At 35.1% G+C, this 144,179-nt stretch overlaps 12 protein-coding genes, 2 long non-coding RNA genes and 1 pseudogene across 22 annotated transcripts; 5 read left to right on the top strand and 10 right to left on the bottom strand.

Moving 5' to 3' along the window:
• Positions 1-508: 508 nt before the first annotated feature.
• On the bottom strand, positions 509-2,164 carry LOC103985924 (zinc finger protein ZAT4-like). The gene has a single exon (XM_009403777.3). The coding sequence runs from the start codon at positions 2,040-2,042 to the stop codon at positions 546-548; it is 1,497 nt and encodes a 498-aa protein (XP_009402052.3). The 5' UTR covers positions 2,043-2,164; the 3' UTR covers positions 509-545.
• Positions 2,165-3,352: 1,188 nt separating this feature from the next.
• Positions 3,353-9,685, top strand: LOC108952879 (uncharacterized). Its single transcript, XR_010513595.1, has 4 exons — positions 3,353-3,541; positions 3,671-3,735; positions 6,429-6,476; positions 8,299-9,685. It is a non-coding gene; the product is annotated as an uncharacterized LOC108952879 (long non-coding RNA).
• LOC135674361 (GATA transcription factor 2-like) lies at positions 8,093-9,338 on the bottom strand. The gene is made up of 2 exons (XM_065184138.1): positions 9,060-9,338; positions 8,093-8,976 (listed from the first exon to the last, which is right to left on the bottom strand). The coding sequence occupies exons 1-2, from the start codon at positions 9,336-9,338 to the stop codon at positions 8,293-8,295; spliced, it is 963 nt and encodes a 320-aa protein (XP_065040210.1). The 3' UTR covers positions 8,093-8,292.
• An 8,679-nt stretch (positions 9,686-18,364) lies between the features above and the next one.
• Positions 18,365-19,873, bottom strand: LOC135675109 (2-oxoglutarate-dependent dioxygenase 11-like). The gene is made up of 4 exons (XM_065185381.1): positions 19,587-19,873; positions 19,250-19,497; positions 18,825-19,152; positions 18,365-18,739 (listed from the first exon to the last, which is right to left on the bottom strand). The coding sequence occupies exons 1-4, from the start codon at positions 19,845-19,847 to the stop codon at positions 18,497-18,499; spliced, it is 1,080 nt and encodes a 359-aa protein (XP_065041453.1). The 5' UTR covers positions 19,848-19,873; the 3' UTR covers positions 18,365-18,496.
• A 5,543-nt stretch (positions 19,874-25,416) lies between these two features.
• Positions 25,417-30,349, bottom strand: LOC135674362 (shaggy-related protein kinase gamma-like). Its single transcript, XM_065184139.1, has 13 exons — positions 30,191-30,349; positions 28,562-28,750; positions 28,328-28,420; positions 28,050-28,109; positions 27,548-27,820; positions 27,128-27,202; positions 26,828-26,884; positions 26,609-26,749; positions 26,456-26,506; positions 26,276-26,371; positions 26,087-26,170; positions 25,907-26,009; positions 25,417-25,809 (listed from the first exon to the last, which is right to left on the bottom strand). The coding sequence occupies exons 2-13, from the start codon at positions 28,673-28,675 to the stop codon at positions 25,739-25,741; spliced, it is 1,218 nt and encodes a 405-aa protein (XP_065040211.1). The 5' UTR covers positions 28,676-28,750; positions 30,191-30,349; the 3' UTR covers positions 25,417-25,738.
• A 9,868-nt stretch (positions 30,350-40,217) lies between these two features.
• LOC135674363 (glycerol-3-phosphate acyltransferase 9-like) lies at positions 40,218-58,946 on the top strand. Of its 3 annotated transcripts, XM_065184141.1 has the most exons (12): positions 40,218-40,368; positions 40,469-40,526; positions 41,708-41,826; positions 43,454-43,553; positions 45,797-45,892; positions 45,976-46,072; positions 46,176-46,263; positions 46,351-46,447; positions 50,572-50,657; positions 55,694-55,813; positions 55,908-56,006; positions 58,510-58,946. In XM_065184141.1, exons 1-12 carry the CDS (start codon positions 40,262-40,264, stop codon positions 58,556-58,558), a joined length of 1,116 nt encoding a protein of 371 aa, XP_065040213.1. In that variant the 5' UTR covers positions 40,218-40,261; the 3' UTR covers positions 58,559-58,946. The 3 variants fall into 3 exon arrangements, with proteins under 3 accessions (XP_065040213.1, XP_065040214.1, XP_065040215.1); XM_065184142.1 differs by lacking the exon at positions 55,908-56,006 and having other exon boundaries at positions 58,510-58,724; XM_065184143.1 differs by lacking the exons at positions 55,694-55,813; positions 55,908-56,006; positions 58,510-58,946 and adding an exon at positions 51,747-51,854.
• Positions 58,947-59,592: 646 nt separating this feature from the next.
• Positions 59,593-64,358, bottom strand: LOC103985630 (E3 ubiquitin-protein ligase hel2). The gene is given in 8 exon segments (XM_009403386.3): positions 59,593-59,956; positions 59,959-61,333; positions 61,509-61,571; positions 61,692-61,781; positions 62,056-62,104; positions 62,176-62,384; positions 63,460-63,765; positions 64,044-64,358. Coding segments are annotated over 8 exon segments (2,319 nt in total). The 5' UTR covers positions 64,212-64,358; the 3' UTR covers positions 59,593-59,897.
• A 7,187-nt stretch (positions 64,359-71,545) lies between these two features.
• On the top strand, positions 71,546-73,650 carry LOC135674364 (S-adenosylmethionine synthase 1-like). The gene is made up of 2 exons (XM_065184145.1): positions 71,546-71,696; positions 72,238-73,650. The coding sequence occupies exon 2, from the start codon at positions 72,248-72,250 to the stop codon at positions 73,436-73,438; it is 1,191 nt and encodes a 396-aa protein (XP_065040217.1). The 5' UTR covers positions 71,546-71,696; positions 72,238-72,247; the 3' UTR covers positions 73,439-73,650.
• A 1,003-nt stretch (positions 73,651-74,653) lies between these two features.
• On the bottom strand, positions 74,654-85,498 carry LOC135674365 (novel plant SNARE 13-like). 2 transcript variants are annotated; one of them, XM_065184146.1, is made up of 10 exons: positions 85,081-85,497; positions 83,124-83,216; positions 82,844-82,937; positions 82,724-82,761; positions 77,998-78,095; positions 76,330-76,409; positions 76,197-76,253; positions 75,643-75,735; positions 75,469-75,543; positions 74,654-75,054 (listed from the first exon to the last, which is right to left on the bottom strand). In XM_065184146.1, the coding sequence occupies exons 1-10, from the start codon at positions 85,155-85,157 to the stop codon at positions 74,959-74,961; spliced, it is 801 nt and encodes a 266-aa protein (XP_065040218.1). In that variant the 5' UTR covers positions 85,158-85,497; the 3' UTR covers positions 74,654-74,958. The 2 variants fall into 2 exon arrangements, 1 of the variants encoding a protein (XP_065040218.1); XR_010513596.1 differs by having other exon boundaries at positions 74,981-75,054; positions 75,651-75,735; positions 85,081-85,498.
• Positions 85,499-86,890: 1,392 nt separating this feature from the next.
• LOC135674367 (uncharacterized) lies at positions 86,891-93,325 on the bottom strand. 2 transcript variants are annotated; one of them, XM_065184148.1, is made up of 7 exons: positions 93,171-93,325; positions 90,160-90,252; positions 89,805-89,835; positions 87,601-87,627; positions 87,396-87,525; positions 87,231-87,315; positions 86,891-87,152 (listed from the first exon to the last, which is right to left on the bottom strand). In XM_065184148.1, the coding sequence occupies exons 1-6, from the start codon at positions 93,234-93,236 to the stop codon at positions 87,261-87,263; spliced, it is 402 nt and encodes a 133-aa protein (XP_065040220.1). In that variant the 5' UTR covers positions 93,237-93,325; the 3' UTR covers positions 86,891-87,152; positions 87,231-87,260. The 2 variants fall into 2 exon arrangements, with proteins under 2 accessions (XP_065040220.1, XP_065040219.1); XM_065184147.1 differs by having other exon boundaries at positions 86,891-87,315.
• Positions 93,326-94,583: 1,258 nt separating this feature from the next.
• Positions 94,584-101,773, bottom strand: LOC135674366 (GTP diphosphokinase CRSH1, chloroplastic-like; annotated as a pseudogene). Its single transcript, XR_010513597.1, has 4 exons — positions 101,230-101,773; positions 99,629-100,561; positions 95,364-95,651; positions 94,584-94,978 (listed from the first exon to the last, which is right to left on the bottom strand). The product of XR_010513597.1 is annotated as a GTP diphosphokinase CRSH1, chloroplastic-like (transcript).
• A 1,169-nt stretch (positions 101,774-102,942) lies between these two features.
• Positions 102,943-112,460, top strand: LOC103985625 (large ribosomal subunit protein uL3m). The gene is made up of 5 exons (XM_009403379.3): positions 102,943-103,387; positions 103,589-103,798; positions 108,954-109,058; positions 111,831-111,944; positions 112,050-112,460. The coding sequence occupies exons 1-5, from the start codon at positions 103,064-103,066 to the stop codon at positions 112,221-112,223; spliced, it is 927 nt and encodes a 308-aa protein (XP_009401654.2). The 5' UTR covers positions 102,943-103,063; the 3' UTR covers positions 112,224-112,460.
• Positions 112,461-113,612: 1,152 nt separating this feature from the next.
• Positions 113,613-117,543, top strand: LOC135585798 (uncharacterized). The gene is made up of 3 exons (XR_671740.3): positions 113,613-113,803; positions 116,737-116,875; positions 117,196-117,543. It is a non-coding gene; the product is annotated as an uncharacterized LOC135585798 (long non-coding RNA).
• Positions 117,544-120,823: 3,280 nt separating this feature from the next.
• On the bottom strand, positions 120,824-122,192 carry LOC135674369 (ethylene-responsive transcription factor 2-like). Its single transcript, XM_065184150.1, has one exon. The coding sequence runs from the start codon at positions 122,130-122,132 to the stop codon at positions 121,215-121,217; it is 918 nt and encodes a 305-aa protein (XP_065040222.1). The 5' UTR covers positions 122,133-122,192; the 3' UTR covers positions 120,824-121,214.
• A 9,568-nt stretch (positions 122,193-131,760) lies between these two features.
• On the bottom strand, positions 131,761-143,155 carry LOC135674370 (U-box domain-containing protein 35-like). 4 transcript variants are annotated; one of them, XM_065184154.1, is made up of 10 exons: positions 142,842-143,155; positions 141,971-142,211; positions 139,060-139,178; positions 138,860-138,981; positions 137,365-137,588; positions 134,650-134,942; positions 134,396-134,497; positions 133,872-134,300; positions 132,419-133,171; positions 131,761-132,282 (listed from the first exon to the last, which is right to left on the bottom strand). In XM_065184154.1, the coding sequence occupies exons 2-10, from the start codon at positions 142,146-142,148 to the stop codon at positions 132,100-132,102; spliced, it is 2,403 nt and encodes an 800-aa protein (XP_065040226.1). In that variant the 5' UTR covers positions 142,149-142,211; positions 142,842-143,155; the 3' UTR covers positions 131,761-132,099. The 4 variants fall into 4 exon arrangements, with proteins under 4 accessions (XP_065040226.1, XP_065040225.1, XP_065040223.1 ...); XM_065184153.1 differs by having other exon boundaries at positions 142,773-143,155; XM_065184151.1 differs by having other exon boundaries at positions 141,971-142,206; positions 142,842-143,154.
• Positions 143,156-144,179: the final 1,024 nt, after the last annotated feature.

Raw genomic sequence — 144,179 nt, forward strand, 5'->3', positions numbered from 1 at the left:
TTTACTTAAAGATCAGTTCAGTTGAGAGTTAGAAAAGGTGTGTTAATAGGGACTGTTTAACTGCAACATGAAGCTCAGTATGACCATATAAACTGGGATTTCTTTTCCTAGTGAAAGCTGAGGAACCCTTCTATTTGGATTGGGGATGGTGTGTTGGTCACATTTTGATCAGTAGGTGTGCACTTTCTGGTGTACTACCCAACAAGGTGGCCCTGACATCATGACACACAGGGGAGCAAGAAATAGCACTGCACCATAAGCAATGCTTTGTTTTCAGGGTCAAGAAGCAAAAGAACACAGACTTACAGCAACCAGTAGAAAGTGGCCTTCTTCTCCTGCTTCTCCAGTTGGATCAAAAGCATTCATCTTTATTAGAAAAAGGAGTTACATGATCTTTGAACAAAAGGAAATTTGACAAAGAACTGTTGGTCCCGAGGGAAAAGAATTGGTCTTGTAATTACAGTCTTCTAATACAACATACAGTGTCAGGTTCTTCCTTCTCTTTTCTGTTTCTGTGAAGTCGGAACAATAACGAAAGACTATCATCATGCCTCACTGCCCTCGGTGGCCGACGAACCAATTCCCACCTGCAACCAAGGAGAGCTCTCCCCTCCCATGTTGACGTCCTTGAGCTCACTCAACTTTGCTAGCTTCACCTTCCTGTCCGATTCGTCATCGACATTGAAGCTAGACATCTCAGTGTTGTTGTCCTTGCTGTGAACGTTTGTGTTCTCATTGTTCTTGTCGCTGCTGCTGGTGGCTCTGTGTTTGCTCGTCGTGTTGCCACGATCGATCCATGAGCGTAAGTAGATCGCTGCAGGCATTTCGAGCCGCAGTGAACTCCCAATATCCCTCCTGGTCCTGGCAATGTCGTCGACGGGCGCAGGCATATTGAGATCGAGCGGCTCCGAGCTGGAAGCCTCGAACATTGATCTAAGCGTTAGCTGGCGATGGAGGTTAGTGTGGTCGGGCATGGGGTGGAGCTTCAGGCCGGGGTCCGGCGAGTTCGACGTGATCCAGTGGCACCGCTTGTGCCCGCCCAATGCCTGCCCCGACGTGAACACGCGGTGGCATATCGAGCACTCGTGCACCTTGGACTTCTTCTTGAGAGGGGCGACGGCCAAGGGACCAGTCGTGTTCTCAAACGGCACGATCGCCATGGACATCGACGCGACCATTTCGCTGCTGCACTTATCGTGAGTGATGACCTCTTCGTCGGGCGGGGCCTCGTCGAGGGCGTCGAGCTTGGCGGCGAAACACCCTTTCACCTTCTTGTGGCTGGCCCTGTGGCCACCCAGTGCTTGGTGCGAGCTGAACACCTTCTTGCAGGCCTTGCACTCGAACGTTCCCCTGGGAGCGCTCGGCAGAGGTGGTGATGCAAACGCAGGAGCCTTAGCCGTGTCCGTCGCCGGCCCAATCGTGAACGCTTGCTGCCGCCGGTGATCATCCTCCTTGCTCGCGGACGCGCACGACTCCTCGGTCTCGGTGACGGTCACCGGTTCGACCCGGGCAGCGGACAGCATCACCAAGCAGTTCGCGAGGTCTTCCTCTTCGCTCAAGACCACCTTCCGCCGAGACCGCTTACCCTTGGACCAACCGGCGCATCCCTTCTGGCCGACGAGATCGTCCTCCCCCTCGGACCTCGGCGACGGGAGCAGCGACTCGTCGCCCTCCTCATCGGAGCTGCACTTGCCGTGCTCTAGGAAGGACTTCCACGACAGGAACTCCTTGCCGCAGTTCTCGCAGATGCGGCAGCTCTTGAGGCGGTTGGGATTGGTGCGAAGCGCGTACATCCGCTTGGTGCCGGCGTCCGTGGAGCCGTTCAGCTTGTCGTCCCAATCCGAGCCGCCGCAGCCGGAGGCGTCACCGTCGGCGTAGGCCTGGCCGCCCATCGCGTTGTCGATGATCCCATGGGCGCGCATGTGGCCGCCGAGGGCACGACCGCAGCCGAAGCCCTTTTTGCAGATCCGGCAGTAGTGCTTGTAGGTCTGTGGCTGCTGCTGCTGCTGTTCTGGTTGTTGCTGGTCCATCACCATAGCCATTAGGAGAGAGAGAGAGAGAGAGAGAGAGAGACAGAAGACTGGATATCGAAGGAGGTTTGTAGTGGTTGTGATTGATGCAGGGGTGGGTTAGTAAAAGTTTGGATGGTGCAAGACTAAGCTCAAACGGGGTTCCCTCTCTCTCTGTTTCTCTATTTATCTATCTATCTCTTTCTCTTTCTTCTCTCTCTAATACGCATGTGTTGATCTCAGAGGTGTAATTGAATTGATCCCTGGTTTATAGTTGAGGTGTTGGTTGGAGGTGGAGGAGGGAGGAGAGTGGAGAGTGGAGCTGGGTTGTAGTCGCTGGTGACAAGTGGGCGTCAGGAATGGGGTTTTGGGTCCGGCCCGGGTGGTGCGGGGCGCGCTGCGTTGGCGCCTCTGGGTCAAAGCACCAAAGTGTGGGTGAAGAGGAGGGAGGGGTGTTGTAGGGTTGGCCTTCCATGGTACACTACAGGAATCACCCGCTCACCACCATCCATTAAACTCTTAATATGTGGAGCCGTTTTATCCCATATTTTCCTTCCTTCTTAAATTATAAAATTATAATTGAGATTCAATAGAGAGAGATTTAATGAGGGTTGTCTATAATGAGTCCTTATCATTTAATGAGTATTTAATGAAGATAATAGAACTACGTCCCTTATCATGTAGTGTATTACAATTTGTTTGTCAGCTGGATAGATCTAAAGGTACAAAATATGAGGGAAGAACCTGATATCAAAAGAATAATTCAATATATATATATTAAGCAAATATAAAATTAAAAATAATGTACATATGATTTTGGTTCAACCCTTCCTACCTATATATTGGAAAAGAAAAAACTACTTACTTATGTCCGTAGAGATAAAAAAATATATAAAAATAAAATATAAGTTTCATTCCATGTCAAGTCATACATAAATTCCTGATATTTTTTACATAAATTTCAAAGAATTTTTTTTATATTTAATTCAACTCGTAAAAAAAATCAAATTATATTTTCACATTCTTTTATTATCTAAAGTCAGGATTTATGAAGTATTTATGGAATAATCGAACCATAATCTTTTTCCTTATATATAAATCTCTATATAGTTGAATTTCTTATATCCGAAAGTGTTAAATTTGAAATTTTAAAAATACTTATCAACTTCAATATATCAATATTCGTATAAAATTTGAAAGTAGTATATATATATATATATATTATGTATGTATATGTAATATTAAAATTCAAAGGGAAAAATATGCTCTTTTCGAACTTTGCGAGGATTACATGTAAAATCCCCAAACATACTCTCAACTGATGGCAAAGGAAGACACGAAAGCGAAGGGGCGTCTCGAACGATGGGCGACAACGACGAGGGGGAAATTAGCAGTGCCATGGCGGCCCCTTGGCTTGGCTCAAAGAACGGCACATCCTCCTCTTCCCACGGTCACTGACGAAAAGACCCGACAGGAGGAAGGAGGAGCTCTCTCCCTCATGAAATGCTTCCTGCTAGTGCGATTTTGTCAAGGTTGATTAATCTCACATCGGACCGGACAAAAACAAGAAAGAAAAAGAAAAACGACATTTTGGTGATTTAATTTTTAATTATTGATTCCAGTTTTCTAGAGTTTGATGGTTAATTGTTGCCGTCGGCTAGGTGAAAGTGTGGCTCCGGGGCAATGCGGATCGCTAATACGTTTTCTCCAAATTTCTTCTTTGAAGGTACACACCCGCTTTCGTTGTTGATCTGGTTCTTTCATGATTTTGAGCGGTCTCTTCACGGTTTTCATAGTCTGGATCCTTTCATTATGTTAAAAACAATCGTAAAAATCAAGTTGAGAGTTGGTCCCATTAAAGTTCCAAAACAAAAATTATTCAACTTGTTCGAATCATGTCGTATACCATAAATATCATGCATTTTGTATCTACTAAATGCATAGCTAGAAGATGAATTTTGGTCTTGAAGCCATTTGTTGCTAGGGATTTAATGTTTCCAAGAATTACCAAAAATTTTATATATATATATATATATATATATATATATATATATATATATATATTATGTGTGTGTGTGTGTGTGTGTATAAATTATTAATGTTCCTATTGATAATATTATAGGAGCATGCCTTTCGTAAGATTAATGCATTGAAAAATTGTGACATGTGTTGCATAAACATGTAACACTACAAAGAAGCAAAAAAAGACAAGCTTGATTATTAGTTAGAAGCTTGAGCACATAAGCCCAACTGGGATAGTAATGGTGAGAATTATCTCATTGTGCATTTGAGCATGGTAATGCATTAGATGGTTGATTGACTATACGTAGCACATAGAGCACAAATTTTAAAGATTTTTTTTTCCTCTGCTAAGGTTTTGTGGTTAAATAATGGAGAATACCAGAATAAAAATAGAACTGTAAGAACAATAAGATATAGACCCAGGCTATCTTCCTTTTTCTCCATCTTATTCTCTCTTTTTCCCCTTATTTTCTTCTCTTTATCATTTCCTTCTTTCTTAGTTCTCTTTTATTGAATTAAATAAATTATTATATGGCTGTTTGGTACAGACAATATGGCTTGCAAGATGTTATCAAACAGTTGCAGAATGGCATGCAGCTGTTTACCCTTGTCAGTAACTTTCAAGCATGATATATGTTTGCCTGCAAGCATTGATATAGACAGGCTTGGCCATTCTGCAACGCTATGAATTTTCATGCAAAATCATGTGTCTTGTGTGGGGACACAATAACGCTAAATTTCACATTCATTTTTGTGATAGAACAAGGGTCGACACTTTGGGTACCGGATTCATGCTGGTCCATGACCCAACCAGCATGAATCCAGTCCATACAGCATATGGACACAGGGGTAACAAAGAAAGAATCCATAAGACTTGGGATCCAACACCATGATAAAATACTACCCTCATGATTAGACCATGTCCCTGAGATTTGATAAAAGAAAGGTGCACTAGCGGTTAATACGTTGTAATTGGATAATTTATTAAGAATATAACAGAACGAAAGACCAAGGAAAGGAATCAGAATGCACCAAAATGCAAGTACTGCACCAAACTCTGGTGGATGTTTCTTGTTGTAAGTTAATTCAACGAAAAGACCCAGAAATAACTAGTGAGAAAATGAATTTGTTGACATTTTGTGCTCATTTCCAAATTTTAGCTTAGTTATTCCCATCATCTAGTAACCACAGGATGATCCCAACCTCCTTTTTAGTACAAGAGAGTAGACGAGCATGGTGGACCCTATATCTCTTAGGGTTGTACCACTGTAGTAGTTTGAAAGTCAGCTTAAGAGAGAGCTGTTGATTGTGCACTCAACAGCTTCCCTGTAGAGAGAATGTTTTGCAAGGTTTTTTGTGAGGGTATAAAACATATAAAAAGAGCTGGGTGGTAAGCCCTATATTGCACGCAGACCTCCTAAAATTGGGCTGACCTGTATGCATCAGGCAGCACACACAAGTCCATCCGGTTTGTAGAACTTTGTGATAGAACACTTTTTGAGTGTTAATTGTAGCAAATTAGATGTTACAAAGATAAAAAAGAATAATTTTTTACATGCTGTAGGCTTCTTGTTTAGAAAAGTGGACACATAAACTACAAATTAAGATTTAGTGTCACAGTAAATTGTCATTATGATGATATTAGTAATAGTGTTTTATATAAATGCCATTTTTCTTTGAATATTTTAAAAATGATTTTTCATTCATGTCATTCTTTATCTTTTCTCTAAGTGTGATAATTAAGTGCCTAAGAGCCTCTTCTTCTTTAGACTTCTTATGAACCCTGATTGTCTGGTCATCCCTAAGTTAATGCCAGTCTGCCAGAATTTTCTTTTATGCCAGATGAGATTTGTTGCTGGATCATATTGTGTGCTTACAGACATGCAAAGATAAATACTCCTTGAAATATTTGATACTTCTATTGAATCATGCAAAAGATGATGGAACATGGATATTTTTTCCTTACTAGATTAGCCTGTGGGTTGTCAACTGTGATTATGGTGAGGGGAGTACTTTTGCAAAATCTGCCATGGTGAGACAACTCTATCTCTGAATCCAAAAGTTAAAGCAAGCTTTGGTGATTAAAAACTCCAGCTAACATTGACTTTTTAGGGCTTTTGGAATGTCTGTTGCATTTACTGAATCACTTTTATATGAAGTTTAATAAATTCATCAGTCAGATACTGATCTAGAAAAAATGACATGGGCATTTGATGAGTACACATCCTGAGGGTTAGCTTGCCCCTTCTGGTTCATTCAGTTGAAATGTGCCATGCATGGTTTATCTCTTTTGGAACTATCCTTTGTTACTTTAGATGCAGAATTGGTGCATGTAATTTCAATAATATTCTCTGCACAAAATTTTTCATTCTCATGTGCATGTTTTCTTTCTTGTAGATGTCTTAACTCATCCAACCTTCTGGTGAAGATTAATAAACGCAGTAGGTATGATATTTCATTTGACTTGCTATTCTACATTCTGTTATATACTTAATTTGCTGTTTGGTTCTACTGGTTGCACTTTCATGATAAAGAACTTTATGTTTTGTACTGTATGTTAGTCCTTTTGGTCCTAATAACTTATTTTCAAAACAATTGTTAGGTGGAACAGCCTCTAACAAGTAACCACGCTTATAAAATTCTGTCAAGAACCAAATCCAAATAGAAGCTGGTGTCTGTAGGTCTGACTGAGATTTTTTTGTGCATGGACCAACTCAAAATATAAGTTGTTAGCTTTTTTGGTAGGTTAGGTCATGTCATTGATATCATGGTTCTACGTTTTGTTCGGACAGGTACATCCCAGTCCCATATCAGATCCTTATCAGTTGGCCAGGGACCAGCATGGGTCTGGTAACCAACACAACACACCATGATTGCAACTATATAAAGATGATGTAATTAGGCAATTTTGGAAGTAGTTGATCCGGGTGAATTCTGCATTTTGCAATAAAATTGCAGATTTTGGTGTTTCATCAAAATCAAAAGACCTTAGCAGTGACACAAATGGTAAGATAATGCAGAATCCTATATGCACCAAAAATGCAGTGTTTGGTGGATTCAACATCCATTCAGTGGGATACTACACGTTTCATCTCATAAGACTAATGCCTTCTTTCTTCAAGAATAGGCTGGAAAAATGGAGCTGTCGAGGAAGCTAAAATTTTGCTAGGTAACTGTAGCATCCTGAAAGCATAGAAAATTTTGATCTTTTTTTCCATTAGCTTATGTTATTTCAAAGAGTTATAACTACCGTTATGATTGTGTTTGTGTAACCGTAGGAATATAAAGTTATGTCAGCACCTGTGAGTGAATTAAGTTCTCAAAATGAGCACCTGTGAGTGAAGAGCAAACCTCGATGCCATGGTATCCTTTGTGACCCAAATGAGTAGGATTCGAGTAAGAAAAATAGTTGTTTGACTTGTAGGGGTAAGATCTCATACATTTCAATCACTATGTCAGGCGTACTTACAGAGTTTGGACATATAACTTAGGCTCCATTAATTAAAAAAAACATTTTTATTAGTGTAAATGGCTCTTAATATGTGTCAACAGATGATCATGCAGGCAAAACCTGACGACATGCACCCTAAACTCAAGCCCGACACACTGTTCTGGGATCCCTATCAAAGGTACAGGTGGGATCAACTCATTAAGGCGTGGATGTAATGGTGCAGAATGTGTGTCGGCAGGGTTTGCCTGTATTGATATATAGCATGTGGCATTAGTCATGTCCCAAAATTACCATGCTTGGCCTTCCTGTAACCTGTGAAATCTAGCAAGCTGCAGATTTCTGGCAGTGCCCAGTGATTCCAATTTACTTGCCCGCTAACACATATCATATTGATCCAAATAAGTTAAATAGAACTATAGTGCCTTTGATCGAAACGATTTGGGTTAAATTCAGTTTCCAAAAACACTCCACCTTGTTGTAAATATTATAGTTCGATTTTAATTAGTTTAAATTTCTACCAACAATAATTATCAATTATTTGATAAAATTTTATAACATTTATCATCATCTATTTTGAAAATATGATAATAAAAAATAAGACATTATTCACTGAATCGAAAACACTATAATTTTATTAAATTGTTATTATCGGTCTGGTTCAATGTGGGATCAGCTCAGCTAAAAATCTGATTCAGTTCAAAGTAGATTCGGTAGAAACTTTTTATTTTCTACAATAAAGGCATTTTGGTATTTTTGCAAAGGGAAAGGAAATACAGTAATGGAAGTTGTGATCCTGCAAAAATGAGCTTTTTATAGGGGCTCTGGCCTGTTGGCAGCGGCAGCCGCAGAGGCGGGCGGTTGGTTCTTGTGATGGCGGAGGAGGAGCTCCTTCTGGCGGCGGATCTCCATGACCTTGCGATGGGAGTTGGAGTGCTGGGTGAGCACGAAGGCTGGGCTGGCCGCCGGTCGGTACTCCGGCAGGAGCCGCCCGGACTTGTACCTCACCCCGCACGCGTTGCACAGCGTCTTCGGCCCCAGCGGCCCCGTCCGCCACTGCGGCGTCTTCTCCGATGCGCAGTGCATGCACCGTCGCACTCCGCCCGCCGCTCCGACGCCCCATCCGCTTTTCTTTCCTCCACTACCGCCATTACTGCCACTTCCTCTGTTGCTAATACACTTAATACCGATGGAATCAGGTTGGGAAGGTGGGAAATCAGACGAGGACGAGGACGAGGACGACGGCGAGGACTGCGGTGGTGGCGTTAACGAGGACCAAACCGTGGTAGGATTGCTGCTCCTGGACCGCTTGCTTCTCGCTGCGCAACGTGCAACGCATTGGTCCACGCCTAGCTGGTTGTCACCGGCAATGCGTTGGTCCACTAAGAGCTGCTTGTCGCTGGCGGGGGTCGTAAGGCCGGTGTACTGGTAAGGGACGTCAGAGAAAGAGTCCTCCACGAACTGCGACAGCCATTCCAGCTCCGCCGCCTCTTCGCTCTGCAGGAGAGGAGAAACAAATCCAGACACAACGAAAGAGAAGAGAAAGAAGTCGACTGGGTGTTCTTCGTGGACGTGCTCACCGGAACGTAGAGGTCGAAAGATGAGTCTGTTTCTGCGGTTCCACCGGCAGTAAAGAATTGGGTGTCAGCACCAAAAGCTGAGGGGAAGAGATCGCGGCCGGAGAAGTCGAGGACGTCGGTGACGCGGAGAGCGTCAACGGCGGGTGGCAGGCCGTAAGGATAAGCTGGAGCAGCAGCATCTTGCTGCGGTGCAACGGTAGCTAATGAAGCAGAGTAGGAGGAAGCTGGCGTTCTCATTCCGAAGTCCATATCCAGCGTCATCGTTTGCTTCCGCGCCATTCATGCCAGCAAAAGAGGAGAATTCCCTTCTCTCCTACAGCAACAAGCGACGAGAAATAGTTAAGCTGGTTGTGGTAGCGAAACACAGACTGGGGGGAAGCAATAAAGCACTTGCATTATGGAAGACACCGACGCCAACGTGGATTAATACGACTTCCTCTCATGACAAACGAGAGCAACATGGGATAATAGTACATGTATACATATAGTTCGCTCTCTTCGAGACAAATGTACATATTACCACCGTCAACCCTCTTTACCTGTGTCCGCTGGAACACTTGTCCCAAAGAGGATGACGTGGTTCACTTGTCTCCGCTGGAACAGGAAACGATCCTTCATTACCGCCCTGTACTGCATCGGACCATCCGCTCTCGTCCATGGACCGATTTCGCAATCTTAAAGCGACTACTGACCGTGTGATGCGTAAAGGACGTTACACGGAGGTAGTTGCACGTGCACTTAAGGAAGCGGTGGAGGTGAGGCTTAATTATAATCCGCTTTAAAACATCCCCGGCATCTGGTCCCTCTCGGCGCCACGAGTCACGTCATGGACGATGGTGTCTCCGCCCGAAAACTCTGGCTCCACCACGTGGCCGTCGTCGCCGTGCCGAGAGTACGTACCGGTTCACACCGGGAATTGTCGTGTAGTACCGCCGGACGCAGTCCACTATCACGACAGAAGCCACGGAATCCAAAGTGGATTCAAATACCATTATGATAACAGCTTGATATAATCACGTGCCGGGACACTACTATTTTATCACTTTAACAAAAAAAGAAAAAGAAAAAATTACTCCTTTTGTCATTACCTTTGCCCTTTGCCGTCGACCTTCCCCCAGTCGTCGTCGCATCATCGGTGCATGCTTCACGACTACCCGTTCTCTCATGACTTCGAACACTATGATCGTCATCCCGTCCTGTGTCATCTACCCTTGACTGTCAGCACACCGTCCTCGGTGTTTCTTTATTGCCACCTTCGTCACTTCCGCCGTACCGCGAGGTGGCATCGCCTCCACCACTTCCCTTCTTCCCCTCGCTTCTTCCAGCTCTTACCTTTCCTCTTTAGTCACTCGCATAATCGATAAGACTAATTCAAATAATTAAAGATAAATAAATTAAAAATATAAAAATCTAAATTAAAATAAATATATAATTTTAAAAAATATATGTTTTATCTTTCAACTAATATAAATAAATATTCTTAGATTAAAATATTCTTCATTCCTTCTATTATTATTTTTTTCTTTAAAATTCTACAGAAAAACAACAAGATATCAGAACCTAGTTTGAAAAAGATCAATATGCCAACTAAAAAAATAATAGATAAAAAAAAAGATAACAAAGATCAAATGAATGAGAATGTGAAGAAAGATGCAACAACCCTCTACGTGCTATAACAAGTAATACACGAGTCCATATTTTTCAAAATCATGATAACATCAATATCAATAAAAGCCTAAAAAATATTAAAAAGTATATTTGATGGCACAAACAAAGTAAAAATTTTAAAGTTTCAAATTTTTTGACATAAACTTAAAACTGTTATGATAAAAGATTTTAAATTTATTACTAGTTTTTTCTCAAAACTCTCTTATATTGTGAACCAATGAAATCTGAAACCTAAAAGATGAAATTACAATAGAAAAGTTATCTGAAGTCTATCTTCAAAATTTGATATTATTTCTATTATTATAGAAAAAGCTAAAGATATAATTGTAAAACGTCGGAACATGCGATTTTTAGTGGGGATCAAAATCTAATTGGTATCTTAGTATGACCTCAAGGATTTGACAAATCACACTAAGTCCTAGATAATTTTTGCTAATCACAACTCCTAGTGATTCCCATTCTATTTGGCCTCTAAACCATCATGGTTTTGAGGGACTCGACCAACCATAATATTTGGTTAAGTCAGCACCATTATTACAAGATAAATCTGATTCGATGATACATTCTCGAGGGACTCGACCAAGCATATCATATCCTCCGGTGACATCTTCATGTCATAAGCAAGATCTTAAATATCAATATAAGTAAGTTGAATCCCAGATTTTGATAATGAAACCAATTGATTAAATTATGAACCAAAGAGCATATGAGAAAAGCGATGCAAGAGTAACTTTGGAAAGATAAATTGATTGAAGTAGGAGAACCTGACGTTGGGCCGGAGAGGATCATGTCAGAGATCGAGCATCGGGTCGAAAGGATAGGGTATTATGCTAAGATCGAATGTTGCGAGAGGTTAACATAATGATGGATTTGGCAATAGGTCGAAGGAAAGAATGACGCATCGAAAGTTCGGACGAAGTGCTGGATGAACGAATGATATGCTGGACAACATAGGATTCATGATTATAATCATTTATAACTTGATTAAATTAGTTTAGGTTTTAATTGAGTTGGTTTTGGGTGTAACCATATCAACTTAATTAAGGGGCCTATTAGACTTGAATTAGGACTGAATTGAGCCTATTGGAAGGTTAATTCAGGAACTTAAAGTTGAGTTAAGTGGTGGCACCGCTAGACTAGACAATGGTACTGCTTGTGAGCTAGAAAATATAGAATGTACATTTTCAGAAAACCCGATGGTGGTATCACCCAAGCTAGTGGTAGTAACGCCAGAACGTAGTCTTCTAGACAGTGTCAAGTGGTGGTACCCCGCCTAAGCAAGTGATGATACCACTAGAGCCCAATCTCATAGGCTTGTCAAGTAGTAGTACCACCTAGCACTGGTGATAGTATTGCTAGTATCTCGAAAACTAAATTATTAGACTTTTTGGCTCAATTTTTGAAGTCATTTGAGGCCTATAAATACCCTACTTATTCTTGCTTAATATAGTAAAAAAAAGCATAAAAAAATTATTTTCTAAGTGTATAAACTCTGTTGAAAGTGTTGAGTTCCTTCCTCCTTAAGCTTATAAGTCATTGTAAGGGAGGTGTAATGATTACTTGTAAAAGAGAGTTGTAAAGGTTCTCTCCTAAGCATGTGAAAAAGAGAAAAAAGTTATAACAAGAATAGTTGATCTTCGCTTATTAAAAAGAAGATCATTAGTTAAAGCTAGTGGCCTCAACAGAGGAAGAATTAGGAGTGGATGTAGGTCGCGATGACCAAACTACTATAAATCCGATGTGTATTTCCTTTTATGCACTTTATTACTATTGCTTACTGATTTAATTGCTTACTAAACTTACTCATATTCTAAGTTAAACATATTTTTAATATCAGTTTCATCGAACGAATTTTTGAATCATTTCTCTATTTTGAAAGCACTAATTCACCCCCTCTTCTTAGTGTCATTATGATCTTAAGAGTTGGTATCAGAGCTACTTTTCTTAGTTAGTTTGACACCCAAGAAAGATTAAATAAATTTTTTTGATAATCAAAAGGGTCACTTTATCACTCATCCTCTTATGTTTAATGGGACGATTACACATATTGGAAGATACAAATATGGATTTTTTTTATTTCTATGGATTTTGATTTATGGAATGTGTTTGAATATGATTTTTAAAAATCTTCGAGACTAATGAATAAATGAAATAATCTAGAGAAGAAAATGTTCTATTTAAATGCTAATGCTATGAATATTTTATTTTATACTTTAGATAAAAATGAGTTTAATCATATTTCTATATATAAATATTTGACACAAACATGAAGTTACTCATAAAGGCACAAGTAGAGCAAAATAATCTAAAATTAATCTTTTGGTACATAATTATGAATTATTTAGAATAAAGCCAACTTAAACTATTTGCGACATGTACAATAATTTTATAGATAGTCAATGGTTTGAAAGCTCTCAGTAAATATTTTACTAATTTTGAACTTATTAATAAAATTCTAAGAACACTTTCAAAAAGTTGGGATTCAAAGATAACCACAATTAAAGAAATAAAAGACTTGAACAATTTTTCTCTTGAAGAACTCATAGGATTATTAATGACATATAAAATGACTTGCAAGACACATAATAAACATGAGAACAATTTTTCAAAGAACAAAAATGATATTACACTTAGAACTAAAGAAGATCACTCGAGCGAAAGCTCAAGTGATAATGATGACTTGACACTCCTTACAAAAAAATTTAAGAAGTTCATAAAAAGGAACAAAACAAATCCTGTAAAACAAGACTCTAAGAATAAAAATAAACTAAAAAAAAGATATAATCATTTGCTATGAATGCGAGAAGCCAAGGTACTTCAAAAATAAGTATTCACAATTGAAGAAAAAAATACTCAAGATAACTTGAGATCAATCAAGTGCATCGAAAGACGAAGAGCAAATCAATGAAGACAAGATGACAAACTGCGCTTTAATGGCTCTCAACAATGAGGTATATGACTCAACTAAAATCTCTTTATCTTATGATAAATTACTTGATAGATTTCATGATTTATCTCAACGATGAGAAATGACTTGCAAGGCACATGATGAACATGAGAATAACTTTCTAAAAAACATGAAGGATATTGCACTTAGAACCAAAGAAGACTACTCAAACGAAAGCTCAAGTGATGATGATAACTTGACACTCGTCACAAGAAAATTTAAAAGGTTTATAAATAGGAACAAAACAAATCCTATAAATCAAGACTCTAAGAATATAAATAAATAAAAAAAAAATGATATAATCATTTGCTATGAACGTAAAAAACCGGGCACTTCAAAAATGAATATATACAACCAAAGAAAAAGTTGCTATCACAAAGAAAAAGAAAGCACTCAAGGTAACTTAGGACTAATCAAGTGCATTAAAAGACGATGAGCAAACCAATAAAGACGAAATGGTAAAATACGCATTGATGGCCTTCAGCAAAAGGTATATGACTCAATTGAAATGTTTTTACCTTATAATGAATTACTTGATGTATTTCTTGATTTGTATAATGACTTTAAATTAGTTAGTAAGAAATATAAATTGTTAAAGGCATATAGTGGAGGTTTATGATAAAATATTATAAGATAAAGAGGTTTTAATCAAGTCATACAACTACACTCAAGGCAAAACTTCAAGACACATATGACTAGGAGTATATGACTCAATTAAAACCTATTTATCTTATGATGAATTACTTGATAGATTTTATAATTTAAATGATGAATTTAAATTAGTTTATAATAAATATAAATTGCTAAAAAAGGATTATGTTTCTCTCTCTAGTAAATTTGATAAATTAAAAAATAAGTATGATGATTGGATGTTAACTTCTTATACTAAATGTGAAGAGTTTGACTCAATCAGAAAGAAAAATATGTTATTATAATAAATATTACAAAATTAAAATTAAAAAGAAATCATTAAATATAATTCTTACTTACAAAGGTTTTATATATAGAAAGGAAGGAATTAGCTTTGTGATTAGTAACACTCAATAAAAGCCAACTATATTTGTTAAAGAACCCACATTATATGTTTTTCCTAAAGTTAAATATATTTTTTATGATGGATATGGCTATTATACTTATAAATATTTATTTTAAAATATAGCTCACATAAATTAGTTTAGATTTCTAAAGGAATCATAAATGACTTAATGTCAATAGTTAAGATAGGTAGATCGAATCGAATCATGAGGGACCTAAAATTAAATTAGTACATAAAGCAAACCTCATTTCTTGTAGATATATCTACAGTTGAAAGCTATGAGCAAGAGATAATATCTTAATAATGGATGCTCAAAGCACGTGACCGGAGATATGATATATTTCTTTAAATTCACTAACTAAGACAAAGGATATATCACATTTGGAAACAATAACAAAGGTAAAATTATTGACAAAAGAAATATAAGTAACAAATCAAACCTCTTGATTGAAGATATTTTATTAATAGATGGTTTAAAACATAATTTACTTACTATTAGTCAATTATAGGATTAAGGATATAACATTAAATTTAAATCTAATGCTTGTATTATAGAGATATTATAGAAAAATAAATCTGTGATTATCTTAAGGAGTAATAATATGTATACTATTGATCTTAATGATTTTTGTAATGAAATTTATTTTTTAATTTTAAACGATGATACATAGCTCTAGCATCGAAGATTAGGTTATGTAAGTATAAAATGGATTTCATAATTATAATTAAGGAACTTGTAAGATGTATACATAGAATTAAATTTGTCAAAGATAAAGTTTGTGATGCATGCTAACTAGACAAACAAATAAAGATTAGTTTTAAATCTAAAAATCAAGTAAGTACCTCTAGACCACTATAATTAATTCATATGGATTTATTTGAACTAATTAATATCATAAGTCTATGAGGTAATAAATATGCTTTTATGACTATTGATGATTATAGTAGATATCCTTAGACAAACTTCTTGACACATAAAAATGATTATTTTAAATGTTTTATGAAGTTTTACAAACAAGTTCAAAATAAAAAAAAGGTTTTATGATTTCTTCTATTCAGAGTGATCATGGTACTAAATTTAAAAACCATGATTTTCAAGAATTTATGATTCAAATGAGTGTGACCATAATTTCTCTACTCTGAGAAATTCATAATAAAATGGAATTGTTGAGAGAAAAAATATGAGTTTACAAGAGATTGTAAGAACTATGCTTAATGAACATAGCATACTCAAATATTTTTGAGCCGAAGCCGTTAACATGACATGCTATGTTATAAACAGGATTCTCATAAGTCTACTACTATATAAAATTTCTTATGAATTGTGAAATAATAAAAGACCTAATATTTTACATTTTAAAATTTTTGATTGTAAATATTTTATTTTAAATAAAAATGATGCCTTAGAAAATTTTGATGCAAAATTTGATGAGGCTTTTTCTTAGATATTCCTCTATTTCTAAAGTTTATCTAGTTTTCAATAAAAGAATATTGGTTATTTAAGAATCTGTTCATGTTATTTTTAATGAGTTTTTTTAAATTTAAGAAAATTAATTTTAATAATAAATTTGAATTTGATACATTGAATTTGAATAAGAATTCTTCTCTCCTAAGTAACTTGGGTGTATATAGATACACATCATAAGGAACTAATCATTAGAGATACATTTTTGTCTCAAATTGAACATAAATGCATTCACAATACTCTCAAAGATGATTCATGAGTTTTTGCATTGCATGTATAATTAAATTAATTTGAAAGAAATAAGATTTGGAAGTTTATTCCAAGACATAGTGATCGCCTTGTAATTAGATCTTTAGAAATAAGTAAGATGAACTTAGAATCATGGTTCAAAACAAAGCTAAATTAGTAACCAAATGTTTTAACCAAGAAAAAGGTGTCGACTATGAAGAAACATTTGCTTCTATGGCAAGATATGAAACCATAAAAAAACTCCTTACATATGCATGTTGTAAAATTTTTAAGTTATTTCAAATAAATGTCAAAAGTATTTTTCTTAATGGCTTTATTTTCAAAAAAATTTATGTTGAGCAACAACCTAGATTTTATAATATTCTTTTTCCAAACTATGTTTTTAAATTATCTAAGACTCTCTCTGGGTTGAAGCAAGCCTAAGGGCTTGGTACGAGAGGCTTAGCTTATTTCTTATTAAGAATAATTTTTTGAAAGATAAGATCGATACCACATTATTTATTAAATATTTTAAAAATATTTTTTTTATTATCTAAATTTATGTTGATGATATTATTTTTAGTTCTAAATCTTTGTGTGAATCATTTGCCAAAATATGAGTCAAGAATTTGAAATGAATTTAACGAGTGAATTAATATTTTTCTTATAATTATAAATTAAACAACTAAATGATGAAATTTTTATTAGTCAAACTAAGTATTCTTTGGATCTATTAAAACGATTTTATACGGATAGTACTAAGATCATTAGTACACTAATGATATAATGTTTAGTGTTGGGCTTTGTATAAGATTTTAATTCAATCCCAAATAATCTCACTTTAAAACAGTAAAAAAAATTTAGATATTTAAAAATTCTTAATATCAAATTATGATATATATACCAAATTTGTAGATATTTAAAAATATTTTGCATTGGGCTTTGTACCATCGTATCTAGGATTATGATATATACCAAGTTCTATTATTCATTTGACCTACACTTATATCACTCACATTTGTTCTTAATACTAGTCGGAATTGTATACGTATTAAATCAATTGACAGGATATATTCCATTGTCCATCACTATCCAATCCAATTAATCATGATGATCCATATCCTTTTTAACTGAGTTGAAAAAAATTAAAATACTATATATATATATATATATATATACATTTATAGATATTCTTGTTAGAACATAACTTGATTTACTAGAAAGATCCAATTGAATAGGATTATCATGAAAACACAAATTAATTTTTGAATATGCACATGATCTTTAAATGTAAACTATAGAATATATCCCCCCCATTCGTATAAATAGACAGAGCCTTTTATGATATTATATATGAAGAGAATATAATACATTCGTGACACGTTATCAAGATTATTATTTTTATCTCGTCAATCATACTCCCACCACCACACTTTTCAATCACTCTGCCCTATCTTTTTATTTTCATCAAGTCGGTATCATAACCAGGATGAAATGACAAATACTTTTTAACTTGAAGTTTCTGGACTCACAAAAAGAAAATTATGATAATTACAATATTTAATTGAAACCCCTATTTGGATCTCATCAATATGTCTGAGAGGTATTAGATAGGATGTGCAATCATTATACTGTGTCTTATCATGTTTACCATGCAAAAGGATGATGGTTTAAGGGTGTCTCAAGAGACGAAGAAGGATTGGGAATGAACGTAAATTGTGGATCAAACTATTATATTCTTACTTATTTTGATATCTTATTTATTTTTTTATTTTCTTAATTATTTCATGAAAAAGTTTTCACGCACACTGACACTAATTTATCTTTACCTCTTTGGTGTCGTAAACATGTCTACAATTGTTTCTAGTATCGAGTGATATATGCTTCTTTGAAGTGAGTCCGAATGGTTTCTGCAACAGCTCATCTGCTTCTTCTTCTTCATGTGCAAAAGAAAACAAGCATAATCGGAAACATTTCATACTTCAGGAAAGTAGATATACATATGTTCATGATCGGTTTTTAACATGGTTCTTCTTATCACTCTGAGATCATGATGTACATATTTAAGTATTAGCTTCTTCTCTCCCAAGATCTTATAACCTGAGGCTTTCCAAGAGGCTTCTCCCGTCGAGCTTTCTGGCGTAGAACGTCCTCAAGAAGTCTCGGTAGCTCATCGTCTTGTACTTCTCCTCACATCCTTTCGTCACAAGCTCCGGAAGAGGGCCGATGACGGCATCTTCGCTTGGCAAAAGGAACGTGGCCACCGAGAGGCGTTCTTTCTCGGTGTTTATAACTGCTCTGTGCTCGATGCTGTTCAGCTTTCCATTGCTCAGAATCTGCACCCAAGCACAGCGTCAGTCATCTTTTGTGCCAGGCAACAACTGTTGAGGGTCTTCCGAATCCCAAATGAAGCACGGTTACCTCAAGTATGTCGCCGATGTTGACGACGAGAGCGCCGGGAAGGGGACGCACGGGGAACCATTTCCCGTTGTTCTTGATTTGAAGTCCTTGGACGTCGTTGATCTGGAGGAGCAACGTCAAGCCGCCGCCGCCGTCCGTGTGTGGCGAGGAGCCCAACACCTGGTCGGCTTCGGGACATGGGGGATAGTAGTTGATCCTCACGCCCTGCGGCATGTCGTCGAAGATATCAAGGAGTCGGTCGGGTGCGATCCCCAGCGCTTCTGCTATAACCTCCATCAAAGTGCTCGCTACTCTCTTGAGCTCCGCTGAGTAGCATGAGAGCGTGTTTCTGAAGCCACGACGCAGCAAATTATGTGCTCGAAGTTGATGCGAATATAACAGTACAGCAAATTAAAAGAGAAGATGATTCCCGATGTTGAGTTAACCTGAAAGTGGGAGGTCGAGTCGGCCAGAATCTCATCTCCCTCAAATGGACTGGGCGAGTTATGACGAAGAACATGTCCGCCCAATCCAATTTTTGCTCCTCCGACATCACAAAAGCTTGTCCATAACCTTGCAATCCTCCCGGTCCCTGCGCGAATGCCTTCTTTTCTTCCAGAGGAAGCTTGAAGAACTCCATAATATCCGCCTTCATCTGCTCGATCACTTCCTCCGGAACTTGATGATTCAGCAGCTGCAAATACCATCGAGATCGACTACGTTGTGCGTAAATGCTTCACTGAAGGTGATGCAGTACTGAGAAGGACCGACCGACAGACCGACCTGGAAGAAGCCCCACTCGGCACAGGCGTAGTGAAGCTTGGCAGACTCTTCCTGGGAGAAGCGGAGATCGAGGAGCCTCGCAAAATCGATCACCGGAAGCTCACCGTCTCCATCCTGAGCGACTGGATATGCGTTGACTTCCGGCCTGATGTATCTCGGAGGGACGGCGCCGGAGTCAGCGACGGAAGCTGCGAGAGCTTGGACGTTGTCGACGGGGATGGACGTGCCGATGTTCTGAAAACTGACTTTTTGGTCGGCCATCTCGCCAAGCACACCTTGCAAGGCGTTTTCTCCCAGCTTAAATGGACGCCACACCCGTTAGGTGATGTCGCTTTCCAGTTTCGATCGGATCTCTTCCGACGTTAACGTAATAGCGCAAGCGTCTCTGTTGATAGTCGAAGCTGTCATCACCCTCCGCACTCTCTGTCCTTGAAAACAAGTTTGCTTTCCAATAAGTCAAAATGAACAGTGATTACATACTTTTCTATCCTTGAAAAAGCAACCTTGTCTTGCATTAAAGAAGAAGAAAAGGAGAAAGTGATGGGAATCAGAATTCGATTTGAAGAGTTTGCTTTGAAATATTGAAAATATTTAAATATAATAAATTAAACAAATATTATTAACATTCAGCACTTGCTAATATTTTTTCTTTATAAAAAATAAATTTTTTTTTATCTGTGCTTTTTTAGAACACTAGTATTTTTCTACATTCATACCATTTATCCCAGTGATTCTTGAATACCACTTGTACTCGATTTATCTCTACTTATGACTAAAAAATGCTTCATCTTAAGATAATAATTTTGGATCAATTTGATTTTTGTCCAATGTGAACTAACACAATATAATATATCAGTATAATTTGTAAAAGAAGTATCCAACCGACACATAGATATAATTATTAGTTTTGGCAAAACAAAATGAACAAGTCCGAGCAAAACTATTAATATATCTAGTGACAATAGAGCTTTTGATATAATGTTAGATTTTCATATATTTTAGTATTATGTGCAAGCCCCTTGAACCCTTTTATTTATCCGGACATCTTCTTGACAAGTTAATAATTTATTATCATTAATTCACATTGATATAATTATTAGTTTTGGCAGGACGAAATCAACAAGTTTGACTAGGATAAGCCAAGTAAAAATATTAATATATATATATATAGTGACAATAGGGTTTTTTTTTTTCTATTGTTAGTTTTTTCATATATTTTAGTATTATGTGCAAGTCTCTTGACCCTGTTATTTATCTAGATATCTCGTTTAAGTCAATTTTTTATTATCATTAGTTCACATTGATATAATTATTAGTTTCAACGGGACAAAATGAACAAGTTTGACTAGGAGCCAAATAAAAATAATAATATATCTAGTAACAATAGGGCTTTTTTTCTTCTTCTAATAATAGTTTTTTCATATATTTTAGTACTATGTGCAAGTCCTTTGAACCCTATTATTTATTTGAATATCTCCTTGATAAATTAATATTTTATCATCATTAATTCACATTGATACAATTATTAGTTTTGAACCCTATTATTTATTTAGAGATCTTATTAATAAGTCAATATTTTATCACATCATATAATTATTAGTTTTGGCTAGACAAAATGATCAAATTTGCTTAAAAATATTAATATATCTAGTGACAATAGAGCTTTTTTACTAATATTAGTTTTTCATATATTTCGGTATTATGTGTAAGTCTGTTAAACCCTGTTATTTATCTCGATATCTACTTGATATTTCGAGATAATCCTATACGATTTTGCCCTTTTACCCTTTCGGAGTCGGTCTTAAGATAGAACTAAATATCCTTATCATTCTTTAATCTTCTTTTCTACATTAGTTTATTTGTTTATTTTCTTCGTGGTTAATTAACTTAACTTAAGTCAAGATAAATTTGCCTATTTATCTAGAGGGATTGTCGATGGAAAATATTCTAATAATTTTCCTATAACAGTAGTGATCTCTTACTGTTAGCGGAATGTATTTGAACATTCATTAGACTTCCTAACAAATTAGTATGCACGAATTAAGAGAATTATGGGACTTTCATATAATAATAAACATTGTACGTAGAAAGTTAATGTTGCCGAATTAATTTGTGGAAATTAAATCGTTCGCTTCAAAATCTCCATCGGTAAAACCTCCTATATAGCATATAGCCATTGCATTAGAAACCCTCCTTTATTTCAGAACATGAGAGAGGAATCCATCCATATGCGGAGCATAAATCTCTCTAGTAGACTCAACTCCAATGACAGTACGCACCAATTTATTTCAATTTTTTATGTTGGGGATAGGGAGCAAGAAAATGATAAAAATATAATACTGTAGTAATTAAAAAAATAAATATTTTTAAATAAAAAATAAAATAATATTAGACAAAAAAAATAGAATAAAAATATTTATAAAATATTTTTAAGTGCATGTGATTAGCTTAATGAATCATAATCCTATTTATAGAATCTTATGCTAACCATCTAATTAGGATATATTCTTGATGATAGTAACTTCTTAGATTATGAGCCACTTAGGTTAAAACTATTTAGAATATAACAACATAAAATATGACAACTACTAGTTAACTACCTATGAATCAATTCTCGACGCTCTTCCTTAATTCATAATTATATATTACAATTTGAGACATAAAATAAACATGCTTCTAAAATAAAAGTGACTTAGTGGAAATATCTATCGCTTATTCATTTGTGCTATAATACTTTAGTGTTATAGTTTCACTTACTACAATCATATGAAATGATAGCATATCTTTATATCCTTCTTCTATGAAAGCCTGGATTTGTTATCATTGTAATTGTGACTTGGTTATCATAAAAAATTTTAATTACTTTTTTTCGTTCTTAATGAAGATATCTAAGAAGTAACTATATTGCTTGACAAACTGATGCAGCTACATATTCTACTCTTGATGTTGGCAATACAATTATCGTTTACTTCTTTGAACTTTTAAGATATAGCTTGTGACGTGAGGATGAAGATATTGCCAAAAGTACTTTTTTATATCACCCAAAACTCTTTCCCAATCACTATTAGTAAAATAAATAATTTATTAGAATTATGAGAATACCAAATACCTTAGTCGATAATTCTAACAATATAATATAGAATTCTTTTAACAGCTGTAAGATGATGTTTGCTTAGACTATACATAGAAAATAATATCTCATCGAGTATGAGCTAGATAGATAAAACTTTCAATCAAAATTATGTAGTATTTTGTATTTGCTAAACTTATATTATTTATAAGTTTTAATTTCTCATTTATATTTATGCCTGTTGTTATAACTTTATAATTAATCATATTAGACATTTTAAGTAGATCTATTTCATGTTTTATCCGTGAAATAAAAATCCTATCGAATCCTTACTTTACCTCCAACCCAAGAAAATAGTGTAATAAACCTAGATAGGACATTTTATACTTATTCATCATATATTTCTTAAACTTAATCATAAAAAAATTATATATATATATATATATATATATATATATATATATATATATATATATCATCAATATAAAGGTAAACCATAAGAAGATCATTTTTACCTTCTTTTTTATATAATGAGTAGGCACGTTATTGCTCTCTTAAATCTATTTTGATGAAACTATGTGTCATTTTTTTTTATATCATGCTCTTGGAACTTATTTAAGTCCATAAAAACTTTTTTACCTTGTACACATGTCATATCTTTTAATTAAAAACCTTTTGATTAAGTAACAAAAATCTCTTATTATAAATTTTATTTAAAAATATATATTTCATATCAAATTAATAAACAGGTCAACTCAAGTGAATAACTAAGGTAAAGAAAATTCTCACAATTTCAAATCAAGCAATAGGAGAAAAGGTATCATCAAAATCAATATCTCGTTGCTATAAATAGCCTTCTGCTACAAGATTTTGGATACATTCATCTACATTATACTTTATTTTGAACACTCATTTCTATTAAATAACTTTTTTTCTTTCGATAAATCCATTAGCTTCTATGTTTGATTCTTCTAAATTGACTTGATTTCCTTCTTTTGTTATCTTTTGTCATTCCTCTTTTTCAACTGTTTCATCAAAACTTATAAATCTAAAACAAATAAAATAAATATTAAATTATAGTTTTTGTTAGTGATATGTATTTTTAAAGAGGAGTTTCATAGATTTTATACTCATAGGTCAACATAAAATAGCATGAATTAATTCAATACAATTAAAATATCTCAATACTTTTTTAATAAGAAATAGTTCTTTCTTTATTTGTCATCTTTCACGTACATCAAGTATATTAATTTTAGGTAATTAAAAAATTATTATTATTTACTTAACAACATTAAACCTTTAATGTTAAGATGTTTATATCTTAAATGTCATAAATTAGAGTCACTCTTTTGAGTTACAATAAGAGTATATTTTTTAATATTTGAAACATCAAGAAGAAACATACATTTTATGTCTTATAAATATTTACTATAAACAAACATAACTAAATATCCATCATTTATTAATTGTTCAACACTTGTTATATGTGATAAATAAAGAATAAAAAGGAATATTGTCAAGGTATTTGGTTTGACTAGTCTTCACCTTAATTATTTCTTTTCTTTTCACTTAAATTTATTTATTATATTCAAGTCTAATTTTTAACTTGAGTTTCTTCAAAACCTCTAAATATTGATCTTATGCTTGACATATGATTAGAATATCTATTATCTAAGAATCAAATATCATTTGAAATATTATTAACTTATGAATAAGTCATGAACAATTTATAATTTTCTTCATTTTTCTCTAAGAACTTTTGTTTTTATCTCTTCAACCAATCTACCTTCATGTGACCTAACTCTGAATTCCATGCTTATAATTTTTCAATTTATTTATTTTTGTTGCCCAATCAAAGTATCATCTTTCTCTTTTATTTTCTCTATTATGTCATCGCCTTTATCTTTAACTTGAAACACTTCTATATATTTTTCTCTATACTTTTCTCTAGTAACCTATTCAACCTTGCTTTTATGTGTTTGCGAGAAACATATCAATAATAATAACAACATGATCAAATTTTGAAATTAAGAATTCTCATCTTTTACATAATCATGAAGATGTTCATCATAAGATTTTATTTGACTAACAATTTTAATTACTTAAAATTTTACCATGATCATGAAGGGTTTAAAGTTTTACCATAATCATCTTCGATAAGTCTTAAAATTTATTTTGAAATATCAACAAACTTGTCATGATAAAAATATCTTCTATTTGTCCACAAAAAAAAAAAATCGACACATGTTTTCAACACAACCTAAACCCATCTCCCAAAAGTTAAAATTTCTCAACCAATAGCTATTGCCCGATTTCCATTTGGGTTTATGATGAATTTGGATAATGAAATTTTAATATAAAATAATGGAAATTTTAAAATTAAAACCACGCAGGTTCAGTGGCCAAACTGTGAAAGAACATTCAACAATAGAAAATTGAAATTAGTATCAAATAAAGTTTTTTTTTTGGCAAAAAAGAAAGCTCGAGAGTTTTTAGATCAAAAACTAAAATTCACTCAAAGTCAATCAAATAATCAACTTCTTTCCAATGTTTCATTATTGAGATTGCACCTATTTCCACTGTATTCAACATTCAAAGTCCTGTGCAGTTACAGTTGAGCTCTGAAGGTCCATTTTCCATGAAACAAACAAAGCTCTACACCACAATCATTTTGCTCTTTTGGTAATGGTTCAGAAGAGGCATGGCTGAACAGAGTCATACAACCACTTCCATGACCTTCAAAGCCATCATACACCCGAATCAGTAAAAGCATTTTGGTTCATAATTCACGAACTAAATACTGGCAATATGTACACACTGATAAAATGTTACAATCTGTCAAAAAGTGGTTAGTAGAAAGAACCTTTTGAGGTTTTTCGAGACTGGCAAACCAGTTCTTAGTGTCCAAACAGAGGGATGACCATAGTCCAAGGAGAAACAGCTTGAGATTTCCTTTGATCGCATGCTCTACCAACTCACTGACCTCAATGAATATTCATCAATCTCATTGGAGGCACATTTCTGTATTAGGAATGAAGTGTGTGGCTTTTCCTCATCCTTTTGACCAAACTTACAATCCTAGTTAGGCACATTGCTTTCTGGCATGCTCAGGTATCAGCCTTGCTACTGTCTCCACTGGCACTCCCTTCAATTCTAATTAACACAACAACAAAAAAAAAGTCCGCTTAATCTAACACATGATTATTCAAAAAATCTTCACAATCGTTACTAATTTTCACAGAAGACTCACCATGAGGCTTGAAATTGAAGAGAGGGGGCAGAAAACGACCATTTGGCAAGCGAGTATTATGATCTCGAAGTTCATCAAAGAATGGATGAACTAATGCTTCTAACTGTATCCAAGAAAAAGTCTTATTCAAATGGACATATGACAACCAAGAATTCAAGGGAAGGCACTGTCTATACTCACAGCAGTACATCGCAGGTTTGGTGAGTACTGTAAAAGCCTACATACAAGATCAACAGCTTCAGGAGGCATTCGCTTATGGAATATCTGATTGAAGTAGATGAAGTGATCAGTCATTAAAAAAGATCAAAATTATAAAAAACAACATTCACTCAATGTGAAAAACTGTGCAAGAACATATAACTACATTACCTTGTGCCAAGGGTGAGCTTTGATCTGGGAAAACTTGAACTCAGTGTAGTTTGGGTTCATGCATTTAATTTCTTCTCTTGTGGGGGTACCTAAAACCTGCAACAGCAAAATTACATAAGAGAGGGCAATGGAGAGGAATAGGAGTTGATACCAAATCATGAACACAAAACAGTGACATACCTTAATTATTTGGACTAGTTGGTCAACTCCACTTTCACCAGGAAAGAGAGGCTGTTAAAATCATAGATGAACTTAGTTGAGAATGAATGATAAAAATAATGTCCGACCTGAAATGGTAACCTACATATGTTCATAAAATATGACATTAGCTACCTGTCCTAGTAGTAGTTCAGCAAGAACACAACCAGCAGACCAGATGTCAATTGCTGTAGTATATTCAGTTGCCCCAAAAATAAGCTCCGGAGCTCTATAATACCTCGAGCATATGTATGATATATTTGGTTCACCTTTAACCTAACAAAGCAAGTTTCAGCACTGGAGAAACTAAAACATCAAAAACACACCACAGTTCTAGAAAATTAACTAAATTACCAAGACTTTTGCACTCCCAAAGTCACATATTTTCAGCTGATGAGTATGTGGATTGACCTGTTCCAAAATGATATAGCAATAAGAGCACCACTACTTTGTAGACTGGTAATTCCAATAGTATGAAAAAAAAATGTTTATTATCACTTCTACAAAGATAATGAAACAACCAAATTCGTCAATCTCCATTATAAAATTTTCAATATGAGACAGAAGAATTCCATTATTTTCATGTAAATCAGCTGCGTTAAAAGACAAATCTGAACCACAGTAAACAAAAGTAAGAATTGGATTAGTATATACCAGAAGATTTTGGGGCTTAATATCTCTGTGGCACACCCCAATGCTGCCATGAATGTATGCCAGTGCTCGACAAATCTGTTAGAAAAGAAAATTAAACTGTATCAGCAGATCTACAAGTACTTTAAAACAAGTGGGGAATGTAGAAAATTTTGAACAATCAGTTTCTCAACCATACTCAAATTTAATCTAAATTACCGCCCACTTTATCAATATTATCTAGTCAATAACTGGAATACGGGCACTAGTCTTACTGACATATAACTAAATACAACATCGAGATCTACAAGCTTTATAAACTATAGAACATGCCAAATCCATAAAATTTATGGATCATTACTACAACATATAATGATCTGTAGAAATATGACATCCAATCTTGATAATAAGCAAAAAATGACAACATTATGAATCCAAACTCACCTGGTACATGTACAGCTTCACAAATATTAGTGGCATACGTTGGTTCATCTTGTTGTAGTGTCTAATAACACGATGAACTGTCTCTGGTACATATTCAAGCACCAAATTGAGATACAGCTCATCCTTCTCAGTTGTTGAAAAGAAGCAATGCTTCAGAGAGATAACATTTGGATGGTCAAGAAGATGCATGGTTTGTAACTCACGATTCTTGTACCTCTTATCCTGAATAACCTTTTTTATAGCTACTGTTTCACCTGTCTCAAGACATTTGGCCTAACAAGATAGACAAAGAGATAATTAAAACAAACTCATAAATTTGAAAAGAAATAAATTCACTACATCAGCATACATCAATGAAAAATATCACATCATGGAAGCATGCTCATGCTAAATCAAATAACCATGCAACCATTTCTAACAAGTGAACTTATAATTACAATTTATAAGTCCTACCAAGAAGCATGACAAGAACTTTGGTGGACTAATTAACCACCAGACTGACCTGGAAGACAATTCCAAATGATCCATGACCTACAACACGCTCAGCCATGTAGCTTACAGTCTGCAATTAAAATCAACAACTTACAATATCAAGTTTAGTGCATATGCAAAAAATTTAGGAAATTAATACACAAAAATTAAAAATGATTTCAAAATTTTAAATTCCTTTTGCTCAAAAGGCCAGCATTGAAAAACTACAGCATATCTCATCGAAAGACAAAATATTAAATTATAGCAAAAAAAAAGGACAAATGTCTATTTCCTAAAAATTTCTTTTACCTGCTTTGGCTGGCCCTTTTTCCCATTGATAGTTGTAACAATTATATGACCTGTTTCTGTCCCATTCCCATTAATCACAGTTGCTTCCACTTCCTGCAGTAGTCCATTAATTAGTCACAGACAATCATGTGGCCTGTCTCATTTGTCATGTAGGGAAACTCTTATTTTAATACTTATGTCATAGAGAATAGCCATCATCTGTCAGGAGCACAACATGTGTTGATCATCACCTACCTTATCCTCCCTGATTCTCATATCACTCATCTCCTCCGGCAACTTGTCAACACGAACACTAGTGCCACTGGTGTTTTTCAACCCTGACGAAGGCACCACGCTCACTGAAGCCATTTGTTAGTTGTAGAGATTATGCAGCATCCAACTACGTCTCCTGAAAATCTTTTTCAGAATGAAGATAGCATTGATCTGTCACCAAAGATATGAAAAAATTCATTAGGCACAATGGAAATGTGAAAAAAAATAAGATTTCAATCATTGTGCAGACAGTCTTAGCAAGTTATCTAAAAGACAAGTTATGAAGATAGCATTTACTTGTTGCCAAAGATATGAAAAATAGCATTATGCACAATGGAAACATGAAAAAAAATATCAATTATCTCGTTTGACAGACAATCTTAGCAAATTATCTAAAAGACAGAAATCAGGTCCTCATATTAAAGCTTCCATAACAGAAAAGAAAACATTATGTAGAAGGAAGATATAGTAAAATTGCAGGCTAGAAAAAATAAGTTCCGGAACAAATAAAGTCCACAGAAGCAATAATCGATTTTTTTATAAACATTAATGGAGCGAATCAAATAAACAGTTATCCAATTCCTTAGTCCTCCAATCTATAAACTGCCCAGTGGGCATGACTCTCACTTGTCAGCTAGATGTATTGCAAAACAAAGTGTATACACCATTTGGAACAGCTATAATGAATAGCCAAAACTCTTGTCTAAGTATCCCAACAGTGGCTTACCTACATAATCAGCAAATAGACATGCATTTTTCAACCTACCAAGAGATGAAAGTCACACATACCTACTCCTAAAAGACACATCCTAAATTGCTCTTCAAATTAAAGTCAAACTAGGTTGTGGAGGAAATTTAGCAAATGATCCAATATATCTCTTAATTTGTCAAAGAACAACAAAAAAAGTAGTTTGTCAAAGAGATCAGCCTTGATCTTCATGATGTACCACACCCTGTCCAAGCGACACTGGCACTACATCGGAATCAAATTCCTTTAGAAGCGAAAAAGGCAAATAAACAGTCGCCACGTTTGCTGCACTAAACATATATTAGTCAAGAAATACAACCAAAGAAAGGCTGAGGCATTCTAAACTAATTCTCCACCATCACCAATTTTTCAGAATATTGCATCAACTTGTTTTCTTTTCCATCAGAGAAACTACATATATAGATAAGGAAAGGATTTTGAACAAAGACTCAGAGAATGACAAGATTTAAAAGAAATAACCCGTAAACAACTTGCACTTAATTAGACAAAATATCTCAAATCGCGGCTAAACCTCCCGCCGGATACTCAAAAAATCCTCTCTCTTTTTTTCCGTAAAGCATATCCAAAGATCCGCGATCAATCAGTTTCAAGACCCAGATCAAACAAAGGCGCTTAAACCGATATCGTCCTCCGAAATCCAACAAGACCCCAGCAAAATCCGCACCTAACAGTAGATAATTAGTACAAGTACAGTCACAACGATCCACGAGATTTGCGCAATACTAAGATTTGGAGGACAGGAAAGTGTGATTACTAACATGAAAAAAAGTCAAGAAACTACCAGGATTCGATCAAGGAACACACAACTGAACTAAAAGATCTAACAACTCATTCTGACAAACCTAGAAACAAAAAACAGCCGAGGAAAGATCGCCCCCTCCTGACCTCCCTCCGTCTCCTCCTGCCACAAGGGCAGATTGAGATCAGAATTAAGGGCTTTAATCTCCTCTCGCGTCTCCTTCTTGGGTAGATGGCAATCAAAGCAAAAAAAAGCCTCTTCGAGGTCCTTGAAAACGTACCCTTGTTTGACCGTTCAAACTTGATTCCTATCCACTAGCTAATAATCATGATAATTATCATTACTAATCATATTCTTAATAAGTTGATGACGATGACGATGATGTCTTCCGCATCAATTTCCGCTTTCTTTTCCCTCAGTATTGACCAGCTAATACTTCTTTAGCTTTTGGTTAACCAACAACGAATATTCGCACTGCACATCACTCGATTCTCCAACCGAGCATTATTATTATTCCTTAAATGACCAAACTACCCTTGCTTTGTTCCCGAGCGGTCTCTCGGCAAAGTTTGAGTACCGAAACTACCCTTTCACGGGGTTTTCCACCTTTGAATCGACGGTTCTGCTTCGCCGCAGAAGCGATCGCTCACGATCTTAGATTGAAGCTGGGTGCCCGGGCGTCGTTGTCGGGATCGGACGGCTGAGAGACGCCCTACAGGACGACAGCCGATCACCGCGAGGAAGGGTGTTTCGGTAAATGCAGTGGGAGATATTGAGAAATGATTGGTTGTAACTGCAAGAGCTCTCGCGAAGGTGATAACCCCACGTGTCGGAAAGGTGCTATGGAAGGGCACTCTAAAATACTTCACGTACCTCATCATCGCATGTTTACCCGACGGTCACCCGCGTGAAGATCCAAACTAAGGCCCACCAACTCAATATAAAGAGGATCCAAATAATAAAGTCTTTTATCTTCGAGGGATTCTTTTAGACAATTCATCGAAAAATATACTCGATATTTGCTTTTTACGACGCCTTAAATTGAGAAATGATGTAGAGCCAATTTTTGTCAAATGGATGGATGAGAATATTGTTATTTACTCATTCTGCTAATTGACACGGTTTTCATTGTAAAATAAATGATTCAATTCTTTTAATTGAATTGGTGTGGTCTTGCATGTCCTCTTTATTTATTACCTATATTTATTACCTTTTATAGTTCCTAATTTATCTTGCATGTCCTCTTATTATCATCATCGGGGGAATGTAAAACTCTTTAAAATAAGATTTCGAAAATCATAGAAAGGTTACAAAGGGTTGAGAAATTATCATCGAACACTAAAGCCTTCGAGCTTAATGTTCTAATCGACCAACAAGTAGCTTAAAAAAATAAAAAAATTTGAGATGAGAGATGTGGTCGGGCATCGATCATTGAAACAGTAAGATCGGGAATAATAGTTTTCAAAATATAAGCATGTAAGAGTGTTGCTTCTTACATCAATCATCAACTCTTATGATAATTTTACAAAGATGATGCAATATGAGAATGATATAGTAAATCTTAAACAAATTAAGGAAGCTTTAGTGTCTTATGCTTTTAGAGAAAAAAAATAAATTTAGAAATATAGAAAGTAACAGCTGCTAAAAGTGAAAGTATACTAGGATGATTTTCTAACAATGATAGATCTATACTATAGATGAGGCCAAGAGTTAATTCTTTAGATGATGTCAATACTATAGATGTAAAAAACAAACATAAAGAAGATATTAGTAAGTGCTCTCTTATGATGGATAATGATGAAGATGCACTTGCAATCTCCAAAAGCATCAATATATTTTTCTACAATAGTAAATATTTAAAATTTGCTCATTTTTGTCATGATTGTGCTAAAAAAAAAAATTAAGATTCACTAAATAATAAGTTGAATTTGAGTATTGATTCGATAATGGAATCTGAAGTGACTTATATTCCAAAAATACTAAATAATCTAATTTTTTAAAGTTTTTTAGATTCTCAAGGTTATAACTATATGGTTGGATATAGAATTTAAAAATTATTTTGAGATTTTTTAATAAAAGAAAGATTATATTAAGGATTGTACAAGGAAGCACAATAAAGACCCCAAAGGATTGAAAATAAGTTACATGTCAAAGGAATGACAAATACTTCCAAAAGTAAGATTTGTTTTTGATATAAAAAATGAAATGTGAGAAGTTCTATTGGTGGTAAGATGATGAGATGAGATAAAAATCTCTCTCCAAAATTGTGCAGCAATTCAATTCCAATTATATATGGTATATTTAGTGAGTTTATCATAATCAAGTGTTAAATCATAAATTGATTTGGTTTTTGTAGTTTTAACTTAATTTTCAATATTTTATTTCTTCGAGAAGACTCGGATACTAAGATTCTCTTATAACACTAGCTTCAAGAATCTCAAAATATTTATTCATCCCATTGATATCTTCCTTTATAAGTATTTTATCTACTTTTGTATCTCCTAAAAAGATAATATTTTTCTTTCAAGCTCCTTTCAATCTTCATTACTCATTTTTTTTGAACCTCTCGTTATCGAAACTTTTGAGCTCTAATATCACTTAGAAGAGAGAAAAGAACTTAAAATAAAAAAAATCTTAAAGATCAATAAATAAGAAATATACTAGAAAATCAATATAAGATTAATATGGTTTAACACTTTCCACGTATATTCATATTGAAAATCAAATTCTTCACTATATAAGAAAAATCAATATACATAATTACTCTCTTTAGTTAAATAAAACTCAAACCTGAAACTTCTTGTATATCCTATTATATAAATATGAAGAACTCTTCTTTCAATCTTTTTTAATCCACTAAAGAGAAATTGTAAGAGCATCCAAAATATCTTCATAATTCACTTGAAGAACTCTCTTCAAAACATGAAGAACTCTCACTCTCTCCAAAATATCTTTAAAATATTTTGAAAAAAATTGTAAGAGCATCCAAAATATCTTTAAAACATGAAGAACTCTTACTCTCTCTCCAAAACATTTAGTTTCTTGGTGTATTTATAGGAATAAATCATAATTCACTTAGGATTTTCTCTTAAAATATTTACCAATGTAATATCAAAACTTATCATGGTGAAACTTATTCCTACTCGAAATGGAAACTCTCAATAAAAAAATAAAATATATTAGATAACATCTTTGTTACATTCCTATTATACTTGAAATAAGTTAAAAAAAATTAGATTCGTTTGCTATTGTAGTTTTTAAATTTCATTTGAAAACTAACGCCATAAAATTTGTGATGAGGATGATCTCGTTCTAAGTAAATTATTTAATATTCTAGATGAGATAGAGAGTTTGAATAAAATATAACCTTTGTCTCTCCTAAAATCAAAAATATTTTTGGAAAGTAATCATAACACACAGGACCAAGTTGAAGGATTTACTTTCACATGACATCAAACTTGTAACTTTATTTTTGATAAAATATTTTTACGAAAATGAGATAGTTATAAGATACTTGATTATTATACATATTCAAAAAAAAGTTTGGAGTGGTTGTTTCATATAGAAAAGCATACTTAGCACGCGAAATTATAGTTTATGAAAAATACTTCGATAGATTATACACTGACTTAATACCTTTCTTGGGTGAGTTGAAAAGTTATGACTATCAAATGGAAGATTATTTGATTATTACATATGATACATATTTTTGTTGGGTTTTTTTTTGTGTGGATATTTTCATAGGCTTGTGTAGTTTTATATAGTACATTCATCCAATTATCAATCTAAATGTAGCACATCTATATGATAAATACCCTAGTATTTTGATGATGTAACTTGTATTGATGGTACTAATAAGCTATTTTATGATGCATTTGGAGTAGTAGAGATGGAGGGAAGAAACTTAAGGGGATTATTTTTTTAAATTGTGAAAATATATTGGTGTGCATTGTCAATCTTTTGTTTTGTTAATGATAAGATCCCATGGATTTTTCAGTACATGAAGTTTTATTTCTAGTGGCACGTCATGGTTGTTGTATAATCCATCTTTCAAAAATTAGTGATACATAAGTGATTAAATTTTTTTGGATTGTCGCTATAGCATCTACTGAGTTGTAATTTTTGAATTGATTACAAAATATGTCAAAATCTATTACTGAATTTTTGAATTAATTTATATACAAATACTTTTCACAAACCCTTTTTTATATATTAACTAGGCTACATATCGAATCTATCCGATGTCTCAAAGCCCAACAAATACGAGTGAAACAAGAGTGCTTTAGTTAAAGTTTTACCGATGGTTAATTCTCAATGGTGCCAAGTCAAAGGAACAATTGGATAGTCATAGATCACTTTTTGAAGCCTTCTTGACACTGCCACTACGAGGTTCTTACCACACTATTATAAGTAAGAGAGTATAAGGTACGTGTTATTGTAGGGATGTTGTAAGGACTTGATGGCATTGTTATAGTCATAGAAAACATAAGGGGACTAGATACGCTCGTATAGAGAGAGAGTTTCACTCGAAGGTGCTACCATGATCAAATTTTGAATTCAAACATAATTATTTTTTACTAATAAAATTTTAATAATAAATATTCAACATTTCAAGTTGGTTGATATTATTTTATCAATAAATTAAAATAAATATTAAATATAAAATTAATTTAACAAAATATATAAAATTTAAATTTAAAAAAAATTACCTTATGTGAATTACTTAAAAAAAAAAAGATTTATCTCTTTCGATCCTCATCAAGCCATAATAGATCCTTTTAAAGAAAACAGATTTATCTCTGTCTTTCTTCATCAAGTCATAATAGAAGCACGAATGAATTATACGAAGAGGTAAGTTCTTATACCTTTCCTAAATAAATAAATAAATAAATTTTTTTTCTTCTATTTATTCAAGTTCCTGAAATTTTATTTTGGATTAAAATATGTTATAATTATCCATGCTATTTATAGTTTTTAAAAAAATTTATCCTATATGCATGATGCTAATTGTAATACTTTCTATTAGATTTATATAATAGTTAAGAAGTTATATATATATATATATATATGTGTGTGAGAGAGAGAGAGAGAGAGAGAGAGAGAGAGAGAGAACTCATGGATCTAGCTAGAATTCATAGAAAAAATAATTATTAGTGAAAGTCTACAAATTAAGATTTAATATATATCCTAAGACTACCGAGATGTATCGGGATTTATATTAAAGCTATTAGTACCATAGTATAAAGAGAGACAACATAATTTATTTCTAAGTGTTTAGTTTGTCTGAAGGTAAAAAATCAAGTATGTATGAGAATATCGTAGAAAATTATAGAAGATTTCAATTCCAAAATGGAAGTGAGAGCAAGTCAATATAAATTTTATGACAAAACTACATGAGAGTATAAAAGGATATGATATAATTTGGATAGTAGTAAATAGGCTCATTAATTTTAACAAAGAAGTATCCTTCAGATAAACTAATAAGTTTATACATTATATAGATTATTTGATATCATAGGGTGCTAATTAGTATTATCTCTGATAAAGATTTAAGATTCGCCTCTAAGTTTTGAGAAAATCTATAAAAATTCATGAGCATACAATTAAAGTTTAGTATAACTTTTCATCTCCGTATGATTAATCTAAGAGAATAATATAAACTCTTAAATATCCCTTAAGAGCTCGTGTCTTAGACTTTAGTAGAAGTTAGGATATGTATTTATACATAATTGAATTTGCTTACAATAATAATTATCTCTCTAATATACAAATAGTCCCATTAGAAGCTCTTTATGGGAGAAAGTGCAAGTTACCTATGTATTAGGATGAGGTGGGAGAATGAAAATTTTTGTGACCTTTATTAATTTAAAATGATGCTGATAATGTTTGAACATATACTAGAGATCATTAATAGGCTAAAGTAATCAGAAAAGTTATACAGATCAAATACAAAGAGATATAAAGTTCAAAGTTGATGATCACTTCTTAAATTTGTTACCAACCAGGAGAATTATGAGGTTTAACTAAATGAAAAGTTATCCCATAAATTTAGCCCATTTGAGATCTTATAGAAAATTAGACTTATAACATAAAGATTAGTATTGTCCTTAATTTTAGCTAACATTTATGATGTATTCCACATCTTTATATACCAAAAAGTATATCAGAGATCTATCCCATGTTATCTCTTACTAGACTATATAATTAAGAGACGATACCACCTTCATAGAGTAATCAATCGAGATCTTTGAAAGAAAAAAATATATTTTGAGAAATAAATTTATACTCTTGGTAAAGATGTATTGACAATACCATTTATACTAAGAGATAACTTGGGAAAGAAAAACAAAATTATGAGAGAGTATCTTCATCTAGTTCATGAGGTAAGTCAAATTTAAAGATCAAATTTCCTTTAGAAGATGAGAAATATAATCAAATCCCTTAATTTAAGCATAATTATTTGATTTTATTTCTTGCTAATAAAATTTAAAAAAAATAAATATTCAACATTATGATATTATTATTATCAATAAATTAAATTAAAATAAATAATAAATAAATATAAAAATTAAAAAAAAATTATTATCTTATGTGGAGGGGTCACCTTCTCCTATTTAAGGTGAGAGATTCTTTATTCAAGCTAAGTCTAGCAATGAGATGAATGAGAAGTTGTATCTTGTTGATGACAAATAGGTTTCCTTGTTGTTCAAATTTTTTATTTTTTTTCTATTCCTTCAAATATTTATAATTTTATTTTTGATTAAAACATATTATAATTATCTATGCTATTTATATTTTTTAAATTATTATCTTATATGCATGATGCTAGTTATAATACTTTATTTTTATTAGATTTATATAATTATTAATTAAAAATATTATTTTCTTTCATATAATTTTATCTTTTTAATCTATTGTTATTTATTATGTTTTCATAACTCAATACTAATGATTAGATTTTTTTTATTATAATTTCATAATACCATAATTTAAAATTAAGATAATTAATTAAGATTTAAATTAAAATCAATAAGTAGGCTAAGCCCAGTAGGTAGGCTAAGCTATGCCATATCCCATAAACTAGGCCCAACCATTAGGTTAGGCTTCAATCCACAAGCTAGCTTAACCTAGTCTAATATATGTAGTCATGTGTAGTGTATATGATTAATCCATAGGCTATTAGCTAGCTTAGCGTACATGCATACTGACGTATAGTATATTCGATCAATCTATGATTAGCCTCATCTGGTGCTATGTAATCTAGTCCATTTTTCTTACTTTATTTGATTTGAGTCCAAACGTTGATTGAATCAAATCAAAATTTTGATTCAAAGTGATTCTAAATCGATTTTACTTATTTAAGTTTATTTAACCTAAATTAAACTCAATCTATTTTAAATTATACTAATTTAAGGTACATCAAGATCGATTAAATGAGGATAGACTAGTTTAGTTAAGTTTTAATTAAATCAAGTTTAATTGGACTAATTGAGTTAGGATTCAAGTTGAAAGCTAATTGATATTAATGATGCTCGAAAGATAAATTGAGATATTTTATTTTTTTATCCGGATATGTATGAGATTATTTTATTTCTTTATCGACGGTAAGTAGGATAATTTTCTTTGGGGGTTAGTGAGTTGTTAGACTTGGTGGGTAAAGAATATTATTCCATTTATTGTTGGGTGTATGATTTGGATTTGTTTTCATTGTTAAGAGAATATAAACTCATCCTATAAGATAGATTTTTTTTTTTATGGGAGTGTTCTTTTCGTTTTTTTGATATAGATTAATGGGATGATTGATTTTTAAATAAATATTTATTTTACAGTTAATCTCTTACTTACCCACGGTAGAATATATTCAAATCATCAAACCTTCTTTTATCCTTAATGCTAAGTAGAGCTAATTGTATTTTATTTTTGAGTTAACATTAATATGTTTCTCAATAAAACCTAAGATTATTTTTGACTTATATTTTGATAAATAAATGAATTATAATAAATATTTATAATATATATATATATATATATATAATGTTTGTTTGACTCTTAATGTACCTATGGAAAGATATTATAATTATGTGAAAAATTTTTTTTAGGATGTAACAATTGCTATAGGGTCTTGAATTTTACTGGAGCTTCCAATGAAACTAGAGAGAAGTATAACCCAGCAGAGGCTTCCCCAACGCGATTTGACCAGAAAGACTTCATGCTTCATTAGGTGTTACATCCAATAGGGCTCCAGGGTTACACTCATATATAGTATATAACATAATAAAATGCCTTCAATGATGTTTTAATTGAATTGCTTGAAATTAAATCGTTTCCATTTCAATCGGTTCTTCAAAACCCTCATCAAATTCATAGATTTTTTTACCATTTACAAAGAAAAAATACCATCATAATTTGGAAACAAACAAATATTTCTTTTATAAATTATTATTTTTAATGAAACTCTCATCTCAAACCAAAAATACCATCATAATTTTTTTTATTTACTATCAACAACAGCAAAAAAAAAAAAAAAGATAATTACAAAGATGGGATATGCATTGAGACAATATATTAAATGGCTAAAAATCATATGCATGACAAATTTGTATTAAATAGATCAGAATGTTAATATGAATGCATGGGGTTACTAAAAAAGTATAATAAAAATTATTTATATTCATGAATAGTTCGATATAATTTTAATATAAATTACAAAAATTATTTGTTATTATGGAACATATCTAATGTATTAGGATCGATTGAGGTGTTCTATCGAAAGTTTCAGTTATATGATCTTACGAGTTTTAAAATAGCTTATATTTCCCTTCAAATTATAGTATTGTATGCATATCTTTTTAGAATGTGGGACCTTCCAAGTACAGATCTTTCCTAGCTAACATATGTTTGCATATAGCACATATAATATAATTTTAATATCAATGATTAACTAAGCTTAAAAATATAAAAATATATTTATTCCTTTGAGCAATTATTTGATTTTTTAAATGCATAAGATAGTTATGGACTCTAATCAGACACCTATCACTTTTGTAACAATTATTTTAAATTAACTGTAATGATATATCTATACCATTTTAAAAACTTTTATTGGGATATATGTTAGACTTAAATTTTAAAGTTAACAATATGTAAAATTAGAGGTTTTTGAGTTGAACTGTAAATATTGTCTTATAATATTTACTCATGATTATAATTGAAATAGTATTTACAAAAACAATCAAATGAGTCAATCAATAAATAGTAAATCCAATGAGATACTCACAAACTTGTGGGTTTTGTATCCTAATTTTAATTTTATGGGGATAAAAATTGGAGATATATATAATTTATTTTTTCTTGAGATCATATCTACTTTCCCATATTCCCTACAGGGATTTCAAATGACAAAATTGTTTTATAGCCATCAGTGACAAAATTTAATTGGATTAGATTGTTTCTTTAACTAAATTGGCCCAGTGTTTAATCAAACTGGTTACAATGCTTTTAAATAGGGACAAAAAAACTATTACCAGATAATGTTCATTTTTTATTATCATTTTTCTACAATAAACGAACACAAACATGAAACTTAATTGGGTTAGGTTGGTTCTTTAGCCACATTGGTCCAATGTTTAATCGAACCAATTACTATGCTTTTAAATAATAAATATGTTGAAAAAACACTACAACCGGGTGATGTTCATATTTTTTTCTTTTATTGTATTCTCCAACAAAAATCAAACCAAAGAATTATAAGACTTTTCGAAATATATAAACATAAATTTAAGGCCTAATGGGGAAAAAGAGGAGTTGTTGTCTTTTATTTTGAAATATGTCAAAATCTTCATGATTTACAAATCACTTTATGAAACTTTAAAACCTCTAACAAGTTTGGTTATAATTTTTTTGAATAGAATTATAATTTTTTTTAATAACTAAAGTCTATAAGTATATTAAAAATTTATGACTATATAATATTTTATATGTATTCTTTCGATATATGAAAATATAAATATTATGATATTTTAAAGATATATAGATCTAAATTTGATACGGTGTGAAAAATAAGTATTTCTCATCTTTTGTTTTGAGATATATAAAAACCTTGTATATATACGAATAATACGTGTGGGTTATAAAGACTAAAGGGTTGGTCGTCGTTTGCAGAGGTGGAATAGCCATGGCTGGGTTGGGTTCCTCAAGCTCGGAGATGGATCTCGACCGCCTCAACATCGAGGAGTACCTCACCGTGGAATCGATCCGGGAGTCCCCCAGGAAGCTCCATTTGTATGTATTCTTGGTTTCCCTTCCTTTGTTTCTTGGTTTCATTTTTTCGGATTTTTACGAGCTATAATTCTTGATCGAGCCCTAATTGTATTTTGTTCAGGAGGGACCTTCTCGACATTTCCCCTACGCTTAAAGAAGCTGCCGGTGCCATTGTTGATGTGAGTTCGCCTTTCTCTATCTGTATAGATATATCTAACTCTCTATTTAACATCTGTTGTGTTGATTTGAGTGTTTGTAACGAAAGAGGGATTAACGGGATTTGGTGGTCATCATGAAACTAATTGGTGACGTAATTTTCAAATACCTCTTCTTAGAGCTGGACTTGAGGAATTAGGATCAGATTAGGTTAAAATAACCCTAAAGAGCTGATGTATATTTCAACACTCTATAAATATAGAGCAATTCGTTTGGTTCTTCGGAAGAAAAACTTCTGTTCATTCTTCAAAAATAGCTTTGTGATGCCTCCATAAACATGTAGTTATGGATGGGTAATCATGAAATAATAGTATCGGAAGAAGTATACTCTATCCTTCATCTTCCTGGAGAAAGTGTGTTGTTGGAGCCTTTAGTCTCAGCTTGTTCCGTTTAATGTTTGTTTCCTTTTTTCCCCAAAAATCCTTTTATTTTCTTTGTCTAGTATCATTAGGGAAACTAGACATATAAGATATTGGAAGAGTATAAACTGATGGTGGAAAAGAGTCACCAATCATGCATGATCCTCAAGAGCTAATGCTATCTCTTTCATTCAGTCATCTGAATCTTACAAATTAGGATGTTCTTTGAAGTTCAAATATTCAATATTGAGTGTTGGGTTGCAAGGTTGAGTCTTGATTTCTTTCTTAGGCTAGAGGAGAAAAGAACATTTAGAGACATAGTCGGATAATCTTCTTATGCTATTATATTTAAATTTGGGGCTACCACTTGACTTAGAATAACTTGTTGTTGTCTGATTATACGGCTTGCTTGGTAAAGAAAATTGAGAGCTTGATACCCTGGTTAAACCTAAATGCATACTGAAGTTCTATTGAGAAATTTTACAAGGACAAAATAGCATGTTATTTAAATTTTGTGGATAAAATTTTCCTTTATTGTGACATAATTTCCTCTTTGTTGTCATACATTGTCCACCAAAGGAATTGACATTCACATAGATTTGACTATGCCATTTTTTTATGATGGAGTTTTATTCTTTATACAAAGTTTATTGTTGAGACTTTTCTTTCTCATGATAATAGCTGGATTTATTGACTTAAAATGTATCCTTTATGTAATATTTAACCCATCTTTCCGCTGTGACTTACTTTATGTTCTCTAACAAAATTCATTTTCTGGGGCACAGGACTCCTTCACACGCTGCTTTAAATCAAATCCTCCAGAACCCTGGAATTGGAATGTCTATTTGTTCCCTCTATGGTGCTTGGGAGTAGTTATTAGATATGGGATTCTTTTTCCATTAAGGTGTGAATTACTTTATCTTTTTAAATAGTAGTCAGTGATAGATGTAAATAGTTTATCTAGCTGCTTTAAGAGAATATTTAAATTTAGAACTTGATTTATTTATTTCTTTACTTTATATCTAAATGTATTTGTAACTTACTTGAGAAAGTCTCTTTGTTTTAGATCTTGCTATTCTCTATTGATGTTACAAATAGTGCATAATGGACCACTAATACAAATACATAGTATATATTATAAAAGAGGTGATTAATTTACTATTAACATACCAAATGCCAAATATTCATATAGGTCACACAAGTTTTGTGTACATATAGGTTTATGTAAAGTGGATTAAATATCAAAAAGCAAAATATAACATCATTCACATTGTACCATATTAAAGTATCAAAATATCAGTGTGTGACATGGTCATCTACAGGTCACTGTATCATCTGAAGAAATTGAGAATTATAAAACTAGAACCTATCCGTTTTATGAAAATAATGCAAAAGATGATTGATCAGAATTGACTGATGATGACCAAGATTTGAAAGTTTGGGGTTGGCAGTTGGCAATATGACAAGCATTGGCTGGCCCAGAAAATAGTCTCAGAATCAAAAATAAAAAAAATAATTATAAAATACAAAAAAGAAAGAGATAGCAATAGAAAATAAGATATGGAACTTATGACATGATTTATATTAGGAAATAGTGATCTCATGAGTTCTGGTTTTTATTTTCTATTATATAATATTGTATTATACACATATATGAATTCTACTTGTGTTATCTGTTATTTTTAGAATATTTATATTTTATGTAGCTAATCATGTTATGACTCTATAACATATTATTTTCATTGATTATTACATGTATGAAAAAGATGTAAAAGGGATTATGATAAAATGAAAAGGAAAAACATTTGATATGTCCAAAACTAAACATTTGATGGTTCATTGCCTGCAATCACTTGGACCACTTGAATGCAATCTAAACCTTTATTTACATCTGAATATGATGATAGCAAACCCTATTATGATGATGACTCTATGTTGACAATGTACCTAGATTTAGGATCACTAACTCATTTAGCAATGACAGGTTCTAATTTTTTTTAGTCAAAGCAATGAATAAGCAAAAGAGTGATGGCAGTAAAGATTTTTCAAGTTGTTACTTCTGCTGTGCCAGCAAGAACTTCTGTTGAGAAGGGCCTAATCTTAATATGAAAAAACCAACACAATGAGAAATGCTTTTCATCTTAAACTGACACTATTCAAGGTGCATTAAGTATAACACTTAATTTCTCTAGGTGGTAGGGTTAGTGTAGCATTCAGTATTGTTGCTTTTACCTCATGCAACTTGTTAAATATCTTGCTTTGAATTAATGAATTGCATCTTCTTTGAACAAGGTTTACTTTTCTTGTTCTCTTCTGCTCCTTGAGAGAAATTTTTTTATTATCTCTAAAGACTTTCTATATGTAGCTATTCGAACTTTGAAGTCGTCAATTCTAAAAATTTATGGTGCAATGCATTTATATTGTAATGAATTAGGCCCTCTTCTGCAGCTTTACTTTCAGTTTATTAGGTGATAGATTCTGATATATAAGGAGCTTTTTTGACTCTCTCTTTCTCTACATGTTTGTTGTAGAGTTACAATCTTGGCTGCAGGATGGATAGTATTTTTCTCAGCCTTTTTGCCGGTGCATTTCCTTTTAGGAGATCATAATAAGTTGCGGCAAAAAGTAGAGGTAAATATCTTCTAGTAGTCTATTGTAGTAATTTGGCAATTTGATCTTCTACTGTAGATTTTAATTTTAATTTCTTCTTGTTGATGGTTGGTTTTATTTAATTTCATGACATTGCCTATCATGCCTTGTATGTTTTCAAGATCCATCTTCAAATGCTCCGCAAAGCTAAAAGTTGAATAATTAATTTTGCACTTTCAATTTCATGAGTTTCCAATTAAAGCTCTCTCTTTCTCTTTCAATTATTATCTTCTTGATGGTGTAGTTAAAATGTTCTATAGTAATTGCTTATCTGATATTTTGATATTTGACTTATGCACAATTCTTGCTTGCCTAGTGTGGAAAAGAATGAGCTGGGATCACATAATAAAGTTAATGATTATGACTTTGATACAATTGACAACTCAACTGGCATTTTGCAAGGCAAAATGACCAATTAATTAATTGACAAGATTGTGAGATGAACAAGGGTGACTGCTCAGCTTTTTGAATGAATCATTTGGAAAGTTCTGCAATATAAAAAGTTCATTATTTTCTTCCGTTAAAGTGGTCCTAGTAGGTCTCACTACCATAAACTAATGATTTTCAAGGAGAACATTGGACATGATTGTTCTTGTATTGTTTTTGTTGATGAATAATAGGATGTGTTTCGTAGATGTAGTGAGACTTATAGGTAAGGTCAACATGTTTACGTTCTCATTTTCATTAGTTGTTTTTAGTTGTGTATGATGAGTACACTGATTAAATACGAGGTGGTTAAGATGTAATATGGAACAAGTAGTTAGATATGCGTAAACAACAGAAAAATACCAATGGTACTCGCACAAACGAAAAAAAACTTTAAATTAAAACTTGATGAGAGTAAGTATCAATGATTGCCCTCATTGGACTTGGTACATACCAACACATGGTACACCAATTTGTACCAAAGAATTAAAGAGGAAGAAGAAGGAGGAGGAAGGAATAAGAAGGGAGAAGAGAAAGGAGGATGAAGAGGAGGCAACAGAGGAAGAGGAGGAAAAATAAGGGATTGAAAGGAAGAAGGGGGCAGAGAAAGAAGGAGGACGAAGAGGAAGAAAGAAGAGGAGGCAGTGGAGGAAGAAGAGGAGTAGGAGAAGAAGAGAATGCACGGTGGGTGGCAGCGGACAATAGCAGGAAAGTTCCTTGCTGATTAAGAGGTAGGAGCGCACGATAGGCAGTGGGTGTCGAGGGCTCGTGACTTGTGATTAAGCCATTAAGGTTATAGTTCTTTTTTTTTATATATGGGTTAGACTGGACCAATGAAATGGGTCGATCATTCACCCCCATACTAGTACATGTCGATGGAGTTCCCTAGCAAGCATCATGTAGACATCAAATAGTAAGTACTAGATTGGAGTAACACCATTGACTCTTTAGCTCTTAGTTTTCCCTTGGATGCAAAGGTTGAATTTCATGCCATTTTCATCTTTCTACTATTGGTCTCTCTCAAGTTCTGGTGGTTCACTTTTATTTTCCTTTTTAAGTCTAGGCATTGTTGAAAAAAGTTTATTCTAGCCTAGCCTGGATTTTCCATTGAGTTTGCCAACATCTTGAACTTCATTATAATTTTTTAGTTATTTTCTTTTTTCTAGTTAGGGATTTTCCTGTTATTGCAATGGGGATTTCATATTTGGTTAAGTATTTCAATCCCAATATGAGGACCTTGTACATGCCACCACCCAGAAATATTCAGTGCAATGGTCCAGGTAGTGTATTGGCTATGAAGAATAAACAACATAAGAAAGGCCAAAATAGAGTTAAGGCAATAGATTGGGGACCATATCTAGTTTCCTTCTCTTGCTTCTCCTCAATGTTGCTGCCCTAAAGCTCCCATGTGAGGGAGCTCAAGGCCTGTTCCCTCAATTTTTAACGTGTGACTTTTTGAGCGGTTACATGAGAAGACTTGCAACTTCAGATCTGTTTTGCAGGGGCAGGTCATTTTGATTCAACACGTTTTGGCTTAAATGAGTCAGATCTTGTAAGTGTGCCTAAATGACCAAATTTTAGGGACTCCAACCACTTCAGTTTCCGTGCCATTTAATATAATGTTTAACAATAACAGCCAAGAAATGGTACTCTGATAAAGATGTTTTAATAATCAGATATCAACCTTCAGGCTTGATAAAGGTTCACTGGTTATTTTATTTTATTTTTTAGCTTTATGAGTATAGTGGTCATAGGGATATATTCTAATATCTGTATTGTGCTTTTTTAATTGTATGCAGAGGAAACTGGTTGAGATGATATGCAGTGTGTTTGTTGCCTCATGGACAGGAGTGATCAAATACCATGGTCCTCGTCCCAGCATACGACCTCAACAGGTTCTCGATATTCATACAGATCTTAGATATGATAGCTACTTGATCTTAATTTTCTCTGAGATTAAGAAAAATTCATTTAACAGGTATTTGTTGCCAACCACACTTCTATGATTGACTTCATCATCTTAGAACAAATGACAGCATTTGCTGTTATCATGCAAAAACATCCTGGTTGGGTTGGTAAGAGCCTACATTTATCTAATTATGGATTCCTTAAGTAGATTCTTTCAATTTTCCTTACTGGTTCTCTGATTAACATCAAATGCTTTATTTTATGCTGTAGGATTTATCCAGAAGACCATTTTAGAAAGTGTAGGCTGTATTTGGTTTAACCGTACAGAATCCAAGGACCGTGAAATTGTTGCCAGAAAGTAATAGTTGCCTTCTTTTGATATAAAGTTCGATCTTTCTTTACTGTTTGTAGCCATAGTCTTGATGTCTTTTATCTGGGTTTCTAGGTTAAGAGAACATACACAAGGAGTTGACAAGAATCCTGTTCTGATATTTCCTGAAGGAACTTGTGTAAACAATCATTACACTGTTATGTTCAAGAAGGTCCATACCCAACAATTCCTATTATCATTATGCTTAGATGAATATGATGATTTCTTGCTGAGATACTATTACTGGATTAGTTTAGATATACAACAAGCAAAAGACAAGTTTCCATTTATAATGCAAACATTTATGCCCTTTCATGTTGGATGTTGATGAGTAGCCAAAACACCTATATTCTCTTACAAGCTCAGGTTTGTCATGTTCATTTTCGGTCCCAAAGAAGATAATTATATCTCCTGTGGCAGTATATACACATCACTCTTAAATTATAGTTTCTATTCCAGTATTCACTGTATTTTTCTGTTATATGTGCTGCCTTTAAATTTGTTGTACCCATGATTCCAGAAAGAGGTTCTAAATAGGCTTGATCATGATTTTTGTAACTAAATCATGAACCATCTTGTCAACCAAATTGAACATTTGGCTCAGTAAACTCTTGACCCATAACCGAACCTCTTGGATCGGGTGGTTACACCAGCTAACCAATCTTTGGCGGATGGGGCTTTGAGGGAATGAGGGCAGGGGATTGGATCAAAACAACAAACAAAAACAGAAGAAGAGATAGGACAAACCTACTAACCTAGCTCCATTCTTACCGTCTACTGTCTGATGTCGGGCTGGCATGGTGCCACCATAGTTTACAGTATTGGCTAATTCTGATATGATTCATCTTATTTGTACTTGAATCATTCAAGGCTGATCCAATTTCCATTTAATTTCTTAACCATATAGTTGTATATTATGAGGAAATGACTATAATCATTCTAACCCAATTTGTATTGGTCTCATTTGCTAATTTTAGCCAATTTCACAGTTTTAAAAGAAGAATGAGAAGATGGGAGTAGGAATGAATGGATGAGGGGAAAGTGACATGGAGGAAAAAAGAATTTATGACTATAACTATGAAATAGAAGAGGAGACACTGTCATTATTTGCTTACTACTGTGCCTGTCACATTGGCCAGCTACCATACCATCATGTAAAACAAAAAGAAAAAGGTATAGTAGAGAGGAATGTGCACAAAGAATAGTTCTTTACACTCTGAGTAATCGAAATCTATCCCAAATATTTTTGTTTGTTTGTTTGCAATACCCTACTCTTCAGATAATTGATAGAGAAGATGGGGCTACAATGGGGTGTCTTTGTTGCTAAGTTTTATATCTTCTGAAGGATGTATATTTAGTTATTAATACTAGAATATTTGTTACTATAAGAATATTTTGTAGGATCTCTTGTTACAGGAGATGGAGCTGCAATGTGTCCTATTTTGTACAATATGATTATTATTATTTTGTTGTTAATGAATTATTCTATATTAAATTTCATAGCCATTTCTCAGCCTTGTTTGTATTTTGTATTTCAGTTATAAATTTTTAGATAAGATAGATATAAAAAATTAGGATAAGAATATTTTAGTATATAATGTTTTCATTTTCTCAAATCTTATTTAATATGTTTTTGCAATTTTGTAAAATTTACCAGATTTTTTAAATTGTTAATATTTGCTTCGCTGATTTTGATCCTGCCAAGACAATCTGACGACCCTGCTGATCTCAGTCATGGCCTAGACAATACCAATCTTAATAAACTTTTAGACGATAGATATAAGAAAATAGGATAAGAATATTTTAGTATATAATGTTTTCATTTTCTCAAATCTTATTTAATATGTTTTTACAATCTTGTAAAATTTACCCAATTTCTTTAATTTTTAATATTTGCTTTGCCGTTTTTGATTCTGCCAATACAATCTGATGACCCTGCTAATCTTAGTCACGACCTAGACAATACTAATCTTAATATCTATACCCACCTTTTTTTCCAAGAAAAAAAATATGTATTAATTCAGAAACCTAACACCTACAATACCTTGCTTATCAGAGCACAAAAGGTCTGCTAACTCAGGATGGCAGTCACCTACTGGGAGTTGATCATATTTAGATGCTTTTGCATGTGCAGCCAACCAATGTGCACATCTATTCCCTTCCCTAGATATATGAGCAATTTTTACAGCCTGAAACTTCTCAAAAAGATAATAAGTGTTCCTTACACAGTTGACAAGACACCATGGTGGTGATTCCTCCTTTAGGATCTTGACCAAAGTGACAGTGTCAGTTTCAATCTCCAGCAGTCGGATTCCTTCCTTCAACGCATAAACAACTCCCTCTTGGATTGCCTTCAGCTCATTGTATTGGCAACTTTCACCCTCCATCCATTTTGCAACTTGCCGATAGACAAAAAGCATCACTAGTACACAAAAGAAACCTAATACCTCCAATGTTAGTTCTTTGATTAAATGCATCATCAGTGTTAAGCTTCATACCCATCTTATGAACTATGGCTGCCACCACATCTGCTAGCACTACCACTTATAAGCTTAAGTAGCTTTCTCTTCCAACTTACCCCAGTTTACTAAAGAAGCCCAAGCAAGGAAGTTTGAGTTTAGGTTTGGGAAATGAGTGGAGAAAATTGGGGAAAAAAGATGGGACATGAAAACTTGATACTATAAATATAAAGCAAGATATAATGCATAAAAAATGCAACATATATAATATACAGTTTGATTTCATAAATTTGAAATGAATTGTAAACCATATTTTCAAGATTTTTTCAAACAAGAACCATTTCTCTAGAAGATCCAAACCTCCTACTATGGGTTGCTGCAGTGTAGTTTGATGGTCAGTACTAGAGAGCAAATTCTCCTACTCATGGAATATAAATTTAAATATAACACAAAATTAAAAAGAAGATGTGTATGGAAGCAAGTGAGAAAGAAAACAAACAATAATACAAAATTGGAGAAAACAAAAATATAAAGGAAGAAAGAAAAGAAACAGAAGAGAATGATGATCTGAAATGTGAAAACCTAGTTGTTTTATCCTTTGTGTTTTAACTTTTCAATGTAGTGAAAGCTTCTCTTTTGGTTGGCCCCTTTTGCCTTCTTAAAAAATGGTATTCTTGACCATTTCAAAAATAGCATAACTAGTAAGTGAGGTAAACCTTTTAGGGATTTGGCTTTTTTAAGAAGCTCACAAATTGCATTAGGGCATGCCTCCTAATACCCTTGATGGAGCTGATTTCTCATAGCTGACAGCCTCAGGAAGCCCCATGTCTTACTGCATTATAGCACACTTTTGACAACACTAGGACATATATAATGAATGTATTTTGGCCAGTGGGATTCAGGGTTAGAATTGATCTGTGATTCAGATATTTAGGCATAATGGACTAATTGCAAAATTTGCAAGTGAACAGAAAATTGAGTTTAAACAATTTGCAGTTTCCTTCAATATTAGGACCATATATCTTGAATTTTTCTCGTTGTCCACTATGTACAGCATGGTTCGCCTTACTATCCATATCGGTGTACTGATCGGCTGTTGATATGGTATATACGGAATCATACTGTGTACCAACACATAGTATGGTGGGGGCATACTAACAAACTGGTATGTACCCCCCCCCCCCATACCATTTCTTTGTTGGACCAGTATGTATCGCTCATACTAGGTGATAAGTCATAGTATGGCAAACCTGCATGTGAATCCATTATGCTCCAAGATGGACTTGATTTTACATAATCTTTTCTGTGGATCAATGTGTTTGTTATTTGGATGTGCAACTTAGCAGTTTTAAAGAGAATGGAGGAGCAGTGAGCATTATGTGGATAAGTTGCTGGTGTAGTTATGAATAATCTATTCCATGTATAGTAGAATATTATATTTACTGTCATCAGAACTTCGGTAGTCATTTTATTCAGTAAGAGATATACTACTTGATATTTAAGATTAAATCAGTTTTAGAATGTTGGCTTTCCAAACCAACTGATAAGCTCTTTAGAAAGGTAGTCAATGTTGCAATGTTAGATTGTGTTGGTAAACCATAGTCTGGAACAACAGTGTTCACTAATTAAGCATAACCATTCCTTAGCATTTGAGTGTTCTTTTCAGTTTATCTGAGCAACATCTGTTTACTGGTAGCTTCAATATGGATGCCACATTGATGTAATCTACTGATTTGTTGTGCCAAGCATACGTTTCTTTTTTAATCTTCATCTTACAGACAATCTTATTTATGAATTTAATTTTAGAGATGCTCACCTTTCTTTGTAATATATGCAGGGTGCTTTTGAACTTGGTTGTGCTGTTTGCCCTGTAGCAATCAAGTACAACAAGATTTTTGTGGATGCTTTCTGGAACAGTAAAAAGTAAGTACCTTACTGGTGACAACACTTAGATGAGGCATCACATGTTTGAAAATCATGGATGGCACCAAGCATTGGTTGTTTCAGTCGTTGTTGAAATAGAAACACTAAAGTATGTGAAATGATAATATAGAAATTAAGTTGCAAATGTTAAGCATTAGTTTGCAACAATCTCTAATGAGTTAGGACCTAGGTGTGACCTCATTAGCTTTTTTATTGAACCAAGAACTTTGCATTCACTAAAGCGAAAGAATGCATGATATTGTAGGATAGACCATGTCTACATCATCAAACTATGTCTTGGACCTTATTTGTAAACTAATAATAACTAATTTACTTGAAAGTTTAGTTTGTCAGGAATAAAATAAATTTTCTATTTTCAGACATCCAATCAAGATTTTAGCACAGTGAAAGAATAGTTCATTATCACATCATGAGATTTGGTTCTGATTGTCAGTAAAAAGAAAGCAATACATGGCACTACAATGTATCAACATATTTCAGCCTATTTCCATGATTGAAGACAATGCATGAAAACTTCAACAAAGTAGAAAGAAGTATAAATAATTTCCACCTTTCTCAAAAATCCCAAAAGAGATGACTTTATGGTTGAGATTCCTTGTTTTCTTGAATGTCTTAGCACATATATTAACTCATGTAAGTGTGGCTAATGGAGAATTCCTGAACTTCATTATTCTTTTGCATGGGCTTACTGGCCCAACTGAATGCATTTCATTGGAGCAAAATTTTATCATATTACCAATGAAATACTGGACTGAGTGATTTGATAATATAGTTGCTGGTCTCTGTTTATGGGCCATTATCACGTGGATAATATAACTCTCTCGCCTGTGCATAATGTTCATCTCTTTTAGGTTTAAATCAACTCAAAATAAGCCCTAAAACTATAATTCTTGCTCACAGCTATGGTGGATGACATGATTTCAATTCTCTAAGTTGACTTTGGATAACTTTTTTTGGTTGGTGATATATGGTCAAAATAAATGTGAAGGTGGACCTTTATCAAATTTACATTGGAATATTCACTACTTTTTTGACTTGATGTATTGACAAACACCTGCATATTTCCAGAGTACAATGGACCAGGATGTCTCCTGAAATTTACATGCTTCCTTGACACTTAATAGGTGGCGGTCTAACGATAGTTCATGCAGTGTGTATGAATTGGTGCGTGCAAGGTAGTGGTGAGAATTATTCTTAAACTTGTAATTGGGAATATCATATCACTTTCGGAACTGACTTATTTAGTTGATATGATAATTGGAAGGAGAATAACATAATTTGTGCTAAAGGAACAAAATGGGTTAATAAAAATATATTTGATTTAATTGTCCCATTGTGAATTTTGAACATAACAAAAAACAAACATTTTAGAAGTTTTTGATAAATTTAGAAGAATATAATCTAGTGGTTAAAAACACTGACTATAGAATAATATTGATAAGAACTAATATGAGAGGGGATGCATAATAATTAATATTATAATTTTATATGTTTCTCAAGTCAGATTAGCTATACAAATAAAATGAAAGTTTATGAAGATGTGACTGGAAGAGCTTTTTAGCAAAAATATTTTTAGTAGAAGATTAGGATAATGGCATAACTAAAAATGTACTGAGTTAAGAGAATAGTGGGAGATTATGGATGGGAAAAGGAATGACAGAAGAGATATGACTCTAGGTTTATCATATCTCATGGCCTTGCAATTGCCAATATACTCTTATGGGAAATAAATGAGCATCTAATATTGTATAAAAACAGTGAAAATTTATCGAACTCAAACTCCACTTTCATTTGCAGACCCACTTGCATGATACAAATCCTTATCTTGAAACTGCTTATGCTGCTTCCTTTGGCACTGCTGACTTCCTTTCAACAGCTATTGTACTAACCCATAAGAACACTTTACTTGCTAACACCATGAACACAGGACTTACTTCTGACTTATACTATTTAAGCTAATGCACAACATTTCCTTCAAAGAACTCGAATAAGCATAAGCGAGTTCCCTCTCCCTATGCCAACAAAGACAAATGAAACTCATTCACTTGAAGACCCGCTCGTTGCCAATACGAATGAAACTCAAACAGAACCACTTGCAGCACTTGCAGCTTCTCTTGTTGAATCCTGAGTTGAATTGCCTGGAATGCAGGATTTTGCACAGAGCTCAATTGAAATGGAACTGACCCTTAAGCGCAACTATATTACTTCTCAGTCAAGTATCAAGTCTCCTATCAAGTGTAACATTGAAAGAAGCTCCTTAAGTATCTTTTCTTGGTCTTATATCCATAGAAGCAGTTGATGCTATAATTGGTGCTTGCTGTCATCCCGTTACTCTATGCTGTCCCTGCTATAATTGGTGTTTGGAGCTTGCTAACTAGCAAGGGTGAATTCAGACCTCGCTGAAGAATGGAATAGAGTTAAGACACACATAGCTTCCCTTTTGTCTCTGGTCAACTTTCATTGAATTCTTAGTGAGGGTTTACTTCACACTTTCCCCACTTATGTGTAGCTCTACGTCGTAGCTCTGTTAGTGAAAGAACCTTCAAGGGAACTATCAAGCTCAAGCGGGTTTGTTGTAGAAAGCAAGGTTTGACGTATCAAAGCATACTGCTTAGTATGAGTGGTACGTACTGGTCCGATAGAGGATTGGTATGGGTGGTACATCGGTGCACCTTAATATACTATGTGTTGGTATGTTCAGTACAATTCAGTACAACTTGGTATGTATTATACCGATAGCTGATCGGTACACTGGTACAAACCAGTAATGCAAACCATGGTAGAAAGAAGCCTTGACAAGTGGATCTACTTTCCCAACATGCCTAAGGACCAAATTACCCTAAGACTCCAATAAGTTGTTTGTAAGTTAATGGACCTTTCTGTTGCTAGCAGTAAACATAGACTTCCATGACAAACTTGCAAAGTATTGCCAAAATAAGTGTGAGTATATGACTAGATTGATAGTGTTGGATTGGCTGCATAGTTATGCTTTACTATTTTCTACTACTTTCACAGGTTTTCTATTTGCTGTCGTAAGGTAGTTTGATGGAATTGAGAACTTATGAAGCATCAAAGTTTCATCTTGAAACTATTAAAGTTGACAAATCAAACAAATTATAACTATCACAAACCTGATTGCTATCTTAGCATCTGCAGTCATTAATTTGATCGTCCTAATAACTGGTTAGAAGTTAACACCATATGGGGGTTGCTTACAGGCTGGTAGATGAATTGCTGGTATTACCTCTGATAGACAGTGGGAATTTATAATCCATGATCACGTGGTAATGAGACTCAAGAGGGTTCAGGAAGTCTTTTAAATTTTTCTTGTGAGCACATAGTTGTTTTGTCAATAAGTATACAATTGGAAATCCTAGCTGATCCTTTGTCGAATTGTCCATTCATCTTATTTTAAATTGATATTTAATGTATAGTAAGGAAACATGACCAATACTGCTCTAGATTATCCGACTGAGATATCGACCAGATTGGAGTTGACCTATTTTTCAAGCCTAGAACTGCAGATGAAATATCAAATTATATAATTTCAGGCCTATTGAACTTGAGATTAATATAAATCATCATATTTACAAATAATTAAATTCTCAAATTGCATTTAACAATAAATTGTTTGTTGACAATCTTTGAGGGAATTCTTCAGACCTGATCATTGATTAATCACTTTTAAGTTTCAAATTGGTCCATTTACCTGCTCTTGAAAACTATAGTAAGAGTTTTAGTGGTGAGTTAAGAATCACAGCTGAACAATCAAACCTGTTTTATAGCAATAGAAACATGCATGATGCAACTATGACACATTATAGTTTTCTGAAGACCAAACCTGTTCATTCCATAGCTTCCTGAATATTGATTTGGATGTGGAAAGTAGAAGAATACGCCCATTGGAATATTCATGATTGCAACTAATGTACTTGCCATTGCATATCAATGCCAGTATTTTTTTTTTAATTGGAAGAAAATTTTCATGATGCTCATATGTGGATTTGAACCTCAGACCTATCACTTGTGGAACACAGATGCATTAACCAATCGGATATCTCAAAAAAGACCATCAATGACAGTATTTAGTGATTTTCATTATACATTGTTTTTCATTGCTGTTATAACCAGCTTTGCTGGAAGTACTTTCTCAGTAATAACCCAATTACATAAGTCACCTACATGAGGACTTTGAGGTAGATAAGACAAGTACACAAAAATAATTTGGTATTTTATGTTTTATAGATTTTGGAATTTTGAGGTAGGATTTAGTGTGATTATGCATATTGACAGACTATTGTTTGACTGCCTCCTTTCCTATGCTCTCCTCATCTTCTCATTTCATCATCTTTAATTTTAATTTTCTACTTTCTTTGCCTGTTGGTGCTAAATTATGAATCCTAAATTATTCTCTCATTTAAACTCATTTGATAGTCACAGCCAGCAGGAAGACTTTATGCATCATAAGTTGGTCTCCATAGTGTTTTGTGGCCCTGACATAAGTTGAGCACCATAATATGATATTATAAAATGATTGCTCTTAGTAATCATATATAATGTTAATTGATCCCCATCAAGGATCCAGAACAATAATATAATTTTTCTTCTTCTTTGCAAATCTTTTAGCTGCACATATATTTGTGTAGAATAGGAGTTGTTTCCAATTGATCATCTTAAGCTGGAAGAAGAACCACATTAGTAAGATATGTTTCTAGTCGGACACAGGTATTTACAAGGCAATCTTTCTTTAAAATTAATATTTCCTGGGAGATGATGGAAGCACATGTTGATCAACTTTTTCTTCTCATTAAAATTTTAGTGTTAAAGAGAATTATGGTCAGTTTGATAGTATTATAAGGCCCATGATGATTTTGTCAGCTAATATTTTTCACATGCATTCTCTCTTTTTGACAATTAGAGGTCACAGATGACTATTGGCTTTTAAGTCATGAAAGTCATTGCATACTTCATCTGTATCTGCAGTACCTCATTGCTATCTTACTGTTGTTTGGCAGACAATCTTTTACAATGCACTTAGTACAGCTTATGACATCATGGGCTGTAGTTTGTGATGTATGGTACCTGGAACCTCAGTATATAAGATCTGGAGAGACACCTATTGAGTTTGCTGAAAGGTAAAATTGCTATGATGCTTCACAATATACCCCGTTGTTAGCAGATAATAGTTTGCTCTGATAGCTCTGTCTTCTATATGGTCATGCCATGTAGGGTTCGAGACATGATCTCTGTTCGGGCTGGTCTTAAAAAGGTCCCTTGGGATGGTTATTTGAAATACTTCCGCCCCAGTCCCAAGCTTATAGAACGGAAGTATGCAATATGTTGATGTCTTCAGTTTCTTTCCATGCATTTGATTCTGTGTAAACTGTCTTGATGCGTATAACATGCTGCATTTCCTAATGTTTAGATGATCATGCTTTCACTTTATCAGATGTAGTTTCTACTTTCTACTGTACTGTCCTTTAGTTATCATATTGAGTCAAATATTGAAATGAAGGTTTCTGCTATTGGGGTAGGATTGAACATATAAAATGTAACTTTAGCAATATCAAGAGTCAAAGGTACAAGTGAACTAAATGGATGAAATTTTGAAAGGTAAAGGTAATCTATATTTTGGATCTATTGTTCAACATGGGAAGGCGATTGAACATATTTTTAAAATATAATTAAAGTCGGAGGTTGAAGTGGAAAGAATCTTTTCTAGTATAGTAGTATTACTCCAGGTTTGACATTTCGATTACCAGACATAATCATTCATGGTCAGATCAATACAAGTCCACTCTATGCCGATGTCCTGGTACATGATACGCCAGTACATATTATGGTACAAGCAGGGCGGAGAGAGGGAGGAGGAGAGTAGAAGAAGAAGAAATGAGAACAAGAGGCATATAAGAAGAGAAGGGGAGGAGTAGGTGACAGCAGAGGAGAAGAATGCCATGTGGATTGGTGGACTATCGGCACTAGGTAGCATGACGAAGGTGACAGAGGAGTCAATTTGGGGTATCAATGCTCCTATTAAAAAGAAACTAAAAAAAGAATCAAGTTTATCGATCTCTCCTAGACAGACTATAAGGCTGCTACTGATCTACAGGGGCAATTCACCTTTCACATCCGACTATAAATACTAGTGGGTGTAATCTGGAAAAATAGAGTTCCTTGGTATTATTGTACTTGATTGAAAAAAAAAAAGATTATAAGATGACTTAAAGGCTAAGGACACTTGATGGATTAGAATGTCTATCAATTAGAAAATAGTATTTCTAAAAATGTTTGATATTGCTTAGATGAAAATGTTAAAATGAATGGGGTTATTGGTAAAATATATCAATAAGAAAAGCCTGTATCTATCAACATATATGATTACTGTTAATTGAGTATAAAACAAGAAAAATTGTTTATGGTGGCCACAGAGGAGCCTAGTTACAAGGTTTGCAATTTCGTTTAGCAGGCCTGTGGTGGTCTATGATTAGACCAGTATGCATTCCGTCCATTCCCCATGTGACAGGGAGGGAGAGGTGGGAAGGAAGAAGGAAGAGAAAGATGAAGGAAGAGGATGAGGCCATGGTGGAGGTAATTTAGCAGGTGGCAGGGACAACTTGCAAGGAGAGGACGCGCATGTGCGATGTAGCCATAGTGTAGGGTTAAAAGAACAAAAAGACTATATACATATAGTGAATTGGACAGAACCACCTCGTCTGGGTTGGTCTGGGTTGGTCTACGTATCAGTTGGTGGTCGAGCCGCTAAAAATTGGCTGAACCATCCTGAACCAATCAGCTTGGCAACCCATGCCTAGTAATGCTAGGTGACTCAATTTCATTTATCTGGTAATTTGATGAACAATACCACTAACAATGGAGCATAGTGGTGGGAAAAAAAATCCATGTAGCAGATCCCAAGCAATTGGGATTTTGGCTTAAAGTTGTTGTTACATGTAAAACTAATGGTGTGGTCTTTACAGATTGAGTCTCTGGCTGAGCAAAGCATAAAAGTATAACTAGCTGTATGTTAAGAAGAAACTGACAATTTATATAAAATAAATAAATTCATGTATATATACTATGGTGCTACCAATGAATCAGTCATTTTAAGGAAATAATTCTAGCCTAAACTCATGTTGGAGCAATGCCCCCAAAAATAACTGTAGAAATAACCACAGTAAGAGGTCACAGTTAGCCATGTATGGCAGAATGCATATGCAGCATGTGGGCATATAATGTTTTGCCTTCAGTGTATATTGTAAGATTAAGAACAATGTGTTTAAGAATCAAATCAGAAGTATATGAATGAAGTTTAGATTATACAAGGGTAGTAGTAACTATGCTCAGTTGGAGATTCCTTCTAATTAAAGCATGAAATTTCCACTAGTTTTATGCACATCAAATTCTCCACTGGGAAGTTGGTAAACCATCGAGAGGCATGCTTTGTGATTACAAAGACTAGGAAACTAATGCTCAGTTAGGAAGAAGAAAGTAGCATCCGAAGCTGAATATTTCATCTGTGCAATAATGCTTATGTAGTTGTAGTTGTTGGCCTGACATTATACACTTCCAGTCATATTGGTCATATGATTGCATTTGCATATGTTGCCACATGAACCACATTGAGTACACTTGCTGGTTAATCTATAAATGATGTGCTATTCATAGATCAAAATATTTTGGAGCTTTTCGCTGCGTGACTCTTGTAGAAATGAGAAGTGGATAGAAATTTAAAAAAGTGCAGATGGGTGCACTCTTGTTTGAGACTTATGGTACCTTCATTCTTAATTGTTATTTTCCTCTTTCTGAAAATTACTATACGCTTAATTTTCAGGCAACAAATCTTTGCAGAGTCAGTCTTGCAGCGATTGGAGGAAAAATGAAAAGCTTTCTTTGTTTCTCTCCGAGCTTCTATATTGAGGCTTTCTTCTCTGGTAGATTTCAAATTTCATCAGATACAAGCAAGTAGTATCTTTGAATGGAGCTTATTTGAGAGGGCCGGAATTTAGTATTCTGAATAATATAAAAGGGAATCATGACCTTGTGATAGCCGCTGTTATTGGTTGGTATGATTTAGGGAATCATCCATCAGTTTTGTTTTAAATCTGGGTTTGCAGGAGTCCTATTGCCTTCGGAGTCTTTGCTTCAATTTTCAAGTCAAAAATCTGATGCCAGGTTGTGTAAATCTGAGTTCCTTTAAAGTCTGTGCTGAACTGATCCGCTTGTAAATTGTTCAGACTCCTACATTACAAACTTGGTTGACAGAGCTCATATATTTGGCTTGGCAGATCAGAGGCGACTTCTCTGAAACTTAAGGAGCAACTCATTCAAGTTGGTTGATTTGGTTCAGAAAGAAGGAAAGAAAAGAAAAAATGTGCTGTGTGGTAATATGCACAAGAAAAATCCATACTGGGAGTTACGTGATCTCCAATCTTTCATGCGGCGGGGGGCCCCTGACGTTAAGATTCTTTGAATTGTCAACAAGAATGCAGTTGGGATGTCTGCTTGAGGTAGCCTCAAATTCATGTGTTTAAGAATCACAAAAACCAAATCACAAGAAGCCCGCCCTTTGTGCCATTGGTATTAATTGCTTTAAATTTTCTAACTACAACATTTCTAGCTATCGATCTAACGCACGATCACATCATCATAAAAATTACTATTTATTATTATTATTATCATCACATCATCATCATCATTATAGCTTGCGTGGTAGTTACCCCCTATGCATGTAGTGATAGCTTAACCAACTAGGCTGTCAATCTAACATGGTTGTTGCTTCTCGCCCCCTGTAAGTAGGCAGGCCGAGACAAGACAGCAATCAAGGATCCATCATGTTGAAGTATCAACCAGATAAAGACAGCTCCATGAACGAGAGAGGACACGATTAGCGACAAACATTTGGGTACTTATCAGATACGCTGTTCATCCAATTGTTTTATTAATAAGAGAAATATTGGTGTAATCACAAAAGGCAAAAAAAAAAAAGAGATAAGTCTCATCACCAAACTCATAAAGTTACCTTTTGCTAGTCCTTACGGCTCTGTACGTGTGAGAAGGTTTCGACAACCAAAAGTGAATTTGCACTCGATGACACACGATTACCTGTCTTGGTTGAGCAGCAAGACATGCATCAGATCTGTACACCCTCAGGCAGCAGAAAAATCAATCTCATCCCACATGCATGCTAAAAAACTGTTATCGTCCATCATTTCCCTTATTTCAAAAAGATGCCGAACCATCACCCAGCCGTACTCTATGAAACTTTGACGCCTTTTTTACGTTTGATTGCTATTTCCTCCATCAGCCACATTCTGCTTTGCAGTGTCTTTAACAGAATCGACTTCACCAGCAGTATTTTTTCCAGCCAAATTCACATCAACAGAACTTGAATTTGCACAAGCATCCCTAGCTGACGATTGAAGCTTGTCCTTGGCAATTCGGCACCCATCCTCCACTTTTCTTACAGTGTCCAAAGTATCCCTGGCACTAGTTGCACGAGTTTCAGCATGCACTATAGCCTTTCCCTTTCCCTTCCCCTTCCTACCACCTTTGCTCCCACCATTTTCTAGCAGACTTTTGTTCCACATATTAGCGTGGAAGGCATCAATCAATTCCTTCTCTTTCTGAGCGTCAGGACATAGTCGAGCAAGTTCAACACCAAGATGTGACAGGCCAAATTGCTCAACATAAGAAAGATACTCCCATGTGTTGATTCGACCTCGACGATACTCAGATGACATGCTTTTAAATGCACCATATCTACCCTCATCCATCCCTAAATCAGCACGAATCCTTTCAACCAAGGACTTGTTTGCGGAATAAACATCCCCCATTGAAGTAATAGATTGGTTGCCTGTTGTCAATGTTTCCTTTCCATCCACAGCAGAATTCATGCAGGGAGCAGCATGGCCAGATAGACGTCCCTCTGCAAGGTTAGGAGCCAATGTTGACTGTCTCATCCCACGAGCAGTATTCGAATTACAAGCAGAACTGGCAGATGGCCTTGCTCCCATCTGAGAAATTGAAGAAGTGGATGATGTAGGACCATTAGTTGGTGTGGCTCTGAACTCAGAAAAAGATGGGAATCTCCCATGATACTCTGGTGGACTAGACTGAGCAGAGTTAGTTACGACAGAGCCTCTGCTGCGTTGGAGACCGACAGCGAGGCTATTCATATAAAAACTTTCTGACGTATGAATAGGTTTCGATTGACCAGTTGCACCAGGTAGCGGAGGAAATGATTCCTTCTCGAGTTTGACAGCTTTTCTAGAGCTTTGGCTAAGAGCTTGAGCATATCCATAGGAAGGCTCTCGAGAATCCCTATCACCAAAGGGAGGGAATTCTACTAGCATCGGTGTAGTCGTATGGCTTTGGCTCAAAGACAATGGAGTTCTTGAAGGTGCTTCTGAAACTGCAATAGAAGTTGATGCTTCTGAAGAATCTCTAACTACATCAGCATGGCTAGTCTCCCCCTGCTCAGCATTCAAACGAGAACTAGATGAAGAATCATGAAATCCACCACTAGTTAAAGCAGTTTCAAGGTTGGCTTGTGTTCCCATTGATAGATGGTTAACAGAAGGATCTGAATGAAATCCACGGCCTCTTCCTCGGCGGTGTTCTTGTTCATTCTGCCGATATCTGAAGCTAGTTGGTATCTGGATGTAAGAAGTGAAAACAGATAATAAAGAAACCAATCAAATAACACACAATACAGGCCTAAGTAAAGAAAAGGGTATCAGTGATGCTCTGAAGGGCAAAACAACATTGTTGTGAAATATTTTGAAAGAAAAACTGTTGTGGGAGACAAAAGAATGACGACTAATTAATTACCCTGAGTGCAGAATTCCGCTTAGAATGAGACATGTGTTCCCCATGCTCAAGAACATTATGCCTCTGGAAGAAAAAGAAAAGGATGCATATTAATCATAGTATTAATTTGAGAGTTTGTCAACTAAAATATGATAGCATGTAGTGTCCAACATACAAAGAAAAAAATTGAAGGATCATCCACACCTTCATCTCTGCTTCAGTTTGAAAAAAAACAAACTTCCTTTCCAAACATGCCTGGTTTTCACAGAGGAAATGATCTTGTCGGAAATGCATCTGTGATGTCACAATATTATTTTAGTAAAAGAACACAAATGAGAAAAGCCATAAGAATTAGAGAGATGCTGATCTCATGCAGATACTGATCTTAAGGTGCCAAACCTTTTGCAAGGGCCATCCTCAATACCATTACAGAACAAGGTCCAAAAGGATTGGCTATCATAACAAAAGGCATGGACCCCTTAAGTCTTACATAGGTGCTTTCAGACTTTGGCAGTAGATCTAGTGTTCCATCAAATTATTATCAAGAAAATAGGTATTCACAACATACCTCCAAGTCATTGTAGTTCCTATAATAATCATACTGTCCAGCATGCTGCCTGCAAAACATTGTGACAACTTTTACACAAAGTAAAAGCAAACTCGTATAGGAGTTCCCAGTAAAACACACCTTCGACATATATGGCAGGTGTAATGAACTGTCGACATGTGCATATAGTGTTCGTGATCTCCGTAGAATGGTTTTCTGCAGAACTTACACATTGGGTGACCCATAAAACCACCACGGTCACTGTCACTGCCATCCACCTCTGAGTCACCTGTGCTCATGTGTTGATTTAATTGTGATCTAGTGTATAACTTTTGCTCACAAGTAAAAACCTGCAAGAGAATTCAAAGTGTCTTCAAGAACATCTCACAAAAATGTACTGGCACTACATTGAATGTAACAAATTGGCTTAAAAAGTACTAAAGACATTTTATAAGACAATTCTTACAGGAAAACATATAAATAAAGGCCTCTGCTAATCTAGTATCATGTCAACAACACTCTGACACAAGCTTCGGTAATCAATGCCAATATAAAATGATTTTTTTATACTAATAAGCATAAATATGCTTAAATGTAGCTTACTGAATTCAGGTCAAATGACGACAGACTAACAATGTTCTTGGAGAAGGTATACACCATATCCGACTAGAAAAGAGAGAAAAAATAGAAGAATAATAGAGAAATATTACTAAAAGCTATCCTACGAGATATTTACTGATCAATGTCGATGGAAGCCAATTCAAGACTAATGGATCAGCATCAGTTCAAGCATTTCAAACAACCTGACTAATGGAGCTCCACGATTAAAATTAAGGAATACAACATGAAAGATGGCATACATTTGTAGCAAAGAGAATAAAAATCTTATATTTAAATGTCTCTGCATTGTTATTCATTTACTCTCTGCTTTTTTCGTTCTTTATTGTTTTTGTTTTAAATTTTTTTGGATCCACATGACTCAAAAGGAAATTGTCAACAATCATGTAAGATAGCTAGAAGTGAAATTCATAAACTTTTAAGATGAATAAAAACCAGCACAAAGCCAATCACACCGGTGAATATGCAACAACACAGTTCTACATCAATAAAAAGACACATCCTCCAGACCTCATCTAATCCAAATAAAGCTGTAGTCAAATGATAAAGAAAGGTAAGATAGAAAATTTTCAGATTCATGAACCAAGATATTAGAAATCTAAACTCAAAGAACTATCTCAACTGAAACATATAGAAAGAAAATGTCACCATTAAACGACTCTACTATTTGCATCTAAACAAGATAAGCAGTTAAAAAATAAAGCATAACTCTCATCTTTCTACATGTAATTTCAGGCCCTAGTGCACTAATAACCCATCAAAACAGAGAGCAACTTCTCAGGTTATAACCAGCAAATGACACGTCACCTTTCTTCCTTCCAAACATAGTTTGCACATGACCAACTTGTGCTGATGGAAGAGGTGGCCCTTTAATTGCTCTATGCTCCTAAATCTGGCCCTCCTCTTTGATCTCTCACTACCTTGACGATCTGTATTCTTGTCGCAAACGCTACAAGAAAGCAGGCACATTGCCTTTATCACCTTGTACTGGTCCATATCATCGAAGTAGGCCTGTGTATCTTCATGGTACCAATATCGTCCCACCTGACCTTCTGTCGAGGAAACCGGAAACACCGAGAAATCAACTACCATCCTCGTATAATCCCCCAAAGCCTGTCAATCATAAAACTAGCTTCAGTACACAAAACAGAATCGACCAAGATATACGAAACCACAGATCACAACCACCAAGGAGGTATCAGCAAACGCACTCGCCCAATCATAGATGTTTTGCATCATCACCATCACACATGTGATATAGAAAATTAAAAGGGCTTCAATGCCAAATCTAAATTGGCAACAGGCAAAGACCAACGAATCTGGCACGAGATCGAAGGACAAGCAACCGAAAGTACCAATCGGGGGGCCAAACCCTAGTGGGAGGAGGATACCTTGGTGACGAAGACGACGGGGCACTCGGTCTTACAGATGCAGCAGCGGCGATCGCCGAGGACGAAGCGGAGCCGCACGACGCAGGTGGAGCAGACCTCCCGGTGGCGGCAGGGTCCGTAGGCCACCCACTCGAGGGTTTCCGTGCACACCGCGCAGCTGTCGTCCATGGGGAGATCGGAGGGGCGCGACCGGAGGCTGTAGATCGGTGGGGGAAGGTGACGGAGCGGCGATGAGATCGAGAAAGAGAAGACAGGACAGATGGAGAGGGCCGCCAACCCGCGGCGTTTGGGCGAGCCAAACAAGCTTTGAAAGTAGAGGACAACCAAAAGAAGTGATATATATATATATATATATATATATATATATGTGTGTGTGTGTTTTTGTCCTAAATTGTTTTTCTTTAAATAAGTAGTCAATTGAAATATAAATTAGATACCTTTAAAAAATCATACTTAGCTAATGGTCATAATTGGTATATTAATTTGGTTGAGTATGAATCACTTATTTAAAATATTTAAGTCAAATATTTATAAACAAATATAAGTTTTCATCTATTTTTAACATATTTTCATCGTGCTTCTTATTATATTAGTATTAAAACATGATTCTCGTTGTGCTTTATTAATTATCATAATCAATCTAATGGGATAATATATTAGAGTCTGTCGTATCGAATCGTACCATCTGATACGGGCGATACATACTGGTCCAACAGGCTAATGGTACGCGGATCATCAGCTACCGATCCGACTGTAGTAATGCACTATAGCAGTGCAATGTAGCACTGCAATAGTACAGTTACTATTGCAGTGCACTATTATAGTAGTAGTACAGTACACTAGTACATTGTAGCAATGCTACCGTACTCGGTGCACTTAAATATATCACTCGGTATATCATATCATACCGGTACCGAGTTCAGATCGAAACACCGATACGATACGGTATTACGAACTTGATTGAAACAAGCACAAACTACTTTGGATTTGAACTAAATTGGAGTGGTATATGTTTGATCCAATCAGTGTCTATTATTAGATTTAATTGGCATGCAATTTGAACTGGGTTGGTTGAATCTCACGGTCCTCCCATCTCCTCCTCTGCTATAGCCCCTTCTCATTATGGACTTTATGCTACAAACTTGGAAATGGGACCAAGTTATTCCTAATGGAATTTGGAATTTGAGTCTAATAAACCAAATAAGTTAAATTTGACCTTGATCTGATCCAGGATTGATTCGTTTAATCTCATTGTTCATGATTGTGAACACTTGTCACTATTCCAATAATAGTTGATTGATCATTAAAAGAAACTATTATAGAAAGGGGAATTGAGGTTGTGAACTGTTTCTATATTGGGAGAGCTATTGTCCCAAAAATGCAAGCGTGGAAAGATTTTTTTTTTTAAGAAAAGAAAGCCTAAAAAAATTAGTGTTCCATTATGTTTTAAAAAGCTCATACATCTATCTTTAGGTGGGAAAGGATACAAGAAAATCATCTTTGTTCTCATGAATTTCTCCTTAATAGATTTTTAAAATTTCTTTAGGCTTTACATGATAAGATATATGAGAAGATTATATATCATAATTTAGATTGACTATATATAAAATATTGTCAATCTAAAATAAACCTTTGTTTTTATAGTTGTCCAACAAATTCAAATTTAGATTGATGATAACAAAAAAATATCATAATTTTTTTTATCACAAACTTATTTTTTTATTTAATAATTTTTATAAAATTATAGAACAATCGTCTTATTATTTAATTTAATGATGACACAAAGGAGGGTTATGGTGCATTCGGAACACATTTGAAATATATATTAACGATCTAATGCACATTAATTGATACTTGATATATTTTTTTAAATTACATTTGACCTAATGCTACCTACCATTAGTATTCAGTATTTACATGATTTATATATTTTATAAGATGAAATTTTATTTTTAAATATTATTTTAATTCATTTATATTATTATATTTTCTATATATAATATAATGAATCATACAAATTTTTTTATAAGATTATGTACATGCATTCATTTATTTTATTTATTTATTTATTAATTTAAATAAAAATATATTCACTTTAGAAGAAATATTAAAAATTATTAGAAACATAAATTTGTTATATAATATTCAATGAACTTTTAAAATACAATCTTACCAAACAACACTTACACATTTAAAATATATTTTTTAATTATTATTTATCAAACACACAAAGTATTCCAAACCACTTAAGTCTCTTTCTCCAAATACTTATTAAAAATATAAATATATTTCAAAACATATCTTTGAGTTAACATCCAAACCAAATATTGAATCCCAGATTTTTAATAACTATATTGAATCCTTGATGATAAAATTAATTAATAAATTTGATGAACTAATATGTTTTTGAGATAAATGATATAGAATATATTTTGATAATAGACTTAATCACTAAAACGCCAAACATCAAGTAGAAAAGTCAGATATTGTGCTAAAAATGATAAGTTGAGTTAAAGGATCGGTCAACATACCTAAAGGTAGACTTCATGCTACAAATTTGAACACCTTACTAAAAAGATCAGATATGATATTAAAAAATTAGATGTCAGGAAGAAGTCGACATATTAGAGGACTGAATGATAAACTAGAGGATTATATGTGTTAGGATCATAAAAGCACTAAGAGGGAGGGGGTAAATGAGTGCTTTCCAAATAAAGTTCTAATTTGAAAGCTTAATCGATAAATATGTATCAAAATGTATTTAACTTAGAATGTAAATAAAAGTAGTGAGCAACTAAATCAATTAGTGATAGCAAGAAAAAGTATAAAGAGAAACGCAAACCGATTTATAGTGGTTCGGTCATCCCGACCTACATCCACTCACGGTTCCTCTTCCCTCGAGGCCATCGGCTTTCACTACTGATTTTTTTTTCAACGGACAAAGATCAACTATCCTTATTATAATCTTTCCCTTTTTCACAGGATTAAAGACAAAACTTTAATACCCATCTTTTACAAAAGACCTCACACCTCCTTAGTATATTCTTTTAACTCAAGTAGAAAGAGACTCAATATTTTTCAAGAGAGTTTAGAAGCCTTTTTTCCTCAAGAATTCTTACTCCTTTCTTTCATCATTAAATAAGAACGAGTGTAGTATTTATAGACTCCAAAAAGTCTAAAAATTTAAATCCTCGAGTTTTCGGGATACTAGTGGTACTACCGCCTGCATTGGGCAGTACTACCATCATACAGAGCTTAGGAATTTGGGCTCTGATGGTACCACTGCCTTCTTGAGCTATACTACCATTGACACTGGTGGTCCTTCAACCAGAATTCTTAGAAAAGCACAATTCGTGCTTTCCAACTCATAAGCGATACCATCGTTTGAGACCGGTGATACCATCGCTTAGTGTAACCCTAAGTCACTAAATTAGCCTTCCAACAAGTCCAATTCAACTATAGTTTAGGCCCAATGGGCTCTTAATCAAGTTGACATAGTTATGCTCCAAAACCAACTCAATTAGACTCTAAACAACTTTGATTGTGACTTAATAACTTTAATTATAATCATAAAGCCTTCATCACATTGTCTAGCATGTCATCTATTCATCTGATACTTCGTCAGAACCTTTTGGCGCATCGTCTTTTCTTTTGGTGTATTATGCGTTCCATCGATATGTTAACCTCCTACAATATCTGATCTTCTTAACGCAATACCTGATCCTTTCGACTCGATGCTCGAACTCATGGCACAAAGTTTATCCTCCGACAATCAATCAATCCTCCAACCCAATATCCAATCTTTGACATGATGGTCTCCGACTCAACGTTTGATTCTCTTACTTCATTGATTTATTTTTCGATGGTTCAAGTTTATAATCAAAGTTTCTCCTATGTTAGTTATCTCAAACACTTATTAGTATATAAACATATCTATTTATTTCATCATCAAAATTCAGGATTCAACAAGATAATATTCTAAAGAATTAGATGAAGTATTAAAAGATTGGACGACATACCAAAAGAGTAGATAATATAAAGCTTTTGGGGGATATAATTATTTATTAAATATTTTAATGATGATATTCTTATTATTTAAGTTTATATTAATGATATTAGTTTTTATTCTAGTAATGAAGTTTTATATGAGTCATTTGATAAGAGTATAAGTCAAAATTTTAAAAGTAGCATAATATATAATATGTGAAGTAATATTTTTTTAGGCTTATAAATTAAACAATCTAAAAATAATTTTTTATCAATCAAACTAAAAATACTCATTACCTATTTAAAAGGTTTAATATGAAAAACTCTAAAGCCATTAATACACTAATGAGGATATTTATAAAAATAGACATTTATAATGATGGTGAACTTTTTGATAAAAAAAAAACTTATAAATGTATGGTATGAAGTTTATTATATCTCACTACTAGATGTGATATTGTATTTAGTGTAAGTCTTTGTGTTAAATTCTAATCAAATCTCAAATGAACCCATTTTAAGATTATAAAAAAGAATCTTTAGATACTTAAAAAGAATACTTTATAAGTAGTAGGACATCCCAAATCAAATAATAGTGTTAACTTTACAAGATGCATGATAGATAAAAAATTATTTCTAAAACTTATTAATTCCTAAGTGATGTATTTGTTTCTTAATTATTGAAGAAGCAAAAATCTACCGTATTATTTAAAGTTGAAGCTGAATATATAGCAATAGGTACATATTGATCATAAATAATTTAGATAAAAAACACTTTAAAAAAGTATGAATTTTTCTTAAAAAAAATTTCTATATGATAATACTAGTGCTATTTTCTTGATAAAAAAATTTATTCAACATTTTTGATCGAAGCATATTGAGATTTGAGATCATTTTATCAAAAATCATGCTAGCAATCAGGATAAATATTTAGATTTCATTGATGTGCAAAATCAATTAATAGATATTTTTACTATGATAAATATTTTAATTATATCATAAGGTAATTATGTCTATTAAATCTATCTAAATGATATTATAATGACCTTATTTAGTTTATTGGTTTCAAAAGAATAAAAAAGAGAATCTAACAATAACACCACTAGATCTAGTGGTATAATTGCCAACATCTTATCCAAAGGAAGTGGCAGTGTGCCATCACCAGACACTTAAACCTGACCCGCTAACAACTAGAATCGACGGTAGCACCATTTTAAATCCCAAAAATCTTTTCACATCACTCTAAATCTTTTTACCGCACCCTATTGGCTGTAACAATTAGAATTGATAGTAGCAACTAGAATTAGTGGTAGCATCATCTCAAATTCCAAAAAATATAAAATTGACGATAGCATCACCTTAAATCCGCTAACAACTAGAATTGATGGTAGCATCATCTTAAATTCCAAAAATCTTTTCACCTCACACTAGAATCGGCGATAGACCTCATACAACTCGCTCTAAACATCTTCTTCCTCCCTCTAAATCTTTTCCACAACTCCCTTTCACCTCTTTCCTCCTAATCTTTATCATCTTTCTTCTCTTCACTCCCCCTTGGAGCCCAAGGACAACTCCATCCTTTATAAGGAAACTCTTTCCATCTCTTAAAGGCTCCTCAAACAAGAATGTTGTCAATAAGGATAATATCTCAATCCTCCTTTTATTTTTAAATTTATGGTTACTCTTGTTCTTATTTCTATAATATATATTGTAGTTCTCTTGCCACTTACAAGATCCTTAAGAAACAAAGTACAAAAGAAAATAAATAAAATCTATAGATATTTTCATATCAAATTAGTAAGGGTTTGTGGCATTATTTGTGAAAACTGTAAGTAATTTCTAGAATAAAAGAATTTGAAAACTTTTGCACCATCCTATCTCTACTATTGATAGGTAAGAATCACCATGAATTGACAGTTTGCAAACTTCCTTTGAAACTCATCCTTCATTTTTTAATGTCATTTTGCTTTGAAAATCTAAAAGTCATCCTATAAAACATATGACATTTGATTAATGATTATATGAGATTTGGTTACTCAGGGAGAGGACAATGTTGATCCTTCAAACTACTATTGATTCCTGTTTTTAGATAATTTGATAAATAAAAAATGATAATTTTTTTTTAATTATATCCTAATATTACTTTCCACAAGGCTATTGCCCTTACTAATGATACAAACTAGAGCCATAAGTATAAAGGTTTTAATGTAAAAATTTAAATATCTATTACTTAAAATATGATTCAAAATCAATTATGACGAATTCTATTCTGAAATAGATGTGATATTGTAAGATTGCTATGAACAAAAATAGATAAGAAAACTTTGGTGAACATTATACAAAGGAAAGGAAGAATTCTCCTCCATAAGAGTATCTTAAATATTATTCGAAATATTTGATATTATATAAATACTTTTTAAAATTCTTCATTGATCATATATTTAAAGAAACTAATCAAGCGACTAATTTATTAACACCGTCTACTATATAGCTTAACACGAGAATTTTTCGTCTCATCTATTAGAGATTTTAGCTTCGGATGTCTCAAATTTTGGAGATAGCCGCTTAGCTAATTAATAATATTTCTATCTTTCTTAGGAGAAAAAACACTTTCATCCATAAATTTGAGAAGAAACCAATTGGACTTATTATTTCCCATGTCAATTCTGATAGCATGTTTGACACGGACCTCCATGCCACGTGGAATAGGTATGGATGTACGTACGTAGGAAAGACAAGTTTGCATGTGTTTTTCCATGGGGTTGTTGGAATGGCATGACATCTTTGACGAGTCAACAGAAAATTTGTGAGCAATTTTGACTTGATTGGTGTCCGCATCAGAGTGGTCTGAATGTTCAAAACGTTGGAACACGAATCACCTCACGGTGTCACAGATTGCGTCAACCAGTTGACTTTTCTCTGTTCCATCGAGACATTGCTAATTTTCTTATATATGCTCTCGGAGTTGACATAACATATTGCACCTACGAATTCTAACCTAACGTATTTATCTCTCCAAATATTTAAGTTACTCGCATACATCAATTTATGTTAGCTACTGCAGTTGCTAGTGATTTTTTTTTTTACTGAAAATTTAAATGCAAAGGAGAAAATATATAGAAATATATCTATGATGTTTTGCCAAAGGTATTAATGTTATTAACAATCAACCGAAGAAGATTAACGAAACGATATTTATGTTTTACGGTCTAAAATTTTGGAGGGATATTTATATGATTTTTTAAATCTGTTTTTACTTGTTGTTTTTATGATAAGTTGGATGGATTAACTCAAAATTAATCTCTCCTCACCCAAATATTTAATGATAATAAATTAAAACGAGATGACGTAAAATTGACCAAGAATAGTAATACACGTGGAAATAAAAAAAAACACGTGTCTTTTTAATGAATTGACTTGGGCGATCCTTCTCTGTGTCTTCTCTTCTTCCGTCACTTGTTGGCCACGTGGCAGTGGTCACGACTGCGGTGGAAGAAAATTATGGACCGTCAGATCATCGAACCCTCAGCCTGTGGTCGGCAATGGTCCCTGAACAAGCACGTCGTCAATCGCCGCTCTATAAATCTCGAGCTCGGGCAGAGGAGAAAGCGGGCCATTTGGTCGCATCCGATCTCCATCCTCAGGCGAGCTAGATCTCGAGATCCACAGGTATCGCCTCGTGTTTCCTAGTAGCGCATGATTTCGTGTGAGACTCTTTGATTGCGAGAGCTTCCCCCACCCGCCCTCTTGAAATGAGCGGATCAGGAGTATCTGCTTTCTCTGTCTATTGTTCTTCTGTTATATGTGGATGGGAGCATGCGTCGTTGCTTTTTCTAAGCTTCTTCTGTAGAGATTTACTCAGATTTCATCGATATGCTGTGGTTTCGTTTGTTGGTTCGATATTGTGTTTGTTCTGGTGAAGATCGCCGGATCTGGCTGCATCCTTATGCTCCTCGAGTGTTCTTCTGTTTGAAACGTAAGAATCAAGAGAGATTGTGCGCAAAGTTTGGATCTTTCGCCCCGGATCTGGTCCTCGGCCAATTGGTGCCGCTGGTTTTAGATCTAAGAATTCTTTATGTGCTTTGATCGTCTTAGTGGTTCAAAACATACTCCAGATCTGGTTGATTACTTGGTCAAATTTCAGGCTTGTGATTTTTCAGATCTTTTGGGGGGTATTGTCCATTGATCTGCTATGTTTGCGTTTATCCAGCTCTAAGAAGATGGCCGGCAGCGACACCTTCCTGTTCACCTCCGAATCCGTGAACGAGGGGCACCCCGACAAGCTCTGTGATCAGGTATCTGATGCCGTACTTGACGCCTGCCTGGAACAGGATCCCGACAGCAAGGTCGCCTGCGAGACCTGTACCAAGACCAACATGGTCATGGTCTTCGGGGAGATCACCACCAAGGCCAACGTTGACTACGAGAAGATCGTCCGCGAGACTTGCCGCAACATCGGGTTCGTCTCCGATGAAGTCGGCCTCGACGCAGACCGCTGCAAGGTGCTCGTCAACATCGAGCAGCAGTCTCCCGACATCGCCCAGGGCGTCCATGGCCACTTCACCAAGCGGCCCGAGGAGATCGGTGCCGGCGACCAGGGTCACATGTTTGGGTACGCGACCGACGAGACTCCTGAGCTGATGCCTCTCAGTCACGTCCTCGCCACCAAGCTCGGCGCGCGCCTGACCGAGGTCCGCAAGAACGGCACCTGCCCCTGGGTGCGCCCCGACGGCAAGACCCAGGTGACCGTGGAGTACAGCAATGACCACGGCGCCATGGTCCCCGTCCGCGTCCACACCGTCCTCATCTCCACCCAGCACGATGAGACCGTCAGTAACGACGAGATCGCCGCCGACCTCAAGGAACACGTCATTAAGCCGGTTATCCCTGAGAAGTACATCGACGAGAAGACCATATTCCACCTCAACCCATCCGGCCGCTTCGTCATCGGCGGCCCTCATGGCGACGCTGGGCTCACCGGCCGCAAAATCATCATCGACACCTACGGTGGGTGGGGAGCACACGGCGGTGGTGCCTTCTCTGGGAAGGATCCCACCAAGGTGGACCGCAGTGGTGCTTACATTGTGAGGCAGGCAGCCAAGAGCATCGTGGCCAGTGGGCTCGCCCGCCGCTGCATTGTGCAGGTGTCCTACGCCATCGGCGTCCCTGAGCCACTGTCAGTGTTCGTGGAGACCTATGGCACGGGCAAGATCCCAGACAAGGAGATCCTGAGGATTGTGAAGGAGAACTTCGACTTCAGGCCTGGGATGATCACCATCAACCTGGACCTGAAAAGGGGAGGGAATGGCAGGTTCCTTAAGACTGCGGCTTATGGGCATTTTGGCAGGGATGACCCAGACTTCACCTGGGAGGTTGTCAAGCCCCTCAAGTGGGAGAAACCTGCAGCCTAGGCTTCATCCACCTATCTTAATGGTGATAGAACTACATTATTTCCACCTACTTATCATGTTCTGGTTGATCTTATGAGCTGAGAAGACCAAGTAGAGAACTTTTGAAGCATCAAGTTACCATTTCTTTCTAGAGTCAAAATTAAGAAGAAAACTATTGCTATTATGTTTTGTAAGTTTGAAGCATCAATTCGGAATTTGCTGTTATTGATCCATATTCTATTAATCTGGTTTTATACTGGCTTCATTGACTCCAAGCCGTGCGCTGATGGTAAGAAAGTTCCATGTAGAATAAATATTTTACATTAATGACATTACACATACGTAAGGAAGTCAAAAAGGATAATGTATAATAATGCAGTGGCTTAAGCCTCGATGGAAGAAATAAATAGGGCATTTGGTGTCCTATCCTAAACAAGAATGATTTAATATGCAAAAGTCAAATTGTTTAATAGATTAAACTAACTTGGTATTTTATCTAATCATTTTAAAGATTGGTGATGTAAGATTAATCACCTTAATTTGTTCCAGTAAGTTTGACTTCAGGAGACTCAAATGATCAAAATTAAACTCCCACCCTCTTGTGGAGTTGAAGACGTAAATGTCTTAAATATCAGCGACTCGAACAACATTCACATGTGACTCGACGTGGTTTGGGATAAGCACAACCCACAGATCACCAGAGGCAGGCAAGGACACGATGGCCCTTTGGCGCTTGACTTAACCCCAGTGATGTCAAAATATACACCAACTCTAATATACTTTTTAACTAAAACTTAAGAGATTGAAGTAGTTAAGAATACGACTTTCTCTTCCATTCAATCTTAAACCAAATTTTGATTGCCAATAAAACTATTCTCTTTCAGTTTCTACCAAAAGGAGTTGTTTTTTATTTTTCAAATCCCTAAGTTGCCCCATCGAAGAAACCCATTTATCTAAAATATCTGAGACAAAAAAATACGAGAAGAATAGTACCTGAGGACATCAGGGTAAGCTTCGCGATCCATGCAAATTAATCCTTGCAACAGCTCTTCCACACATCTGGCACCAATCCAAAAGAAAGTAAAAAAGCAGGTTAGAGAAATGCAAGTTTTCATTGAAATCGAGGAGCCCACTTAAGGTTGCAAATCTAGAATGGCAATTTCTCCTGAAAGAATATGTATCTTATGGTGTACAAAAGGTTGATCCTACAATCCCAGAGATGCAATAGACAAAAAGTACGAAACAAGGTTCGAAAGCACTCACACCAACAGCTTACATGATCCATGTGACATTTCATTCTCTACAAAATATACACGAGAAGGACGTGGGAGATCCTGCCAAAGGAAGCAAATGACATCTACATCTCAAACTATGATGAATATGGAGGCCGTATGATCACAATGGGAACAATCATAACAAAGACATCATATACAAGGGCAAAAAATTATTACAAAACATCACAAATATGGCACTTCAAGCTCAGGATCTTCTGATGCGTGAACATTCGAGAGCAGACTCTCAACCAGACATCAAAGCTACTGTCAATTTCCAAGAACTTCTAATGATAACAATTTCCTCCCAGCTGGAGGTGCCAATCCAGGTATATCTCTGATGTTCTTGTTATTTGGGTGCACTATCTACAAATCAGGAAATAAAAAGTCAAATAACATTAGTTAGAATCCCATGTACTGAGCAACTGTGCCCATAAAACTGTTTATGATTGAGAGATGGCCAACAAATTTTCAAAGTTACATGGATCAAGATATTTTGTGAAGATATATTTTATTTGGTGAAATGTCAAAGAATTTACCGAACATTTTGTATGACAATAAATCCTTTTGTGGTTACCTTTTTTTTCCTTTTAAAGCTGCTAAATGTTAATTTAAAGTTAGTAGTCAAGTCTTCTAGCAGGTACAGTATTATCCCAACCCGCAGTGTTAAATGAAAGTTTAATTGTTGCCAAGTATCAGGAATATGATTATAAAATTCCTTTTTCAAAATAAATGAAATAACATACATGAAAAAGTTTTAACTGTTGCAAGAAAAAGTACCTTCACAATGATGATCGCAATTACACCACAGACTAAAAGAAATAGGAAAAACATGATGCACTTATCAGTAGCAACCTGAAAGTAGAGTTTCAGCAATTAGAATAGGTTAACAGGAAAATACATGGAAGACTGGAACAGAAAGAAAAATATAAATCACAAAGACAAAGGGACAACCTGCCTACCAATCTCTTTCACCAACTGAGAAGCCTTCTTGATGGAAAAGTGAATAGTGTCCAGCTCATTAACAATTCGACCCATTTGTTCTGTCTGAAAAATTACAGAATTTAACTCCGGTGGAAATTTTAATTATAAAGAAGACAAGGAAAAGAGAGATCTCAACACACTCCAGCTTTTGCATCCAAAGATTCAAGACTATTCAATAGCTTTACCCAAGCATCGACGGTTTGGGTTCAAGGCTTTAAGCCACATACTGGACCCAAATTCATGAGCCAACCCACTTGTTAAAATTCTAAGATAAAACTATCCTTGAACAAATAACAAAAAGATAAGTTGGCAAAAGCAAAGAAGTCCATTTAAGAAAATAATATTCCTGATTCAAAATTTGTAACTTAGTTGGGCTCAGAGACATTTGTCTGGCCCAAATCCATATGATCTATCTACATGTTAACCCTCCAGCATAAGCTATCTTTACAAGAGAAAAAAAATATTAGGAAGAATTATTAAAGTCAATTTTGATCTGCTTGAAACATAAGTGCTTTGAGACTTACTTGGCCCTTAAGGTTTGCAGTAGTTTGAATTCCAACTTCAACAGTTTGCCCAACAACCTATAAGTACAATGTTTTATGTGAAAAAAAGAAAGTAAATGATAACTGAGAAGTTTCACAAGGACCAGTGCTTGACCTTTTTTGAGCGCTCAATAGCTTGATCAGTCTCATCCATCTGTTTCCTTCCAGCATCAATTAGTTCTTGGTTAGACATATCTGCAATATAAGACGATATGAAGGAAATAAGCTCGAAAATTATATGGTAACCATGAGTTTCTCAAAGAATAGTCAAGGAAACTGTTAATTCAGAGCAAATCATATAAGTGACTACAGAGAACCAATTTGCACTCTCTCCTGAAACAAGGTTGTATGTTTAGAGCAAATCAGACAATGGGTCATGCCCTTGCATAAATATTGTCCATTGGTGTTAGTTAACGTTCACAATGAAATCAATCCTACACCTTCCATCAACGTCTCATAAAATAAGCCACTTGAAAAATTTTGCACAATAGTACATCATCAAATAGCAGCTCTGAGCATAATGGGACCTCGGATTTAAGTTTCATAGCACCTCTATATTGGTTCACTTGCCAAAAGGCATATCACTACAATTAGGATTTTGGGTTGCAACTGGGGTTGGGTCCACCTTAACTTCCCTGATGCAACTGACTCAATGGACCAAATTAGTCTTTTTTGAAAATACTGGAACTTTGGTTTGAATGGGCAGGGACATCTAAAGGTGACACCAACTTTGCTTGGATTAGGTTTGTCAACCTAACCCAAGAGCAATCCAAATTCAACCTATATCCAACTCTGTTTGGCAATATTACATGGGTGTTTGTTTAATACTACTTTTGTATTTATACTTTTGAAATCCTGCATTTTAGTTATCCAGAACCCAAGTAGCTCAACCCCAAATATGTAATAGACCTGACACAAAGTTGGTTTGCTTTAGGATTGGGAAAATACCAACTAAAAATCAAATTGGGACAAAAACTTAAAAAGTGTTGAAGTGTCATGTTTAAGTTGACTGACATCCTGACAGAACCTGCCAGGTATTCACCCCCTATCTACAGTACATAAAACTGTATGATTTTTTCATGCCCCTAACTAGTGTCACCTATAAAAAACTAAACCATTAGGTTACGCAACTTCCTTGTTTGACAATACTTATACTAAAAGTGGATGATCCTTTTTCGTTATTCACTAACAAAAGAAGCAAAAAACAATCCAAGTTTTTTTTTTAAATCTATTCGTCTTACAAAAAAGTTAAATCACATTAATTGTGAACTCCACCTAAAAGAATCCAAAGTATCCATGTTCTCAATTACACATGCTTCTCACAAGTAAATGCATAGGATCATCAGCATGCAATGATTCCAATTTGGCTTAAATTCCAGGGATAAAAACATGAGTGTTACGTTAGAACTCAAGATAGGATTACTAAGATGCAAGCATGTCCTTGAAAAAATAACAATGCACGATGGAAAGAACAAGCCCTACTTCTACTAGATGCATCAAAGGCTTCTTCCATCTCCCCATGACTGAATATTCTATTAATTACATAAATATAAACATTTCCCCATGCTTATGACTATTCTATATTTCTGAATAATCTCAAGCCAATTCCCTTGATCTTGTCGGGTGTTCCTGGCCATCTACTGATCCAAAAATCCCAATTGGAGCTAAACTATTTTATTTACTTTGAAAGCACTAAGAAATTTTTGGACACTAAAAAGCAATATATACATATATGCTAAACTGAAGTACCCTCGTAAAATGATGCTTCAGAGGAAAGGATCACCTGAAGCCATCTTAACATTCTCCTCAGCTACAGCATCACTGGTTTCAGCACCCATATCAAAGAGTTCAACTCTTTTATTACCAAGGTTACTCTGGAACCTGAAAACCATGAATTCAGAAGGCACTCAGATCAACAAAAAGAGACTGAAAGATAATGAGATCTGTTCACCACATGAAAGATATGAGAGATTATCAAGCAAAATTTCATTACATAGTGCACAAAGAAAGAAACCTTATGACAAAAAGATCAACATTACGGAAAGAGGAACAACCAAGGATGCAATAAATAGATTGATTGAGTATGAGATAGGTAGACAAAGATGATGTTGGAACCACACAATAGATGCAATTTATAATTGAACAAGCATTTAGGACCAGAAAATCTGATGTCAGACATCAAGTATTGTAGACAATAACAAATATTCTACACATAGTTTGCAAGACCAATATCAGGATTGGGATTGGTTACGATAAATACAATTTGGGATCAGCATGATCAGTTGGATCAGGATTACCTGAGAAAATAATTTGAAGTTGAAAAATTAAATACAAATTATAAATTAGTACAACAACAACAAAGCCATAAGCTTTAAACTATTTGGGTCGGCTGTAAAAAGACATATTGTTAGTTAAGAGTATTTCTAGTAAAAATTCTAAATTAGTAAAATACAAAATAAAATTTGAGATACATTAAAGTATAATATGTTAAAATATTCTTTTACCTACACTAAAGTATAATATTTTAGAATATTCTTTTACCTTCATATTTCATAGGATATTTAACTTTTAAAAAACAAATAAAATTGAAATATAAACAAATCTGAAAAATAATGGAGGACAAATCACAAAAGATAACTGTGATTTACTTTAGTAAAAATAAATAATAATCATATCATATATAAATAAATTACTGTATCAAATAACTATATTGTAAGTTAAATGAAAAAAATCCAAAACTACTTCCCTTACCTTTAGGATAGTGATCGACCCTATTGTGATCACAATACTGCCATCACCATGCAAATGGAATACAGGGTAATGTAAAAATAATTTTAAAAGCTTTACTTGAAGAGAGCAAGCATGAAATTTGGGATTATTTTCAAATTTTATAATATCTCACTTCTTCATAAAAACATCCATTTCTTTAGAGATGTTAGGGCTACTTTAACCCTCTCCTCCTCTTTCCAATATATTTTTTTCCTTTTTGTCTTATATGGTGATGGACAATAAACTTCGTATAAATTATGAGATAACAAATGCAATAATTGCAACAAATAACAAATGCAATGATTGTAACAAATAATGTCTCACACGCTATTTTGCAGTCCGTCATAGTCACAAGATTCTTTTTAATCCTCTCTTGATTCAGCTTCCCTCAACTTCTGCCCCTCCTTTCACTCTTCTTTCTTTCTATTTCTTCTTCTAAGGCTATGAAAAATTGATTAGAATTAACCAATCATGGCTAACTTCGGTTGAGTTGGATTGGTTTTAGTAGATTCCAATAAAATCAGACAGAAATCAAATTGATCTTGAATGATACCTGATATAAAGTTGGTCTTATATCATATTGGAAATGGCAAATACCATGAACTATGGTATACCATAGCACAAAGGCTTAGAATAGTGGTCAGAAGAGGAATAAACAAAAAGGTTTAATCAAGGAATACTTTAAGTTTTGTTTTTATGTAACATTCTGGATCTATTCAGTTTATCAGATACCATAAACATAATATGCAAGGAATATACCATATCACAAATTACAGATAAAGTGAAGGTCTTCTGAAGACCAAAAAAGAATAGTGAAGAGGGATGGCATAACTTCAGATGGCCTTTAACACTCAAAATATGTAATAGAACATAGGCTGGAGCCACTGAATGGTCCTTATACATGCCTGGATGTAGTATATCTTTAGCTTTCAACTTTTTATTTCATTATTTAGATATGACATGAATGCAACGTACTGGACATTAATGTTTAGCTGTTGCTTCACATAGGATATTGATGGCTTTGAGCTTAATGAATGCCTCATAAGGTGGCATATCATACATAAACTTAACTGCTCATAAGGATGACTAGTATATATACTTTGATGTAATTTTAGTAATTGAAATGGTACTGGTTTAATGATATTTTAGCTTGGTGCTCCCGAATGTGTTTCATACATGTGGAAAAGACATTGTTTCCATTAATCAAATATTTTTCCAGGTTTACAAGGCTTTCAACATATGAATGATATGATTTAACATCATTCTGTCTGCATTTATCTGATTTGACATTATTGTTTCCCTATTCCTTTTTGTTCTGACATTTGACTGTTGAATCCTTTGTAGTTGTAACTTGACGTCAAAGCTCAAAAGATGCACCTAAGAATTTTCTTGTTCCTGTGAAGTAATTCACTGATGCAAGTTCTTGGAATATTTAGTTGCATGTTTTTCTCGATGTTTAATATATCATTGAAAAATACATATTTATTTTTTCGACATTTGCTAGTTAACATCTTTTGATCATATTCAACTATTAGTTGAATTTTTTAGCAAAGCTTGAGCTTAATACATTGTATTGCATTGTTAACTTATTTATATCGTGTAATCACACTGCCATAATTACTTAATTTTATTGATGTGATGTATGATTGCAAGTTGAAATTTTAATACTCATCAGTTATTATCCTTAAAAATGTGGCAATTAAAAGACAAAAACAGTAATAAAAGTAGTGATCAAATTTTATTTTATTAAATATCTGATATGAAAGCATAAAAAAAGTCATATGTCATATTTATGCTAAAGTGCAATATAAGAAAAAGCATAATTTGCTTAAGCTTGTATGATATGATGGTTTAATTTAGGATTATTAACAAATAAATGGATGATCTTCGCTATGAAGTTCTGGGAGCTTCAATACATACTAATCTTGTAGTGAAAGATTTTTGGAAAACTGTATGCATTTGTAAGATGCCTAGCAAAATTTTCTTAATATTTTATAATATTTATACATATGGATGATTCTTAGCATGCACATGAAATCATAAACATTAGCATATTCTATGAGATTGATTATATTATGTCTAATTTATTATTGCATGCTTGGTTATATATGATTAGTCATTCAAAATAAACATCATATTGCTCAGTTATCTTAATAAAGGTTCAATATGGGAGGACTATTGCCCTGGTGCCATCGAGGGGGTGCACTTAGGCTATAATGAGTATTCTAATAGTGCAAACTCAACATGATCCTACAAGAAAATTTTAATGTGATAACAATAACCTGATTGATTAACTAGGAAGCAAACTAATATCCATGTTAATTAGTATATTATATAGAATGAAATATCACTTCAACCTTATCCCTATGATTAGTGCTCCCGTATAGAAATTTAGGAATGGTATAGCTCAGAAAGGTACCCATTGTGATATTTCTCATGAGATGTAACTTTAAACACACACACACACACACACACACATATATATATATATGAGAGAGAATAAATAGCAATCGTGCTAAGGATCTAGACAACCTAGAATCTCTAATAAACAAATAAGCCATTCGTGTATGTTGACTAAAACACAAACCCTTTTGACATAATCTATGATGCAAGTCAATTGAAATCCAAGTCAAAGGAATGTAGTTCAAGCCTTGATTTACTCTATTTTACTCATATGGATTTCTACTTCACTAAATAAGATTATTTTTAAAAGAAAACTCTTTGATTGCATAGTAAATACACCAACAGTTTAAGTGTTTATTAATTATAGGTTTTTGAGTACCAAAGTGGATTGTTGGAATAGAGACTCAATTCAGTCGTCTGCCACTTACATTACTCGTATAACAATTAGCATTGACGAGAAACAAAAACCACTAACTAAAGAAAAACAAGTGCTGAGTATTTGTGTTTATAGCCCTGTTAATTTTGAAGATGCATGCATACCATTCAGAATGAATATGTAATATTTGCACAGATGCACCCTTGCACTATCTGCTGTGAGTAGACAATAAAAGTTTACCATTAAAGAACAAGAAAGCGTTTAACATTTTGGCATAGAAGATTAATTAAATAGCAATAAATTAAACAATCGAAAAAAATTCTGAGATAGACTAATGTTTAAAAAAAATTCAGGAACTAAACAAGGGTATTCTAATTATTCTAGAATACTGTATAAAATAAAAATAAATCAGAATTTTTATATGATAGTCAGCTTGATGATTGTTCACAGCAATTCTACAGAGAGGCATAACCAGAAATACAATTTGTTTTGACTGGTGTTGAAGAAAATACAAAAACTTGATAGATACATCAGCAAATACTCATATTTTGAAGAGCATATGTATGAACAATCAGTAAAAATATAAACATGCTTGTGTCATATTGGCAGTCCAATTTATCTTTTGGAAGGTTTATAGAACCATTATTTCCTTTAGAGCACTGCTATGACAAACAAAAGAGAGTAATTGAATTGGCCCTAAGAAAAGGAGGATAAAAATCATATGAATTGCAATGTCAAAATCTACACCTGGAGCTTGGTAAACCACGTTCGAGGGAAACGCTAGCTTTCACACATAAAGAGTTCACAAAGTGGGCAGCACATTCAACATTAGACAACAAGTCACACTACCAAGTTCTAGCTCATAATGGTTGAGAAGGATGTTTGTGAAGTCACAGAAAATAAATTATCAGAAAAACAAGGCTAAAGAAGAAATATTAACAAAAAATAATGTAAAACATACGTCTTCCTCAAAGCCACATATGAGTTGAGCTCCTTAATCTGTGATAATGCAGTGGAAATTAGTTAAAATTAACAAAAGAATCTAAAGAAAAATGCGAGAACAAAGGAACAAATTAACCACCATGGTTTGCTTCTTCTCATTGAGCTGCTTATTAACCTCTGGTGGATTTCGACTCTCCTGATCTTTAAGTTCACGATCAAACTCTTTAATTAACCTGCCAAGGTTAACATGCCAATAATGTAAAATCATTAAAGGTCCCTTCAGGTGACAAAAACTAAACATGTGAAGTAGGTCACCTTTCATTACTATAAAAGCAAGTGGTAAAGCTGTCGACAAGAAAGCTACTTGTATCCACTGATACGAAAACCACAGCTTATATATCAAAAAAATAAACACCTACCGCTTACATTCCCTCATCTTCCCAGTGAGCTCCTCCAGCTGTTTAGACTGTCTATTAGGGTCTTTAATCTTATCCAATTTCTGGAATCCGTTCCTGCCAAGTGCAGAGAATCCGCAGGAAAAGTAATTGTCAGTATTAATCAATTCTCAACAGGGACTTCCCAGGCTCTGCCTTTGGTACTGAATGGTCAATAAACCAATTACAGCAAGGAATTCATCAAGTTTCTACTTTCTTGTACTGAAGCAAGCATTAAACTTAAAAACCAGTTCCAAAATATGAACAAATGGAATGAGGATTGATAATTCGAAGCAGCATTTAACAAAAATTCAATGGAAATGAAGGAAAATAAGAGTATCCTTAAGTACAGAAAAATACAATAACATTGAAACAGGTCATCCCACAAACCTTGAGTATGAGAAAAAAATACTGATCAACATGATCAGAATTTACTAGATCAGTTATATAATTTTTGTGAAGGGGCACGATCCAGTGATGACATTTCTAACCATGCATAGTAAAAGTAAGTTGTACCATGTAGCTTCAAGGAAAAAAATAACTTAAGATTAAAGGAGCCGAAGAAGAAAATGTGAACTCTAATCATAAATAAACAAATTTATAGATCTTTGAGAGGAAAACAGTTTCTTACTGCCATTTCAAGAAGAAAACTCAAATATAAATTTTGTCATGATGATGTAAACACCTAGAAAACTAATGTTGATCCTTCCTGAGAAATATTGAAATTAGTAGACTCTGGTCCTAAAATTCCATGCAACATGCATGTCATTAGCAATACCAAAATATAACTATTTCAGATCATTTTTCACTCTGCAACATAACATATCCTCAGTACAAAATCAGTTTTAAATTTACTGTATTACAGGCAAAAAAGTTCCTCCCGTCCGCATGAAGACACGTTATCACCTTAATAGGAAATAAAAACACAAGATAGATGAAGTTGATTCTTTCCCCTTGTTTTCTATTGCCTTTAGCTTAAACTCTTATAAATGTTGTTCCAAGTGTAAGCTACATTACACATCATTGATTAACTGAAACTTTTAAAGTTACACATGGTATTCATTTATTTGGTATTTTGACCAATTCCAGCACCATTTTGCTTTTCTCCATTTGTTCAATACCACCTAAGCTATACCAAAAGGTGTTCACCTTCAAGAAATTCAGTATAATAAATACTGAACTGTTGTCATTTCTGTGTATTGTAAATTTTAAATGACTGAAAACTTGTTTCCTCTACCAATTTCTACAAACCCAAAATTTTTTCCTTCCCGCCAACTGAAACTAGGTTATCAATCTGTTAGAAAACCAAAAAGCACATGCCTTTTTTATACACCCACTAGTTCTTGCCATGTATTTAGAAAATTTATAGTGCCAAAACCACCACTGCAGCTCTAGTTTCTTCCTTGCAGAGCTAGTGTCGTTATCTAGTGCCAAGTTTTTTTTCATATAATTGGATCCTTAACATCTAGTTTCCCATAGTATTATGCAGATCTGCCCTGTGATACAAACATGAATGCTCCCGGTAACCATTTTCACTACTTAGCATGTGTTTATCATAAAAGTTCCGTAAAAACAAAACCAGTGTGTTCAAGGTGATTTTCAAGTCCCCTTGTTCCTCTTTTTGCTTTTATCAAATAACACGAATTCAACATGGTCAAAGTCAAAACATATAGCCAGCATGATCCAGTAAAGGTAAAATTAATTCTTCGAATCACATTACATTTCAACCGACATAAGATCTAAAATAACAAAGATCCATCCGAATTCTGCTGAATGCTGATCTGACAATCCAATATCCCATTTACACTTGACAAAAACACATTACATACACATCTCAAAAGAAAAGGACGAATCTACACCAATTAATGAAGCATGTGAACGGATTCGGAGAAACAGAGCTATCAAATCAACGACTAAAACTGGAACAGGCGAATGATCTTACTGAAGAGCTCGGAAGATGTCTTGGATCTTGCCATCGACCTCCTCAAGCTCCGGGTTAATCGGCAGATCGCTCGCCATTCCTCTCGCAAGGAATAAAAAACCCCAGTAGCACAAAATGCCCCTGGATACCAACGCCTGGAACCACTCTAAATCACTAAGCTTCCTCGGATCAAACCAACCTCTCCGCCTCCTCTATCACGAGCAGAAAGATCACCACAAAAGATTCGAATTCTAAAAGACCAGATCGAAATCCCTCTCCCAGCAGAGAGAGAAGCGGAGGGAGGAAGAAACTTCTCTCGAAGACTCGCTTCCTCGGAAGCCCAAATCAAATCAAATCAAATCAAATCAAACCCGTCAAGTCGTGGCATCGCATAGTTCTTCAAACAAAGACTCATCTCTAGTGTTCCGTTTCAATTTCAACGACGCCGACGACGTCAGATAATAAGCGCGACTCAGTGACCAATACCCGCATCTGTGGGTCGTCTGATGGAGATCATACGGTGAAATTTGCTGCATGAAGCTAATAATTGTGCGGCATCGTTGGGTACAGGATGGGGAAGGTCGGGTCGGGTGAGATGCCTTGTTGATGGGACCCACCGGACCAACGATACGTGGCTCGGTGGGGTCGGCGTGTGAGAGGGACTTGCCGCCCACCGCCTCTATCATCGCACTGTTCTCTCTTGCCTCGGTGGAATTATATATATTCTTTAAAATACATGTATATTAATTCAAATATTAAGATTCTCAGAGCACACTTGTATCAACATCAATTCAGAAATTTTCGATTAATCATACTGATCATTTCTAGTGATGCCAATCAAATTCATTAATTGTTCCAATCCTGATGAAAGAGTATAGAAATACTAGTTTATGGTGGGGTGATGTAACCAACCCATTTGCATGAGCTTGAGGTTCCAATTGTCATTCTATAATTTGTTTGCTAGTAAGATATTAGTAAGGAGTGTTTCCAACCCATATTTATTTTTAGGTGGAGGTTGGAATCCTTACCCAATAATTTTTTATACTAAAAAAAATTATCCAAATACAACAAAACAGAAAGTAACAATAATATCAAAATTATATTATTGTTATGCCCTCACCTCCCGCGAGCATGATCTGCTGTGAGGGCTAAAGCATGAAATGCACATGCCTGACGGTGGTGGTGCGGGCTGCGACGAGGATCGCAGGCAGCGGCGAGGACCATGGTGGGTGGCATGAGCGCGGGCAACGGTGATGACCGCGGTGAGTGGCGCGAGTGCAGACCAGCGATAACGGCCATGGTGAACGGCATCGGTCAACATATTGGAGCCCTAATTTTGACTCCGATTTGAGTCGATTTTTCATAAATTCTCCTCCATAACGAAAATTTGGTGTCTTATTCAGCTCAGAAACTTTATTTCTCTTCTACCAAAAATATCTCATAGAGCATTAAACCAAAACTCGATACAGGTTGACCAAATTCAAGCAAATTTAGCTCGAAGATGCGTCTTCGTCAGCATATCTATCTGATATTAATATGTTTGGTTCTATTATGATACATCTGATCGGAAAAATCATGCTCAACCAAATTGCTTTCTTCATGGCTTCAATTAGTATCATGAATTCCACCTCGGTGATTGAAAGTGCAATAGTAGATTAGAACTTGAGTTTCCAACTCACTGTCGTACTGCCTATAACCAAGACATAGGCGATAATATATTTTCTTTCATAATCAAAATTTAGAAAACTTACAAAATATCTTTTGTATCTATTTGGCTTCAGTTGTCAACCATGAATTAAGAAAAACATAAAAACAAATATTTCAAACACTATTGTCAGAAGATAATCATCACTTTGAAAGTTTGTACATTGTTTAATACAATATTTTAATATTGGTGTAACTACAACATAGGAAATATTTCCATTCTCCAATTAATGTCTCCTTGTCCATCTGTGGCTTAATTTGAGACAGGATTGTAATGTGCAGCTTTTTTTTTTTTTCATATGACACATATAACTGATGAAAAATCTGTGTTCCATCATTTTATTGCACTATCACTCTGTGTCTGCAAGATCTCATCCAAAGCACCCGACCTGTTTGATGAAGCTCGATGACCCTAAACCTGACTTTTAATTGTTATATATGTGCAGTATGTACACAAACAATTATACATTTTGCTACCAATTGTCCGGTGAAGTGGTCTATGGAAGAAATGGGTTGTAAGAGGGACACATCTTCTCTTGCCTTTTATATGCCCTGAGAAAATCAAGGAAAGAACAAACAGTTGAGAGACAGAAGTCCAGGTGTAGAACCACGGCAGCTGAAAGTTCACCTACCTCGCTGCATTTAAGCCGGCAAAGGATACAGTTCCTGCAATCAGGAGGAGAAAAGGGATGGTTATCAGAGCTCGATTGCCCTTTCCATACCCCATGGGAACGCCAGTCCTCACAACTCGCACAGTCGTAGCTGGTTAAACATGAACATTCCATAAATCAATGCAACTTAATGCAATATATGAAACTGACAAAAGCTAAATTTTACCTCCATATGGACTCCTTGATCTTGCGCCTGTCATAACCATGAACAGTAGAAAGATTTGATCACATAAGTTCGATATAGATGATAATTCAACTTATCATGTGTTGCACATAAAATTTAGTCAGAGAACCATTGCTAGGGTATATTTCTAACCTGATAAATAATGCCAAAACAGATCAATGATGAAATGAGATGCTTATATGGTTATACCTACAGACAAGACTAGAGATCCTCCAAAGAGGTTCATTTAATGACATACAGAAAAGAGCACCTTAACATCCATATCTTGCTTTTACTGAAACTACCTGACATTCTTGACATTTATCTGCCTCTTTTGCTGGCACACATCACATGATGAAATCAGTGTATCAAAACCAGTGGCATGATAACCATAAAACAATAATTTGTTTTCATTAATTATTAACATAATTTATTTCTTTTCTAAACAAAATTCTCATGTCTTTTTTCAAGATAGCATAATACAAGAACATCTATTATAATAAAGAATCAAATACATAAACACTGATTATGCAAAAGCTTTTCCTGTGCACTCCAGATTTTGAATATATATTTCCATATATCGCCTAGCATGGTATAGATCCAATGGAAACAGTTCTATGAAATAAAGGAGAACAATTATAGCTGCTGAACGGAAATTGAAACAGAAGTGAAGAGATTAAGAACTTTGGTTAGAACTTAGAACTATACAAATTTGTTTTATCTTCCTACCTAGGGAACTGCCTTTGGATGAATCGGATCTATGGTAGACATGGAGAAAGAACCAAAAACATGGGCGCTAGGAACTCGATGACCTTGCACGGCTGTTTTTATTTCTTGTCTGTAGCTAAAGAACCAAAAACAAAAGAAGCAAATATCTAGCCAGCACAAGGATGATTTGCAGTAACGCGGGTAGAATTTAATGGAAAAGAGAACTGAAGCTTGAGGAATCCCACAAGTTTCCTCTTTTTCTCTCTCAAGCGAGTGGGACCCCCATATAATTATAGCTCTGAAAAGTAAAGGAGAGGGGATTCTCCACCCATCCAACGCATGGACTTAAACGCTCAACCTCCCTACCTCCTGCTGCATCTTTTTGTCAAACAAAACTATGTCTTGGGCCACTGCTAGTGAATTTGAAGATAAAGTCAACATGATGAAATATAGAAATTGATGATGAGTGTAGTAAGCCTAAAATTGACACTATAAGGAATAACATACTTTACATATTTGGATCTGTAAAATCAGTTAATAAGCAGTGAACTTTTGTTATAAATAAACTGTAACCAAACTTCTACAGGCCTAAGCTGGTAACAGATCAATTAGTTCTAATCATATGTCACCTAATTAACTGACTTTTAATCCTACCATATTATGAGCTATAATTGCTGCCTGCAGCCCAACCGTGCTTTAACAACTCTTTGGTAAGCAACATATTTTCTTCATATGTTCTCCAGACGTGTGCAGTTCTCAAGAGGGAAGTCATAGTTCTCTTCCGATGGGACCCCTATTGATAATCTATCGTTGCAGGCAGTATGCTGATTGTTTATATTTGCATATCAAATATCTTCTATGTTACGCTGTCACTCATCCAGAATCAGGAATCAGGGCATGAGTGAATAATGCTTTCCTCTACATGCTGTATAAAGCAATTTCGGCCTTCAAATTTACTCTTTTTTTCTACTAATTCTGCTCAGCATCAGTTGTGACCGAGCAAAAGGTACCAGCCATCAGCAATTTCTTGTTTACTGATGTAAACTTCTATAATGCTAACAGAAACAAACATTTGCTCGCTAACCCTCAAACAAACAGCTGCTATAAACCTCTAAAAAACTGTTGAAACAGGCCTGGAAACCAAGCCAACCAAGCCATACAACATAAAAATGGATGCTTAAAAAGCTATATCTTCAATAAAGCAAAAACCTTATAGTTGTTTATTGTCCTCTTTCATCGAACTTTGGTCATATTGTGATAATACATTCAAATAAGTGTCACTAAAATTTGCGTAACCAAGTCACAATTTTAAAATGGAAGCTTAGAAAGTTGTAACTGCAAAGAAAAATCCATTAGTTGTTTATTATCCATTGTAATCGACCTTTTGCCATAATATGATTGAACAACAGTTGATATCCAATAGATATCACTAAACTTTATGCAACTAGGGGAGTTTGTAAATTATAACGCATAAAATTATAATTAAACAAAAAAATTACCTGACCCCAGAGATGAATAAGCTTCTGCAATCTACAGGAGAGGATTAAAATGATAAGTTGCAGAAATAACACACAACCTATATAGGTAAAGAATAAAGCTGAACAACACATGTTTGAAAGAAATATATCAATCAAACTTCATGATATCTAATGACACTGATTCCTAGAATAAAAATATTCTATGCATGTTAATACCTTCTTGTTTTCTTAAAACTTCTCTAGAATTTCAAAATACAAAGCACCAACATCAAGAATAGCTTTACTAATGGACCTAAGATTAAAAAAAAACATGAAGACAATAAAAGAAAAGAACCTTATTGGCATGAAGAAGAAAACAAGCACTAGAAGTAAGTACCAGCTTAAAGTTTGATTCAGCTTGGGATTTTTCATGTGCTGGAAATAGGTCAGGATGAGACTCAAATGCTTTCCTTCTATATGCTGCCTTAATCTGCAACCACATGTGACTTATGGAGTTCCATATATGACACAAACTAATCCAGAAAATCACTTTCTCAACATAAATTTGTTATTCTTCATGGATATATAAATGATCATGTTCAGACAGCACTAGGGAACTAAAGAAGAAAATACAAAACAATTAACAATGCAGAATATAAAACGTAAAGCAGTTTCAAACTTTCACTTGCACAAATTCATTGATTCTGCTTGCACAAAAAAAAAGGTGACATGATACTAATTGATTGCATAGAGTGTGACAATAAATGAAGATAAGAAACAATGTGGGATTGGTTATATGCTGTCATAACATATGACCAGATCATTCTGACTGTTGCTACAGAAAGTTCCAACATTACAATGCATCCTAGCATGAATCATGAACATGTTAAAAGAGTTTGTTTATTTAACTCACAACCTTTGAGACTTATAAAACAATAATGGGAGGTAGCATTTTGAAAAAGCTCACCACCTGTGAGATATTCTGTCTAGAAAACCTAGATGCTTATAGAACACAATTATCAGAATCAACTCCAATAATCTTGCATTGTACCAGAATGCCTCATCAAAAACAATAAAGTTACAGAAGGGTTATAAAAGAAACCATCAAACTGAAATCACATGACACACGACTACAACATATTTTATGGGATACAGTATTTGTATCTGTGATTTGGTGAGGGTTCATTGTCATGATGTTCCCTGGGTGATACTCTAAAAGTTTAAGGGCTCATGCTAGTGTTGCATAAACCACAGTGAACATGTTATGCAATAATGATGAGATGAATTTATAGGGCTCGAACAGTGGTTAGCAATACCGACTGGTTATTGCTACCTTAATGTATGAATGCAACTGTATAAAAGCATGATCAGGACCTCAGTAAGAGATATTGATGCCTACCACCATATGAATTTAGTAAAATGTTGGAGCAAGTCCATTTTCAAGATGCTAGATAGAGGAATCAATGCCTGACAGTATTTAAATAGTTTATAGGATTTTCAGAATGACCGATTATGTGACTGAAGTTCATTAACTTTGTAGTACTCATTATGTAAACAATTTTTATGTAACAATAACCATTAAATTTAGCTTATATACAAAGCTTTCAATTAAATGGCTATCCCTATAGTTCGTATAGAAGGATCCCAATTGCCAATTGTTTAGAAAGTATTATGCAACATAAACCAGAAAATAAAAAAAATCAAATATCCATAGTTCTAAAATTTTGTACCCATCGGGAAAGGCAAGAGATAACAAGATCGGGATTAAGTGAGATTGGTTGATCAAACTGATGGGACCAAAATTGTCTGAGAATTAATTTAAAATAAATAAAGGATTTTTTAAGAAATTAAAACATTTTATGCCAGAGTATTCTTTTATCTTCATATTTCATAAGATATTTTTTTCTAAGTGCATGGAAAACTTGAACATAAAAGACAAAAAAAAAGTAAAATAACAATAAAAGTAATATAAAGTAATTTATTAAAAAATAACTTTAATAAAGTATAAATATTAATCATATCATACAATGATTTACTATAGTACATAGCTATTATATATCATTATAAAGCATTTAAACTTATCAACCTGTAGCTTTAAAGATAATGACAAACATGACTTTTAGCATAGATTCTTCACTAATAGCTATGCATGTATATGTTAATGCAACAACAGATAAAGATAAAAGAATTGAGACTATTTTAATATCCTTTGACATCTGCATTCTTTATGATAGCACCCTCCATTTCCAGGAGGTCAAGGACCACTCTTTATTGTTCACTTTTTTCTCTCTTTATATTATATTATTTTTTATTTTACATGATAATGAATAGAGGATATAAACAGAAAATATATATGTGACACCCAAAAGTAAAACAGTGGCTCCATCACTATTGTTTCATACTCAATAATCGATTCTTCATCATTTATCTTGGTTTCTCTTCTTCTCCTCCTCCTACTCCTCTCGTTAACTTTTTCTATTGATGCTGTGAAATCAACTAAAATTGGCCAGAATCAGTCAATAACATGAATTATGTTAAGGACTCTGTAGCCTATACAAAGGCCAACGCTAGAATATTTGAAACTATCATATTGTATCTAGGACCAAAAGTTACCCATTTCAACTAGAATCTGTACGTAAATGTTAATAACAGGGGTTAACCTTTCAACAACCATTTCAATTTCCAGATATGTTACAGTTTTGTCAGTGTATGGACTGCATAGCATTGCCTACAATGGCTATTCCTTTTCTTAATGCTAATAGATTCCTGTTGCCAATGGCTTGCCAAGCATGATACATCATAAACTAGAGAAGAATGTATCTTGTAATATCTAATATTATATACCAAGGTCAGTGCTAGAATTGTCAAATATCACTTCAATGCATCTAAAATTACCTATCAAGATTAGCGACCCTATGATGATTAAGCACGCAAGTGCAAGTGACGGTTTTACCGTTCAACGGGGATCATGACTACTACTGCTGCCCCCAACTCGACATTTTTGAGAGCTCACTGATAAAACCACAAGATCCATATGGGATAACCAAATACTATGAACCCTGTATTGCTCGAGATTTTACGACTTCAGAAAGGGTGTTTTCTCAAAAGAAAAGAAAAAGGAGGACGACTGTTACGTCTGATCTTTTGTTTCCCAAAGAAGTATGTCCCCTTCATCGGAGCTTAACAATCAGCAAAGATCCGTAGGGCAATTCCCTCTCCAGATTCCATTTAACTTTCGGCCTAGGTTACAACGGCATTTACATCTGATCTGAGTAATAAAGACGGAAAGAATCGTATTCTAGAACCGATCAAGAACATCAGAAAGCAAACCCTGAAGGAAACGCCGACGAAGACACTTGATCATCCGAGAGGCGCGAGAGAGGGAGACGAGAAGCGAATCAGATTTACCTCAGAGCGGGTGGGGCACGAGTCTGGCGAGAACCCCAGAATCTTTCTCGCCTCGTCGCTCCGCATCCTCTCCCTCTCTCTCTCTCTCTCTCTCTTCTCTCTCTCGGCCAGGTCCTTCCAAAACCGTTAAGCCATCCTCCACTCTTCATCTCTACCGTCCATCGCTTTTGATCAAGATCAAAAATAAGTTTATGATCGTGCCAGGGACTGGGGTTCCTCGGAGTGATCTGCTTTGCGGGACGACTTAACTGACGACAGAAGGTACGCCACGTCATCTGGTCGTCCGTCACGAGGCGGCATTTCGTCCAGTCGTCAGTCAACTCGTGTCTGTCTCAATGCAGATGGGGTTCGTGATAGAAATGAACGGTGTGATAGGCAACATAAGATCCTACGGCTCTTGCGAGATGCCTGGTGTGTAGGAGGAAGCGCCACCGTAAGAAGACAAACGCAGATGGGTTTAGGACAGAAATGAACGGTGATTAGAGGCGTAACTTAAGATCCAATGGCTAGACAAAGCGCCACGTAAAAGATAGATTAGGAAAGAACATTGTACGACATGCTCTCATTGATAAGGATTTAATCATAAGTCATAAACGTTTAATCTGCTATGAAAAGATCAATCTACACATTAAACACTGTATACATATTTAGACTTATGTTCATCTAAGCTCAACAGAATCTTCATATTGTCTTGCATCGACACTTAGTCAGCAACTTTTTATTCATCTTGCAGATTAGTAATGTTAATGAAATAATTGGACGCATTTTCATGTTACAGCTTCCTAAATACATATGACGACAAAGATGATGGACAAAAAGACAAAGAGACAAGAATAATGTCTAGTTTATCAGATTGTTAAGGCATCAGAATAATTAGATATATCTGTTGAATATTCAGATTAATTGGTGTGTTATTATATATGCGATAAATCTAGTGTATTGTTGTATAAGTGATAAACCTCAGCCCGAATCTATGTGTAAGCTTAATGTACACAGTCCAATTCACCATTTGGATTTATAAAGAAGCCGCAGAAAGATTGCAAAAGAAGAGCACAACTTAACCTCAATTTCATCCCTATATAATCTTCAGGTCAACCAACGTCAAGGTGTCCAATCAATGCTGAAGCAAGAAGAACAAATGTTAGATGAATTGGATGATCATGCTGTTGAGAAAGCAACAAACAGTTTATATAGGGTTTGGACATTTGATTATATAATGGCAAGAAGAAGCAAGTTTATCTCTGCAACTTTAAAGGTCAATACATCTGATTATAATTACACTAACACATTGACCATTTCTACTGATGCCAAAGACACTGAAACACACAGAATACATCATCATTAGTTGTATTTTTGCTTTTTTTTGGCCCATTTCTTTGCGGTTCCTCATCAGAGAGCATAAGGTTGCAGGGAAACAACAAAATCTCATGGAGTGTTCATTAGATATCAAATTGGTCAAATTGCATGGCAAATCTCAGGAAGGAAGCAATTTCCAATTTGGTAATTACAGAAGATGCTAAATGGCCAGATGAAGTATTGAGGGCAAAAAAAAAGATAATACAACAGATAGACAGATGGACATTTTCATGAAGAGAATTAAAACACTATGAAAAAATATTTACATTTTTGTATGTAAGTTTGATCACCTGATAGTTTATATTTAAATGAATTTAGCTCACTGCTAATTTGTCACCTAACTCCTTGCGGTAAACCTGAATTAAGCCAGTACTGTCACTCATATGAAGCTTCTCTCCCAGCATGGTTCTGTAGTGATCATCTGTTTCCTCCATATTCCTCATAAATTGAACCTGTAATACCAGCTGATTCATTAGTATATCAAGATATAAAAGCATGTCAACGGCTGTTTATTCATTAAGAATCATTATTCTAATTTGTGCCTTCTAAAGTGCTGCATTAATTTGCAAGATATAGTCTTCATATGGCCTTCCCAATTCAAACTGTCAAATTCGAATCATCTTATTCGAGCCTCTGTTTCACTGGATGACATTAGTTTCCACCATTTCAGATGAAAAATGCGCAACAGAAAACAAAGATTGAACTCCTTTACAAATTAGTGATTGATTGAACTATTCAGAATAACAATGAAAGAGGGAGATGATGAATTGCAACAGATACTACCTACAGAAACCAGCAGGCCAACCAGTGTATCTTGCCATTATACTGAAACCTTACCTGTCTCTGAAACAGATCAAACTCTTCAGAGCTCAAAGAACCATCACAATTTGAATCAAGAAGTTGCATGAGCTCCTGAGCATCTTTACTTCCAGCACCAAGCTCTTCCATCACTTCAGTAAGTTCCTCAATACTGATTCTCCCATCACCATTTTTATCAAGAAGGCGAAAAATTCGATTTCTGTGGTCAATATCGAGTCCCCCTCTATGATTTGCAGATGGGAGATCTCTAAGACGCAGAGCTGCAAGTTCGGCTGCAGCCATCATGATTGCTTTCAACCGTTTTGCCTGAATTTAGAAGATAGTAGGATTACCCAAAAAGGCCTGAAGAAATTATTTTGATGAACAAAAAAAGAAAGCAAAATAAGATGACTTTAGATAACCTGGGAAGCAGGAAACAACAGACCACTTAATAAGTATACATGAATAATAAAATATAGTAGGATTATACAGAATGAAAAGTCTAAAGAAAATTATTTTGATGAACAAAAAAAATATATAATAAGATGAATTTAGATAACCTGAGAAGCAGTAAACAACATAGAACTTAATAAGTATATGTGAATAATAAAAGATAGTAGGATTATTCACATAGAAAAGTCTGAAGAAATTCTTTTGATGAAAAAAAAAGAAAGCCTAATAAGATGAATTTAGATAACCTGGGAAGCAGGAAACAACAGAACACTTAATAAGTATATGTGACTTGAAGATAATTCTGGTTTTGCTTAAATTGCAATGTATGAAGTAAGATATTGTTATATATAAATTTACATTGCTAACAAACAGCTGTTTTTCCTTCTTTTTTGTCCCATTTGTACTCAGTTACGCATATAATCTACTTAATTTCTTGAACAAAAATGTACCATACTGTAGTCAACCCAATACTCTCACTGTAAGTTAGCAATATATATACCCTTGCAACTCATCATCTTGTAGTCAGAATGAACTTTGTGAGATACATTTTCGGTGATGTTTTTCACAAAATATTTGAAGAAAATTTGAATTAAACCAAGGTTCATAATTTTGTACCGTACCGGAGTTTCGAACTTAACTCGATATGGTATGGTATAAGTATACCGAGCAGTACATTTCGGTATACCACTCTCTGTCCACGTGAGGAGGAGGTTTCCTTCTCTCCGTGCTCTAGCCGTGTGAGAAGGAGGTTTCCTTCTCCCTGCGTGAAAAAAAAAGAGAAAGGCTACATCGCTCGGTTTCTGCCAGCACGGGGAGTAGAAATTGTTTCCTTCTCCCCCGCACGAAAAAAAAAAAAGAAAGGCGATGTTGCATCGTCGACGTCACTCGGTTTCTGCATGATGGGGAGAAGAAATTGTTTCCTTCTCCCCGCGCAAAAAAAAAAAAAGAGAGAGAAAGGCTTTTCCCCGCGTAAAAAAAAAAAAAAAGGAAAAAGAAAGGTGACGTCGCTCGGTTTCTGCCCACATGGGGAGAAAAAACCGTTTCCTTCTCCCCGCGCGAAAAAAAAAGAAAGGCGATGTCACTCGATTTCTGCCCTCGTGGGGAGAAGCAATCGAGGGTTCCTTCTTCTCTAAAAAAGTTAAAAAAAAAAAAAAACACCTCGTTCCTTCTGCCTACATGGGGAGAAGAAACCGCTTCTCCCCGCGACGTTGTCGAGACGTCGCCAAGGTTTCTTCTCTCCCCGTGCGGATGAGTAGAAATCGCCGACGACGCCGAGGCCTCGTCACCTCAGACGAGGAGGCAACATCATCTGCGGCATTTAGCGAGGGAGGGCGACGACAGATCGGGATCATCGAGGGAGAGCGACGTCGGATCTTCAGGTTTTCTCTTTTCTTCTCCCTCTGCTGGTCGATTTAAGGTGATAGCGGAGTGAAAACAGTCCCAATCGACGCTACCGCCCAGTACGGGCTGTATTATTCGAAATTAAAATCATTGAATTAAACAACAAATGACTTCATAGAGTTATCAATAATTAGACACATTGGATAAAAGACCACATTCTGCATGTTTGAATACAAAATCCTTGGTTTAATATATCTTCTTCAATGTTTGTGTATTTTATGCTGATGATATGTTCCAACTGCAGCAAAAACAAAAAAGAACCTACATCTAATTACACCAGCACCAGAAAGTTGTAAGATGCAATATTTTTTTGAAAAAGTTTTTAGCTTCATCTTGCCATAATTTTCCTCATTTAGAGTTTCAGGCTTTCAGCAGTACATGTCATACATGAGATTCTATGCTTTCGCAATTCTGGTGCACAAAAGCATCAAAATATCTTATTTATGCTTTTCTGAACATCTAAAAATATAATTTTGAAAAGTTCCCTGTCACCAACAAAGAAAGTGATTAAAAGTTGGAATATTGGTTTCATGTCAAATACTAATAGTTCAACAAATCATGCTTATGATCCATCTGTGTCACCTCTTGAAATACATGCCATGATAGCAGGCTTTCTAGCCCACCTTGAAATGTTAAATTAATCTGGAACGACCATGATGCCTCATACATAATATTGCATGCACTGATTTAGCCAACAGTCACCTCCAGTTTTATTTCAATGTTTCTCAGGTATAACCGAGCAGTAGCAGAAGCTGGTTAACATCTGTATTTATTAATGGATATTCAGTTCAACAAAGTTCAAACCATTCACATATTTAAAGTTCAGAATCATTCATTAAATAAAATAAAAATGATTTATGTATATAGCTCTAATTTGAAAAACACTCAGGTTAACTAAGTCATTGCTACGGAATAGAGACAAACATAAAATCATCATACTATCCTATAAATTTATGGTCAAAACTAACCGTAAGACATTGTTTGCTTATAAATGAATAGTAGGTTAAAATTGAAATATTTATGTATACTCTACACTAAGGTTTATTTTATCGGTCCGTACTGATGTACCAACCAGCTGTTGGTATGATATGTATCAAGGTGTGTTGATATACCATATGTCGGTACACCAAGGCATACCTATAGTATGCCCAAAATAGCTCCAAAAATATCTGAAAAATAAAAAAGTTTGATTAGGAATTTAAAGTTGAAAATAAATATAAATTTAGCATAATTTTAGTAAAAATAATCTAAATTAGGAAAAAATAGTAAGACATCTTTTTTTGGACTTTGACGAGGAGTTTTGTGGTACATTCTGGACCATCCTCCCCTTAATATTAAATTATCTATAAATAAATGATTTGAATTGTTAGATTTTTTTTTAAAACAACATAAACTTTAAGGTTCAAATGAATCAAGTAATCAATTGATTGATATACGTAGTTTTACCACCAAAAGAAACGATGAGACTCTATGGGTGGTCGATTGGGGTCCTCGATCCTATGTATTTGTATATCAATTTGATATGTTTGTCTGATCCAATCCTAAAATTGATCCGACGACATAGTATACTAATACACTGAATGTCATTGGTGCATCAATGTGGTGATTGTCATAGTCTGATCGTCGTGAATTACACGTGTCCGAAACGGCTCCTGAGACAAGTATGATTATGATATATTTAGGTGCGGAGCATGGAGAATAATGTCGGATCTCTAGTTTCACTATTGATCTACTACTCTGTATCAATTTGATTGTTTAAAATAGGACAATCTCAACCCTTGGTTGGTAACGGACAAATTTTGACCGTTATAGACTAGTACAAACCCTGTATTGCTCAATACGGGGTCATGTAATGATACTGCCTGGTATAGAGGGATCCGTGTATCGGTCCCCTTTCGGACCGGTATATACTGCCCATAACAGGAAATATGCATTGGTACAACAAACCCTGCTCTACACATAGCCAATTAAAACCAAAGTTGCTTCCTGATTCCTACTAGGATATTTAATAAAAATATGTACATAGCCATTTAAACCAATACTGTCTCTAGATGCCTAACATGGAGTTTCTTGGTATGTGGAACTGCACCTGAAAGCTACTCATCATCTCAAAGGATTTTTTTCTTTTTTTTTTTGAACTATAGAGCTTCATTTGTCAATTTACCCAATATTTGGCAAAAGATAAATTGAACAAACATAATTGGTTCAAAGAGAAACATACAGGTATCAAGGAGACCATATGCAACAGCTCATGTACAATGCATCTTGTCAAGACAATTAACTAGTTATAGGAATTGTGCAGGTGCATCCTACAATTTTGGAACACACAAGCCTTTTATTGAATCATTCTACCAATTGATACCTAGGAAGTAACATAGTTGATTTTATTAAATAAAAGGAGAGACATGGAAAAGATGTGATTTGAGCCGCAAGAATTTTAAGCTACTAACCTCACTTGGATCTGTAAGACCACCTTTGTACAGAGAATGAGAAGCAGCTCCACCAGAAGCCAAAGAGTCCATCTCTTTAGTACGTATCTGTATCTCCATCAGTGGCCTCACCCTTCCTTCTTCACTGACATCAACAGCAACATGTAAGCTTCTATAACCATTTTTCTTGGGCCTGGTAATATAATCCTATGTCCTGCTGGGTACTTCTTTCCACAGAGTTTGGATAATCTCATGTGTCCTATAACAGGCTCTTTCACCCCTCTCTGGCATGTCATCACCAGGTCGAGGATTTAAGATGACCCGCAAACCCAAGAGATCATTCACTTCTTCTGGTTTGCGTCCATCCCTCAACAGTTTCTTCATGGTGCTGAAACGACTCTTGTATCGACCACGGATTGAAATGCTATCCACCATCATTTCCAATTCACTGTCAGCTTTTAGTACCTGCAGCAACTGCTCCTTGTACACTTCCAGTAGGGGTCTGATCTCTGTCTCATAACTTCTCAACCATGTATCAACGTATAGGTAGGAATAGGGAAACAAATATTGGAAGGAGAGGTCCTCAAGCTCCAGCGACAAAGAACCTGTTCCAACTGCATGGGCTAATGGAGCATATATCTTCAGTACCTCCAGAGACTTAATCTGTTGGCGGTATCTTGGGAGGTAATCAAGATGCCTCATCATATCAAGTTTGACAGCAAGCTCTAGACTCAATGCACGGATGTCATAGTAGGTTAAACAATATCTCCTCAGTGCACTGGCACTTTCGTCATCTAATATCTCAACTTTAGAAGGAACATGCATTATGCGCATGCTCTCGTGCAACAAATGGGCAGTACTAACACTGATTTCGCTTTTGACTTCATGCAAGGTGATAGCACCTGCCTCCAAAGCTTCCTTCAGCATGCCGGCAGAAATAACTTCTGCATCCATCTACTATTCCAACTAGTGTTAGTTAACTTAAAGTTCAATCAATTTGTTCTACATTTTCACAGCTTAAATTCACAAGGCCCTTACTGTAAGAAGAACATACAATGTAAATGTAGAGCAACACGTAAACAAATAGAATTCTGTTTGTAGAAAAATATTGAAGTCAAACAAGTCAAAACCAATTTGAAACAGTGGAGATCAAACGATTTCCATTAATCTAGAAGTCCAATCAGAAGTAACCATGACCCGATGAGCAGTTTAGCCTCACTATTCTTTGACCCTAAATTGATGCCAAGTTCTTCCTTCATATGAATAGGTAAATCTTGCAGATTTTTGTTTATGATTGGAATTTAATGCTACGTTTTACCCTCCTCTTCTGAATTGCTCGAACTTAATTATAATGATAATGAAAAGAAAGAACAAACACAAGGTTTATATGATCATAGAGATTGAACTCCATTCCTTCATAGAGACAAAGCCCTCCAGTATATTTGCCATCTGTGAAGACCAATGACCTCGTAAAGTATAACTCAAGATTTGAACATTTCCATCAATTTACTTGCTTCTTTAACCTACGAAGCGAATGGATCAATCATCTCCAACCACAAGAAAAGGTTTTACTTTTCCACCTTGGTATATGTTGAGAATATCACTGAAGTGCATATGCACACCTGGAGATCAGCGAGAAGGCAAGCAACAGAGAGAGCACGGGAGAGCGGCGGGCGTCCGTCGGGAGCGAGCGGCAGAGCCTGGAGCAGGGGAATGGATAGCTTCAGAGTCTTGAAGAGCAACCGAGACGAGGAGGTGGTGGAGAGAACGCCGCCCATCCTACCCGTCAGTTCGTTGAAGGCGCCCACCAACTCCACCACCATCTTCCCCCCAGGCTGCTCCACCAACGGCGGGCTATTGGGCGAGGCCTCGTCAGCGGCCGCGAAGGACGACCGGATTCCCGGAGCGAGGTCGCGGCGGGAGGCGGTGGAGAGGGCGGGAATAAGGTTCCGACGAAGGAGGGGAGTCCTGGGACTCGGGACACGGCGAGGATGGAGCCGCAGGAGGAGGAGGTGGTGGTTCGCGGAGGCGGCCACCGCCATGGCGGGTGAGAAGCAGTGGTGGAGGACGGCGGTGGTTCTGCTCCATTTGGAGTGACGGCTTCTCGGTGACCTTTAACCATGTGGCGGAGAGGCTTCTGGTTCTCGTGCGTTGGTTTGTGTGGTGGGAAGGACGGATTGGCTGCGGTGCCGCCCAATTACTAAGAATAATAACAATAACAAAGTTATTATTATTATTAAAATATTATTAACAATAATAACGAAGTTTCGATCCCATTATTAAATTAATAATTAAAAAATCTAAAAATTATTATTATTATATTAAAATATTTTGAATAATAACACTAATAAAACTATTATTATTATTAAATTAATGAAGTTTCGATCAACTGTAAATGTTCTTGGAAATAGTTTAAATTACCTCATTCTGATTTAAATGTATTGACCATCCAATGATCGCTATAGGGTTTTATTGAAAATAATTTATAATTATGGAAATTTTGATGGGAAAAGCCTTAGAATTTGGGCTTTTTTTATTTATCACACTCCTTATTTCCATATTACACAAAAAAAAAAAGAGTCTCATCCTTTTATAAAAAGATCAAAAGAGCAGAAGAAGATGCTGCATGGAAATCCAATTTGGATTAAATTAGTAGTCCAATATTATTTTTTTTCTTTCTAATATTTTTGATAGAGTTATATTATTTTTAATTCCTGAATAAAAAAATCCTATGAAAATATTATATCAGGATAATATCTCATTCTTTTTTTATCATCATTCCTCTGATCATGAATATTATAAGTTTATTTATTTTTTTTTGCTTAAAACATATCCAAATAAGTTCGACACACAATAGTCAATTTGGACAATTTCAACCTTATATTTAAGAATTGTATGTTAAAAATCTACTTAATTTATGGGAAGTCATTTTCGTTGTAATTTCAAATATGAGTTTAAAAGGATAGGGAGTGTGTTAAAAATATATTTTTCCATCCTTACCAATCCATCAGAACATCGACATTTTATTAAAGGTTATCTTTGATGTTTCCACAATATGCGCAATATATATTTGTTTGGATTGACGATAATACTCAATTCCACAACATGTGAGTTGAAATTTAAATACAATCGTAGTATTGGTAATATATATATATATATATATATATATATATATATATATATATATATATAGTTAATTTGGTGGAAGATTTGAAATAATTAATGTATAATTATGTAATTTAATTTAATGTTATTTCCGAAAACTGTTCACACTTTCAACGCAGCGAGATTTGCTAAACCTTCGTGAGAAACTGGCAACTATCTAAACCCTATACGTCTGCACCCGACTGCCCGCTCGCCCACCCGCCCGCCGCCTCCGCCACCATCATACCCATTGTTCGCTTCTCCCCGCTACATTCCTCTGCGCTAACCCTAAGATATCGTCCCTCGGTCGCTATGTCGGCCGCCTCCAGAGGCATCCTCTCTCGCCTCCGTCTGCTCTCCTTCAGCTGTAGGCTCGAGGCACCCCACCAGCGAAGCTTCTGCGCGCTGCCAGTCGTTGGAGATAGCGAGATCGAGGCCAGCAGTCGGGTTATCGAGGCCAAGCCTGGGGTTATGACACCCAGCTCAAGAAGGACAGGGGCAATCGGCGTCAAGTGCGGGATGACGGCGCTATGGGACAAGTGGGGCGCCAGGATTCCGATCACTGTGCTTTGGATGGACGATAACATCGTTTCCCAGGTGAAGACTGTCGAAAAAGAGGGGATTTTTTCTCTACAGGTGTGTTGATCAGACAAAAATATTGGATCTTGGGCTTTACTCTCTGTTAGAGTATCTGAGGCTTTTCGCTTCAACGTTACCATTAAGTTCTTTTCTTTTCTAACATTTGGGGTAATTAAATATGCGTAATTCATAACAATAGAATAGTATTCTTTACTTCTAGCATGAATTTTGAACTATACTTGCTTTGATGATAATTAGGTCGGAGCTGGACAGAAGAAGGAGAAGCATTTGACAAAGCCAGAAGTGGGACACTTCAGAGCTCAAGGGGTTCCTCTGAAGAGGAAGCTGAAGGAGTTCCCAGTGACAGAAGATGCACTTCTTCCAGTAGGTACACAAATCACAGTCCGGCATTTTATTCCTGGACAATATGTTGATGTCACGGGCATTACACGCGGTAAAGGTTTTCAGGTATCGGATGCTTGTCTTCTGCTACAGTCATATGATCTATCTTGTTTAAAAAGATTGGCCTATGGAATTGATCCTCTCTCTACTATTTTATTTTCTTCCATGTACGTACTTAATTGTTTCATGATGACATACCTAGAATCACTAATCTTAGCATATGTTAACCCAAATTACTATTTTCACACCATAGAAATAGCCAAATATGAGTTTGTCTTAAATACTTGTGGTACTTTTCAATGTCTGACTATCATATTTTCTTAAAAAGAAAACTTTTTCTGATTAAGAGTTTCTCAGTTCATAAATTATTCAGTCTTTTTACAGGCTCCACATATGAAACTATGGTAATTGTCGAAATCCGGGGCGGTACCGGTCAAAATATTGGTATTGTCCGGTAGAGGACGGTTCGCGTATTGGTATCCTCTCGGACCGGTATGGGCGGTACACATCGAAATTGAGAATCTTGATATAATGGATGTGGGCTTTGTGAAACTTTGATAAGGCTAAAGTAGGCCTCAGAGTAACCCATGTGGGATGATTACTGGTACATTTGTGTGGAAGGGGCAAACCTTTTGTAGTGTGCATAGAAAAATATTTTAGGAAACATATATAGGAAATGAGATTGATGAATTTTTAACACACATGTAATTCCTCGATGGAAGATTTTCTAGCAAAACATAACATAAGCCGCTCTATGCTTTATGAAACCTTTTAATATTATTATCGTAATTCAATTGTTTTTCATAGTTAAGGAAAATAATGGCATGATGACCTACATTCGCTCTAGTAAGAAGTTTCAAGTTAACAAGGGATTGGAAGATGGAAGAAGCGCTAAAAAATGTTGGAAAACAAAAGGTGTTATAAAAAAATTGCCAAAGTATTTCTTTGGTGTGTGAGATTGTAAAGAAGGAAAAAAAATCCAGTTAACAGTTATTTTGCTTCCTTCATAATATATTGTGTTAGGAGTGGAGATGCAAAATTTACTATGCTGTATGTGCATTGTCTTCATCTCCTCACATTATTTATCCAAATATTGTACACAACTTATAATAGCTGTTGTGATTAAAGTCTATTTGCATGTCATTTTTGCATCCTCATTTTGAAACCCACCTGATATCTTATTGAACATGCAAAAATTGCCAAAAAAAAATTGTGCTAATTATCCAAAACTTTTGATGCATAAATCTCCTTTAAGATTGGCTTTGTTTTAGTTGTTCTTCTTACCTCCATTGTTCAGGTTCCTCTTAAGTTTCTCTAGAAGAAGTCTAAGTGGATAGTATAAGACCTGATTTTTAAGGTGTTTTCTGATACAAGGAGAATAGGCCTCCTGAGGCTGAACAAGAGAGGAGGGTTCTAAATAACTTAAAACATTTTTTTGTATAAAATAATCAGTCTCATGGCCATGCCTCAGGGGCTTATAACTATTTATGTATTTAGGCTACCAAGAGACTACATATATCCTGTTAAGAGGTGTTGATGGAGAAAGCTATCTTTTGCCAGTAATCTTGTCACTCTCCGAAAACCAAGCTTCCAAATACATTTAATAGCTAAACAACTTGTTTAACTTATCAAATCTTAGACATTAAATAGACTCAAAGTTGGACTCTAGATATTCCCTAAAATCTCAACTAAAAGTACTGATGGAAATTAGGGATGATTGCGGATCATGTTTTTTAGGTAACAGAGTATTACATGCTTAAACCTAGTCTAGGTACCATTTAATTGTGTTTGAGACAATTTTTGGTTGAGAAATAGATAGCCCAGTTGGGTTTGGGTAATTAGGTAGTTGGTTGAGCTCAGATTGTAGGTATCCTGCTAATCTGAGCTAGGGATGGTAGTCTGTCGTTTTTGGTTTGATATCATGGTCCAACTGACTCACGTAATCTGGGCCCGAGTACCTTTTTATTGGGTTTGGGATGAGTTCAAGTAGGAAGGTAGGTAGTCATAACCAAGGTTAAAATTTCGTATCGTACCGGTATATTGAGCTTTGCTCAGTACGGTACAGTACGGCTTACCGAGCGATACATCTAGGCGTATCGAGCGGTATGCCTAATTTAGGGATAAAATCCTCCAAAAATAGAAAAAAAGTTAAGATAGGGTTTTTAAGTTAGAAATAAATATACATTTAGTATAAGTTTAGCAAAATCAATGTAAATTAGGTAAGAATAGTGTCATATATGTTTTTTGGGCTTTGAGGAATAGCTTTATGCAATGTTCGTATTTCGGTCCATTACGGATCGTCCTTCTGTAAATATTGAAATATCTACAGAAAAATTATTTGAATTGTTATGGGGGAGGATGGATTTAAAAACTCATGAGAAAGGGCTCAAACGATCAATTTGATCGTTGGAACACAGTTACAGGTTGGCAACGGTCGAAATTGTTTGTTACCAACTTGTAACGGTCGAAATTTACTGTTATCGACTTGTGACGGGTGGTAACGGTCGAAATTTCGACTGTTATCACCCAATACAACCCCGTATGTCCGATACGGGGCTATATCAAGCGTTCCACCCAGTAGCGGGCGGTTCGTGTACCGGTCTACTGGTGGACCGGTATGTACCACCCGGTATGGGCGGTATCATTCGAAATTTAGAACCTTGGTCATAACTCATCAAATTCTAGTGATTTTGTGGGCGACCTGATGCTATCACTATGGAAATACATTTGCAACTAATAGACACTAAAAGGCAAACCTATTACCTTTAGAAGTTTGTGTGAGAGCTTAATTAGTCATCTCTTTCCTGACTTGACTAGTAGTTGGTTGTCAAAGTTTTAATCACTCATTGATTTTCCAAAATTTACCATGGTGTGGTGGTTAAAAAACATATTGCTATATTACATTCCTTACCCAAAACACTTTTCTTCTTTACATGATCATGGTTGATATAAATGACATCATAGATTTCTCTCTATAGATGTAGAAAGCCGTTGCTAGTGTTAGCATTGACTCAAGCCAAAGTTTGAGATATTAAAGCTTCATTTAGTGGTTGACATGATGAAAATACTTTTCAGCTGTTAGATTTGTCTGTGAAATGCTAACTAATTTGATTATCTACTATTCTTAAATTGTCGTAACAGATTTCAAGAAACTAAAAAATTTAATTCGTTGTTGAGATTATTCCAGATTTATATGTGGGTTGTTAGAGCTTCCAGAAACCACTTGTATGGAGGAGATAACACAATTGGTGTCAAGGATGCTGGTGAAGCATCTTGTGGTGTTGCTGTAGTTTTCTTTGATCGCAACTACAAGTAGGAACTTGAATTCTCTAAGCTGCAAACATGAAACATGTTGCAATAGCTTCTCCCAGAACTCTGTCTTGCCAACAATGACATCAATTCTGGTTGCCTCTGCCATAGACTTGTTATTGAAGAACATTGCATGGTCATGGTAGTTCGCATCACTGTGATACAAAAATGAAATACAATTTTCTTGTCAGGTTAGACCTACTAAGAAGATAAAATGGGAGATCTAAGTAATCTGAATATTTTATTACATAAGGAAAATACTCGGTCTCAATCATGCATCAAACGCTTACAAACCACTTATATGGCCTACTAAGAGGGACTAACTAAATTCTTTTTTGGCAATTTCGTCTCTCAGACACTCACCAAAAGAGCTTCTATAACTCTCTAAATATGGCTCCTAATAGATAAACAACTTGCTTAATATGTCCTATAATTATATATCTTTTACACACCAGATATACTTAAAATTGGATTGAAGACTGCCTAAATATCAACTAAAAGTAATGACAAAAATACATACTAAAATAATATGATAAGAAACAAATTTAAACTTGTCGCTGCTAAAGTTAGTGAGAAAGCTTGAGTACTCCTTTCTTTTACCACAGCTTCCAATCTTTTTGTAACATGAGCAAAGTTGAAACTTTCTGAGCCAGAGCATAAGTTTGCAATCAATAAGAAGCTATTGTTTGGCTGCTTGTTTTTTAATTCCATATTGCTCGATTAACATTAATAGGTCATAGACAAGTTGATAGCTACATTCTTTACTGTTCTAAGAGGTACTGTCTTGGTTTCCATAATTTTATTTTCAAGAAATAAACTCCTCTTCTTTCTGCTGCTTCATCCTTCATGTTTTCTTGTTTATTTTTTCTTTATTTCTCTCTTCTTTTTCACTTCCACTCAAGGTATTGAAAAATTTAAACCAGCTGTGTTTTAGGTTTTTGGTGCAACCAGTTCCAAAAAATTGATTGTGATTTTGTACTGCTAATTTTCTAATTATTGACTTGGTAACAATGAGGTAATGCCACAATCTGAGAATGCGTTGGATGTTTTAGGCACATATTATATTGTTGTGAATATGGATGAATTACTGGATTAAATGTTTAAGAATAAGTTACACAATATCATGAATTTGAGCATGTACCTTGATGAAAAGATTAGATTAGATCTTAGTTCATACCAAAGTATTCATATATGGATAGATATGGTTTGATATCTCATGTCCCTTGTGTATTTGGTGTGCATTCATTTGGTATGGAATCCCTCTAGCATTAATTTAATATATTATTTTATCAAATTTCTCTATCTCATACATTTTCTTAACATTTAACAATATGTGATGCAACTGTATAAAAATGGCATTAGTATAGAATGCAAAATAAAAAAAATATGTGATGCAACTGTATAACAATGACATTGGGATAAAATGTAATATAATAATGTGCCTTTGTCTATGCTGGGAGGTATGTGGATATCACAAGGATGAAGCATTCTTTTCTCAGTTTCAGTTTGCAATATGCATTCGAAACATTTCATTTGTATGGATTTGGTCTTTTAGTTAATTTATCAACTTTATCTTAAATATTGCTTTTCTATAGTTATGAGTTATGCTAGGTAACATCTCCAAGTTGGGTGTATTTAAGAAAAAATCATTTAGCTTAATAGATATACCTCCTTTTTCTGTTTTAAATGAAATTTCGAGGGAAGAAATGGAGAATGCATTCTTAAATAAAATCTTATTGTAAGTTGCCTTCATTTCTTGGTAAAAATCATAGGACCATTGAAAGCTACTAATGCACTTTGATGTTGTGCTCTCACTTTTACCGTAATGCTTTTGTTGGAACCTGTTACATAGTATGTCTCTTTCAGTGTTTATCTCCTTAGCTAATTTTTTGGTTATTTTTATTATCAATAGGGTGGGATGAAAAGGTGGGGTTTTAGTGGAATGCCTGCATCACATGGTGCATCATTATCACATCGAAGCATTGGTTCTACAGGCCAGAGGGATGCTCCTGGAAAGGTATGCATATATTATAGAGATGTCTCCATGTGACTGCAACTTACGTTAATACTTAAATAATATGTGAAGGATCATGTGCATATCTGCTATTAACCTTTTCTTGATTATTGTTTCTCTGCTGTGTCATGGCATCTGTCTAACTAGCAAATATTCTGATGTGAAGCTCTTACAAAACTCAAATAGGATAACACCTATTTGGCATCCAATATTTCAACTCTAATCATCTTGTGCATTCTCAAGCACATCATACTAGAAGTAATTATGCCAATAGGTATGTGTTTACAAAAGGTGTCTTTTTCTTTTTTTCAGAAAAAAAGCTTTATAAAAGGTGTCTATGAGTTCAAAAACAACTCCCTATAAGCATATGATTTTTCAGATCAGATGTTACGTTTCTTGAATTTTTACTAGTCAGTGATGACATATTCTGTGGGTGATGCCTGTGCTATATAGGTATACAATAGGTTATAATGATAGATGAGGATGGGACCCAAAGACGATGACTAAATGCATTTAAAGAATATATGTCGGTACAAGTTAGAGATGACATGGTATTTGTAAACCAACAATGTAGGGAACTGTGTTAATAAGGGGATTAGAAGCTGAACACTCGAGGCAGGAAAAGGATAATCAGAGCTGCACAGCCTTGAGGAACTGTATGTTTGTCATGAAGTCATTCATCTTAAAATCACATATACAATAGTACTTAACCCTTGCACTATAACTGCTGCAGCAGTTTGGTAGGATGATCTTATGACTAACAATGATGTGATACTTCTATGTTTGATTTTGGTCTTATACCTGTCATATTAGCATTTTCCTGATACCTAGTATTGTCAAGATATGAAAAAGCAATTGCCAATTCAGGATAGGATAGATTCTATTATTAGTATATGCTCTGTTGAAAAGACTAGCTGATACGAGATGATTCTTCTGTCAGGGTATTCCTCAATTCGAGTAAGGAAAATTGGCTTCCCAAGGATGAAAGAGGGGAGGAATTATAGAATTTATAACTAAACTATGAAAAATATATTATGAATAATGAAATAATCAATACTAAGACATAGCCTCCAGGACTTATAATATGCTATATATACAGCATACTAAAATATTTTATGGGAGAAGAGTCTGTTTATTCAGAATCTCAGAATTGCATAAGATGAGAAAATTGGCTTCCCTAAATACACAAAAAAAACCTCTAAAGGCTTAGAGAATTTTCGTACCCTATATATTACTAAAGTAGGATCCATAGATGAGAAAACAACTCAATGTATGTCTCTATAGTTGGTCTAAAATGATTTAAAATGTCCAAAAAATAATAGAAAGAGAACCCAACTGAAAGGCCCTTATCTGCTTCAAGGATGATCCGGTTTTCGGCACCTTTGCACAACATAGGAAAATGTGGAAGATAGAGATACCATGATTTGGCTCTGTTGGGATCTACTTGGGCTGGCCAACAAAATTTTAGAAAGCAGTGCATGAAAACAGAAAAAGAAACCTCGCTGTGATATGACCATAAGGGGTTGGTCGGTGTATTGATGCACCGTGATGGTTGAGGATCTAAGACATTCATAGTTGATGAATCAGAGTTCTAGGCCCCTTGGATGTTCAATGTTGAAAGACAATTGCTTTCGGCTTTAGTTATTGAATTCTTTTCTTTAGGTTGTCAAAGACTTCAATTTTTGTGCTCCAAACATTTTCTGGGATTTTTTATGTTTCTTTAAGAGCAGCATGCATACACATGCACTTATATCTTGTAGCTAAGTACTATTGTATATGTGCATCTTCTGGGAAGCACAGTTGCATGGGAGTTGCTCTGTCGTTTGCTCGACTGCTGTTAGGAAATCTGGCAATTATTGAGTTGTTATTATTTAAAGTTGCTCTAGTATATTCCATGGTTTAGGAGACAGTTAAGATTGGTATGTCTTGACTGATCTGTATAGTACTGGTCCAACCAAGTATTGAAATACAGAGCTCAATACCATGTGGTAGACACTGTTTACCTTTATTTTTTATGAAACTTTCAGTAATACTGATAGAAACAGAGTGGTATATATCTCAGTGTAATAATACTGTATTGATCCGACAACTTGTTGGAAAAAATGCATTTAAAACAAGCTGTTGGCTTCAAAATGATTGAGAAGATGACAAGATTATTGTAGTCCTCTTGGGGCTTGGCTAGTCTATTAGTTCGAGCTCCATTTTGCATGTGACATTGTCTGTCCTTGGCCTCTAAAACTGAAACTTGATCTTTTAACATATAACTGGAAGTTAAATCCATCTCTATAGGTTGCTATACAGGCTGTTATTCTGAAATTTTGAACCTTCCCTCGGCAGCTTCTAGACTAATCTAAAAGACATCTTGGTAAATATTACTGCATACATAATAGAAAAATGTGGTGTTAATAGTATTGATGCTCATATGGCCATTACCTGGTGCTTCGATATCTTACTGACAACCCCTGATACTTGTTTACTCCTTTTCTTTTGAGTGACAACATAAGTTTGAGCCATAGAAGCAGTCCTTTTCTACAGATGTAATTCAGCATCTGACCCTGCCAATACTCATGCTGTTCCATCTCTTACAAGCGATGACTATCCACTTCAGCTACTTGTTTCTTGTATACCATCATTTATCCATCACTAATTAATTAATGTCTGGATTTTGCAAAAGGTAATGTTTTGTTCAATTCATCTCTATTTCCAGTGTATGTGTGTGTATATATACACACACACATGTATAAAATATGGTCTTATATCATGATTGTTAAATAGGTCTTTAAAGGAAAGAAAATGCCTGGACGAATGGGTGGAAAGCAGTGCACGGTAAAGAATGTATGGATATACAAAATAGACCCTGTCAGAAACTTGATGTGGGTGAAGGGTCAGGTAAGCTGATCAGCATTTCACCTTTCATTATATATGAATGCTAAATTATGTACATGCTTTGCAAATTCATCTTGCCATGGTTTTGTCACCTTCTGGATGCTGCAGGTACCGGGGGCTGAAGGAAACTTCGTTTTTATCAAAGATGCTGTATACAAGAAGCCAAACATATCTCTACTACCATTTCCGACCCACTTTATCCCTGAAGGTGAAGATACATCAGAACTGGAACCGCTAACTGCTGAACTTGGGGAAGTTGATCCCTTCATCGCAGCAGATTAACCAATGGTTGCAGGTTTTTAGGAAATTAATTTCAGAGATTTGAGAATTACTGTCTCGAATTGCACACATGATGTTACAAGCTTCCGGCAGCAGTTACTTCTTTGAGGTCAGGTATTCAGAGAAATTTTCTGATCACTTATTGTAACAGAAGTGGCAATTCACAATAATTTTCCTATATAAATTGGCTGTCTTTACTATTATTTCATGAAAATTGCGTCGGTGTGGTCACAGATTTTCCATTGCTATTGTTTTTGTTTCCTTTGCCACTCATTTCTCTTTTCCTGTATGAACTGCTGGTTCAATTGTGAGGCAACCTATGAAAGAGTGTGTTTGAGGGCAACTATGTCAATATCATGGTAATGATTATTTTTCTTAGCTGCTTGAATTCTTATGAATCAGATAATGTTCTTTATAATAAATGTTAAAACAGTCAACATTCGTAGTACAATCAATTATGTTTATTTCAGTTTATATATTGTTGAACTGTTCTATCAGTAGAATAAAGCTTCTTGTGATCACATTCAAAACTTGCAGATTAGGGTAATGGAACAAAGCACCTTCTTCTAGATTTAGAATTTTCGTGGTAATTCTTTTTCGTTATAATTATCTTTATTTAAAATTATAATTATGATTTTTTTCTTCATTTGAGTATCATTCTTCTCTTTATCTTTATTATTATTATTATTATTATTATTATTATTATGTTTCTTATTTGTAAGAATGACATCTTTATCTTCTTTCAAGGATAAATTCTTGTCATTTGAGATTAATGATTCTTGAGAAGTAATAATATTTTTAAACTCTACTAAAGATATTTATTAAATCCAGAGTAACATAATAAATATATATTTTTCAAATGTCATAAATAATATAATATTTTATTTTTATGCATCAGAAATAAACAGAGTATATAGATTTAACATTAGAATCTCTTAACATAAATTTTTAATCTTAAAAACTATTAAAAAATTAAGAATAAATGCCAAAATGTTAGTGGGATTATGTTTTAATGACTCGAATATATATTTGATATAAATTATAATTACTATAAATTCCGCCATGAACGCACAAACCATTAATGTTCTTCATTACTAGTCGACGCAGCGCGGAAGAAGAAATTGCTTAGCAAACGAACCATCCAATTACCACTTCTCGACCAAAAGTATTTTTCTTTAATAGAATAGTTTGTAATTAGATGATTAACATTACATCCTCGACACCATAATATATAACTTATCCTCACATCCTTTATGTAATTATCAACTTCGATTTTTTACGTGAGACATAATATATTATTGACACCAACACCGATTTGATCTCTTAGGCATATTCTTTTCATTATATTAAACTACTTATAAGACACTCGACGAGTATATATAAACAGCCCAACTTAGAGATCGGCTTTAACATTGGGCGATGAAGCGCTTCATCTTACGACTTAGCAGTCGCGAGAGGGAGAGGATCTGAAACCCTCATCTGAGGGCAGTGGGGAACGATCAGATCTCGTCGATTCCTCCTCCGATTCTTATAAAATTCCGTCCGGCTTCGCCAAGATCGTGGTTCTTTTTCTCTCTATCTAGGTTGGTTGTGATTGCTTCCCATGTTCTCGTGCTAATCATTGTGCTGTCTTGATGAGGTGTTGGTTCATGTAAAAGCGGTAGCTGTTGGGGATAGTTTGTCGTTTTAGTTCCTGAAACACTAATTCCGCCGTGACAATGTCCATTGATGGGTTCCCCTCTTTTATTATGCTTTAATGGATGCCCATAACATTTACAGTGTGGGTTTTCGATTTGGTCAAATATTTGCAGTGAAGATGTTGATTAAATTGCACAGACATATTGAATTACGTCTTTTTGGTCTTAGAGCTTAACTTTTTCATGATTTGCGCATTTTGTTTATTATATATATTAATCATCATCAAGTGTCTTTATTTGGGCGTATTGATCGGAGAGATTAGGTTCACATGCACGGTAAAGGTTTTGGATGTGGCAAAATAACAACAACATGACGATGTAAATGAAAGATTATCGACGATGAAAGTGTTGATCAGACTTATTCGATCATCGGTAGGTCTTCGAGCTTAATTTTGTTGTGACTTGTGACGTTCGCAGTAAAAGGGGTACATTTTTGTCTTAACCTTTTCTCCCTGGACTAATGAGGTAGATACCAATTTGGTTTATTCTTTCAAATTAAAGAAGAAAATGTTTCTTTTTTTCTTCCAGTAGTGTCTTTTCTCCTTTTGTCTGTTCGATCATGCATCTCCCCATATACATTGACGCTAACAACATTTCTCTGGAAAGTTGAGGTACTTTTATAGTTTGCTTTTTTATTACAAGATATGTGTTCTCAGTGTTGAATAATTTCTTATGCATTTATTATGGATTTTATTTATATCAAGTAAATCTTTTAAGCATTTGATATCTTATACCACTATATATTGCTTAAAACAAATATACCCTATGGTTGTCAACATCTTAGGAAATAAATTACTTTTATAATTTGTAAAGAAATTATTTTTATGAATGATTTAAAGAACATTTCACAAATAACTTAGTCCTAAATATAGCAGATTTAATACTTATATATTTGTTCATAAAATTAGAGCAAGTGAGCTTAAGGAAACACAAAAAAAGATGGAAGTAGATAAGAGTGAGATTGATGGCATGCCTATTGAGGTTTGGAAGAGCTTCGGAGATTGAGGAATAGTTTGGTTGATTTCTTCTTTTAACAAAATCCTAAGATCTAGAAAAATACCTAAGGGAAGAAAAGTTTTCTAGTACCAAATAAGGATAAGAGTGATGTCTTAAACTTTTCTAATTATAGATTAAGATTATGAGCCACACTATGAGACTTTAGAAAATAGTGATTGAAAGTCGAATATGACGTGAATCAATTTGGTTTTATGTTTAAAAGATCATCGATGGAAGTTATCTATTTATTGGGATAATTCATGAAAAAGTATAGAGAGGAAGAAAGATTTGTATGTGGTTGATATTGATTTAGGGAAGGCTTCTGATAAAGTGTGTGTGTGTGTGTGTGTGTGTGTGTGTGTATTCATTAACATTAGAACTATGTGGATTATAGGGAGTATGTTTATTGAATATATATATATATATATATATATATATTTCCTATTAGTACATGAGAATACTAAGGATCCACATTAAATATTTATCTTTGCACATTAGTAATGAACGAAGTTACAATTTATATCCAAGAAAAATCTCTTGTGTGCATTTTATTTGAAATGATATTAATTTGCTTGATGAGAGCTTAAATGAAGTCAATTCTAAACTTGAGTTATAAAGGCATCTTGAAAAACAAAGGTTTTAAATTAAATAGAACTAAGTATAAATATATGAGATGTAATTTTAATAATACTAAGAGTAGACATGAGGATATAGTTAAGTTGGATATATAAGAAGTTTCATTAGGTAAAAGCTTTTAATATCTTGGATCACTTATTGAATAAAATAGAGATATAAAGATATTATTCACAGAGTAAAAATTAGACTCTTGAAATGGAGAGTAGCATCAAAGAGTTTTGTGTGAACACCAAGTGCCTCTTGGATTAAAAGAAAAATTATATGAAACCATTGTTAGACCAATTATGCTTTATGGATCTTAATGTTTGATGGTTAATAAACAAAGTTTGTGTCATTGAGATGAGAATGCTAAGATGGATGAGTAGTCTTATAAGGAAAGATAGAAAAATAATAATTTTTATTCGTGAATAATCAGATGTAGATTCGATAAAGGATAAGATCAGAAGGCATTATTTAATATGGTATGACTATATACAAAGGAATCCTATATACTAATTACATGATTATGTTAATATTAGTGGTACGAGGAGAGGTTGAGAGACATAAACAACTTTATTAGAAAGTATAAGTAAAAATTTAAGCACTCTTAATTTAGATAAGAATATAAATATTTTTATAGAGCTGAATGGTGATAAAAGATTCACATAGTCGGCTCCAAATAGTTGGGAGTATATGGTTTTGTTGTTGTAGTTGTTATAGTGATATTAGTTTTAGATGGTTAAAAATTGTATTATGATTAACAACAATCGAAAAAAATACTATTGCTATCTATGTTTGTTTGCGATGGTTGCGGGTCAATTGTCTCATCCGTCAACAGCTGACATGATGAAGCAACTAGTTTTTCTTTCTCAACTGTTGAGCATTATTCAAAACCCTTTGTCTGTGTCCAGTAACATAGCCCCATATTGCTTGATATGGTGGTATTTTGACCTTGGATGGATCTGTGTCCATTAACAAGATAGTACTCTGTTTGTTGTTCAAGATGAGTGGTGATACACTTTTTATTTTACCCTTTATCTTCATTTGATGAAAAAGCTTTCTTTTCCCCCCCCTTGATTCAACTTTTCGTTCCCTGATATCTTTGATTATATTCCATCAGCCGATTGAAATGGCTTTTACTCATCGGTATGATTATGCTTCATCAATCAACTAAAACAGCCTATGACATACTACATCTTGACTTACAGAAAATTGGAAAGAAACAAAAGTGGAAGAGTAGATTTGTACTGCACAGTATCATCTGCCTTTGGTTTTTGAGCCTAGCAGCTTACAACATCTTGGAAACAAATAGTGAGCTTTCTTGTCTGGGGCTGCACTCTGTTGCTGGTGAGCTTACGTCGTTAAATATTCCCAGGATCAACTCATTTAGCAACTCAAATCCATTGTCATACTTGCTAATTCAATAGAATATGATGGGATGACAAGAAATGCATGTAAGAGTCTTTTTTTTTTTTTTTTTCTTCTATTGTCAAATCTGTACATGCCTTCTTGGAAATCATATTCCTAGTCCAGACAAGTGAATAAATTTCTTTCCAGTCAGGAAGACAAGCTTCCTTGTGCATCATAATTAGCTTAACCTCTTCACGGATGAGAGAATTGAACCCACCCTTGTTTTACTTTGACAATGCTCTTTCGTGTTCATGCAGGTGTCCTACAATATTCTATGTGGGCAGGCCCTACCTTTAGTTCTCATTTGACTACAAAAAGGGCACAAGATGAAATGTAAAAAAAGAGAGAAAAGAAAAGATATCTGCTTGAATGTGATGAGAAAGACTTGAGAATCTCAGCTATAACTTTGACTTGGTAGTATATATAGTTTAATGCTTGTTTGAAAAATCAAAAGAAGCTTGACAGGAATTTATAATATTTATCAGCTGCATTCTGATTCTGGTGACCTTTTTAGGGGTAGGCCCGAAGACTGAAGAGAACAAGATTTAACCACCTGTAGTCTTGTAGCATATCATAATAATCTCCTAGTTCAGTTCTTCTGTTAATTATGTTTTCTTGCCTGGATTGGCTTGTACATATGCATTATTGGCGTTCTTGTGTTGCTAAATTCCACCGGCTTCAAACTCAGTTAGCAACTCAAATATGTTATCCTACTTGTTACTCCATGGTACAAAATTTGATATCGGATCCAATCAATTTGCTAGTTGGTCTATCGATACACATACATATTGGTTAGTACTGAGAACGAGAGAGGAGATAGAGAAGATGAGGAGGAGGGGGGGAAAGGACAAGCTGATGATGAAGAAGGGATCAAATCTGAAACCTTGATTACCATAATATAATATGGTGGGGGTGGAAAACAATATAAAGGGATTATTGTGAAGTCTGTACATTCTTTCTTGTGAATCATATTCAAGGCACACACGAGTCAACTAGTTTCTTTCTGGTCACGAATGGACCTCTTGTGCATCATATCATGTGAAGGGACATACAACTCAGATTACTTTCTTTTTGGTTAAGAGAATGGTCCTTTTTGTTGATTTTGACTTTTCGAGCTGATGCAGGTAACCTGTGATACTACATATGTAGGTCCCACCTTGCTTTTGCTGACCCTGGTAGCTGTGGATCTGACCGCTGGTTGGGCTCACGTTCCGTTGACTGACTATGTTGTTGTAGGCCTTGTGACGTGCTGCAGCAATCCACCCTCGTCTTTGGAGGAAGCTTCCTAGCACTTCAGTTTGAGGTGTATGTATGTCAGTATACTGCAAAGGTCTATAATGTTGGGTAAGTGGATCTTGAAATTTCATGCATCATTTAATCACAAAAAGGCACAACATGACAATATGCATCTAGATATCTCATCAGGGGTTAATTATATATTATCTTTTATATTTAGATTTTATTAATATCATAATTTTTATATTTAAAAAATCTATATTAAGATCCCTATAATTCTAAAAATAAAATAAATAACTTCATTTATCCTTACAACTATATTGGCGAAGAACACAGCATATAACATCATGTGTTAGATCGACATGAATGTAATGGATAAAAAAATAATTTTAATATTTTTTTATTTGTAATAATTTTATCGATAAAAAAATAATTTTAATTTTACATGTCGAAAATGAAAGAGATATTGAAATTATCTTTTTATCTATCACTTTCATGTTGATCTAGCACATGATGTCACATGTATTTTTTATCAATACAGTTGATGACGTTAGAACAAATGAAGTTATTTATTTTCTTTCATAATTAAAAAGATTTTAATATAATTTTTTAAAATATAGGGATCGCGATACTAATAGGGTCAAATATATAAGGTAATATTTAATTAACCCTCTCACCGGAGATTTTAATATAGACTTTGAAATGCAGAATTTTGATGCTTGTTTGTAAAGTCTAAAGAAGAATGTTAGTGGATCAAAGAAAAACCACTGGCTGAGATTGTTTTTTTCTTTTTATCTCGTGTGCCGGAGGTGGTCTTGTTGTAGAGAGAAAGCAAGGGGACCATTGGCATCTCAAATGAGCTTTCATTCAGTCTTAAAACCTAATATATCTATGGTTATTGTGCAAATGTGTATCTGTCCTGTAAACGTGTGGAATGTTGGGGTATCTTTACCTGGATGTTTAAATGTTTGGATGACACATAAAATAGTATTTGGGATGATGTTATATTTATGGTTACTATGCCAACATGATCCATCTTGTTAACATGTGTCATTTGGAGATATTTTTTTCTCAAGTATCGTTGGCTTTCTGTGAGTACATTATCGTGTTTGGGAAGACACACAAATTGACATATGATAAAGATGTCACTCGTGTACATTTTTCTCCGTATTTTTGCCCCCATCCCCATCACTTGCCTTGGTGTTGCTGTTGCTGTGAAGGTAGTAGTGACTTTGTTCTTATCTCATTGCCACCAGCACCGGATGGGATGGGCCTGCTGCTGTCTTTGCCACCATTACGACCTACTTTTCACTGAACCACTTGCAAAGCAGTCCACCATTTCACTGCTACACCTTTTTTTTTCTCATCCACTTTTAGAATAATACTTCACAAGCTCCTCTTTCTTTACACACACATCTTCCACCATCATCTCTCTTGAGGTGGCTGTTCTCTATCACGGTGTGGTGCCATCTCAGAGCCTGTTTCAGCAGGAGTAGGGCCTCTTTCTAGATTTTCATGCATCCTAGCTCATGGCTAACAGGTATGTTTATTTGAGTTATTGGCTAAAATGGTTGCAATTTGAGAAAGAGGATACGATGAGTAGCTTCAGCTTTATCGTCGAAACAGGTGTGGCCTCGTAGAACAATGGCTTGTGTTGATTCTCTACAGCTGTGTGCCACTTGGTGCTATTAAATTCGTATTGGAGTCTGCAAGACATGGAACCTGGTCACACTCAAGCTGTGGTAGACACATGTGTTGCAACATTAGATCCGGTTAGGATAAGGATGTGGGAACGATGGCTTCTGATGATTGGTCTCCTGCATTGACCAAGGGACCATCTCACTTGGGTAAAGGTGGACGACGATGAGGGCCAGGGTGGATTAGATCTTGTGCGCTCCTCTAACCATCTTGATTGGAGAATAGAAAACCCATGTAATCCAAAAAAGCTATTTTTGCAAGTGGGTTAACATGAACTAATTCGATGGAGGGAGTCATCACACAAAACAATTGTGCGTGGGGGAAACAAGAATTTGGTGGGTGCAAAAGGAATATATTGAACGTGGAAATCATTCTCTCTCTCTCTCTGTCGATTGAGGTCCATCCCATTTTTAGCGAAACCGATGTGATGGAAAGGAGGTTGTACGTGATAAGCTTTTGCAAAACTATCTAAAAGGATTACGATAAGGTTAGGGAAATTGCAGGAGTCTGTGGGTGTGCAGACTCAGCATAATAGTTTGGGACTATGCCACCACAAAGGATGGCATGACCAGTTGCGAACAGATAATGAATGGTCTGAGCATTAATTACAAACCGGAGAGAGAGAGAGAGAGAGAGAGGTACGATATCAGATAATGAATGGTCTGAGCATCAACTTGCCCTTTCGACTTGGATTCACATCAAGAACCATAATTTACCGCTTGTGAAATCAGCTTTTCTTGTTACCATTGTGGATCTGAGTTGTTTCATCTCATGTCTTATGGAACCCGACATTTCGATCGCATGTTTAAGATGACACTTTGGTTGAGCTTTTTGTCCTTCCTTTGGAGGGTGACCTCATTCGTCCAACCAACCCTCATCCGATATGTAGGCTTGCTGACCAAGTCAACCATCACATGCTTCTGGTTGTCATCTTACAGAAAAAAAAAAGTATTATAAGGAAAGAATGAAGGTAATTATTGATTGCTTAGATTTCTTTATACACAGTAGAGATTTTTGATCCACAAATCACACCACAAACCCCTCCCTTCACCATACCACAATACTTATCCCTAACCCCTGATTGATTATTCAAGACATCACACTCCATAGCTGATTTTATTTTCGTTTTTCCAACAGCAAACAGCCCTTTCAGCACCCTCTCTCTCTCTCTCTCTCTCTCTTACACTATACGCTCTCTCTCTCTCTCTCTCTTACACTTCTTTTTACATATGCTCTCATTTCTAGTACCCTAAAACTTTCACTAATGACTTGCACATTCTCTCTTGGAACAGTGAGAGCTCTTGTTTTGAGCACCAGTCTCCACTGTCTTACTGTAGTGCCTTCAGCTAACCAAAAGCTGGCCTACATGTGGCAGCTGAGCGACTGGTCCGGCCGGGAAGATCTCCGGTCTATTGCCGAAACCCAGACCGGTCTGCGCCTGAACCGGAACAGGAAGCGGACCAAGAACCGGGCCAGTCGTCGTTGACGCTGCGGCCGCTGCCTCGGCCTCCCCTCGTTTCCGCCTCTTGGGCGAGGCCCTTTCGGAGGACGACGAGGACGAGGAGGTGCCGTATGAAGACGAGGAGATCGAGGAAGAGGAAGAGGAGGAGCTGGGCTCGGATGAAGCCCGCTTCGATGGCGACGCCACGGCCAGGGCGGCCCCGGCCGCGGCCTCCTCGGAGCCGATCCGGAGCGGGAAGTTGAGCAGCGCCCGGGAGCCCCGCATCCGGTAGGCGGCGCGGTCGTAGGCGAGGGCGGCGTCCTCCGCCGTCTCGAACGTGCCCAGCCACACCCTCGCCCCATTCCTCGCCGGATCTCTGATTTCCGCGGCGAACTTCCCCCACGGCCGCTGCCGCACCCCCCGGTAGTGCTTTCCCTTGGCAGGCGCCGCCCTCAACGACGCCGCCACCACCGCCGCCGCCACCTGCTGCTGCTGTTGAGATACCTGGACAGCCGGCGGCGGCAGCCTAGGGGTCAGCTCCCCCTCCTCGGCGGCGGGCTCCGGCTTGGCGCCGGAGGGGAGCCAGCCATGGTGGAACGCGTCGCTTAGGGCACCGTAGATGACCATGTCGTCAGAGTCGTCGAGGCGGAAGGGGAGCCCGTCGGACCACCCGTCGGCGACGAATCTCCCGAAGCTAGAGCTCCGGCGGTAGGCCGTCACCACGGAGGGCCCGTTCGGATCCGGTCTCGGCTCGTCGGCGTCCATGAGGAGGTGGTGGCGGGCGGCCTCAAGGAGAGCGAGCTCTTGTGACTGGTCCATGATGCGTTTGCGTTGACCGGTGGTAAGGATGAGAAGCGAGCGGTGAATTTTAGCCGGTTGGGAAGTGAAAGAAAGGAAGAGGAAGGTGCGAAGGCTATATAGCAAAGAAAGGGGCCTCGTGCTTCCTTGAAGGTTCCCAATTTTATCACGTGCTAGAAATCCCATTTCCTCTTAATTTTATCATTTCTCTCGCCCCTGTGACGTAATAAAACGTGGAAGACGGAGGTCGTCACCCGTCACGGGTTGTCCTCACGTGGAGCTGGTCGCGTCCTGGCGAAGCCTGGACCGTTCCTTTACTCGCCGATTTAATCGGATCGACGGTGCGGGAAAGGGACGTATTGCTGCTTTCTCTTTGTTTTATTTCGTTGAGCTAAAGGAGACGGTGATGCTGTCCTCGTTGATATTTTCTGGAACATTTATATTTTATTATGCAAAACGTGAAAGAGGTGGGTGAGATTTAGGTCGATAAAGCAACTTCTTAGTGGTAAAATACAAAACGTTAGAGGCTTTTATAAGTGTAGTGCCACTGTCATTTTATTAGGATTAACACAAGTGCTTCATGGCTTACGCTGCATTATAAGCCTCAATTACGAATGCTACACTCCCATTGATTGCTCTGAAATATAAAATATATTAGATGTTGCACTACTGTCCTCTATAATATTTTTCTATTCTTATCGCAAGTTCCCTGCGGAGGTGTTGAGTGATCGTTTCCTCCAATGTATATATATACTGCACTATTTCAAGACATTTTATGTTTACCTAACTTTTCCAGCAAATTTAATGTACAGATAGATAGCTTATTCAGGAACATTTAGGCGACTTTTACCTGCTTTTTTCTACTACTTCTATCCATAAAATATGCAGTGTTGGTTTTTATGACTCAAATATTTATAGTTTTATTTTTTTTATTCTGACAAGTGAGATGATGTTAAACAATAGAAGGAGAGAATTAATTTCTCTTCCCTTCTTTTCTACATGTTTTTCTCTTTGCTTTCTTTCTTTAGCATAGAGAAAAAAAAATTTATAGAAAAGAAGGGCCAGAAATTAAGATAGGGCTTTGCCTTTGCTTCCTTTCTTTCTTTTGATACCGATTTTGTTCCTTCTATTTGCTTCCTCTCTTTAGATATGACTGCTTTCTTTCTTTCTTAGAAAAGATAGACACCGATTTTTTTAGTCAAAGAAAAAAAGAAAGCAGATTGTGAGTAAAAAAATCTTTTTCCTACATAATTCATTAATTTTCTAAAATTATATAAACTATAATGACTAGTTATATCGATATAGAGAATTTAATACTATGTCTAATTGTATATGCATCGGTGAGAGAAGAAACATCGATGTTTGCAATGTTAGAGGTACCAACGTAAAGTGGCAACGTCGACATCGAGCATATTCGCTGATGAGGTTGGTGAAGAGTCAGATAGTAAGAAGAGAGCTTGCTCTCTGTAAGCAACTTTGATACCACGTAAAGAATTAAATGAAGAAGATAGAAAAATAAAAATTATAAAAAAAACTATATTCCTCGTTGATATGTTTTCCATATTTATACAAGTTAGGACGGATGATTTCCTTCAACAGAACAATGAGATTTTCTCGTACAGTTGAAAAAATCTTATATGCTATCGATTATAACATGATTAAAGAAGTAACCGGCAATATTATAGCCATCAATAAAGCAAGTTCTCTTTGCTAATTTTGATGTTTGTTCATCATATGTACTTGATTTTCCCTCTCCAATAATTCCAAACAGCTGCAGGTATGAAAATAAAATGATTGAAACAGTACATATGAGCCCCATTAGGTTCTCTTTCTAGTTGTGAAACCAATATTTTGGTTCCACCAAGTTCACATTCCCCACCTGAATCCTGTTAAGGTGACAATGTGTATTATGCCATGATAGATTCGTAGAACATGTCTCATTTCCAAGATAATGATATGATAAACCATGGTGGTACTAGTAGCTTTCAAGCTAATAATGCTTGAGTAGTGACCTGACAACATCTAGAAAGTGTGTGTGTATGTCTATTTGATATTATCGAAGAAAAATGTAATTAATTTAAACTAATAAATCAAAATGTTGCAATCATTTTATACAGTTTCATATAATTAACTTTAGCTTTTCTTTCTGTGAAACCATTAAGAGCTCTTAACCTATTTGATATTAAAGAGACTATCTAAATTATTGATAATTTAAATCAAACTCACAGCAAATAAGCCAACGTATAATAATAAATTTCTTGTCCATTCATATCAGATATAGCCAGAATTTAAAGCCATGGATGGAGAGAGAGCGCAACGAAAGGGAAAGAGACAAGAGGGAAGGGAAGACGGCAGGCGAGGAATCGGCGATGACAAGTGAACGAGACGCGTGCACTGTCCGTGGACGAGTCCGGATAAGGTCACGCTTCCATCCCCACTCCTCGTGTCTGGCGGGCTCCACCCCTCGCCTCGGCCCCGTGCATGCACCTGCGACGTCACCCGCGACCGAGCCCCTTGTCACGGCTTGGCCCCTCCACGCCTTTATGGCCACGTGCCTTCAACCGCTTCGCCCCCGCCCCCGAGTTTGCTGTCTGTCGAGCACCGAGAAATCCTTGTTTATATTTTCCTGTACGGAGACGAATGACCAATTGCGTTCACGTACACTGCATCTTGCGTGGCCGCGGAACGAGGAACATGCTCATAAGCGCAAGAAAATAATAAATAATTTATTCAAAAAATCTTTCGAGAGCACCCTAAATGAACTGATGACATTATTATAATCGAGACAGAAAAAAAAACCTTTTCTAATATATCATTATTTTTGTTGAAGTCCATCTTTCAAGTACATAACACACATATTTTTATTTAATCTATTTTTTTTGACATTATTCATATTAAAATATCAAATAAAAGTAAAAAAAATACACATGAAAAACCACATTCATGTCTTTAAATGAGAGTGTATCAAATTTTGATAAATGTGGCATTGTACGTTTTGGACAATAATTGCAATCGCTCCCAATTGGTACGTACGCCATGAATTCACGACGCAGTTTGGGCGTGAAAGATGCCATGTCAGGATTCCAGAACGCACGTGGCAGCCAGCTGGGTTGCGTTTGGATCCACGTGTTCCTCAAGCCACAGCGTTCATGACTCTTCTCCAACCGACTCACAAAGCTCAATAATTAGGTACGAAATTTCTCGTGCATCATAAAAATTCTCGAGCCGTTCGATCGGTCAGTATCACGAAATCAACTTTATTCCAAACAAATAATTATGTATATATGTGTGCTATGATTAAAGTAACTTTGTCCATTAATTTTTAATTAAAAATAATAAATAATATTCAAATACTCTCAATTTAATTAGACATGATGTAATAAATATTTTAATAATGTTAAAAAAATTGAGTTCTGATTCAACCGTGACGAGTGACGTGTTAGAATTGGATGGTCAAGGTTCAAAGTGTCAATCCATGCCACCAGTCGCGGTCAAAGGACACGACGGATTGCGTGGATGTTGAAGCTTGTAGTCGCGATGCATGATGGCTGATCTCCGGGACCGTCGGATTGGGTCGGGAAACGATCGGACGGCCGAGGAGGGATTTGGTGGGTCGAAAGTAGGTTATTTTGACCGGTGCTGGTCCTGTTCCAGCTTGACCGACCACCCCATTTTGACTACTTGGAGGTGAAGGAGGGTTGCCCTGATGCGCATCGATTGGCTGTGTGTTCATGTCGATCCACCTTCCCCGTGGTTTCCCCAATTCGATCACGAGGTGATATTGCATAAAAAGATATTGTGACTTGGGAAGCCCGCAATTGATTTCGACGATCAGTAGGTGAAATAGTAAGGACAAGGTGGACTAACTTTTGTCCCGAGCAACCTATTACTTCCAACACTAATCCACCGTCTTCATCTTACTTGATTTCAGTAAGTAGAATTCAATGGAAAAGGCTTGAGGCTTTGGAGAATGACCATGTCTTCCCTTTGTGAAGGTGCACATGAGAAATCAATGGCCTTGTGATGGAAACCGAGGGTTACAGTAATCATTTCAAGGCTACTTCTCAGGAAGTAAGAAAGCCAAAAAGTAAAAGCCTTCACTAGTTTGTCAGAAGAAAGAAAACAAAGTTATCATGAGCAGACAGACTGGAACATCATGCCTTCGAGGTTCTGAATCAGACAAATACTTCCTTGGCAAAATATTCTATCTATAATTTTCTCTCAGACTCAACACCTTTATCTTCTCTAATAATCATACAGGGCTTTGGCTTGTTGAATTCAGATTCTAATTCCATAGCTACCTTGATCTGTTTAAATTCCTCTACTTCCTGTTGCTGTTCACATGTGCAGTCCTCATCCATAGTGAGGAAGTGCTTCAGAGCAGGCATTTCCTCTCCTATTCTGCACCAGAGAAGAGGTATTCTTGGATGGCTGGCAATGTAAGCCAAGCCATGGAGACTGTAGTAGATTGCAATAGTACAGTTGTTCTCCTCATGTTGCTGATCTTAACTCTAATAAGAAGCAAAACTGAAAAAGTGTCAAAACAATCATCACAATCTACAAAAGCTCCACTTCACATTCAAATAGTGCAATGCAGTCAACATTCCCTAATTTGAATTTGCTTCTGTTGCTGTGGATTGATGGCATAGATTGTTACGTAGGTGGCAGAACTAAGTGTAAGACTGTCCTGGAAAGATACCAATGAAGGGATTGGATTGCTTTAGTTACTATGTCTCCATTTCCTTTGGTTTGCCAGTTGCTCTTTACCTTGATGTGAATTGGCCTCACATCTCTCTCTCTCTCTCTCTCTCTCTCTCTCTCTACCAGTGACTTGCCATAAGAAAACTGGGCCAACATGCTTCCAGTAGCATGATAGAAACCCTTCAGCTTTCCTTTTACTTGGATGATTCTTAAGACCAACAATCAAAGGAGACTCAGCTTACTCTACTTCATGATTTTTTGTTGGCTATGCTTCATGCAGATTTGCATCAGCAAGGCATCTCTGAATTGTTCATTGTTAAATGTTCTTTTTTGAGAAGCCTATGAAAATGATTGAGCTCAACATTTGGATTTATAGGGAGAAACTTCACCAGTGAAATCATGAACTGTTTGGTGTGCAGCAAGAGTGCAAGAGCTGACCAGAGACCATCCACTTCCAAAAATCAAAAAAATTAACTTCTCTTATGCAGGATTTGAACTCCAATTCTTGGTCAGGTGTACTGTCTGACAATGAAGTTAAGTTTCTCAAGTTGTCAGCTGGCACATACTCCAAAATGCCAGGTGAACAATGAAGATTAATCTTTATTGCATGCATTAATGGATGCTCTCATCTTTTATATTTTTATTTTCTTTTGTCTTCTTGAGGCTTTATCAATCTTTTGAGGTTCATAATTCTGGTAGTCCCTTTTGAATTTGTTAGCATACATCTCTTAATTAATTTGCTAGCTTTCCTTTTTTTTTTGGTTTGCTTACTGTAAATGAAAAAGGTGTCATTATCACTATTTTTTTCTCAAGCAAAAAAAAAAGAAAGAACAAACTTTTAACAGTTTAAAGATCAAGAGGAGAAATTGAGATTTTTTTAAATTGATTATCAAAATTTGAATAAAATGAAAGTCTTGAAAGGAAGAGAAAAACTGAAAAAAAAAATGCAGAGATCAATAAACAATGAACATACCATAAAACCGATATGTAATATGATTCGACAACTCCCTCTTTAGGTCTATGAAAAAAATTAAATTCTTTATTATATGAAAAATTTTAAATAAAAAATTATTCTTCCTCAAGTTAACCTAAACCTAAATTGTAGGAACTATTCTCTCAATTCTCTCTAGATACACTAAAGAAAAACCTATACGATCATCCAATGTCTCTTGCCTCTCCCTCTCGTAAAAATCTTAAGACGCAATGTATATTTATATGAATAAATTTTAATTCTCTAAGGATTTTTCTTACTTGAATTCTTAATCTAAATCCTAATCCGCCAACAAGTCTAAATTTAATTAGGACTCCTCCCAAGTAGTTGAAACCTAATTACAACTTAAAAAATACTTACTAATCCTAACAATCTTTATTTTGATGAGTATCTACTCATTTTATACCTCCAACTGAAATTGAACTATTGACTTGAAGAATTAATCATATTAAATTAATTTATTTTATTGCCCAACACCTGATTATAATAAACTCACCAATTCATGTTGTGTAGTTGGAAACAAATTAATAACACTACTTGATTCTAGAGAGAGACCCTCATTTCACTCTTTTAACACTAGTAGGATTTTTTTATCATAATCATTTGCATCTTAAAAATCATAAATATCATAATTTATTTTTAACACCATGAATAAAATTTTCTACTTAGGTACCTACCAACTTCTACATGTGCAACATGTTTATAGTCCTTTTAAGGTTTTAATTATATTTCCTTCTAGACTATACAACCTTTAATACATCTTACTTTCATTAGGATAATGACCTCAGAGTAACTTTTAGAGCTCCACTTTGAACATTGGAGTTATAACCCTGGAAATCTAAAAGACATAAAGAAATTAGATTTTTTTATATATCTTTAGAACATAAACCTTGTAGCCATAACCCTAAGATTCATAAAGACATAGATAAATTAAATTCTTTCGCATATTTAAAATATAAGCAATATCACTCAAATCATTATCCAAATGTTTTGATATTTACTATTCAAATCATTATCCAAATGTATATATTTGCATCATGTGAATAACTAAAAAAATTTCTAAGAATAATAATTAAATTTCTATTTATCACATATAAAATTTTAATCAATATATCATATGAGAAAACTATTAAAGAAAATTATAATATATAATTTTTCTATTTTTACATAAAACCATTATACTAGTTAATCATATTTAATTGGACAGATAAAAAATTGGGCTACCCAAATTGAGCTCATAGATTTAGGCCAATCATTTGCCCAAGTAGGCCCATCAAAATTAAAATTGATCAGAATAAAAATTAATCAAAATTTAATTTTTCCTGAATTCGATCAAAACTTAACTGATTGAACCTAAATTTAGTCAAGCAATCAAAATACATTAATGATCAAGTCCGATCAAAATATTTGATTAAAATAAATCAAACTAATCAATTTTATAAACGAGAACATGAGTTAAAAAATTTTAAATTCTTAACGATAAAACTATCATTTTAATTAGGATATATAATAAAAATTTTAAATCTCTTAAGGGCATAATTGAAAAGTAATCTTAGGGACACAAATTAGAATTATCCAATTTATAAGGTATAAAATTATCTTTTTAGTAAAAACCTTAATTGTCACTCCCTTTTTGTGGTCGTTGCGCAAGCATTATTATCGCCTTGCACAATCATTGCCTGCGCGAGGCATTGTAGTCACCGTCCACAATCGTTGTGTGAGGTGTGACTGACACCACCTACATGCAGCTATGCACATGCATTATTTGAGGACCCAACGACCCCATTGGCTTTAGGCGTCCAATAATGTGAACCACGGTCAATAGATGTCATTGTAATGATATTACTATAGTCGTTGTAGTCATTGAGCTACATAGACAATGGTGTTACTGCACGCACTATAAAGCCACCATAGTCATCGTACACAACAATAATGGCCAAAATCGTCATAAGGTTGTCATAATCTACGGTACCTTTGTTACATATGTAGTCATTGCTCATGATTGAGTTAGTAACAACCAAAGACTATTGCTCTTAACAATATATTATCGACAACAGGCTATCGATATTAGTCCATCGATCAAGCATTAGAAACCTCACATTGCTCGCAAGCAAGCGATAGAATATACTAGATAGAAAAGCAAATCAGCAATACAAATGAATTGTTCATGCATCATAAATAAAAACCAAATAATACATTTTCAAAAGATGTTAACAAATAGATCTAAAGTATTTGATCTCACAAACATATCTATAATATCAATTGTGAGTATAAAAACTATCCTTATACTACTATTATATGAAAAATTTTAATATCATTATCTGAAATCAAATAATAATATATCTAAATTTATGATGTATACCTCTGGATGCTATTTAAAAATCTTTTATCTGATCTTCGAGCATCGCTTTATCGAATTCAAAAGCTATAACGAGACCGATCTGTAAGAAAAACCAGACTCATATTCTCATCTCTTTCTATCTTTCGCAGGACTATTATGAGTGATCAATTAGAGATAAATGAGAGACAAGAAAAGATCTATAATCTTTCATTGACTCATTCACGTAATTAAGGGAGATGAGAGAAGATATATAATTTTAACTCAATAATATCACGTATCTTCGTCTCCTCTTATCTACGTATCTAATTATTCGCATTGAGCCTCTAGGAGATCTTGTTCTTTTATAGGTGAGAATAAAGAATCTAAGATAACTAATTAGGAAAATCCCTCCCATTAAGATCATCTCATAAATAATTTTACTATAATTAAATCTAAGAATCTAATTATATCCGTAATGTATTTTACCTAATTAGATAGGACCAATAATATAACAAAAAGTTGAATTAAATCATCAAATTATTATTATATTTTATTTTCTAAAATGTCAATATGAAATTGAATATGATCAGTCGAGATGGATTGGTATCTACGGAATGATCTTGATTGAAATCTTGCAACTGAGACTTCAAATTTAGACTACATTTAACTTAATCCTCACCAATTTTAGTTCAGGTTAAATCCACCCAATCTTTGAGAAAAATAGAGTTCTTAAAATTGATCTGAACTAAGTTTGGATCTCATAAGCCATATTTGTTTCAGAAATGAAACATATGTCAGCCGTTGGAGAAAGTACCACTCCAGTCAGAGGTAATTGTGGGTTTATGCAACAATGATATATTGGTCTAATACTATGCATGAGCTTTAAGCTCAAGAGTTCTATTTCTTCGTTGGATTTCATGAATGCATGTGCAAAATCTTTAAATAATCCAATTTTTATCCACCTTTGTTGTCGTCCAACAGATTCTTTTTTAAATAATGTATTTGTTTCTAGAAAAAAATAATTCTTTTACTAAAAGGAAGTTAAAATTAATTATCTGATGTATGCCGATGATAGTATTCATGGACTATTAGTTCCGAATCACTGAGCAAAAAATAGATACATCCCTTAGAAATAAACATCATATTTGTGACAAACTAGCAATCCAAAACTTTGTGGAAATATTTGGACATACATCTGTTATAATAAACTGCTGGGAAATTATCAAACCGGATGGTTTCTGTTTTCTTTCAAGAGGATAATTATTTATTATATCACTTATATTTTCAGTCTATAAAAATCCTGATACTGATTATGTTTCAGATTTCAAAACTAATGCCATGAATGATATGTCGAATGCAGTTGTTCAGAAGTTTGTATTCATCCTCTCCTATCACATGGTCTGACATAAGCTGAAATCTAATCTTCAGAAGCATTTCATGAATCTGTTCCATATGCACAATCATGAAACTAGTAGCAGAATGCTCACATTATCATATATGGATTTTAAACACTCATAGAAACATGGTAACCAACTGTGTGATGGTACAGATTGAATTACCATCCAATGACAACCATACTGTTCTTGTGAAACTGTATCTAGTCAGGTAATCTTGACAAGAACCACCTGATAGAAGCATCCATGAAAAAGCATTTAGGAAAATTCAATAATCCAAATCATAATATTCGCTTCTGGACTACTAGCATAAAATCATCTATATTCATTTCATAACACCACAAAGAATTTCATAATTCTCTGCTCCAAAAACCTTTAGGGCGCTTTTGTATTTACACAGAATGTGTTGTAGAAGTTGTTCTTCCTCCTGATGAATTTTACCTACTATTGCGGCAGAGGCCTCGTAACAGTCAACTTGTTGATACAGGTATGTGGGGAACTATTATATCACTTGACTATTTCTACAGATTAATGTGACTTTGCTTTACCTGATGAACACAACGTCGCTTTCCAAGGAGTGTCTCATTGAGTTCTGGCCTTCCAGTCTTTGATTGCAGAAAGAAGAGACTTATTACATCTAATTTCTTGAGTGGGCAACAGTAAATTTGTCATTGGGGATGTGTCATTCCTGCTGAGCCATGTCTCGATTGCATTACGATTGTACGTGTAACCATCAGCAGCGATGCAGGGATCATCCATCACAACCTGTACAAACTTTCATGGAACTCGTAAAACATATGTAATTCCACTTAATGAGTACAATAAAAGATGGAAAGCAAGTAGTCTCACATGTATATGATAAAGAAAGAGGTTATCGATCTAGGAAACAATATTTGAATACCTTCAGTATTGGACAAATAAAATGGTTTGGAGGGACAGAGGGGTCATGTAGTGCTGAGTCGTAAGCCTGTTCAGCCATAGCTTTGAGCCTCTCTAACACTGGAAGAACCTGGTCCTTCAAGTCAGGCCTGTCCTTGCGCCTCAGCTCTAAACAGATGAGTCCAAGAATAGCTAATTCTTTTGCCTCAGCTTTAGGCCATTGTCCAGCTTTAGAATCCAAAATATCCATTAAGCAGTCCCTTTCCAATGCAGTCTCAACGATAAGGGCAAGTCCCATTGGTGATTTTGCAGTCAGCAATTGCAAGATCACCATTCCTAGTGCATAGGTATCAGACTTCGGTGAAACTAAACCAGTTCTTTGGTACTCAGGATCCATGTAGAAAAATGTACCCACGGGATCAGTATCCTTGTACATTGTAGACAACGGCATATTTAAGGTAGGAAATAAGGTGGAAAGGCCAGCATCACCGATCTTGCTCACAAAATTATTGTCAAGCAAAATGTTGGCAGGTTTAAGATCCCGGTGAACGATAGGTTCTGGTTTTGAGTTATGAAAAAAGATAAGAGCAGAGGCAACTTCCCATGCTATCCGAAAGCGGCAGAACCATGGAAGTGGGAGTGTATTGTTTTTGCATTGTAATCTGTCCTCCAGGCTACCATTTTCCATATATTCATAAACCAAGCAGCCCTTTTCAGTGCAAGCTCCAAGCAGCAGTAGCACGTGTGGATGACGAACTCTACTAAGAATTTCAAGCTGGAACACCAGAAACACAAATTAGACACTTGAAGTGTAATAATATAGAAATAACACAGTCATGTTTGTTGGGACAACACAAATTCTTGAAAAAGAAAACTAGACTGTAACTTAACTTCTCCTGGATCAAAAATTGATTTTCTATTTCAAGCTTCTCCTGGTAAGGAACTTTGAAACTGAGGTTTCATTTACCAGTTGGATCAGTTCATATTGACTGATATTTACTGGTTCAATTAATAACCAGAAATTTTTATTAATTCTGTAAGAGCTAGATCTTTCAGCATTACATCCGGCAATCAAAACATATAAATGATGACTAATCCGGCAAACATTAAACTTGGTAAGATAAAATGATTAAAAAAATTGAAAAATGAGATTATTTAGGAATACACATTGAATGCTAAGATAATGCATTGAAATATTTGATAGTAGACCCATAATCAAAATAGCTTTTGTGATTATTTCAGAAAAAATAAAACAAAAAACTAGGGTAGAACTAGGACAGTTATTGCATGAGGTCTACTCAATGCTAGATATAGAACATGGGCTGTCCCATAATAAAACCAGTTGTTGCTGATATCTCAGTTTCTTCTTCCATAACCACTTGCCAAACCAATATTGGATTGAGATTTACATCCTTATTTGAAACTAAAGAAACATATATAATCTGGACGTTAAGACTAAAGAAGAAACATAATACCTCTTGCTTGAACTGCCTGGTTGTGTAACCTTCATTGGAGTTCAATACTTTTATAGCTGCAACTGTATGATGAAAGCTTCCCCAATAAACAGTTCCACTTGCTCCAACTCCAATCTTGAGAGCATCAGAGAATGATAAGGTAGCAGCAACTATCTCTTCCCAAGTGTACTTCACATAGGGCTCACTACTGCATGCAAGTTCCTTTTCAGGACTTTGCTTCTCACTGACTTCATGAGAAGCACTTTTTTCCACATCTTTCCCCAGTAAAACTTCTATTTCGGTGCATTCTTTAACATATTCAGCTTCCTTTTCTGCAGCTTCACGTCTTTCCTTTTCTTGTTGAGCCATCTTGGTGGTTTTCTCTAATCTAGACCATATTTCTTGAAGCCTAAGTATTTCCTCAGTGTGGTGTGTATGTATGTCATTCAACTAATCAAAGCAAGGTTTCACAGGTTAAAGCGAACAAATCTCAAATATCAATTATCTATTTGGTAAATATTTTTTAATACAAAGAAAAATCTCACCTGCTGGGAAGCAGAAATTGACTCATCTGGAGCTAATTTATATATCCTCATAAAATGGTTGATTTCTGTTCTCAGCCTTTCAAGTTCAAGATGAATATCTCCCTGCACAAGTGAAGCAATGAGTAAACAGACTAATCTGCATATCCCAAATTTTTTTCTTGTGATCTGGAAACTTCTCACTCCAGACTTAGGACTCTGCAGTTGGTAGAAATGTGTACACTAAAGACTAAGCTTTATAATGTGAGTCTAGTTACCTCGTTCCCTGATTGTGAATACTCTGTCGAACGATAAAAACTCATATTAGAACTCCATGACTTGTCTGTTTGATAACTTCTCAAACTACCTATACTGTTACTGTATTGAGTCTCTGATGTATTAGAACTGGAAACTCTATAATCTTCAAACAGAGATGTATTTCTAGTTAGAAGAAAGTTAGCTGAATTTGAGCTCTCATAGTCTTTACTGGCATAGGCTAAGTTCTGCTGAAGCTGTGGCAGACAAGGAAGTTGAAAAGGGAAGTTTACTTCTGTGTCCAAGTCTATCATTTCTGCAGAAAGAATAAATTTATTATATGGACAACTTCCAAAATCTCAAGCAAAGATATGTCAAATTCCATAAAGTTGATGAACAGAAGATTATGTTTGACTTTGAATGATGACCATCTGTTGGCCCCTAAAATTAGTCACTGTATTCTATTTTCCCTACAAATTTATCTGCCGTGTATGTGACTGAAACATATATTACAGAGTGAACTTTGCTTTTATGTATCAGTCAAAATAGAAAAAAAATCCATAAGAATTATTCCAGTAAGAAAATACTATCAGCTATTTTTTTCATTTAAGTTGATAGCAGCCTGAAATTATAACTGAAATGTTGTTGTGATAAAAGACAGTTTTATCCAAATCTAGTATAAAAAATATCTAAAATGAGAACTTCATAATTGTTTATCTGCGAGAAAGAAGATACAATATCTTTATCTGTGTTGCATTAAACTTATCAAGGAAGTTTACCTTTCTTTCCCACACTCTTTTTGATGCTTGGTGCATCTAGAAACATGACTCAGAAGATAAGGACTGTATGAAGGGTGTTAGGACAGGGTGTCTTCTCTTTGGGGGAAAATAGTGAATAAGTGAATGGGAATAATTAAGTTAAGCTAAAACTATTTTAAAAGAGTAGTCAGAGTAGTAAGGTATCAAGTCTCAAACATGCCTCAAGGGCTTATATGTCGTATATATATGACTATATGTAAGGGTTGTTGTTGTTGGGGGATATTGTATCCTTATTGGTTCTTTAGCACGGTTTGCAATACCGAATGGTACCACCAGTATCGGGTGGTACATACCGGTCTGGCAGCTGACCGACATGCGAACTGCCTGCTACCGAGAGATATCAGCCCGGTTGTGACGAGGCGAAGAAGAAGAGGTGTTCGAAGAAGAGGAAGAAGCTTCGAGAAATAGTACCCGGCTTGCCAGCTGACCGAATGGTACCACCAGTATCGGGTGGTACATACCGGTCTGCCAGCTGACCGACATGCGAACTGCCTGCTACCGAGAGATATCAGCCCGGTTGCGACGAGGCGAAGAAGAAGAGGTGTTCGAAGAAGAGGAAGAAGCTTCGAGAAATAGTACCCGGCCTCGCCCTCCTCCTCCTCCTTTGTCATCTTCTTCTTTGTTGTGGCACCTGTTGCCATCGCTCCCTTAACGCCGTAGCTCTTCGGGGCCCGCTGCCATCATTCCCTTGACACCGAAGAAGATTCTTCTTCTTCCGCTCCTTCGCTGCAGCGCCTGCTGCCATCCCTCGATGCTGTAGCTATTCACCTAGGGTTCAGGTGAGCGCTGCTAAGTTATATATTTTTTATATATTTAATATCATTTAAATATAATATATTTAATATCGTTTTAAGCGCACCATCGTTAACTATTTTATATTTCTGTGATTTTATATAATTATATATATTGAATATTATTGAATATTAAAATTAATTTTAATATTTTTTAAACATATTGTTCGGTACGTTCGTACCGTACCATACCGAGCAAACCTCGAAATATTGGTACGGTACGAAATTTCAATTATTGTTCTTTAGAACACTAATTAGACACAAATTAGGAGCTTTTTTAAACATCAAACTAAGTACTCATAATAAGGAAAAAAATTGAATTCAACAGAAAAATGAAAAAAAATTCTTCTAAAAGGTTGGTACTGAGGTAAACTTGTTATCCTAGTATCACTCTTAGGAGTTGTCATATGAAGTCCTTTCCAAGTTTGATTGCTTCCTGTCTGGAATAGGAAACATGCAGTCTCTTTCTAGCTCAAGTAGGAGTCACTTTTCAAATAGGAATTCACTTCCACTCCAGATAAAATTTGAACATATGTTTCCCTAATAGAAATTACATAGAGCATCACACAAGGCACCAGAAGCAGTCTTTCAGCCCTACACATGGTTGGACCAGTTGAAGATGGTGGCCTGACAGCTGAACAACCCTTAATTTGCAATGTAGATCCATTTCATGTGGTCAGTCATGAGGGAGGATGGCCAATCCTAGCATGAGTCCAGGTGGAGGTGTGGTTTGGGTTCAGACCACTCCACAACAAGGCTCATCATAACTCATATTTGACAGTTCCAAAATTTTGCATAATTATTTATGATGAATCTAGTGACAATTGACATGGATATAAATAACAAGCCTATAACTGCAACATTCCATGATCAAACTATGGATAATAGATCCATGTATCTATACTGAAAAACCAATTACCAGAAAAAGAATCTAGATTGACCTCAATGACACTTCATTCTAAGAGTAGATAGGTACTTGTCAAAGTATACTCATTGCAATATCTACTATTCTTATGGAGCTTTTGGATGAAAATGATCTGAAGTTTCTATACCAAAAGAGATTAAATCTGTCATCTCAAGTACTGCATAAGTTAATTGCAACTTGTGTCAGAGAGGCAGAGTCCATTACCTGATTTAAGAATTGGAGAATTGTTTGAAGAACTATAAAAAACTGCACTAGAATCATTTTCTTCTTTGATACTATCCTTTGTCACTGATGTGGGTGCAATTTCATCTGTCCCAAATGCCGATGCACGAACAGATGACAGTTTACCTCTTGAAACAACATAGACTGTACAAAAGCTTGGAGTACATTCAGCAATTCTGGATGACAAGTTGCTTCCCCAAAGTTTCCTACAGCAACATATTCATCATAAACTTTGTGAGATTTAAAGCAAAAAAATGTATAAATATGTTTGTAAGACCAGAATAATGAAAGTATGGACATTTAAATATTTATGCAGTCATGCAGTGTGAAGGGATCATTGTTTACACACAAAAAATTCTGACTGCAACTAAATTGGGAACTATGTAAGACTATATATATGGAAACTTTTAGGGAAATGTCAAAAGATATAAAATCAACCATATTTCCATAATCTGGTGATCAGAAGGTGCTCAACGCAGAAGGCTCGTATAAAATACGGGGTCTGTCAAAGGCCAGTCTTTGCAGCCTTACCCCAACATGGAGATGCTGGGCTGGACAAACTTGAATATGAAAACTCAGGAAGTCTATTTTTCAATGGAAAAGCCAGACAATTCAAACAATAAAACCCCAGTGCACGAATTGTTTGGCTTTAAGTGCTTTACTAGGACTAATGTCTTCCTTACAAAGTCTAATTTACACTTATGTAAAAGCTGACTAATATATGAAATATTAGTATATTCAAAGTGAAAGAGAAACATATTTAACAGAAATCACAAAAACTAAGATGGAGAAACCAAGTAATTTCCCAGAGAACATTCTATTTAGACCTTGGCATTTATTTATAAACAACATTTATGTTAGATTATCAGAAAAACACCAATTGCATCATGTGATGAAAGAGCAAATCAAATTAAATTCAAGCATAGTTTTTTGGGGCACATATTTGAAGCCAAATCAAAATTTGTTGAGAAAATTCAAACCAGTGTAACTATAAAAGAACTTGATAACATGGAAATACTTTGCTACTTATACGGCCATATACTTCTGATTCAGATTTAACTTTGTACATGTAAAGAAGCTTTCAGATTATAACATTTGATAACATAATGAGGCCAGGTTTGTTTTTAGATTTATGTTGATTGATATGTGGCATTCGGTTCGAGTCAAATGATATTCAAAATCATTCAATTTGAATTCTGTAGGTCTTAATAATTATCATACTCTTCTTAGGATTTTCAGTTAAATTTTATCATTGTATTTCACAAAATCTTATTGTATCAATCGCAAACTGCACCGAACTGAACACTAACTCATCATCACCTACTAAAGTAAGATTATGTGTAAATGAGTCTTTCTCATAAAAGGCTACTATTTTCTGCTTTATCTGCAATAGATTGCTATTCAATTTTCTTAGAGCAATAGGTTATGCAAGTCACAGCAGCCTTCTTTTCCTAATCAAAAGGTTGAGTCATAATACCTGATTATTGCATTTTTGGAAGAAGCACCTATAACAAGCATGCTGATGCTATTTTCTGTGACCTCTTTTGATATTGCCTCAGCTACATCATCTGCTTCAAGTATCACAACTTCTGTTTCAATCTGTAGATATAGTATAAGTTTAACATAGTCAAAGCTTATTTTTGATTTGAGAACAAAAAACAATGCAATAGATTTGACCTGCTTTGCAGAACACATATTCTTGTAGGGGCGAAGCATCACTTCTGTTTTCCATTCTTCTTCTTTCTTATATGCAGAGGCAACAACATCTTGCACTTGCTCAACAGGGAGATTCCCGACTAAAATAATAGGTACATGACGTGTAGAAATTAAGTGTGCAGCTTATTGAGGACTTAAAGGTAATAATAGTTAAGATGTTTAAACACAAAATTAATGGAACTCCAATTGTAAAAGCCAACACAACATGAAAAAAAATCAATTTTTTTCTAAATGATAGTGTGATAATATTAAATGATGATAACTTATCATTTAAACAACTACAAGTTTTTTATATAGGTGTCTTTAAGTTTAGGTTATGTCCTATATTGAGATTTAGTTTGTGTATGGATCGGGGTCAAGCCAATTCTTTTTGAATGTTTTTAATGACTTTCCACCCTTAGTGATTCCTTCAGTAAGATGTAAAGCTACATAAACATCAAATTGTAGTGTATTAGACCTCTAAAAGGTAGAAAATGGAATTAGGATGTTATTTAATTGCAATAGTCAGGTTTAGGAGGCCATAAGTGCCTCTTAAAAAAGAGTTTTACATGTACAAATTTCATGGAAGAAAAATTCTTGTTATCGTTAGGTCCTTTAATTAGGATTTGCCTTTAAAAAAAATCACAAATAAAAGATCATGTGGCTAACTGCAATTGGGCTTATCTTGATGAAAGTTTATTGAGTAGGCCCTGGTACCTTTCTCTGCTCTAAATCTTTCAACTATCTTCTACTCTTTTCTTGCTACTCACTCTTTTTCTTTTCCTTTAGATTACTGTTGCAAGACTCTGTGTAAAGGAAAATATAATAGATTAGTTGTCATCAATGTTATAAAATTGTTTTTTTGGATTATATACTTGGTTGCTGCAGCTTACACTTTCTCATTGGAGAAATATTAAAATTTAATTGAACCTAACTATTGGATATTCAGCGCCAAAATGTAGATAAGGACAGGACAGGTCAAGGTAGACATAATTATAGATATAGATATCGAAACAAATATCCAGGAGTGAAACACTTCACCACGTCTGAGAATAATGCAAATAATAAAGTCCTCGTAAATTAAACTTACATGAAAGGACTTCACATGCTAATTCATGGCTTGAACAAAGAGTCTATTGTCCACTCTCTTTCTTTACATTTCACTTATCTGTTATTTTCTCCTTTATTACCCCATTCCAGAACAAAAAATTGCATTCTTTAAGCAGATGGACTCATCAAAAATCCAAATCATATTATATTCCTTCGCCAATCCATTTCTTGCTGAGCACAAGGCACATGTAAAAACTAATTTTCTCATGAAAATTTAACAAGAGATGAAAAACAACTATACGCATCAAGAAGATACAAGTTTAGAGATAATGCATGAAGCAATTAATTCAACAACTGGAATCAAACAGATACGGTAACTACGGTTTCTCGCCTTTAGCAATTTGACTAACTGAAGATAGGCAAGTCACAGTTTCCACACATAACAAGGAAAATTGATGAGGAATAGGACCAAGATGTCATTATATTCTCAAGGATTATGCAAACAAGAAATCAGAAGTGATTGGCCTCAACTATCAAAATGGAATCAGCATAATCCAAGCAAGTTTCAAAATATCAGATACTGTGTTAGATGTAATTTTATACTTTCATGAACAAGTTCGATTAGCCTTATTCGACTATTCCTTGTCCTTGATGAGACAAATGTGATAAGAAAAAGAGATCGACTAAATTTTACATTTACCATCAGCTACTGTCAATGAACTAAGACAGTAGAGATATTTCTCCCAACAACAACAAGCAGCCAAAATACACATTTTTTTCTGCCATTGGGCTTTGTGGAATACAATATCTCTAGTTATGTTGAGAGCAATCAAATTTCTTTTGTATTGTCTCTGATGAATTTTACTAAGGTCTCCCTCTATGTCTCCTCACAATACCCATCCTCGACTCACATCGTCTAATCAGAACTTTAGGCCTCCTTTAAACATATCAATACTATCTTAAATGATTTTTCTCTCAGCTTAACCTCTACTAAGACACAAATTTAGTTCCACATTCTCATCTTAGCTTCATCAACTTTGTGCAGGGTATTTTTTAGCTGCTCAACAATCTGATCTTACAATAAATTATAAAATGGACCAAATATGCCACATATCTAGATTTATATTTCTACTATGAAATCTTTTAGTCTTTTAACTATTAAATGATAATTATAGAAGCACCTAAGATTGTGAAAAAACATCATGATAAAGCAAAGAATTGACTAAGGATGTCTTGCAACGTATCATTTGATGAGATGTATCCATTAGCTAAAGATTTGATGAGTTCCATAAAAACATAAGAAGTGCATCCAAGGAAAAGTTTGTCAGCTTCCACTAATCTTAGGTATCCATTTAGTTGTATCACGTGGCCAACCTGCAAAACTACTTGCTAAATGCTTTTTGATATTTTTTTCATTATACAAATTTTAACAAAACTTCTTCTACAAGCCAATATAAAAGCTATAACTAAAGTTTCATTTGTCTGTTAATTGCCTCTATATCAGATGGATTTTGCAGGTTCCTGTAGATGGTCACTCTGTATCAGTATGAGTTGATTGAAGCTTTATCAACTACAAAGTTGATCACAGTATGAAACTTCATTTATGTTAACAACTTGGAGTTTTAAATTTTTGGTTGACGGATGTGTCTATTGCCATAGCCAAGATTGTTAGTTGTTGATTAGCAGCATAGCTTAATTCTTATGCGTGTAACCGCATTGCAAGAGTTCGAGTGTTACCTATCCTTGTTCCTGTTTTAACAAAGAAGATGGTAATTGGAAAGGAAAGACTGAAAAGATAAATTGAATGACCAACAAAAGAGTTAAATTAGTTGTCATGACTTACTTGGTGACGGAATCATCTTAATCCTTGACCGAACATGTAGAAGTTTAAACATAACTCCACCCCCAGAAATGAATTTATTCAAAGCCCACTGAACTATATGCTTGCTGTTGCTTGTCCCATTGATAGCAAGTGCAACTGTAGTAACTGAATTATGTAGCAACCTGTCGCCTTTCTCCATCTCTTTGAGTACCCAACTCTTTGCCTCCCTTTCCCAGTCTTAACAATTATACATCTTTCTTTACTTGCAAAAGGAGTATAAAGAAGAAGAAACAAAGATCAGCTTTCATGCAGTTAAGATTAATCATACGAAAACATTGGTTCATCAGTTCATAAGTAGCAGAGGAAATGTGATAGATGAAAAGGAGGACAAAACGTTGGAATTCCCCTTAAATTATGAGAGGAAAAGGAGAGAACAGGGGAGAAGTGACCTTCCTCTCCTCCAACAGGAGTGGATGTCGAAATCACAAAGTCTAATGGGAAAAAAACAATCCAAAAACCTCTCCTCGGAATAAATCAGAAGAAGAGAAAAAGTTGAATCCCTTTTCTGTAATAGAATAGAATCTAAAAAAAAGCCCAATTCTATAGCATCATAAAATGCTCAGAAAAGTTCACAAATGAACATCGAATCTTAAATTGGCTCAAAAAACAAAACAAAACTTTATGACGCACACCAATAAACCTAAGACGTAGGACGCAGACAAAGACTAAGCCTTTGAGAAGCAAAAAGAACTTATCTCTAATCCTACCAAGCATTCATCGGCAGAAACCATATCCAGAACAACAGAAAAAAGAAGTCAAATACCAAAAGGATCACACGAAGAGCGCCACAAACAAAGATTCGAAAAGAAAGCATAAAGCTCCTTTCGGAAACCTTCTACGCGGCTTCACACCAACGGAAGAATCCCCAACGTAACAGCCATCAAAACCCCACTTTTAATCGAAACCAAGCATCAAAGCCTCTTGGTGGTCACGCAAAAACCAACTCATCAGCGCAGAGCAGAGCAGAGCAGGGGAAGCGACCGACACCAAACCACGATGCCATGCTGGAGACTTCAATGCCAGGAGACCTTAAAGAAAGACCCAAAAACCACTTTCCTTCTTAGCAGTAGAGCAAGTTGAAGCTTTTACACTAAAACCATCTAATTATTGTTGGTGGGCTAAAATTTCTACTTTTTCACACTCGAAAGATGCCAAAGTATCGTTCTAGTAAATAAATTTCATCTATGGTTGAGGATGCAGTGTAATCAAGTACTTGTGAGCCCAAAAGAAAGAGGAAACCATTACGGCGGTCACAGTGGCACAATCTATGAATTAGGATACCGCGTTTTGTTATTCTTAGAGTCAAACATAAGGGTGTAATGTTATGTCACTGTTTTTTTATTATACAAGAAGAAATAAATAAACATCAAAAAATATATTTTTTTGGAGAAGAAATATATTTTAAAATGTTTCAGAATTCCAAAAACTTTCTCCTCGTCTTAAGAACACGATCATATATGGGTGTTTATGCCGATATAATGGTACAACACGATAGATATTCCTACTTACAAAATCCTGACAAGTTATTCATATTGTTTGTACCGTAAAAGAAACCAAGTAAAAAGCTTCTCTCTCTCTCTCTCGCTCAACCTCCGTCACGAGTCCTCCATGATTGATCTGTCCTGCGACAAGAACGCCAAGGAAGGCTCGGATATCGGCATCTCCTCTTCAACTCAACCTGCGGAGTTTGACTGCTGAAATCACCTTCGTGAGAGGCCTAATCGATATCTAGAAACACGTTACAGCAAATCGTTGGTACAGTAGCTGAACTCGTTATACGTGCATGTTCTTCTTAAGGAAACAACAGTTATCGAGGCTGGTCATACTTGTCGAAGATTTCCTGTCGACTTTGTGATATAGGGTACAAAAGAAGTGATGCCTTCTTGGCCCCACCATGTTGACTCTCTGAAGTCAAATGTATTCCCTAGGACCTTAGGAAAGGAGAGAAGAAGAAAAAGAAGCAGCCAAGCAAACTAATGAATGAGAACGACTGGATCCTTGGAATGTAAGGAAGGAAGCAGATTGAGACTCTTGCATGAAGAGGACGATAAATAGAGACGGCCAGCAATGTTGAAAGAATCTTCATATGAATTCACAGATGCTAGCGTGTCTCCTGGCCATTCTGCTTGGATTTGACTTGGATTGTGCAGTACAGATACGAAGCTTCGTC

The sequence above is a fragment of the Musa acuminata genome, chromosome BXJ1-5 (genome assembly GCF_036884655.1).
Source record: "Musa acuminata AAA Group cultivar baxijiao chromosome BXJ1-5, Cavendish_Baxijiao_AAA, whole genome shotgun sequence".
Taxonomy (NCBI): domain Eukaryota; kingdom Viridiplantae; phylum Streptophyta; class Magnoliopsida; order Zingiberales; family Musaceae; genus Musa; species Musa acuminata.

Excerpts from the sequence above, each read along its gene's own strand:
- LOC103985625 (XM_009403379.3), top strand. The coding sequence starts at position 103,064 with ATGTCGGCCGCCTCCAGAGGCATCCTCTCTCGCCTCCGTCTGCTCTCC. Across the intron at positions 103,388-103,588 it reads AGGGGATTTTTTCTCTACAG|GTCGGAGCTGGACAGAAGAA; the intron begins GTGTGTTGATCA and ends GATGATAATTAG. Across the intron at positions 103,799-108,953 it reads CACGCGGTAAAGGTTTTCAG|GGTGGGATGAAAAGGTGGGG; the intron begins GTATCGGATGCT and ends TATTATCAATAG.
- LOC135674367 (XM_065184148.1), bottom strand. The coding sequence starts at position 93,236 with ATGCGGAGCGACGAGGCGAGAAAGATTCTGGGGTTCTCGCCAGACTCG. Across the intron at positions 87,628-89,804 it reads TTATTCATCTCTGGGGTCAG|GCGCAAGATCAAGGAGTCCA; the intron begins GTAATTTTTTTG and ends TGGTTATGACAG. Across the intron at positions 87,526-87,600 it reads ATCAAGGAGTCCATATGGAG|CTACGACTGTGCGAGTTGTG; the intron begins GTAAAATTTAGC and ends ATGTTTAACCAG.
- LOC135674369 (XM_065184150.1), bottom strand. The coding sequence starts at position 122,132 with ATGGACCAGTCACAAGAGCTCGCTCTCCTTGAGGCCGCCCGCCACCAC.
- LOC135675109 (XM_065185381.1), bottom strand. The coding sequence starts at position 19,847 with ATGGCCGACCAAAAAGTCAGTTTTCAGAACATCGGCACGTCCATCCCC. Across the intron at positions 19,498-19,586 it reads CCGAGTGGGGCTTCTTCCAG|CTGCTGAATCATCAAGTTCC; the intron begins GTCGGTCTGTCG and ends TGGTATTTGCAG. Across the intron at positions 18,740-18,824 it reads ACATCGGCGACATACTTGAG|ATTCTGAGCAATGGAAAGCT; the intron begins GTAACCGTGCTT and ends GCTTGGGTGCAG.
- LOC135674361 (XM_065184138.1), bottom strand. The coding sequence starts at position 9,338 with ATGGCGCGGAAGCAAACGATGACGCTGGATATGGACTTCGGAATGAGA. Across the intron at positions 8,977-9,059 it reads CTTTCGACCTCTACGTTCCG|AGCGAAGAGGCGGCGGAGCT; the intron begins GTGAGCACGTCC and ends CCTCTCCTGCAG.
- LOC135674365 (XM_065184146.1), bottom strand. The coding sequence starts at position 85,157 with ATGGCGAGCGATCTGCCGATTAACCCGGAGCTTGAGGAGGTCGATGGC. Across the intron at positions 76,254-76,329 it reads CTATTGAGCGCTCAAAAAAG|GTTGTTGGGCAAACTGTTGA; the intron begins GTCAAGCACTGG and ends TTGTACTTATAG. Across the intron at positions 75,055-75,468 it reads TTGCGATCATCATTGTGAAG|ATAGTGCACCCAAATAACAA; the intron begins GTACTTTTTCTT and ends CCTGATTTGTAG.
- LOC103985924 (XM_009403777.3), bottom strand. The coding sequence starts at position 2,042 with ATGGCTATGGTGATGGACCAGCAACAACCAGAACAGCAGCAGCAGCAG.
- LOC135674370 (XM_065184154.1), bottom strand. The coding sequence starts at position 142,148 with ATGGAGAAAGGCGACAGGTTGCTACATAATTCAGTTACTACAGTTGCA. Across the intron at positions 137,589-138,859 it reads TCCAAAAATGCAATAATCAG|GAAACTTTGGGGAAGCAACT; the intron begins GTATTATGACTC and ends ATGTTGCTGTAG. Across the intron at positions 134,498-134,649 it reads ATTCACAATCAGGGAACGAG|GGAGATATTCATCTTGAACT; the intron begins GTAACTAGACTC and ends TCACTTGTGCAG.
- LOC135674364 (XM_065184145.1), top strand. The coding sequence starts at position 72,248 with ATGGCCGGCAGCGACACCTTCCTGTTCACCTCCGAATCCGTGAACGAG.
- LOC135674362 (XM_065184139.1), bottom strand. The coding sequence starts at position 28,675 with ATGGCTTCAGTGAGCGTGGTGCCTTCGTCAGGGTTGAAAAACACCAGT. Across the intron at positions 26,507-26,608 it reads CTGAACTACTACTAGGACAG|CCTCTCTTTCCTGGTGAAAG; the intron begins GTAGCTAATGTC and ends TGATTTTAACAG. Across the intron at positions 26,372-26,455 it reads AACTAGTCCAAATAATTAAG|GTTTTAGGTACCCCCACAAG; the intron begins GTATGTCACTGT and ends TTGCTGTTGCAG.
- LOC135674363 (XM_065184141.1), top strand. The coding sequence starts at position 40,262 with ATGGCTGGGTTGGGTTCCTCAAGCTCGGAGATGGATCTCGACCGCCTC. Across the intron at positions 46,264-46,350 it reads CGTGAAATTGTTGCCAGAAA|GTTAAGAGAACATACACAAG; the intron begins GTAATAGTTGCC and ends CTGGGTTTCTAG. Across the intron at positions 50,658-55,693 it reads GCTTTCTGGAACAGTAAAAA|ACAATCTTTTACAATGCACT; the intron begins GTAAGTACCTTA and ends GTTGTTTGGCAG.